General features: G+C 50.3%; 3 protein-coding genes and 1 long non-coding RNA gene across 14 annotated transcripts; 2 read left to right on the top strand and 2 right to left on the bottom strand.

Annotated features, from left to right (window-relative positions):
* The first annotated feature begins 370 nt into the window (after positions 1 to 370).
* HMCES (5-hydroxymethylcytosine binding, ES cell specific) lies at positions 371 to 24,045 on the top strand. 6 transcript variants are annotated; one of them, XR_011379639.1, is made up of 8 exons: positions 371 to 491; positions 1,183 to 1,389; positions 11,130 to 11,273; positions 12,233 to 12,358; positions 16,878 to 17,059; positions 21,367 to 21,559; positions 22,594 to 22,721; positions 23,080 to 24,045. XR_011379639.1 is itself a non-coding variant. In XM_008260330.3 (7 exons), the coding sequence occupies exons 2-7, from the start codon at positions 1,207 to 1,209 to the stop codon at positions 23,353 to 23,355; spliced, it is 1,104 nt and encodes a 367-aa protein (XP_008258552.2). In that variant the 5' UTR covers positions 371 to 491; positions 1,183 to 1,206; the 3' UTR covers positions 23,356 to 24,045. The 6 variants fall into 6 exon arrangements, 3 of the variants coding, with proteins under 3 accessions (XP_008258552.2, XP_008258555.2, XP_008258554.2); XR_011379640.1 differs by having other exon boundaries at positions 395 to 486; XR_007921673.2 differs by having other exon boundaries at positions 446 to 572.
* A 7,588-nt stretch (positions 24,046 to 31,633) lies between these two features.
* On the bottom strand, positions 31,634 to 33,037 carry H1-10 (H1.10 linker histone). Its single transcript, XM_070051013.1, has one exon. The coding sequence runs from the start codon at positions 32,698 to 32,700 to the stop codon at positions 32,062 to 32,064; it is 639 nt and encodes a 212-aa protein (XP_069907114.1). The 5' UTR covers positions 32,701 to 33,037; the 3' UTR covers positions 31,634 to 32,061.
* Positions 33,038 to 42,486: 9,449 nt separating this feature from the next.
* Positions 42,487 to 117,930, top strand: LOC103349171 (uncharacterized). Of its 5 annotated transcripts, none has more exons than XR_007921676.2 (5): positions 42,487 to 48,190; positions 48,503 to 48,652; positions 61,072 to 61,162; positions 70,779 to 70,891; positions 71,043 to 71,219. It is a non-coding gene; the product is annotated as an uncharacterized lncRNA (long non-coding RNA). The 5 variants fall into 5 exon arrangements; XR_007921682.2 differs by lacking the exons at positions 42,487 to 48,190; positions 71,043 to 71,219 and adding exons at positions 94,017 to 94,080; positions 96,044 to 117,930 and having other exon boundaries at positions 48,200 to 48,652; XR_007921680.2 differs by lacking the exons at positions 42,487 to 48,190; positions 71,043 to 71,219 and adding an exon at positions 88,114 to 92,207 and having other exon boundaries at positions 48,204 to 48,652.
* On the bottom strand, positions 66,422 to 139,334 carry RAB7A (RAB7A, member RAS oncogene family). 2 transcript variants are annotated; one of them, XM_008260198.4, is made up of 6 exons: positions 139,054 to 139,334; positions 84,874 to 84,934; positions 83,412 to 83,538; positions 71,682 to 71,900; positions 71,368 to 71,496; positions 66,422 to 67,860 (listed from the first exon to the last, which is right to left on the bottom strand). In XM_008260198.4, exons 2-6 carry the CDS (start codon positions 84,924 to 84,926, stop codon positions 67,765 to 67,767), a joined length of 624 nt encoding a protein of 207 aa, XP_008258420.1. In that variant the 5' UTR covers positions 84,927 to 84,934; positions 139,054 to 139,334; the 3' UTR covers positions 66,422 to 67,764.
* Between the last annotated feature and the right edge of the window lie 1,560 nt (positions 139,335 to 140,894).

The raw sequence follows: 140,894 nt of genomic DNA, 5'->3' as shown, positions 1-140,894 counted from the left end.
ACAAGAAGACTACCAGGGTTTCCTGATTTCACCCGTCATCGGCCTGCTGTCCCGGGGCGGGGACGTTAATGCCGCCGGGAACCGGCCAGGTTGCAGGAAAGCAGAGCTCTGGAAAAGCGGGGGTTCGGGCGGTTCCCGAGGCGGTCACCGTAGCTCCAGGAACTTCCGGGGAATTCGTCCCCCCCCCCCCCCGGGAGGAAGGGGGCCCCACCCGCGGCGAGCCGAAGAACGCTGCGGGAGGACGCTCTGCTGGGGGCGGGCGCTCCGCTGGGGGCGGGCGCTCCGCTGGGGGCGGGCGCTCCGCTGGGGGCGGGCGCTCCGCTGGGGGCGGGCGCTCCGCTGGGGGCGGGGCCAGGCTGCGCTCAGGAGGGCGGGCGCTCCGCTGGGGGCGGGGCCAGGCTGCGCTCAGGGGGCGTGGCCTGGGCCCGCGCGCCCGCTATAAGAAGCCGCGGCGACGCGGGGAGGGGGGCGCGCGGACGTTGGGAGGTGAGGTGAGGCGTCGCCGACGGCCCGCGGTGGTGGCCAGGACTGAGGGGAAGGGAGACCGCTTCGGTGGTCCGGGCCTGTGCAAGGCGAGGAAACGCGGGGCTGCCGGGCCTGGGCCTGGGCCGAGGGGAGAGGTTGGGAGTTGACGCGGGACGGCCGAATAGGCGGGCTGGGGCCGAGCGGACAGCGTTACCGGCGGCCGTGGGGCTGCCCGCTTCCGGAGCTCGGAGTGCGGAGCGCAGTCGGCGGCCCGCAGGTGTGCGGGGCGGGCCTGTCGGACCTTGGCGGGCGGTGAGGAGCCCTGACGTCGGGGCGGGAGGCCGTGCTCCGTTCGCCCGACCGCGTCCTCCGGTTGAAGGGTGCTCGCCGGCGTGAGGCCCTGGCCCCAGCAGGCGGAGAGGCCCGGGGAGTGCAGGGACCAAAAGTCACTCAGAGGAAGGAGCTGGCGGCTCCCGAAGTGCCCAGAGATACCTTCTCTCGCCGCTCGGGGACCCGTTTTCCTGCATTCAGAAACATTGCTGGAGCACCTGCGGAGGCTTTGTTTAATGTCTTGCACGCAGCGAGGAGAACGGGCGGGCTGGACAGGGGTGTGCGCCGCCGTCGGTGCTCTGGGCAGCGCAGAGCCCTGCGGGGTCGGGAGAGAACGCTGCCTGTAAAGGAATGAGCCCTAACGTTTCTCCGTGTTTGGCCGTTTAGAGGTTGTGAGAGGCCGTGCTGAACATGTGCGGGCGAACCTCCTGCCACTTGCCTCTGGACGTTCTCACCAGAGCTTGTGCCTATCGCGACCGGCGGGGCCGGCCCAGGCTCCCCGAGTGGAGAGAACCCGACAAGTATTGCCCCTCCTACAACAAGAGCCCGCAGTCCCACAGCCCCGTGCTCCTGTCTCGGCTGCACTTTGAGAAGGTAACCAACTGCTCCCCACTGGCTTCCGGCCCGGCATTGCGATGGCCGAGTAGCTGGGATGAGCCTCTGGGATGACATTAAAAGCCAATAAAAGTCATGTACTCTGACCTAGCCCACCACCACCTGACCTTGGAGGATGACCCAGTCTTCCTTAACTCAATTTAAGTGGGTTTGGTATAGAAAGCACTCCAGTCTTAATGCATGTGAAATGTATAAGAGCCTTGTATTTGAATATTTCTTTAAGAGAGCAGCCTTCAAACCTAGCTGATGATCTGTGTCATTCGATTTGAAAACTTTTTTTTCTTTTGAGTATATTAAAAACCTAGGGCAGACCAGCTGATCTAAAACCCTTCTGATACTTCATGAACATTGAAAAGCTTCTATTGTTTCTGCATGTGTTTTTATTATTTTATATCTGTGTTTGAAGCTAGAAACATGTAATTGTTTTGGTTATCTGAAGTTTTTTTTTTTAATAGTTTATTTATTTATTTATTTATTTATTTTTTTACAGGCAGAGTGGACAGTGAGAGAGAGAGACAGAGAGAAAGGTCTTCCTTTTGCCGTTGGTTCACCCTCCAATGGCCGCTGCGGCCGGTGCGCTGCGGCCAGCGCACCGCGCTGATCCGATGGCAGGAGCCAGGAGCCAGGTGCTTTTCCTGGTCTCCCATGGGGTGCAGGGCCCAAGCACCTGGGCCATCCTCCACTGCACTCCCTGGCCACAGCAGAGAGCTGGCCTGGAAGAGGGGCAACCGGGACAGAATCCGGCGCCCCAACCGGGACTAGAACCCGGTGTGCCGGCGCCGCTAGGCGGAGGATTAGCCTAGTGAGCCGCGGCGCCGGCCAATAGTTTATTTATTTTGAAAAGTTACAGAGGGAGAGAGGAGAGCTTTTCCATCCGTTGGTTCACTCTCAGATGGCCAAAGCAGCCAACACTGGACCAGTCTGTGGCCAGGAGGTTCATCCCTGTCCCCTAACCCACATGGGTGGCAGGGGGACAACCACTTGGGCCATAGTTTGCTGCTTTCCCAGGCCATTATTAGCAGGGAGTTGGATCAGAAGTGGAGCAGCCAGGACACAAACAGGTGGCTGCTTTACCCACCACACCACAATGCTGGCCCCTATTATCTAAAGTTTAATTGTACTCATTGTGTATTAATCCCTTTAGTGTGGTATGACACATCACTTACAATCATATTTTAATTGTTTTATCTCTTGAAAGTGTGTGTGTGAGAAAGAAATAAAAATGCTTTGTTCCGGGAGGTAAGTTTGAAATGCCTTTGATCATGTTTTTAAAAATCAGGATTGTTTACTTCCTGGAAACCTGTGGTACATACTTTTCCTTATTTTTTTAAAGCACTGAACTTTTTAAAAAATATTTTATTTATTATTAATTTATTCAGATATATAAATTTATATATTTGAAAGGCACAGTTTCAGAGAGGCAGAGACAGAGAGAGAAAGGTCTTCAATCTGCTGATTCACTCCTCAAATGGCTTCAGTGGCTGGAGCTAGGCCATTCTGAAGCCATGAGTTTCTTGCAGGTCTCCCACACAGGTGCAGGGGCCCAAGTGCTTGGGCCATCTTCCTCTGCTTTCCCAGGCCGTAGCAAAGAGGCGGACCTGAAACTGGAGCAGTCAAGACTTGAACTGGCACCCACATGGGATGCCAGCAGTGCAGGTGGTGGCTTTACCCACCATGCCACAGTGCCAGCCCCGATCGATACTTTTTTTTTTTGACAGGCAGAGTGGACAGTGAGAGAGACAGAGGGAAAGGTCTTCCTGTGCTGTTGGTTCACCCTCCAATAGCCACCGCCACCGGCGCGCTGCGGGTGGCACACCATGCTGATCCGAAACCAGGAGCCAGGTGCTTCTCCTGGTCTCCCATGGGGTGCAGGGCCCAAGCACCTGGGCCATCCTCCACTGCACTCCCGGGCCACAGCAGAGAGCTGGCCTGGAAGAGGGGCAAGCGGGACTAGAACCCGCTGTGCTGGCGCTGCAAGGCGGAAGATTAGCCTATTGAGCTGCGGCGCCGGCCCTGATACATACTTTTCAAAACTCTAATCGTAAATGATAGAAAGGACTCATTCCCTTATTCCAGGGGTCACATTATTTTGAAAAAATACCAGATACGTTGATTTTTTTGGGGTTGAATGAAGCAATTTACTTGAAACAGTAGATTTTAAAAATTTTTATTTATCTGAAAGAAAAACAGATATTCTCTCTGCAGATTAATTCTCCAAATGCCCACAATGACTTGGGCTGGGCAAGGCTGAAGCCAGGAGCCAGGAACTCAACCCACATCTCTTGCATGGGTGCCGGAGACTCAAGTACTTGAGCCATCACCTGCTGCCCTCCCAGGGTGCACATTAACAGAAAGCTGAAATCCCAGCAGACAATCCAGTGTGGGATATGGACAGCCCAAGTGACATCCCAACTACTGTACCAAACACCTGCCCCAACACGAAATAGTTTATTCTTGGGGACGGTGTGGGCCACAGTGGTTAAGATGCAGCTTGGGACACCAGCATCCAGTATTGGAGTGCCTGGGTTTAGAGTCCCAGCTCTTCCACCCACTCCAGCTTCCTGCTAGTGCACACCCTGGGAGCAGACCTTGGCTCAAGTAGTTGTAAGTAATAGCATAACTCACTGCACCACAAGAGTGATTGTGAAAGAAAGAAATTGGGGTGGGTAGAGTGGTGCAGTAGGTTAAGCCACTGCCTGGGATGCCCACATCCTGTATCAGTGAAGGAGTGAACCAACAGATGGAAGATATGACCCCCCACCTCCTGGCATTCTTCCTTTCAGATGAATAAATAAATAAATCTTTTTAAATAAAATGGGGAAGAAATCAAGATAAAATAAACATCATAAGCAATCTTGAAGGGGAAAAGATAAAACATGTTTCAAAGGAAGCCATAATTTCTAGTGAGGACAGAGGCTTAAGTGCATATGTGAACTTTACTCTGTTTTAACCTTAATTGTCTTTATACCAGTTCTTTAGATTTATAGAATGAATGTTAACTGGAAAAAAAAGTTTAACAGATATAAAGATTGTGACTAATTGGTGATGGTCAGAGCTGGAACCTAAATCCAGATCACTGTCCCCATTTTAGTGAATGCATCTTTGAACCAAGAATGGGTTAGGTGGAACCTCTAATATGGTCATCCTCTGAATCATTGATACACGTTTACTGATGGAGTGCCGGACTGCACATCTCTACTTAGTGTAGTTAAGATTGCTAGGATTTCTTAGTTTTATAAATCTTTGATATTTCATTTTCCTCAAACCTTTAAATTATAAAGCAAAATTAGAACCAGCGGTTAATTCATCCAAATCATCAACGGCCAGCCTGTTTGTATAGACTGCAGTATTTGCATTTGAAACCACTGATTTGCAGATGACTTCCTCTTTGATTCACTCACCCGTTGCCGCCAGCTGTCCTGTTCAGAGGTCCTAAAGTGGAAAGGAAAAGATGACTAATACTGAGCAGTATTTTGGCTTCTCAGCTACTTTCTATTCGTCCTCCATTTGAGTTTGGGTTGTAATTGTCCAGTGAACACATGATCTATAGACTTTGTGAGAGTGGGCTTTCTCAACCTTGGCACTATTGAAATGTTTGAGAGGGTAATTGATCGATCGTGTGGGTAGCTGTCTTATGCACTGTAGAATGTTTAGCAGTGTCCTTAGCTTCTACCCACTAGATGCCAGTAGTATACCCCACTGCCCTATCTGGGTCATAACTATTGAAGATACCTTCTGATACTGCCAGAAGTCTCTGGGCAATGGGAAGGGATGTGTTGGAGTCAGTTCTAGTCCTGGTGGGACACTGGTTCTGTCTCGGTTGCTCCTCTTCCAGTGCAGCTCTCTGCTGTGGCCCGGGAGTGCAGTGGAGGATGGCCCAAGTCCTTGGGCCCTGCACCCACATGGGAGACCAGGAGAAGCACCTGGTTCCTGGCTTCGGATCAGCACGGTGCACCAGCCACAGCGCGCCAGCCACAGCGGCCATTGGATGGTGAACCAATGGAAAAGGAAGAACTTTCTCTCTCTCTCTCTCTATCACTGTCACTCTGCCTGTCAAAAAAAAATTTTTTTTTACTTATTTTAAAGAGTTAGGCAGAGAGAGAGAGAGAGAGAGAGAAAGTGAGATTGTCTTTTATCCACTAGTTCACTCCCCATTGGCCACAATGGCCAGAACTGAGCTGATCTGGAGCTAGGAGCCAGGATCTTCTTCCGGGTCTTCGCACGCAGGTGCAAGAGTGCAAGGACTTGAGCCGTCTTCTACTGCTTTCCCAGGCCATAGCCGAGAGCTGGATCAGAAGTAGAGCAGCTAGGACTTGAACCATTGCCCATATGAGATGCCAGCACTGTAGGTGGAGACTTTACCCACTACACCACAGTGCCAACTCCAGAAGAGAGGATTTTTAAAATCTGTCTTTTCACTCATTCTTGCTCTTTCACACACAAGAAATCATTATTCTTAGATTTCCATATTTACAAAATCACTAACATGTTGAATATTTGCAACCTCCCAAATCAGTACTGCAGTTGCATGGCCCCTCTTGTGATGCAGCAGTTTGAGCTGTCACCTCCCACCCCAGTATCCCATGTTTGCTCGAGTCCCAGCTGCTCCCCTTTGCATCCACATCCCTGCTCATGCACCTGGGAAAGCAGCAGAACATGGTCCAAGTGCTTGGGCCCCTGTCACTCATGGGAGACCCAGATAGAGTTCCAGGCTCCTGGCTTCAGCCTAGGCCACCCCTGGCAGTTACAAATAAAGTCTTGTTAGACCAAAGCTGCATGTTTGTTCCCTGAAAAGTTCATATTGAAATCCTAACCCTAGCCGGCGCCGCGGCTCAATAGGCTAATCCCCCGCCTAGCGGTGCCAGCACACTGGGTTCTAGTCCTGGTCAGGGCACCGGATTCTGTCCCGGTTGCCCCTCTTCCAGTGCAGCTCTCTGCTATGGCCCAGGAGTGCAGTGGAGGATGGCCCAAGTGCTTGGGCCCTGCACCCCATGGGAGACCAGGAGAAGCACCTGGCTCCTGGCTTTGGATCAGCGCACCGGCCGCGGCAGCCATTGGAGGGTGAACCAACGGCAAAAGGAAGACCTTTCTCTCTGTCTCTCTCTCTCACTGTCCACTCTGCCTGTTAAAAAAAAAAAAAAAAAAAAAAAATCCTAACCCCAAGGTGATAGTATTATGGATGTGATTTGGTCATAAGGTTCAAGGCTTCGTGAATGGGATTAGTGCACTTAAAAAGGAGAACCCATGTGAGGACTCAGTGAGAAAGTGCCCTCTGTGAACCAGAGGGTGGGTCCTTACCAGACACTGAATCTGTTGGTGCCTCCAGATCTGTGAGAAATACATTTCTTTCTTCTATAAACTACCTAGTCTATTGTATTTTATAGCAGTGCTAATGGACTGCTGCTATAAATGAGCCACCATGCTCATCCGTGTAAATGTTCTTTGCCCCTCTTCATGCTACCAACAGTGACATCCTTTGATTCAGTCCCATATGGCCGCAATGGCTGAAGCTGAGCCGATCCAAAGCCAGGAGCCAGGAGCTTCTTCTGCGTCTCCCATATGGGTGTAGGGCCCCAAGCACTTGAACCATCCTCCATTCCTGCTTTCCCAGGCGCATTAGCAGGGAGTTGGATTGGAAGTGGAGCAGTCAGGACTGGAACCGGCGCCAATATAGGAAGCTACTGCTGCAGGCCAGGACTTTAATCCACTGAGCCGTAGCACTGGCCTCGACAGAAGTTTCTTGACCCTTTCTGTTTAATATGCTGCTGCTCTCCTAAGTTGGTTTTTTTTTTTTTTTTTTTTAAGATTTATTTGAAAAAGTGACAGGAAGACAGACAAAAAGATCTTCCATACACTGCTTCTTTCCCCCCAAATAGCTACAATGGCTAGGTCTGGGACTGACTGAAACCAGGAGCCTGTAACACCTAGGTCTCCCATATGAATGTCAGGGGCCCAAGTGCTTGGGCCATATCCTCTGCTTTCCCAGGAAAAATCAGCAGGGCGCTGGACTGGAAGCAGAGCATCTGGGACTGAACCAGCACTGCAACACGGGATGCCAGCAATGAAGGTGACAGCCTCACCTGCCGTAGCACATGTCAGCTCCTCCTCTAAGATTTAATTCTATGTCTCTGAGTGCTTATTGGACATAGTTTTTATTCTGTACCAGTGAGGAGTTAGGATAGAGAGCATGGTTGGTATGGTTTGTCTCAATGTATTGGGCTTCAACTAGGAAGACTTGGCATCTGCAGCTAGGATCATCTAGAGCAAGGGTCAGAAAACTTGGGCCTTCCACTTGTTTTTGTAAATGAAATTTTATGGAACCAGTAACATCCCTTCATTTGTTTGTTAGCCATGACTGCTTTGCTGTTGTAATGCTAGATTTGCAGTAGATACTGTAAGGTCTACAGAGCCTAAAATACTTTGTGTCTGGACTTTGACAAAAAGGTTTACCAACCCCAGTCTAGAGGCATCCTCACTTATCTGGCAGTTGATGTTGGCTTTTAACTGGAACTTGTTTTTTTTTTTTTTTTAATTTATTTTTATTTTTTTTTAAGATGTGTTTATTTTAAAGGTCGTAACAGCCAGGGCTGTGCCAGGAATGTCATGTGTGTCTCCCACATGGGTGCAGGGGCCCCAGTACTTGGGATATCTTTTACTGCCTTCCCAGGCGCATCAGCAAGGAACTGAGTTAGAAGTGGAGCAGCGGAGACTCAAACTGGTGCCCAAATGGGATGTCAGCAATTTAACCCGCCATACTGCAAAGCTGGCCTCTCAACTGGAACTGTTGACCAGAGTATTTCCATGTTGCCTGAGCTTCCTCACAGCATGGCTGTTTTAGGGTAGCTGATTATATAAGGCAACTCATGGCACTAGAAGCAGCGCCAACAAACAAGGAAGACCTAGCCTTAGGAACCATACAATGTCACTTGTGCCACATTCTGTTGCTTACAACAGAATGTGGCACAACTTACAAGTGAGTTATAAGGCCGTTCAAATTCAAGGGGAGAGAACATAGACCTTCCAACTCTCAAGAGAAGTGTCAAAGATTTTTCAGCCATTTTTCGAATTGCCGCAGACTTCTCACTAGTATCAAAAATTCCTTGTGTGCTTGGGATCTTGGCCCAAACTAAACCCCTCTCCCCATTTTTTTGTTGTTCAGTAGTCCTATCATTATTTTACTCTTCAGGGATTGAAAACTTAATCATTTCTGTTTGACCATGCACATCCATTTACATCATAGGGTTTTTGTTTTTCCCTACCTTTTGGATGTTACTTTTACTCTCAGCTGCTATTACCAGTTCCATCTTATCCTCACCCCAGGATCATTATAGTAGTAACCAAAGGGCGGACTCTGCTTATTGGTCCCTTCATAACCATAGTATACAGATAATTGTCAATACATTTTGATCTGTAGATTTCATCAAATTCTCAAGGGGCTCATTACCCAAAAAATGTTTGACAACTGTATATTGGGAATCCCCAGACCTTGCCCATATTTGGAGACTCAGAAAGACTCAGCATATTGCACATATTGCAGCTAAGGCTTATTATACTGAAGGGACATAGTATCAGCAAGGGTAGAAGACACAAATAGGAATTTGGGAAAATTCACGCACAGGCTTCCTCCTGTTCTCTTCTTCCTATGAGAGGACACACCACGCCCATTGCTTTGTCTAGCAATAATGAGACATGAGGTAGAAGTATGCAGTGCTTCTGCCCATGGAAACCCCTTAGAGATGCAGGGCCCAAGGTTTTCATTGGGCCAAGGTTGGTCACAGAGGCACTCTGCCTAGCAAGTACTAAAATTCCAGACTCACAGAAAGAAAGCATGTGTTCAACATGAATGTCATTGTTTACACAAGCAGATTAGCAAGGGTAAACCACTCTTATCAGTTAGGAAAGGTGGAAGCTCTGTCGAAAACCCAAGTTCTAAAATACTGAGGGTCAGCTTTGTTAAGTAGGTCTGCTAAAATTGTGTAGCATCCTAAGGCCTACTATGTTAACTCTTCTGCACAAAGTTACTTGTTTACACATTGCTGATACGTATAATGTTATGTGTAATGTTAGACATTCCTGATATGCCTTTTTGGTCATCTGATTTCATCTTCGCTCTCATCACTTCCCTGTCAGAACCCTCTTGTGAGATACAGTTCAAGGATTGCCCCTCAGCCTCCTTGCCCCTATCCCTGACCAGGAGCTGGTACTTCTTTATTCCATCTATTACAGATCATTCTTTTTTTTTTTTTTTTTTTTTTTTTTTTTTAAGATTCATTTACTTATTTGAAAGTCAGAGTTAGAGAGAGAAGGAGAAGCAGAGAGAGAGAAAAAGAGAGAGGTGTTCCATCCACTGGTTCACTCCCCAGTTGGCCACAATGGCCAGAGCTGCACCAAGCCAAAGCCAGGAGGCGGGAGCTTCCTCAGGGTCTCCCATGTGGGTGCAGGGGCCCAAGGATTTGGGCCATCTTTTACTGCTTTCCTAGGCTATAGCAGAGAGCTGCATTGGAAGTGGAGCAGCCAGGTCTCGATGCCAGCACTGCAGGAGGTGGCTTTACGTGCTATGCCACAGATCATTCTCCTTTGATACTCAAGAGCACCACGTATCTGGCCTTTGGCCTGTAGCTTTTTTTGATTGATTGATTGATTGATTGATGTATGTATGTATGTATGTGAGAGAATTACAAAGAGAGGCAAAGACAGAGATCTGCCTTCCACTGATTCACTCCCCAAATGGCCGTTACAGCCGAGGCTGAGCCAGGCCAAAGCCAGGAGCCAGGAATTTCATCCAGGTCTCCCACTTGGATACAGGGGCCCAAGCACTTGGGCCATCTTCCAGTGCTTTTGCAGGTGCATTAGCAGGGAGCTGGATTGGAAGTGGAGCAGCCAGGATTTGAACCTGCCCATATAGGGTGCTGGCACTGTAGACGGCAGCTTAACCTGCTACACCACAGTGCCGGCCCCTGGCCCATAGAATCTTAGATTACTGCTTAATATTTTCAGGTCTGTGTGGTTAAAGTGCATTACGTGGGGCCTGTGCTTTGGCATAGTGGGTAAAGCTACTGGCTGCAGTGCCGGCATCCCATATGGGCGCTAGTTCAAGTCCCGGCTGCTCCACTTCCGATCCAGCTCTCTGCTATGGCCTGGGAAAGCAGAATATGGCCCAAGTGCTTGAACCGCTGCACCCATGTGGGAGACCCTCAGGAGCCTCCTGGCTCCTGGCTTCAGATTGACACAGCTCCAGTCATTGTGGCCAATTGGAGAGTGAACTAGCAGATGGAAAACCTCCCTCTCTCTCTCTGTCTCTCTCTCTCTGCCTCTCCTCTCTCTCTGTAACTCTTTCAAATAAATAAATGAATCTTTCAAAAAAGTGCAATCCCTTTGAGATTAGGCATTCCTATATGGCCTCATAATCACCCCGTGTGTCCCTTGGTAATGGCATGGACCTCATTACATGTCTCTTGAGAACTGAGACCACATGAAATGCAGGATCTAGTACTGTCTTCCATAGTAGCAACAGTTGCAGGTTTATTGGAACTAAACCTCTTTGTTCCCCATCCTACTCAAACAGATTGCCATACATTCTAGCAAATGCTAATTGTTTTCAAGTAGACTTTTTCACTTTTAATAATTTGTATTTTTTGTATTTTAAAACTAAATACATAGGCTAATTTGGTTTTCTAAATTTCATTGTCTCACTAGATTCTAACCTTTTTCTGTGGCAGGATGCAGACTCATCTGAGCGTATCATTGCTCCCATGCGGTGGGGCTTAGTCCCATTTTGGTTCAAAGAAAATGATCCTTCCAAGTTACAGTTCAACATGATCAACTGTCGTAGTGATACCATGATGGAGAAGAAGTCGTTCAAGGTAGTTGGCTAGGGGAAGGGTAGGAGGGAGGAAGGGAATGCCATTATATTCTTAGAATTGAATCTATGAAGTACATTAAATCTATTCTCTTTGTATTATCATATTAACATTTAAAAGTGTCAGAAAAAAAGAAAGGTAGGTGACTGATCTAGGGGAAAGGCACATCCTCTATTCTTTTTTCCATCAGAGCTGTTAGTACCTTCCATACCTGAGAATTAAAATAAGGTTCCAGTGTTTCCAGTTGTTAATGTTGATGCTGTGCTGTTTATTAGTGCCTTAAAGCAAATCACCCCCAAACTTAGTGATTTAAAACAAAACCGTTATTATCACTCATGTTTTGTGGGTTGTCCAGGCTCAATTGGGCACTTTTCACTTAGAGGGTCTCTTGTAGTTGTAATCAGATGGCAGCTGGAGCTGAATGTCTAAGATGGCTTCTTCATCCACATCTGACCCTTTAGCTAGGATGGCTAGAACAACTGAAAGCCGTTCCACATGCTTTATTTAATGGGCATGTGAGAGTAGTTAGTGTGCCATGGCAACTCGCAACCCAGAGCTCATGATCCAAGAGAGCTGAACAGAGGCTGCAAGGCTTTGACTTAGCCTTGGCAAATCCTACAGCATCGCTTCTGCTCTGAGATGTGCTGTGCAGAACCAGACCAAAATCAGTATGGGAGGAGATGGACTAGGTAGGGGATGAATACTGGAAAGTGTAGTTCATTGAGCATCCAACTTTGGAAACTAGCTACCACTAGGACTTACTTGTTAGAAAAGAGCTGATTGCATTTATATACATTATTTAATCTTTTAATATACTTGTAATTGAGTGGTGACCTTAGGCATAAGAAAAGGAAATACAGAGAAATAACTACTCTGAGGTTAATCTTGAGATTTTTGCAAGGACATGTTAATAGCAGCAGTTTGTGTCACTCAAACTGTACCTTGCTCTTATTTCCCCTCAGGTCCCTCTGGGAAAGGGAAGGCGCTGTGTTGTTTTAGCAGATGGATTCTACGAGTGGCAGCGATATCGGTGCACACATCAGAGGCAACCATTCTTCATCTATTTCCCCCAAGTCAAGACAGAGAAGGTATCATCACTAACACTCACAGAATGTATTTGGAAAGGTACAGGGGAGGCCGGCGCCGCGGCTCACTAGGCTAATCTTCCGCCTTGCGGCGCCGGCACACCGAGTTCTAGTCCCGGTCGGGGCGCTGGATTCTGTCCCAGTTGCCCCTCTTCCAGTCCAGCTCTCTGCTGAGGCCAGGGAGTGCAGTGGAGGATGGCCCAAGTGCTTGGGCCCTGCACCCCATCGGAGACCAGGATAAGTACCTGGCTCCTGCCATCAGATCATTGGAGGGTGAACCAACGGCAAAAGGAAGACCTTTCTCTCTGACTCTCTCTCTCTCACTGTCCACTCTGCCTATCCCAAAAAAAAATAATAATAGTAAAATAAAATTTTAAAATTTAGAAAGGTACAGGGGAGCAAATTAATCCAAAGAAGGACATTTTTTCCTTAACTCACACAGTTGGGTTTTTTTCTTAATAACAGCATTACTGGGATAAAATTCATCAACTCATTGATAGATTACATTAAAGTTCTACTTCAGGTTGTGCAGCCATTGCCACTATCCAATTTTGGAACATCTTCATTACCCCAGAAAGAAACTCCATACCCATTCACCCTCCACTCTTTAATCCTCCCAGCTCTTGGCAACCACCAATCTGTTTCCTGTCTATAGATTTGCATGTTTTGGACATTTTCTAAAAATAGAAAGCAGAAGCTTAACCCCCTGCACCACAACACTGGCCTCTCTGCAAGAGCCTTTAACATATTAATTCTACGTACTTTAAGTTTCCAGTCTTTAATATTTGACTTTGATTTCAACATCTAGGACATGTAATCTCTCAGAATTAGTTCTGTCGATTTCTACATCTCTTGGCAATTGATTATTTTTTCCAGCTTTTGTGTCTTACAGTTTTATTGTGGCTAGGCATAGTAAATAGGACAAAAACTGAGAAAAATAATACTTACAGGGGCCAGCGCTGTGGCGCAGTGGGTTAACACCCTGGCCTGAAGTGCCAGCATCCCATATGGGCGCCAGTTCTAGTCCTGGCTTCTCTTCCAATACAGCTCTCTGCTATGGCCTGGGAAAGCAGTGGAAAGTGGTCCAAGTCCTTGGGCCCCTGCACCCACGTGGGAGACCGGGAGATAGCTCCTGGCTCCTGGCTTTGGATCAGTGCAGCTCCAGCCGTTGAGGCCATCTGGGGAGTGAACCATCTGATGGAAAACTTCCCTCTCTCTCTGCCTCTCCTCTATCTGTAACTCTTTCAAATAAATAAATAAATCGTTTAAAAAAATAATACTTACAGCTGGAAATTCTTCTAGTAGGCCAGTAATGTGTGAGAGTGAGCTAAGCATACCAGGAATTAAAGGAAATGTGGGGTTTCGTTGTTGATAAAATTACCTTTGCTTACTGCTGGCTTTCTGTTTTTCTGGGGATTACTAGTGTTTGGGGTGAGATTTTATTTATTTATTTGAGAGGCAAAGCTACAAAGGGAGAGACAGGAGACAGGTATTTCATCTGGTGGCTCACTCCCAAAATGGCCACAATGGCCGTACCTGTGCTGATCCAAAGCCAGAAGCCAAGAGCTTCTTCTGGGTCTCTCACACAGGCAGAAGGACCCAAGGACTTGGGCTATCTTCTGCTTTGCCAGACCATAGCAGGGAGCTGGATCAAAAGTGGAGCAGCCAGGACTCGAACTGGTGCCCATATGGGATGCCAGCACTGCTGGCAGGTTTACCACCATGCCACAGCACCAGCCCCAAGGATTGATTTTCTAGAGGGTTTTTCTTGGTAGCTGCAGGACTTTGCTGTGAGACTGAGCCGTGAAGAGGCTCTGCCTGTGGACTGCTGTTGTCACTGGGTGCTTGATAGTCTGAGGGTTCTTCTTTTTTGATTGTCTGTCATGGATAGACCCATGTTTCAAGCTTTCTACGTGATCCTGACCTTCCTCAGAGCTTGGGGACTTTATTCTCTTTTTCCCCTAATTTTTATTTATTTATTTAAAAGAGACAGAGATATCTTCCATCTGCTGATTGAGTCTCAAAATACCTCCAACAGCAGAAGTTGGGCCAGGTTGACACCAGGAATCGAACTGAATGTGGGTCCCCCACATGGGGGAAAAGAACCCAGATCCTTGGGCCATCACCTGCTGCTTCTCGGGGTGAGCATTAGCAGGAGGCTGGAATTGAGAGCAGAGCCAGGACCCCACACTGCAGTACAGTACACAGGTGCTCCAGGTGGTATGTTAACGGGTGCACCACGTGCCCGCCTCCGGGGAGTTTATCCTCCCATCTGTAGCGTTAGTAGGACTTGGCTTGTATCCTTGGGCTGACAGGGATCATTGCTCTTTGCCTGGCACTTTGAGTCTTGTCTCTGAGGGGTGATGTCCTCAGATGAGGCTTCTTGCCTTTTCTGAAGCAGAGAACTGCCCTCCTCTATCTGTGCAACACAGGAGGACTACCTCCCATCTCCTGCCCTGCTCGCATTCTTTCTTGTGACCATTTGTGTTAGCTGTACTCTGCTTCTAGCAATGTAATACTCATTTTATTTGAATTCTTACTGGTTTCTATGAAGGCCCGGTGTTCCTTCTGTTGTCACCAATTAGCCAGTGTTTGTGTCCCATCTCCTCTTGGAAGTTCCTGTCCTTCCTTAAATTTCAGGCTTATTGGTTGCCCAGAAACCTCAGTTCTATGATAAACTTTTAAAAAGTTATGTTTAGATGACGAGTATGTTGTGAATCAGGTAAGACGCCACTTCAGATGCCCACATCCCATGTCAGAGTCCATGGGTTCAAGTCCCAGCTCTGCACCTGATTCTGCTAATGCATACCCTGGGTCCCCCAAGGGAAACCTAGATAGAATACTGGCTCCCAGCTTCAGCCTGGTCCAGCCATGACTGTTGCAGGCATTTGGGGAGTGATCCACCTGTCTTTCTTTTCTTTCTTTCTTTCTTTCCTTTTTTTTTGACAGGCAGAGTTAGACAGTGAGAGAGAGAGACACAGAAAGAGAGGTCTTCCTTTTCCGTTGGTTCACCCCCAAAATGGCCGCCACAGCCGGTGCTGCACCAATCCGAAGCCAGGAGCCAGGTGCTTCCTCCTGGTCTCCCCTGCAGGTGCAGGGACCTGGGCCATCCTCCACTGCACTCCTGGGCCACAGCAGAGAGCTGGACTGGAAGAGGAGCAACCGGGACAGAACCGGCGCCCCAACCAGGACTAGAACCTGGAGTGCTGGCACCACAGGCGGAGGATTAGCCTAGAGAACCGCGGTGCCGGCCTCTTTCTCTTTATTTTTTCCTTCTTTCCTTCTTCCTTTCTTTCTTTCTCTGTTTATCTCTGTTTCTTTTTCCCTATATCTATCTATCTGCCAAGTTAGATAAAAAAGTTATGGTGTTGTAGATTATCAACATTCGTCCTAATTTTTAGGATAAAGTGACATACTTTGCAGCTTTCCATATTCTAGTTCTTGAATTGTATCTTGAATAGCAAGTAGGAGGTGGCATTGATGAGAAAGGGTGGGAAGGACATTTTGGGCAGAGGAAGGTTGCTTATTAAGACACAGGGACATAGAAGTACATGACAGCTTCATTGACTGACAGTTTGGGTTCAAATTAGCAATGTGAGCTACAGTTAGAATCATGGGATAGATCAAGGAAGGCCTTAATACCCTGTGAAGGTGTTAAATTCTGAAAATATTATGGAGCCATGAATCCACAGTTTCTCTGAACACTCACCACCAAACCTCTTCCTTTTGGTGACCATGGATTAAGAGGGGTTAATAGGTCATGGGCTGAATGACTTCTTTTCTTTCTTAAAGATTTATTTATGGGCCAGTGCTGTGGCATAGCAGGTAAAGCCACTGCTTGCAGTGCTGGCATCCCATATGGGCACCGATTTGAGTCCCAGCTGCTCTACTTCTGATCCAGCTCTCTGCCTTGGAAAGCAGTAGAAGATGGCCCAAGTGCTTGTGCCCCTGCACCCATGTGGGAGACCCAGAGGAGGCTGCTGGCTCCTGGCTTCAGATCAGCATAGCTCCAGCCATTGCAGTCATCTGGGGAGTGAACCAGCAGATGGAAGACCTCTCTCTCTCTGCCTCTCCTCTCTCTGTATAACTCTGACTTTCAAATAAATAAATAAATATTTTTTTAAAAAAAATATTTAAAAAAAAATATTTATTTGAAAGGCAGAGAGAGATCAATCAATCTTCCATCTGCTGATTCACTCCTCAAATAGTCAAAATGGCAATGGCTGAGATGAGGCCAAAGCCAGGAGCCAGGAGCTTCATTCAGGTGTACTATGTGAGTGCAGGGGCCCAAAGACTTGGGCCCTCTTCCACTACTTTCCCAGGCATGTTAGTAGGGCGCTGGATTGGAAGTGGAGCAGCCAGAACTGCAGGCAGAGGCTTAACATTCTATGCTACAGTGCTGGCCCCGGGCTGAAAGACTTCCAGAACGATTCCTGTGTTGTTGAGTCTACAGTGGTATCCAGGCTGCATGTGGAGAAGGACTGCTGCGTGCATCTTACCTGCCTGTGTTTTCTGCTTTCAGTCAGGCAGCATGGGTGCTGCGTACAGTTCTGAGGACTGGGAGCAAGTCTGGGACAACTGGAGGCTGCTGACAATGGCTGGGATCTTCGACTGCTGGGAGCCCCCAGAGGGAGGAGACCTCCTCTACTCCTATACCATCATCACAGTAGATTCCTGCCAAGGCTTGAATGACATCCACCCCAGGCAAGTCACAGTTCTCATCCCTGCAGCCTAAAGCATTCAAGTAAAGTTTGTGCTTTCAGACTTTTTGAGAATAAGAAATTAAGGGCAGTTGTTACACAAAGTACAGGTAGAGTGAGTTTGGCTGTAAATGATGTGTCATTCCTAAAAATCACTGCACTATGTGAAATCGTAAAAACTATGTAACTTGGGGCTGGCGCTATGGTGTAGCAGGTAAAGCTGCCACCTGCAGTGCTGGTGTCCCATATGGGCACCGGTTCGAGACCTGGCTGCTCCACTTCCATTCCAGCTCTCTGCTACAGCCTGGGAAAGCAGTAGAAGATGGCCCAAGGTCTTGGGTCCCTGCACCCACATGGGAGACCCAGAAGAGACTCCTGACTCCTGGCTTCGGATCAGCATAGCTCCAGCCATTGCGGCCATCTGGGGAGTGAACCAGCAGATGGAAGACCTCTCTCTCTCTCTGCGCCTCTCTCTCTGCCTCTCTGTAACTCTGCCTTCTAAATAAATAAAATTTAAATACATAAATAAAACTACATAACTTATGCAAGAATGAGGTTAAGGAGACAACACTTAAAAAGTTTTGTCAGTGTCAAATTAAAAAATAGGGGAGTAGTCTGTAGCACAGCAGATCAAACCAGCACCTGCAACTCTGGCATCCCATTTGGACGCTGGTTCAAATCTCAGCTGCCCCACTTCCAAGTGCCCCTGCTTGAGGAAAGGCAGCAGAAGGTTGGCCCAAGTATATGAACCCCTGCCACTCATGTGGGAGAACAAACGGAGTTTCTGGCTCCTGGCATCAGCCTGACCCTTCTGGACCATCACTGCCATTTGGAGAATGAACCAGTAGACAGAAGATCTCTTTCTGTCTCTACCTTCCAAGTAAATAAAAAAATAAAAAAATAGGAACCTAATTCCTATTAAGAACCAGTTCTGTTCCTGTTATTAGGAAATATGCAAATACCACACCTGACCTTGAATAAGACTTAAAGTTTGCTTGTGGAAGAGGTGTTAGAAGAACTATACTCAGAGCCGGCATTGTGGCTCAGTGGGTTAAGCTACCAACCTGTGATCCCACATGGGCACTAGTTCAAGTCCTACCTGGTCCATTTCCTTTCCAGCATCCCTGCTATTGTGCCTGGGAAAGCAGCAGTAGATGGTCCAAATACTTGGACCCCTGCCACCCACGTGGGCAACCTGGATGGAATTCTCAGCTCCTGGCTTGGCCTGGCCCAGCACCAGCCATTATGGCCATTTGGGGAGTGAACCAGCAGATTGAAGATTTTCTCTCCTTCTCGCCTCTCTCTCCTCTCACCTCTCACCTCTCCCTAACTCTGCCTTTCAAATAAATTAAATCATTAAAAAAAAAAAAAGGCAGAACAATAACTTATGAGTTACTATGTAGTGTCAGGAGGGAGGTTATACACAGTTTGTGATCTTGAATTCTAAAGTCCTGAGGCATGTTTTTCAGTCTTTGAAAAAGTTGTTCCTTTGAAGCAAGTGTTTATAGCAGTTGCCTGTTTGATCAAATTGAGCATTTGATCCAATGTTTTGCTGCTTCCTTCAGTTAACGTCTGTATCATTGCTCTAAGTTCTTTCAGCAGCATTTTCTTCTGTCAGGGCGGCTTCTGACAGGAGAAAGCTTTGCAAATTGTAGCAACATACAAGACCACTACCTGCTACTGGCACTAAAAAGGGCTGGTGCTGTGGCATAGCAGCTAAAGCTGCCGTCTGCAGTGCCAGCATCCCATGTGGGCACCGGTTCGAGACCTGGCCACTCCACTTCCAATCCAGCTCTCTGCTATGGCCTGGGAAAGCAGTGGAAGATGGCCCAAGTCCTTGGGTCCCTGCACCTGCATGGAAGACCTGGAGGAAGCTCCTGGCTTCGGATCAGCACAGCTCCGGCCATAGCGACCAATTGGGGAATGCACCAGCAGATGGAAGACCTCTCTTTCTGTCTCTCCTCCTTTCTGTGTAACTCTTTCAAATAAATTAAAAAAAAAAAAAAAAATGGAGCAACCAGGACTCAAATTGGTACCCATAAGAGATGCTGGCACCATGGCAGCAGCTTTACCTACTGCACCACAGCGCTGGCTCCTAACCATCTTCCTGTTGCTTCTGTTTTAGGTCTGGTTGGTATTGGCTTCATAGCACTTTTTGACTTTGTTTCAACCATGGATGTTTTATTTTTGCAGCACGTCACTGAAGTGAAATCCTTTATAAATGTTGCTGCTCAGGATAACCACATCCTCACTTTTTTTCAAGATGCTGTATCATTTCAGGCTCTTCAGTGTTTAAAACATTTCTGTTTTCATGTATTGCCTGCCATTTTTTGAACCAGGGAGCTTAAACATGTGTTATTTTATTATATATAGCAGAGTTCACAAGTGCAAACGAAGAGTAAAACCCAGCTTTGTAGGATAATGTGCCATGAGTCAAGGTAGCTGTCAGCATTTAAGGTGGGTGCAGATGTACATTTTGTGTATTTCTACATGGTTCAGATCAGCAGGGGGGCAGTTTTCTGTGTCCATCCTCCTGGCTCTTACAGATGAAATTGTGCAAAGCAAGCACAGAATTTTTGTTATGCTCCAGTTGCTCTCTGATGTATCAGTTGCATCGGAACAAATATTTTTAAAACAAGCATTAGCAGAACTGACTATACTTGTTTAACGCCTTCACAGTTTTTGCTGCATCAGCATACTCTGAAGTGACTTTTTTGGTGTTCTACTGAAAAGAATGTAGTACTATACCTATCAGAATTACCCACTTTATTTAGCTTTCTCCTAAGCTGTATCTGGGAAAATATGCTTTCATGTGATTACAGTACCAATTTTTGCTAGTTAATCTGAAAATAAATTCCTCTATCTTAGATAATTAAAACACTACTAATTTTAAAATGTACTGTTATTTTATCTGGTGTTAGGTAAAGCTCTGTGAATTATGGCCAACTAAACTATGAGGAGCTTCAAAAATTTCATGAAAAATGGAATTAAAAGATAAATTTGTTTTTGTGAAAAAAGATTTTTGAAATCCATGCACACTTTTCTCCTACTACACATTTTGTTTCCTTTTATTTTTTAAAAAAGATTGATTTATTTATGAGTTTCCCACGTGGATGACAGTACTTGGACCAGCTTCCACTGCTTTCCCAGGTGCATTAGCAGGTAGCTGGATCAGAAACAGACCAGCTGGGACACAGGCACTGACTTAACCTGCTATACCACTACACCAATCCCCAGAGTACACGTTTTCTGTGAACCTTTAAATATTTCTGTTTCTCGTCTACTTGTAAGGCAGAGTGACAGACACCAAGACCCTCTATGTGCTGGTTGACTCCCCATATACATTAAACAGCCAGAGCTAGACCAGGCTGAAAAGGCACTCAGAGCTCCATCTAGGTCTCTTTAGGTCTCTTACGTGGGTGGCAGGGTCCCAAGCACTTGAGCCATCATCTTCTGCCCAGAAACAGAAGCAGAGCAGCTAGGACTTTTTAAAAAAAATTATTTTATTTGAAAGGCAAAGTTACAGAGAGGCAGAGGTAGAGAAAGAGAGTCTTCCATCTGCTGGTTCACTCCCCAGATAAAGCGGAAATAGAATGGAGCAGCTGAGATTTGAACCAGGGATTCTGACATGGAATGCAGTGTCCTAAGAGGGCAGCTCAACCTACTGTGCCACAATACCTTCCCTTAAAATATTTTTTAAATACATGTTTTATTTGTTGAATAGAATTAAACCACTCATATAGAAGTTCATACTTTTGTTTCCTGAAATCAGTTGTACCATACACTGATGAAGTATGTATCATGTTGTGCATTGGCCTAGGACACAAAAGTGACACTAGACATATAGTCTTTTCCCAACATCTTTGGTAGCCTCTGCTTTTCTAAGGCTTAGTTTCCTGTGTTCACAATAAGGTGACTAGTGGTTTCTTCCATTAAGTCTTTAACCAGTGGTGGAGGCTGGACATTGTTGGCAGACAAGTTTTCCAAATCTGTTTTATCTTTAATTGTAGTTTGTGCCATTATGGAAAATTGAACGTTGGCTAGAGGATATACTTGAGCGTACTATACTAGATCCATACACAGCACTCACCCCTAATTATCTTTGCCACAAAACATTATAACATGGCTTTCCAAGTACTGAATCGAGCGTCCTTACCAAGTTGTGTTCAGGGAACACATACATGGCAGGTGCAGATAAAGAGTGAGCTGCTCCTGGTGCTGATCTGAGCCATCAGCTGGCTCAGATCTCTCCCTGCTTCTCTCCTTCCCCTCTCTCTACCTCTCCCAACCTCTATCTCCATTTTCCGCTAGGATGCCGGCTATATTGGACGGGGACGAAGCAGTCTCTAAATGGCTTGACTTTGGTGAGGTCTCAACTGAGGAAGCTCTGAAGTTAATCCATCCTACAGAGAACATCACCTTCCATCCAGTGTCTTCTGTGGTGAGCAACTCACGGAACAACACTCCCGAGTGTCTGGCTCCTCTCCACTTGGTGATGAAAAAGGTAGGGACCTGGGACTATTACAGTCCTTTCCAACTCTGTCAGGGTGGCCCCTGCTTGTAGGATCCGACCTTTTACAGTGGGAACTTTGTTGGTGAGCCTGATAAGCCATTTGGAGGACTCTTTATCTAGAGGGTGAGGATGAGACAAAGGAGCTCTTTTTTTTTTTTTTTTTTTTTTTTTGACAGGCAGAGTGGACAGTGAGAGAGAGTGAGAGACAGAGAGAAAGGTCTTCCTTTTCCGTTGGTTCACCCCCCAATGGCTGCTGCGGCCGGTGTGCTGTGGCCGGCGCATCGCGTTGATCCGAAGCCAGGAGCCAGGTGCTTCTCCTGGTCTCTCATGCTGGTGCAGGGCCCAAGCACCTGGGCCATCCTCCACTGCACTCACGGGCCACAGCAGAGAGCCGGACTGGAAGAGGAGTGACCGGGACAGAATCTGGCGCCCCAACTGGGACTAGACCCTGGGATACCGGCGCCGCAGGCAGAGGATTAGCCTAGTGAGCCTCAGTGCCAGCCAAGACAAAGGAGCTCTTGACAGTATTATATCTCCGCTCCTAACCAGCCATGATATTGGATGGTAACTTTCGGCACCTCCATTTTCCCAGCTGTATGTTGGAGGCACGCCAGTCTCTTTAGAAGAGTTTGACAATGTTCTTGTTACAAACTAGTTTCTTAGAATTGGCAAGGATCTAGAGGGTATGATTTGAAGGGACGGTGAACAGGCAAAAGGTCTGCAGTGGGGAGGCTGGCCCCACGGACATTCTGGGGTAAGGGTTTAGGAGTAGGGATTGTTGGCAGCTAGCACTGGTGGCATGGAAGGACGTGAAGTAGGACATGCTCAGTGTTCCAAGAATAGGCATCAAATGATGCCTGAGCAGTGTCAGTGAGGATGATTGCAAGAGCAGCCATCCCATGCCTCAGTTTGCTTTGCTTTCCATGTCCGTAGTCGGTGTCTTTTTGTCTCAGTTTTCCTTTTGTTCCTTTTGTCTCAGTTTTCCATAAACTCCTGCAACTCTTAATACTTTTTTTTTTCATTAGATGCCTAGACATGTGACTGTGTTCCTTTTACACGAGCTACTGCCCTATTTCCACCATGGTCCTTACGTGGGGAAGTAGTGTTCTGGAGAGGCAGCAGTACACTGAGGACCCTTCAGTTCAGCGTGGAGGTACAGGTGTAAGGAAAGCCGCGAGAGGGAGTAGCAGTGGGCAGACAGTTGTACAGACAAACCAAAGAGGAGACCATAAGCCGCGAATCCCTGTCATGGTCGGTGGCTGTTGGAAGCTCTCCCACTCCTGCAGCCTCACTTGCCAGCATTCCTCCTGAACTGCCTTCTTTGCTTGCTTCTCTGAACTGCTCCCTGCCCTTAAAGCACACTCCTTGCTGCCCACTCGTGATGCAGGGCCCAGCTGGCACTTGGCTACATCTTCCAGCCCAGGGCCAGCAGCTGGTGCCTCTTCCCCAGGTTCTTCCCCTCGAGTGGGCTTTTTCTAAAAGGTCAGCTGAGTCTTTTCCACTTTTCCTAGGAGATCAAGGCCAAAGGCAACAGCCAGAAGATGTTGCAGTGGCTGGCCTCAAAATCACCCAAAAAGGAAGAACCAAAAACACCTGAAAAGGAGGAATCAGAGGTGCCCCAGTGGTCCAGCCAGTTCCTACCAAAGGCCTCATTCCCCTCCAAGAGAGGCAGAGCAGCAAAGTCCTCATTCTCCCCGAAGAGAGGCGGCGCAGGGGCCCTGGAGCGTTGGCTGAAGCAGGAGGAGGAGGAGCAGCCCGTGGCTAAGCGGCCTCATAGCCAGCACTAAATACTAGTGCTGGTAACAGGTTCTTCCATTGTGTGCTTCTTTGTGTTAATTGACGGTGGGCTCATGAGGAAGTGGCTATCCTGGCTGTGACGAGGTACCCCAGGGAGGCTGTTGGGCAGCTGCCATCAATGATCCTCTGGGCCCCCTGGGCTGCCTTTTCCTGCTAGGGCTAGCAGAGCCTTCCTCCAAGCAGGTCCCTTTCGGGGTGCTCAGCCCTCGTCTGGGGCCTCTAGCAGCAGGCTCTTCTCTGCTCAGCCTCTGGTCTCTCTCTGTGTTCTACAGTTAAGTTCTTGAACTGTTTTATCAGAATAAATTCTATTTGGTAAACCTCTACCTACATTATGGAAAATGATGCTGGCGGGGGAGTGGGTAGAGTTCTAGATCTTACCCAGTCTTCTGGCATAAGTCTTAAGGAATAGATTCTTTCACACATGGGACACTGGGGCTTGGTGAGGAAAAAAACTAAAGAAGCTTTGGGTGCTATGGCCCGGGAGTGCAGTGGAGGATGGCCCAAGTGCTTGGGCCCTGCACCTGCATGGGAGACCAGGAGAAGCACCTGGCTCCTGGCTTCGGATCACCGCGGTGCACCGGCCGCAGCGGCCATTGGGGGGTGAACCAACGGAAAAGGAACACCTTTCTGTCTCTCTCACTGTCCACTCTGCCTGTCAAATAAATAAATAAATAAATAAAGAAGCTTTGGGGAGGGTTCCTGTTGGGTCTCTTCTCTCTTAATACTTGGAAGCTGTCTGAATCCTTTAGCTGAAAACCAGCCCAAGTTGAGTGCCTGTCACACAGAGGCCAAGACCTCTTTGGCATAGGGAATAGGGGCTGCATTCTGAGGACGAGGATCTGAGGCTGTGGGAGAAACTGCCCACCTGCTCCAGCCTGGGCCAGAGTCCCAGCGACTGCTCTGCGGGCTCCCCTGTCTTTCCTCTGGGCACGGAGTCACTTTACGGCTAATTCGGTACTTACTTTCTCTTCTGTTGTCCCTCGTCCCATCTGGACCATTAGTTCCATGAAATCAAGAACTGCCTTTTTTGCTGTTTTCCCCCAGTGTTAATAATTGGTGTGCAAATATTTGTTACATGGGTCCAGCGCTGTGGCACAGCGAGTGAAGCTGCCATCTGCAGCGCTGGCATCCCATATGGGGCTGGTTCCAGTCCTGGCTGCCCCATTTCCCATCCAGCTCCCTGCTGGTGGCCCAAGTCCCTGGGCCCTCGTACCAACATGGGAAACCCGGAAGGTGCCCCGGGCTCTGGCTTTGGCCTGGCCCAACCCCGGTCCTTGGGGCCACTTGGGGAGTGGAAGACCTCTTTGTCTCTCTCATTCTCTAACTTTCAAATAAATAAATCTTTTCAAAAAAAATTCTTTGTTCCATGGATTTGAACACTTCCTGTGTGCCCAGTCCTTTGCTACAGCAGGGTCTGACACGTTAATTGCCAGGCGCCACAAACGCAATTAAGTACTTTTGTGTCCTGCAAAGTGGCCCAGAACTGCAGCAGCTGGGACTGCCCCACAGTCCCGCTCCCGCGCCCCTTCCGGCCCGGGACTGCCGCCGCCAAAAGGCTGGGGGCGGGGTGGGGGGCGGAGCGGAAGAGTCAGCACCAGGCCGGTTCTGCTCCTGCCTCTTCGGGACATCCAGGAAGAAGGGGTCCGCAAGACGCTGCCCCAGGCGGCTGGAAGGGAGAGGGCTGGACGACTGGGAGGCGCAGGAACCGGGACCCCCACGCCGCGCCGGCCACAGGTTGCCAGGAGAATGTGCTTGAGCGGGTGCTGGCCCCAAGCCCTACGCAAATTAGGGATCGGAATTTCCGCCAATCAGAGTGAAGCTTCGACCCCGGGGCTGCTAATAGGCGTGAGCGGCGCTGGTCTTGGGAGAGGTGGGGGGCTGGCAGCTCGCGGGGCCCAACAGCCAGTCTGGTCTGCATTCCGCTTTCCCGCGCCCTGCGTTCCCGGTGCAAGGGTGGGGCAGGGTCGTGCTGGTGACGCACTGGAGCGCCGCCGTGAAGGCGGAGGCCTTCCGGTTTGGGGCCGGTTTGTGTAGGTTTGGTTGTTAAGTAATTTTTAAAATTCAGATAAGTTTCTAGGAATGTTCAGTGCTGTAACTTGCGGTAGTTTCCTGTCACAGTGCACCCGGGTGTTGTGTTTGCTTCAACTTTAGTAATGACAAAATTCTCTGCTTTTCATTGGCACCTCCGGCTGTTCCTTGGTTGCAGGTGAGCTTGGTGGGTTCTTTTCATGTCTGTAAAAGACACTGCGTGGACGTGCGTCCTTTCCATTTCAAGTTTTTGAACTTTCTTATAAACGTGATGTTAAGAGCATGTGTTGATATCGGAGAACTGTTTTGTGTTGCACGCTTTCATAAATGGTTTTTATTGGGCATTTCATTCTCCATCTTTTTTTCTGAGTCATCAGCCTAGTTGGCCATGGCCACTTCAGGGGTTTCTAAATCCCTGTTTTCCCCACCTCTCCACCAGTACTTAATCCACCTGATGGAGCACGAGAGCATCTTCTGTCCTTGGTTTGTAACTGAATCTCAGGGACCAGACTGCCCTCACCTGCCTGTCTGGGTGTGGCCAGGTACAGCCAGGCCCGCATTCTCTGGTGCCAGTGAGGGCAGCCCTAGGATGTGGCTGTCTAACCCCCTGGGCTCTCAGATGGCAGCCCTCCCTCTCCTTGGCAACCTCTATCAGTGGCCAGGCTGGGCTCCAGGGCTTGTGGGCTTCCCTGCCCTGCAGCTTAGAGGCAGCTGAGGGCTCGGGGACGCATGGTTCTGATCACTTCAGGTGACTGTCGCAGTCCTGGCTCCAGTGCGCCTGGATCCACCGCCACATGCTGCTGTTGTGTTTGAACCCCAGCCCTGCCTTGTGTTGGGACTGAACAGACCCAGGCAAGGGTCAAAGTTGGCTGAGAGCATACTCTTCAGAACAGGAAGTTGGGAAAACATGTGAGGGACTCCCAGCCTGGGAGGAGTGGCTCGGCTTGGAGATTTTGGACAAGATCCTGCTGTTGCCAGTAAGGGCATGGAGGACGGGTGTTTTGGTGGGAACTAGAGACTGTAGGAGAAGCCTCAGTCTCCAAGATTCCCACTGGAGCCTGCACATCCTCCCTCTGTCTCAGCCAGCGTGAGCAGGGAGGGATGCGAAGGGAAGAACCCCGTACCCCTGCAGAGTCAGAACATGCCAGATGATTGCATCCTCTCTGGGACTTGGTCTGGCCATCTCTCAATCAAGAGGGTGGGTGCTCACACTCAAACACCCAGGAGCCCCGGGCAGCACATGCTGGCTATTCAGGGGAACCTAAGACCCACCCCTGTCCTGGTGTTCCTTGTGTGGACGTGGATCCCTGCTTGGTGTGCTTCCATCCTAGGGTTCCAAAAAGGAAAAGCTTGCTTTAGGCTCCAGCAGGCAGCATTCCCAGTGGGCAACGGAAGCCACAGGACTGAAGGAACTGGGGCATCAGTGAAAGGGTCGGAAGTCAAACTGGATAACACAGGTGGTTTCATTTTTTTTAAAATATTTTCATCTGCTTGAAAGGCAAAGTGACAGAGAGGGGTCTTCCAACTGCTGGTGCACTTCCCAAATGCCTACAACAGCCAGGTTTCCCACATGGGTAGCAGATACCTAATACTCCAGCCAGTATCCACTGCTTCCCAGGATACATCAGCAGGGAGGTGGATTGGAAATGGAGCAGCTGAACTCCAATGTGTGCTCCAATATGGGATGTGGATGTTATAAGCCGTGGCTTAAACGGCTGTGCCACAGTGTCCACCTCAGGAGGTTTTAGAGGGCAGCCAGGTTGGGGCTGGGTCCAATCCCACATTTCTAGGCCCTAAGACACCAGAAGAATAGGGGCTAGAGGGAGGAGGAAAGAAGTTGGCAGAAAAGGGACCCCTTGGGAAGTGCACTGGGCAGAGCTCTCGAATCCTAGTGAGAAGTACAGACACTGTACCCCAGCAGGTGCGCCCTGGGTTCCACTGGCTTATGGCTTCCTTTGGCTCAGTCTCCTCCAGGACACCGCCACATGTGGCTTCTTGTGAAGTGGCTGGAAGGGTCCACATAGAAAACTGAGTTGAAGAATCACACAGGTGGGGAACTGTAGACCTCATTCAGCTAAAACGTTGATTTTTGCCTGTGTGATATTTATTATAATTGTGGAGAAATACATAATATTTGCCATCTTAGCCACTTTCAATTGTACAATTCAATAGTGTTTGTTCGCATGGCTGTGCAGTCTCTGGAATTTTTTCATCTTGCCAAACAAACACCTAAGAAGCAGGTCCCATTTCCCCTCCGCTCAGCCCTTGACAACGGCCATTCTACTTACTTCGAAGGGCCAGAGAGAGCACTCCTGTCCACTGGTCCATTCCCCAGATGCCTGCAACATCTGAGACTGGCCAGAGCTAGGAGCCAGGAACTCAATCCGGGTCTCCCATGTGGGTAGCAAGGACCAAATTACTAGCACCAACACCACTGCCTCCCAGGGTGCACTTCAGCAGGAAGCTACATCAGAAGAGCAGCTGGGACTTGGATCGGGTACTCCACGCAGCATTTTAACTGCTACACCAAGCACCTGTCCCTTTTCATCTGCAGTTTGGACTCCTCCAGGTACCTCATGTAAAAGAAACCATGCAGTGGTTGGGGGTCCCTACCGGTAACTTAACCACTGTGCCAAACACTCAGCCCAGCGCTTCTGACCTGGCCTAAGTTTGGCTGTGTTGCGATTCAGCAGATCAGGAGCAGAATCCGGGTAGTTGCGGCCCCTCTTCAGGAGGGATCTGTGCCTTCTGGTTGGCCTGGCAGCTGTGGATGTGTGTTGGAGACACCTGGCCTAGTTCTTCCTCATCTTCACACCCCCCGCCCCCACACACCTTTTCTACCTAGGGATCTGGGGTGGCCAGGCAAAACTACATTTCCCAGGTCTCACTTACCTGTGTGCTTCCACAAGGCCGGTTCCTGCCAGACCAGGATGAAGCTGACCGCCTGCCTCACCGCCTTGGGAAGCAGCACCGTGCTTTGGTTTCTCTGACACAGGGGTCAGGCGTGCACCTGTTGAGCTCCGTGGCTGGACAGCAAGAGCAGACACGGGTTTCGGTCTGTCCTCAGTGCCGGGAGGTGGTCAGCCTTTGCTTGGGAGCCTCCCTGCTGAACACCTGCCCGTGGACTTGAAGCTCTACCGGTCAGGGCGATACAGCCCCCAGGAACGGCTTCCTCGGCGCCATGGCGACATGGGCCCGTTCTCCATGGCAGAGCGAACCGCCGCATCCTGTACGTGCCTCCTGGGTCCCCTCTGGCTCTGCTTCTCTGCTCCAGCCCTGGCAGCACTGCCCTCTGTCAGTCACCTGCTGTTGTCTCCGTTCTCCAAACGTCTTCCGGGCGCCAGGGCCTGTGCTAGTGCTGAGTCGAAGCTGCTGCTTGTGTCTCCTTCCACACAGGACCTAGCACCTTCCCCTACCTCGGCGCGCCTGGCCTCAGCCTGGCCCAGCCAGTGGGTGCTATGGAAGACCATGGACAAGACCTTAACATGTTCCACTGCCCCCATTCTGCACATGCCAGTGGGCCCAACAGCAGTTGCCATACCAAGAACCAGGACCTCTGCTGTCTCCCACCTGGCAGGGCAGCTGCCCGGGGCAGGGGGTGTCAGGAGAGCGAGCCTGGTGACGTGGAGAGTGCTCCCCGCAGGGATGAGGAGGGGTGCTGGGCAGCCTGGCCAGCCGCTGAGTGAGTCAAAGGCATCCTCCTTGGCTCCATTTACAGATGAGGAAACTGAGGTGTGAGGCGAGAACAGTCTTGCCCCAGACCAAAAGACCACAATGGACCTGGGCCCAGAATCTCCACCCCATCCATGGGGTGGTGACGGGGGAGGGGCATGCAGAGTGCAGAGAGGCGCTGAGGCTGGGGCTGTGTCACAGGCAGGTCCTGTGCCCCCTCCATGTCCCTCCCCAGCCTGACAGGCTCAGGGGCCCTCATTGGTCAGCTGCAGCTGAGGCTCCCTGAGGTCAGATCCAGGGTCCTGGACCCTGCAGCCCAGAGTATGGCGTCCAGGCAGAAGAGCCTGACCTGGTTCTCCTGGCAGCCACTCAACATTGCCTTGTGACATCCCCTGCGAGGCTGAGATGAGGCCCACGCAGTCTCTCGCAGAGCACCTGGAACACAGTGAGTGCTCACGGGTGACTGGGTAGAGTCAACAAGGCTGCAACCTGGGACACCCCTCGGGGACATGGAACCTGCCCCGCCCCCACCCCACCCCCAGGAGGTTTACATAAAGTCAGAGAGCTGGAGGCATGGTTCTGGAGGAAGAGGCCGGGATGCAAGTGACAAACCCAATTCAAACCAGACAGCAGGTGTCAGATCACATGGCCGTCAGGCTCGGGCTTCAGGAACGGCTGCATCCAGAAGCTGTTTTGTTCTCGGGCACCTGTCCATTCCCCAGCTCCCGGGAAGCTCCTGGCCCCGGGCCCCTCCGTTTAGTGACCTGGAGGAAAGGGCACCTGTTTCTCAGCAGTTCTGGGGAAAAGTCCCAGCAGTGACTTGCCTTGAATTCACGGTCACGAGCCCACGTCTGACCCACTCTCCGTGGCCGAGTGGACACTCACTCCGGTCCCACAGCAAACCCTGGGGCTGGAGAAGCCAGATCCTCAGAGCCCTGTGCTGTGGCCTGAGAGTGGGTGCCCAGAGGAACAAACAGTACAGTGCTGTTAGCAGAAGGGCAGGCCGGTCAGCAGCGTTCTCAGGTGCTCAAGAAGCACGCCAGGCTCCTGGGGAGAAGTCGGCAAGCTGGGGGAGAGAAGGGGACAGGCGGCAGGGAGGCAGCGGCTTCAGATCCAGAGGCCAGCGGTGGAGGCAGATGACGCCAACAGCGAGGGGTAGATTCAGTGAGAAATGTGGAAAGGCAGTTAGGAATAAGGACAGCCCGCAGGGCACCCTGGGGCCCTGGAGTGCACAGGAATGTTCCCAAAGGACAGATGATCAACAGGGTGGGGGGCTTTGATCTGGGGAGGGAGTTCTGGGAGTACGCAGAGAAGCAGGCATGAGGCTAAGTGGCCCCTGAGTGTCCAGTGAACACCCGGGCAGGAAGCAGTGGCCACTGACAGCGTGTGGTCAGAAGCCTGGCTGCAGCAAGTGGCGCTCCCCAAGTCTGTCTCAATCTCAGAGCCACTTGTGGAGCTGCTCACAAAGCCAATTCCCAGGCCCCAGCCCCAGAGTGCGGACAACTGGGGTGAGCCTAGTTGGGATTGGAACAAAGTCTCCAAGTGCTTCTGGTTTAGGGCTGGAAGATGTAATCTGAGGCATCACATTGAGCTGGTCAGTAGCACCATTCCCACAGAATCCTGTGTAGGCCAAGGCCTCTCGTGCCCACTAGCTGCTGCTCTCCTACTGCCTAGCCCCAAAGAGCTTGGACTGGCTCAGCACCCGCAGGAAGATACCAGGCACACTGCTGCCCTGTCAGAACTGCAAGCAGATAGGGCTGGCAGGAAAATAGCCTGGCTCCAACCTAGGCCTCTCTCCTGGGTACCCAGAAGCCCTCAGACCCCAAATGGCCGCTGCCCAGTGTAGCTGTGCCCTCTTGCTGGTGTCTCCCACCCCTGTCAGGCTCCAAGGTCCCAGCTGGCTTCCAAGCAGCTCTCTGGAAGTCCATCTCCAGGGCAAGGTTGTCCCCACCCCCCCACTGGTGCATCCTGTCCACTGCTGTGGGCTTGGTGCCCAGCCGTGCATTGCGAGAGGAAGCAGCCCCCAGCCGGGTGTGACGTCTGGAGGGCAGTGACCCCTTGCCTAGGTGGCTGAGAGGTCTGTTTTGGGACCACACTTAGGCCAGGGGCAGGTGAGGGACACTAGCAGGCCGGCAGCTCCTGCCTTTCACCCAGGCTTGCCCGGCCTGGACAAGAGCGACCCCACCAGGAGAGAACCTTCCCCTGCTCCCACTGACCCCAGGGTTGGCTGGCTGCAGAAGAGACCCCCGCCTAATGTCCACTGGAAAGACAACCAGTTCCTGTAATGGACACCAGGGTGTCCACCAGCCAGGGCCATTCCTTCCCAGCAAAGCCTGGCGTCCCCTGCCCGTCTCAAACTAACAAGCGAAAGGCAGCCAGAGAGTGAACGCGGGCTGGAGTGCGCCGAGAGGCCGAAGCCAACTGCCCAGCGCGCCTCCCGAGGCCGCCCACACCCTGGCGTCCACCCCAAGCGTCCCGGGGCTGCCGGGACCTCCCGCATCGTCCCGCGAGCCCGCCCCCCGGGTGCGAACCCCCCCAACACACACACTGCAAGAAAACGAGCGCGGCTCAAAGGTTCAGACAATTTATTGTGCCCCGCAAAAAGGCCCCCGGGGACGACAAGCGCCGCGCAGCCCCGAGCCGCGGGCCACCGCCCGCCCGCCGCACCCGCAGGCGGGGGCGCAGGCAGCCGGGGCGCGCGCCGCCGCCGCCGCCCAGCGAGCCCGGACCGGGCCGCCCAGCGCTTGCGCCCGAGCGGGCGGGCGGCGGCCGCGGCCATTGGCGCCCAGGGGCCGGTAACCATAACGACGGCCGTTGCCAAGGGCGAGAGCCAATGGGGGCGTCGCCAGGGCTGTTTCAAAAACCTAAAGCAAACAACGAAAAAAAAAAAAAAACCGCTACGCCGGTGGGGGAGGGGAGGGAAGGCCCGGGGCCGAGATGGAGCGGCCCGGGCCGGGCCGGGCTGCAGCGGACGCGGGCGGGCTAGAGGGGCGCGCTCACTTGCGGCCCTTGGGCACTTTGGGGACGCTGGGCTTGGCCGCCTTCTTCACCTTCTTGCCCGCGGCGGCCGCCGCCTTCTTGGCCTTGCTGCCTTTGTCCTGCTTGGAGGCGGCGCCCTTCTTGTGCGAGCGCTTCTCCGGCTTGGCGCCCTTGGCGGGCTTCCTGTCCGCGCGCCGCGGGGCTGCGGCGCCCGCGGCCGCCTTCTTGGCCTTGGGCGCGGCGGCGGGCGGCGGGGCCCCGGCCGCGGCCCCGCGCCGCTCCCCGCTGCCCTCCAGCTTCTTGCGGTTCAGCTTGAACGAGCCGTTGGCGCCCGTGCCCTTCACCTGCAGCAGCGTGTCGTTCTGCACCAGCGCCTTGATCGAGTACTTGAGGTAGGTGCGCCCGTTCTGCTGGTCGAACCACGGCACCTTCTTGGCCTCGGCGTAGATCCTGGCCAGCGACGAGCCGTTGCGCTCGCCCAGCCTGCGGATCGTCTCCACCACCAGCTGGCTGTACTTGCCCGGCTGGTTCTTCTTCTTGCTGTTCTTCCTCTTCTTCGACGGGGACAACGCCGCCGAGCCGCCGGCCTTGGCCGCTTTCTTGGCCGCCCCCTCGGCGGTCGTGGGCGGCAGGGCCTCCTCTAGCTCCACGGACATGGTGGCGAGCGGGTTGGTGGCGGGCGGGGCGCGGAAGCCGGGGGGCCGCGCCGGGAAGAGGAAGGCGAGGGGCCGAGGGGGCGCCGGGGGGCTGGGGGCGCGCGGCGGCTCCAGGCGGGAGCGGCCGCGGCCGGGCCTGGGGCCGGGCGGCAGGGCTGGGGTGGGGGCCGGGCCGGGCCGGAGCGATGCGGAGCGGGGCGAGCCTGGGGGGTGGGGCGAGCCTGGGGTCGGGGTGAGGGTCCGAGCTGGGGCCGGAGAGGGTCGCGGAGCCGAAGATGGAAAGCGCCGAGCCGCCGCCGCCGCCGCCGCCGCTGCTGTTGCTGCTGGAGGAGATCGCCAGGCGCGCGCGCTGCGCTCTGGCGACGAGGGCGCTCTACTCCGCTTTTATAGCTCGCTGGCGGACCACGTTGAGAACAACAACAGCCTGGTCCGGAGCCAGCGCAAACTTGTGCTTCTTCGAGCCCCTTTCTCAGCCACTGGCTTCCCGGACTGCGCCTCCACGGCCCCGTGATGCGCTCGGCGGTGCACCCCGGACGGGGCCCGAGCCCACGGCGCCAAGCAGAGGCGTCCTGCGCCCAGGGAGGGCTCAGCAGAAGGGGACGGAGCGGCGCACCCCGGGCTGCGGGAGCGCGCGAGGAGGGGGGCACCCCTTTTGGGAGCGAATAGCGCAGGCCCCGGGCGAGGCCGCGCCGACACGGGCTTTGCAGGCGGCAGCCAAGAGTGTGCCACGGGCACCCAAGCCCTGGCCCGGCCCAGGGGCCCCTGGCCTGGCCGCAGGACCAGCTTTAATTCGTCCCAACTAACACAGGGCACGCCCTCACGCGGTCGGCCGGGGCAGCGAGGAGCGCCCAGGACGTCCCCGAGGGGTCTCCGCCCGACCCACAGGGGACGGAGGGTGGGAGGCTCCTCCCGCCTCTGCCTGCAACTCTTCTTGTGCTCTGGGGACCTGGGCACCACACGGGGCGCGACGGGTCGACGGCCGGGGCTCCGGCGGGGACGTGGTCTGGCCGCACCCCCTCCAGCCGACGCTCCCAGTGATACGTAGACGCTGCGGGGCTCCCCAGAGCCACGCGACGGCTGCGGGGGTGGCAGGCGGGCCAGGGCGTGGTGGAGACCCCCCCCCCCCGCCCAGAGGAGTTCCCGGGAGACCTGGGGTGGGGATGGCAGGGAGAGCTGATCTCCCGTCCGGAGGGAGCTCAGCGGAGGGGCGCAGGGGCGTGGGTCCTGTGCAGGGGCTTCCCTTGCGTTCGGGCGCTGCTGTCTTGGGGCAACCGGCGAGTTCCTCCAGGGGAAACTCGTGCAAGTCTGCGGCCCCAAGCTCTGCTTGGGGGGGGTGCAGAAGGTGCCCCAAAAGGTCAAAAACGCCTAGGCAAGGCAGAGAGTGGGGGAGACGCTGGGGAGGGCAGTGAGTGATTCCGGAGCGCGGGGCCGTGGGCGCCGCAGACCCCAGCACGCAAAAGGCCATGGGGAGCGCAGCACGCCAGCCGCCTGGGGTTCCCAGGGCCAAAGAGAGGGGCATTTTCATGTGAGGAAAGCTGGGAGCCCTGAGATCCGAAAGTTGGGGGTGGGTGCATGTGTTGGAGCCCTGTCAGGCCTGGTTCTCTGGCTGACCCCTTTCACAGACCCCTCCCATTCTGCACACTTGACAAACTGGTAAGGGAGGCCCTGGAGATGAGGGAACCGAGGCTGGTGGGGAAAGCTGAGGCTGGACAGGTTGAGCCTCTTGTGGGGCTGGAGGGTGGGTGTCAATGGACTTCAGGCCCCAGGGTGATAGGTACACAGAGAAGAGAAGGTGGGTGACAGCCCAGGTCCCTGCAAAGGAAGCCTTGAGGGCCTTGGACCACAGACCCAAGACCATCTCATCCCCATTTCCTGTACCCTGGGGAACAGGTTTCTGGAAGGCCGCCCCACTGCCACCCCTGCCCGCTGAGCCCAAGTGGTGGAACTGGCCCAGTCTGGGAGGGCTCCCCAGAACAGCGCCTCCCAGGGACGCAAGGGGGTGTGGCCACCCTGGGGTGGTCCTGGGCCAGCGCACATGGAGATGGGATGGGAAGAGGGAGACCCAGAAGAGAGCCCCCACCCCCGGGAACTAGGTGGGCTCTGTGCCAGGCAGAGGGCGTGGGAAGAGGGTGCCGCCCTGATGGAGTCCAGCAGCGGCAGCCAGGGTGCACGGGGGTCCTGGAGCAGGGAAGGGCAGGTGCTCAGTGGGGGATAGGAAGAAGAGTCAGAGAGCAAGGAGGGAGCCATGTGTACCGGTGGAAGCTGACAAGGAGAGAGTTTCAAGAAAGGAGGGCTGGTCACATGGCCCCCGGCTCTCACAGGGGTGGCAGAGCTGGACAGGCACCAGTTATCTATCGGGCCACCAAAGCCTAGCCAAGGCCCCCGCAAGTCCATGTGATTGAGGGAAAAAAATGCAGGGACATGTGAGGGTTTGTCGAGGAGGCAGGGGCCTGCACCCAACACCCCCAGCACCTGCTCAGTGAGGGGCAGGAGGGCTCTCCTGCCCTGGGGACGAGGCCTGGCCATGACTGGCGGAGGGGCCCGAAGCATGAAGGAGGACACAGGAGATGGGGCTCCGCACAGCTGCGAGTGCCCGTGTGCTTTGGCCCAGAGGTTAATGCTTGTGGAGCAGAGCTCGGCTTGGGAAGGTGGGTGGCACCCACTGCTCTCAGTACACAGGTGAGGCACTGAGGCCTGCGGGAGGAGGTTCGTGGCTTTGCCCAGCTGGACAAGAGTCTGCCCTTCAAGGATGCCTCCCAACCCACACTACTGCTGTCCCTCCCCCACCAAGAAGCCCCCGGGGCGCGAAGACTCCACGTAGCCAACAATGGCCAAAAAAAGGCGTGAGGGGCATCGGAAGTGGGCACCTGGCAGATGGGGCCCTGGGCCTGCTCTGCGCAGCGTCTGGCTGGCTGGCTGTCGCTGGGTCCTCTGCCCCAGGGCGAGCTTGTCCAGTCCTGGGGCTCCAGATGCTATGCACTGTCCTGCCCAGGGGGCTGCCTCTGCCGGTGCCCGCTCCTGTCCTGTCCCCGCCGTGGGCAGCGGCGCAAGGTGTCCAGTGCATAACAAATCTTCCCAGGCAGACGAATCAAGCAATTCACAAGCTTTTATTGGTATTCCACTCCCGGGCGAGGTTCCCCAGTCCCAACAGAGCGTCAGAGGCTGGGAGGGCTCCTTCTGAAGTAGGCAGGCATACAGGTTAAAATTGATCAGATTTGTGAACTGGAAGACCACGCCTTCACCACACCCCTGTGTGACCTCATGCCCCTACCTGGCCACACCAGGGTGCCCACCAGCCAATCAGGTTAATTAGCCACTCCCCTTTGGAGTGGGTTAAAAGCCTGGGGCACAGTGTGCCCAGACCTGCTCTTCTTCCCTGGCCTTTTGCCAGGACAGGGCTTGCTGTAGCCCTGCGCCTCCAGGGCGCGTGGCCTTCGGGCCATGTGCTCTAGGCTTCCTGGCCTAGATGCTCATCCATGTGGCTGGTTCCTGGCACTGGGTATGAACCCCTATTCACCTCTCTCCCCTAAATAAAGCTCTCACTCTCTTATGCACCTTTCTTACTAAATAAAAGCTTAAAACGTACCATGCTGCCTCGTTTATCTGTGCCGGTATTTAGAATTCTTCTCTAAATACTAGGCAAGAACCCTCTCGGGCTTATTAATATCAGGGATTTGGTAATAAGCCTGTGGTGAAATCGTAAGGCACCCCAAATTCCGGTAACGCATGTGGCACCCCGGATAGCATTTCTAGGGAACTTTAAGGGGCCACAATTGAGTGTAGATTTTAGGGGGTCTTTTCCGATTTCACTTCTATAGATACAGGGCTTGAGGGTTAAAGGTTGAGGCAGGTCTGATCCTCACTGGTTGACCTTTAGGCACCCGCAGGGACCTTGACAAGGATTTTTCTTCCCCGGAAGTGCGGGTGGGGACTCTCCATTCCCGGAAGTGTAGGCCTTCCCTCCTTGCGGATCCCAAAGCTACCAGTATCCTCACCTAACCCCTTTTGGTTTTCGTTTTTTGTTTAAAATATTTATTGAAAAGAGAATTTCGTCTGCTGGTTCACCCCTCAAATGCCCTCAACAGCTGGGAGTGGGCCAGGCTGAAGCCAGTGGCCAAGCCTCCCCCAGTACAGGGTAGCAGCCCCACTCCCACTCCACGCTCATACATGGGATGTGGGGTCTCCACCACTGTGCCTGACGCTCACCCCCAGGCTGACCCTCTGTCTGCTTGGTTGCTCCTTGGCTTGCTGGGCCTCTGCACCCTCTACAAGCCCCTGTGTGATCCAATCCCTTTCTCCACTGCCCACCCTCCATTTGTAAAATTCCCCCAGAAGGGGGCTTCAAGTGTGGAACTGGGACGCCCAGTCTCAGTTTCCCAACTTGTGCAAGGGCTGGAGGTATGGAGTGTGAGTGATACTTCAGCGCTGACTCTGAGCTCCTGAGCAGAAGAAGACGACCCACCCGCAGACAACAGACAACCCGGGGCCCACAGGAGCACGGAAGCACAGCCTGACTGGAGGAAAGCCTGGCAGGGTGGGAAGTCCAGGACTGGGATTCCCAAGCTTTGGGCTCCGAACCAGCCCCTGAGCCTCTGTGGGCCTCAGTGTTGCCGTTGGTAAAAGGGGCGTATGCACCGGAGCACCGGTGGGGAGGCTTGGAGGGTTTCCGAAGGCCTGGGCAGGGAGGGTAGTGGAGGGCTGAGGGGAGGAGGAAATGGGGCCCCAGGTCCTGCCGCCAGCCCCCCAGTTCTGGGGAGGGAAGCTGGCCCGAGGGTTAACATTTGGGAAGGGCTAAAGTGCTTTAAACCAAAGCCTTGGCTCCAGCCTAGGCCTGAGCCCAGGTTTGGGATGAACACGTCTGTAGGGGCCTATGCTCTGTTTTTCAGCCTTGAAGGGGAAACAAAGGGGAACACGGCTAGAGGGTGTGGGGCAGGTTGCCTTTAAGATGCAAATGTGGATCCTGAAGCCCTGAATGGGGACATTGTTGGGGGCTTGGCCCCTCCTGCCCCCCCTCCCATGGCTGGGCTGGGCTCGGCTGTGGGCCCAGGAAGCTAGGAGTACACCTGGCATCAAAGGTTGCCACAAGTTGCTTCAAAGGCCGAGAGGATGAAAAGGTGGGGGCTGAGGTCGAAGCAGAATTCCTGGGGAGCCCCCACAGTCTAGCTGCAGACAGGGGCTCTCCATCAAAGCTGCAGCCCCGAAGGGTCCTGCTGGCCATCAGCCTCCCTCCAGGGCTCCACCCTGGGGACCAGGAGAGACCCCACGCCCAAGGTTGCTGGGCCCAGGAACTGAACCAGCTGCAGTCTCTAAGTGGGATTTAATAGCTCCCTCTGTGATAACAGAACAATCAAAATGGCTACGGAATGGTTAAAAAGAGCAAGAATCCTATTCGCTGAGGACTAGAGATCTTACTGTGGGGAGCAGTTTCCAGGAATTTGACAAGAGCTTGCAAAAGCTGAGAAAGGGGCCACTTGGGGTCTGAGAAGTTTGCCACCACCCCCTCAACTCTGCCCATCACCCCGAGAATGCTCGGCCACACAGACCCACGTGGTAGGAAAACGCCAGACCCTGGCGGGGAGTTGGTGCCTTCTATCTCTAGCAAATCTATTCTGCATCCAAATAAAACTGCTTTTCACCTGCTCTCTGATTTCTTGGTTCAGCAGCTGCGCAGGGGCCTGGAAGGAAGGGGAGGGGGAGGTTCCCCACTCCAGGCTGGCAGCCGGGCAGCGGCTTTCCCCTCCTCTATGTAATTCATTCTTTCTTTCTCTCTCTCTCTCTCTCTCTCTCTCTCTCTCTCTCTCTCTCTCTCTCTCTTTCTTTTTTTCTTTTTGACAGGCAGAGTGGACAGTGAGAGAGAGAGACAGAGAGAAAGGTCTTCCTTTTCCATTGGTTCATCCCCCAATGGCCGCTGCGGACCACGCTGATCCGAAGCCAGGAGCCAGGTGCTTCTCCTGGTCTCCCTTGCGGGTGCAGGGCCCAAGCACTTGGGCCATCCTCCACTGCACTCCTGGGCCACAGCAGAGAGCTGGACTGTAAGAGGGGCGACCAGGACTAGAACCCGGGGTAACGGCGCCGCAAGCGGAGGATTAGCCTAGTGAGCTGCCGCACTGACCCCCTTTATCTATTTAAAATACCTTTAAAATCTGGATCCTTTTTATTTTTAAAAATTGCTTGGTGTACAGCTATGCTGATTATATTTTTTAATCTATTTTTGTCTCATACTACATGGTGATCACTTAAATCTAAATTCATGTCTCTGATCTCAGTTGTTTTTTTAAACTTATCTTGTTTTAATTAAATGATTTTAATTGGCACACTCGTACATGTTTGTGGGGCAGTGTGAGTGTGTACTCATCAGAGAAGGGTGATTGGCATAGCCATCACCTCAGGATATTGGAAATACTTCTAAAAGTTATTTTCAATTTTAGTTGAAACACAGAAATCTTCCATCCCCCGGTTCACCCCCAAAATGCCCAAAACATCGTGGCTGGGCCAGCCTGAAGCCAGGAACCCAGTGGGTGCCAGAAACCCAAACACCTGAGCTATGGTCACTGCCTCCCAGGGTCAGCGCTGGTAGAAGCTGAAAGTGAAGCGGAGCCAGGACTCGAACCTGGGCACTCAGATATGGGATGTGGATGTCCCAAGTGGAGTCTTAACCACTGCTCCAAATACCCAGCTCCACCTTGCTCTTTTGAGTGACTGCCCGGCAGCTGGGGCCCTGCCCCCTTGATGGATGTGTCATGCCCATGCCACGCCCATGTGAGCCTGGACTCTCTTCCCTATCCCAGCTGCCTGGGTCCGGGCAGGGCATTTCAAGTTACTGCCCTGAGCGGCATGGCTCCCTCTCCTGGGGTTCCTGCCCCCCAGGCTCGAGCAAACCCCAGCCCTCTGGGCTAGGATGCACACTGGGCTTCCCAGGGCTCTAGAGAGCCCTGGCTCAGTGCTCCTGCCGGCCTCTGGCCAGTCTGCTGAATCCCCCCGCTGAGCCCGGCTGCCCTGCCCTCTGCTTCCCGGGGCTCCAGCCTGGGTACCCAGAGGGAACGTAGTCCCTCCCAGGCAGGAGAGACTCTAGTCTTGACTTTCCACTTGGGTCTGCGCTGGAAAAGCTCCACGTCCCCCTGGGTGGGGACATCGAGAAGAGAGCAGGAGTGGGGCGCTCATTTAGGGGCTGGCCCAGAGCCTTCTTCTAAGTAACAGAGTCTCCCCGCAACGCCCTCCTCAGAGAGAGGCCCCGCTGCTGGCCCAGCCTCCGTCCCTGCCCTGGAAACCCCCTTGCTGAGGTTTGGCTTTGCAGCAGATTCCTCATGTGAACACGCCCCCCATCTGCAGAATGGGGCAGGGGATGGGGGGATGCATCAGGATGAGGTCAGGGTCCCCAGGCTCCAAGGCATAACCTGACAAACACAGCAAACATCCTCCAAGACCTGCCTTGTGCATTCGTGGCCAGCGGCCTCAATTTGGGGAGACAAAGTTTGTGGGATTGGGGTGGGAGCGGGCCAGGGAAGCCAGGGCCAAGGCTGTGCTGCCTCCCCGACCCCGGGAGTTGCCTCCCAGCGTTCCCAGCACTTGTGCTTATTCTCATGTCTTTGTGAAATGATGTCCCTGTACGACTGGTCACCCCCACTGGATGGTGGCTCACTTACTGCTGCAAAAAGGGCCTGGCACGTAGTAGGCCCTCAATAAATATTTGTTGAATGAATGAGAAGAGACCCGCCCAGGGGCTGCCTCTGTGAGACTCCAGATGCCTCATTTCTGCCCCATACCCAGTACCCACGCCTGTCCGGTCTACGGGATCCTGAATTCCAACCCGCACCACCGCCGTCCGGCTTCTAGTCAAGAGCGAGTTCGCAGCCACCCCAGTTTCCTGGGCAACCTGAAACCGGCTCTGCTGTCCCCGTGGGGGCGTGGGAGGGGAATGCCACTGGCCACCTCGCCATCTTTCCTCCCACGATCCCTGGCTGGCCCACCCTTTGTCCCCTTCTCCCCCGTTACAATGAAGAGGCAGCCAGGCCATGCTTGCAAAGGCTGCCCCTTGCAGGGTCCTCTGGCACCCGCTGACCTCTTCGACTTTATCTCCCAGGCTCGCCTCCATGCCCGCCTCCTTGCTGCTGCCACCCCGGCACCCCAGCCCCGTCCCACCCCACCACCTCCTCCCTCCTCCCTCCCCTTCCCGCCCCCCCCCTTTCCTTTTCTCACTAGCGACAGCATCCTTTGCTTATCTGCCTCCCTTCCCCCGAGGCCTTGTCTATCTTGTGCAGCAGTCATTGGCACACAGATGTCGGTTTGTGAAAGGAAAAAGAAAAAACAAAATGTCAACCCACAAAACCGGCACCTGGTGTGAGTAGCACTCATTAAAATGTCCGTGATGGCCCTTTGACCAGCTCATTCTCCAGAGACCGGCCCTTGAGAACCCCACGTGCGTTCCCCACTGGGTAAAGGCTGCCCTCCAGAGAAGAGGAAGGGCCTGTGCAGGACCCTGGGTCACACTTCACGTCTAAGCCCCAGCCCAGCACCCTTGCTCCCACCCGGTCCCCGGCAGCTGGCCAGTCCGTGGAAGCCAGGGACTAGGGGACGTTTGCAGTGGGAGGAGGCAGCGAGGCCCAGGGGAGGCCACAGGGTGGCAATGTGGAGCCCTCCCTGGGACAGCTGTTAGGAGCTTGTCCATCTGGCAAGGGCCTTGGAACCCAGTCGCGTCCGCTTCCCCACCGCTTCCCCCTGCCCGTCCCCGAGCAGGATCACAGCCCTGCCAGTGGGTCCTTCTGCCACCTGCTCTTCACTGAGGCCAAAGCTTTCTCAGAGCTTATGGGGCCTGTCCTGCTGCTGCGCAGGGCTGCAGGCCCTGCCTGCTCGATCACCCCACTTTCTAGCTTGCTGCTCTTGCCCCGCCCCGCTGCCCCGTTTCTGTCCCCAGACAGTCCCACTAGACAGGGGCCTGGTGCCTCTGGCCCCTCTTCAGAGACCTTTGCTGGCCCATTCTTTGTTGCCCCTTAGCCCAAAGGCAGACGCCCCTCCCCTGATAAGCCCATCTGAAGTAGGGGTCCCCTGCCCACCCCCACCCCACCCCAGTCAGCCTTCCTCCTTTCTTCTCCCCGCACTCCTTGTTATGTTTTGCATTCATATGTGAGTCTCTCTGGACCCCTCCAAGTCCCCTGCGTCTGGCCAACAAACACTTGTTTGAATAATGGAAATACGGAGTCTCCACTCAAACAGGGACATTGGGCCTGCGGCCCTGCCACCTAGCCACCTGCGGACAGCGGGTCCCCTCTCCGCCAGCTGCCCGGGCTTGCAGCAGCTCAGGCTTCGAGGCCGCTGGGGATCTAACTTGTGGAGCCGCGGGAGAAGGGCGCTCTCTCTGGGTGCGAGCAGCAGCGCTGCCCATCACCAGCCTCCCGTGCCCAGTAGCCTTGAGAGGGCTGCCCACGCGTGCCTTCCCTCGGCGCCCACGGACAGGGCTCTGCCGCCAGCGCGGCCGTTAGGCGTTGGGCGCGTGCGCCCCCCGGCCCCGCCCTCGTCTCCATAGAAACTCGGGAAGCCTGCGCGCGGGGCGGAGCGGAGAGAGCCGGAGAGGCCCAGTGCCGCACTGCCTGGCGACCCTGCCCAGCGCCAGGGCAGGGTGGGCTCCTCCTTTAGCAACGGGGGCACGACTGACCCACGGGCCAGAGAGTTTGTGCCCCGGGCCGTGGTTTGCTAGCAGCCCGGGAGCTCCAGACCTGCTTGTCCTGCCGCTCTGGGAGCAGTGGAGCTCCGTGTTTGCCGGGGGTGGGGCCCTTAGGGATGGCGGGGGGGGGGGGAGGCTCTGAGCGCAGGGGGACAGAAGCCCTAGGAGGACCTTTCTGCTCCGCGGACTGCCCCCCTCTCAGATCGGGGCCAGCTCCTCATAGAAGCTCCGCCCGGGCACTCTGCTGTCTTTGATATGCCGGCACCTGCTGGCTCCCTCCCTCCATCCGCTCCCCAGCCCAGGTCACATCTGTGCCTCCCTGTAAGGGGCGGGGTGGGGGTGGGGGAACAGCTGCTGGCCTCTTTCCCAAGATCCCCTGTGCAGATTTTTATTTATGTAATTTATTTGTTTTATTTGAAAGGGGAGAGAGAGAGAGATCCCATATGCTGGTACACACCCCAAACAGCTGCAACAGTAGAGGCTGGGCCAGGCCAAAGCTGGGAGCCTGGAACTCCAGCAAGGAGTGGCAGGGACTCGAGTATGTGGACCGTCACTGGCTTGCCTGCGCTCAGAGCCTCCCCCCTCAGTGTGTGCTTTAGCAATAAGCTAAACTTGGAGCCAAGACTTCACCCCAAGTGCTCAAGTGTGCAATGCAGTTAATGCAGTTGTGTCTTTATCAGGAGTCCGAGTAGATGTCAAAGGTTAAGAATTGTCTATATACAGGGGCCTGCCAAACAAAGCTGATGACACCTGAGGCCACCTAGCGGAGCTGGCTTCTAGAGTGGCCTTTCTTTTTTTCTTTCTTTCTTTCTTTTTTTTTTTTTAATTTTTTGACAGGCAGAGTGGACAGTGAGAGAGAGAGACAGAGAGAAAGGTCTTCCTTTGCCGTTGGGCACACTCCAATGGCCGCCGCGGCCGGCGCACTGCGGCCAGTGCACCACGCTGATCCGATGGCAGGAGCCAGGTGCTTCTCCTGGTCTCCCATGGGGTGCAGGGCCCAAGCACCTGGGCCATCCTCCACTGCACTCCCTGGCCACAGCAGAGAGCTGGCCTGGACAACCGGGACAGAACCCGGCGCCCTGACCGGGACTAGAACCCGGTGTGCCGGCGCCGCAAGGTGGAGGATTAGCCTAGTGAGCTGCAGCACTGGCCTAGAGTGGCCTTTCTGAAAAATTGGGGTCCAGCATTGTGGCACGGTGGGTAAAGCCACCGCTTGTGCCACTGGCATCCTACATGGGCACTAGTTTGAGTCCTGGCTGCTCCACTTCCAATGCAGCTCCCTGCTAGTGCACCTGGGGAAGCTACAGGAGATGGCCCAAGTGCTTGGGCCCGTGCACTCATGTAGGAGACCCATAAGATGCTCCTGGCTTCTGTCTGGCCCAGCCCCACCCATTGTTGCCAGTAGGGGAGTCAATCAGCCAGTAGAAGGTCTCTTGCTCTCTCTGTCACTCTGCACTTAAAATAAGCCTTCAAAAAATTTTGAGAGAGTTCCCATCCACCGGCTCATTCTCCAATTGCCCACAAAATGACCAGGATTGGGCCAACTGAAGCCAGGCGCCAGGAATCAAATCCTAGTCTCCCACATAGGTGGCAGGAAAACAACTACTTGAGCCATCATCCAGGGCGTCCATTAGCAGGAACCCGAAACCGAGAGCAGAGCTGAACTTGAAACCTGGCACTCTCACATGCCACTTGACCAGCCCAGTGTCTTAACTGCTACACCAAATGCCCACCTTCAGGGTGGCCAGGACTTACTTATTTACTTGAAAGGCGGAGTTACAGAGAGGCAGAGGCAGAGAGAGAGACAGAGATCTTTCATCTGCTGGTTCACTCCCCAAAAGGCTGCACTGGCCAGAGCTGGGCCATTCTGGAGCCAGGAGTCTCTTTCGGGTCTCCCATGCAGGTGTAAGGACCCAAAGACTTGGGCTATCTTCTACTACTTTCCCTGGCCATAACAGAGTTGGATTGGAAGAGGAGCAGCCAGGACTTGAACCGGCACCCACATAGGATGGCCAGCACTTCAGGCCAGGGCATTAACCCACTATGCCATAGCGCCGGCCCCCGCAAGATGTTCTTAAGAGGCAGGAAACTGCTATTTTTCCTGTATAATCTCTTGTGCACATATGTGTGTGCCCATGTTTAAACAATAGACTCTAAAAATTTCAGATTAAAGAATAAAACTGTGGCAAGTAAAACAACACTTTTGCAGCCCTGATTGGCTGGCAGGCTGGAGCCATGGTGGACTTCAGCGCACTTGAAACATCATGCCACTTGTGACCTTGGCAAGGCTTGCTTGCTTATTATTTTTTTTTTTTTTTTTGACAGGCAGAGTGGACAGTGAGAGAGACAGACAGAGAGAAAGGTCTTCCTTTGCCGTTGGTTCACCCTCCAATGGCCGCCACAGCCGGCGCGCTGCAGCCGGCGCACCGCGCTGATCTGATGGCAGGAGCCAGGAGCCAGGTGCTTTTCCTGGTCTCCCATGGGGTGCAGGGCCCAAGCACCTGGGCCATCCTCCACTGCACTCCCTGGCCACAGCAGAGAGCTGGCCTGGAAGAGGGGCAACCGGGACAGAATCCGGCGCCCCGACCGGGACTAGAACCTGGTGTGCCGGCGCCGCAAGGCGGAGGATTAGCCTAGTGAGCCGCGTCGCCCGCCTTGCTTGCTTATTTATTTATTTCATATGGGATGCTGGCACTGCAGGCGGCGGCTTTACCCGCTATGCCACAGCGCCAGCCCCAGGGCTCCATTTATTTAAACACTGCTGGGCGCCCCATCTCTGCATGTGGCAGAGCCGCGAGGGCCAGAGATTTCCGCCCTGTTAGCAGGGCTGTGTGTCCTGCAGGGCGGGTCCCTGCCTGGCTCAGTTTGCTAGGCTGCTCCCTAAGAAGTAGCGGCTGCCGCGGGAAGATATTTGCCAAACCAGTCAGCCCTGGTTCTCTGGGCCACTCCCCACTGCGCGCAACTGCTAGTCCTGCCACCAGGGTGCGCCCGTCTCCCTGGAACGCTCCCCGGAGGCTCCTGGGGCGCCCCGGAGGCCGGAGCGCTGGGAAAGGAAGCAGAACTCACTGGCTCCGGGCCCCTGCCACAAGCCTCCTCGAACCCAGCCCGAGATTCTTAGATTCGGGGCTCCAGCCACGCTGGCTTCCTCTTCGCCTGGTTTCCGGGCTCACCAGCCACCTGCCGTATCACCAGCTTGGCACGCACTGCGGGTACAGCCGTGCTAAGCCAAGGAGTGGCTGTCTCCTCCAGGCCTAGGTGCTGATTTCCTAAAGGGACAGGAGAGCCACAGCTTCCTCTAGGGTCCTTGTTCGTATGCAGCGTGCGAGGAGGGCGCGCACGGAGCAGCTCCGCCGGCTGCAGGTCTTGATCAGGAAAGGAGAAGGGGCGTCTCTCTGCCCACACAGAAGAGGAACGGACGCGCATCTTGGTTTTTCTTCCCGTGTATGGGTGCTGGACGCAGTAATTCCGGACTCCTTTCCTATTTCCTTTTTTTTTTTTTTTTTAAGATTTATTTATTTGAAAGGCAGAGTTAAAAACAGAGAGAGAGAGAGAGAGAGAGAGAGAGAGAGAGAGAGAGAGATTGATTCTATCCGCTGGCTCACTCCCCAAATGGCAGCAACAGCCAAGGCTGGGCCAGGCCAAAGCCAGGAGCCAGAAGCTTCATCCAGGCCATCATCTGCTGCTTTCCCAGGCCCATTAGGAAGGAGCTGGATTGGAAGTGGAGCAGCTGGGACTCAAACCAGCACCCACACGGGATTCCAGCACTGCAGGTGGCGGCTTAACCTTCTGTGTCACAGCGCCGGCCCCCTTTCCTACATCTCTAAGAAGCCCTGAACTTGGCCGGCGCCGTGGCTCACTAGGCTAATCCTCTGCCAAGCGGTGCCGGCACACCGAGTTCTAGTCCCGGTCGGGGCGCTGGATTCTGTCCCGGTTGCCCCTCTTCCAGGCCAGCTCTCTGCTGTGGCCAGGGAGTGCAGTGGAGGATGGCCCAGGTGCTTGGGTCCTGCACCCCATGGGAGACCAGGAGAAGCACCTGGCTCCTGCCATCGGATAGGCGCAGTGTGCCGGCCGCAGCGGCCATTGGGGGGTGAACCAACAGCAAAAGGAAGACCTTTCTCTCTGTCTCTCTCTCTCACTGTCCACTCTGCCTGTCAAAAAAAAAACCAAAAAACAACAACAACAAAAAAAACGCCCTGAACTCAAGGTCTGTGCTAGTATGCAGAGGCATGGTTCTCCCATCCCTAGGTGAGCTTTTAAATATATGAAGCTGGGGCCAGTGCTGGAGCCTAGCAGGTAAAGCTGTCACCTGCAGTGCTGGCATCCCATATGGGCACCGGTTCAAGTCCCGGCTGCTCCACTTCCTATCTAGCGCTTTGCTATGGCCTGGGAAAGCAGTTGAAGATGGCTCAAGTCCTTGGGCCCCTGCACCCACGTAGGAGACCCAGAAGAAGCTCCTGGCTTTAGATCAGTGCAGCGCAGACTGGGGAGCGGGCCACCAGATGGAAGTCCTCTCTCTCTGTCTCTGCCTTTCTGTAACTCTGCCTTTCAAATAAATAAATCTTTTTAAAAACTTAAAAATAAAAATACCAAGCTTGGGGCTCACGTTGTGGGTTTTAAGTTGCAGCTTGTGATGCTGGCGTCCCATTTCAGAGCCACAGTTGGAATCTCAGCTTCTCTGCTTCTGATCCGACTTCCTGCTTATATGCCTGGGAAGACAGCAGAAGATGCCCCTGCCACCCTTGGGGGACCAGGGTGGAGTTTTGGGCTCCTGGTTGCAGCCTGGCCCAGACATGGCTGTTGTGGTCATTCATGGAGTGAACCAGTGGATCTGTCTCTCCCTCTCTCTGAATTCTGCCTTTCAAAAAAGGAAATAAGGGGCCGGCGCTGTGACGTAGCGGGTAAAGCCACCTCTTGCAGTGCCGGCATCCCATATGACAGCACCAGTTCAAATCCCAGCTGCTCCTCTTCTGATCCAATTCCCTGCTAATGTCCTGGGAAAGCAGCAGAAGATGGCACAAGTGCTTGGGCCCCTGCTCCTGTATGGGAGACCTGGAAAAAACTCCTGGCTCCTGGCTTCGGACCTGCCCAGCTCTGGCCATTGTGGCCATTAAGGGAGTGAACCAGCGGATGGGAGACCTCTCTCTCTACCTTTCCCTCTCTGTAACTGTGCCTTTCAAACAAATAAATAAATCCTAAAAAAAAAAAAAAATTTTTTTTTTTTTTAAGACAAGGCTTGGGGCCAGCACTGTGGCACAGCGGGTTAAAGTCCTGGCCTGCAGTGCCAGCATCCCACATGGGCGCCGGTTCAAGTCCTGGCTCATCTTCCAATCCAGCTCTCTGCTAACGGTCTAGGAATGCAGTAGAAGATGGCCCAAGTGCTTGGGCCCCTGTACCCACATGGGAGACCAGGAAGAAGCTCCTGGCTCCTGGCTTTGGATCAGCACAGCTCCAGCCGTTGCAGCCATTTGAGGAGTGAACCAGCAGATGGAAGACCTCTCTGTCTCTACCTTTCTCTGTAACTGTCTTTTAAATAAATAAAACCGTAAACAAACAAACAAAAAAGAGGAGGGTTGTGGTGCGCCTTGCAGCACATCAGGTTAAGTGCCGCTTGGGACACTCAGAGTGCCTGGGGTCGAACCATCTGCTGCTTCACTCTCCAATGGCTGCGATGGCCGGGCTGGGCCAGGCTGAAGCCAGGAGCCAGGAACTTCATCCGGGTCTCCCATGTGGGTGCAGGAGCCTGAGGACTTGGGCCATCCTCCGCTGTTTTCCCAGGCCATAACAGAGAGCTGGATCAGAAGAGTAGCTGGGACTCGAACCGGTGTCCACATGGTAAGCCGGCATTGCAAATGGCGACTTAACCCACTGTGCCACAGCACCGACCCCTAAATCTCTACTTATCTGAGAGGCAGACAAGTATCTCTCCCCCGCCCCTCTCTCTCTCTCTCTCTCTCTCTGATTTTTCAAATGAATAAATTTTTTAAAAAGTTTAGCTGAGTTAAAACTCTCGTTTACCCACAAAGTGGTGCTGTTTCTTTAACTGTCGGGAGATACGCCCACCTTCCCAGAGCGACCTGTCCCATCCGGGACCCCCAAGCCCAGCTGCCTATCACATTGAGGTACCACCCCCTCCCTTATAAATAGAGGCGGAAGTCGGAGAGACGCGCTCTCTACGCGCAGTGGGCCGACGCTGCTCGCTTTGGTCTTTCCGCTGTGGGACACGAACTGGGGTGAGGCTCTCGTTTGCTCACCACCGACCCGGCTCGGACGGACCTCTTGCATTCTCGCTCAGAGGTACTATTTTCAGGTTTTTCGCTAAGATTTATGTATTTATTTAAAAGCATAGTTAGAGCGAGGTCTTCTATCCGTTGGTTCACTCCCCACATGGCCACTGGGGCTGGGCCAGGCCGGAGCCAGAACCAGAGCCAGGAGCTTCCCCGTAGGCCGTCCTACTCTGCTCTGCCCGGGCCGTTAGCAGGGAGCCGGGTCGGAAGCGGAGCAGCTGGGACTGCAATCCATGCCCGCGCGAAATGGCGGCGTCGCAGGCAGCGACAGCTTCACCTGCGCCGGCCGCCCTGTTGGCAGGTTTTTCTTCCTGGTGTTGACGACCACCCTTGGGCCCGCTCAAGTTGGTGGGGCAGCCCCCACCAGCACCTGTGGTTGTGTTTTATTCCCTCACTGTCAGCTAATTCCGTTCCTGTTGGCATTCAAGACTCGCCTCTGCTTGGTGTTCTGCGGAGACCAGAACCTGGCTTGGGAATTGCCCACGTCATATCCAGGTCTCCTGTGTGGGTGACAGGGACCCAGCGACTGGAGCCGTCCCCGGGGCCTCGCAGGGTGCACATGGGTGGGACGGAGCAGTCGGGAGCAGGAAGTGGTGCTGAGCCCACCTACTCCGGCGTGGAACGTGGGTGTCTTCCCTGCAGGGCACAACATAAGCACCAAGGTGTGAGTGTTTTTTGTTTATTTTTACCTGTTTGAAAGGCAGAGAGAGAAGCATCTGCCATCTCCTGTTTTACTTCCCAATGTGCATGACAGCCAGGGTTGGGCCGGGCCAAAGCCAAGAGCCAGGAACACAGCCCAGGCCTCCTGTGGGGGCGGCACATCTCCATGTGCTTGCGGGGTGCCCACCAGCAGGAGTGTGTATCGGAGGTAGGCCGGGCACGCTTGTCGCTGGCACTCTGATGTGGGGTGTGGATGGCCCAAGCAGCAGCTCACCCCACTTTGTCACAGCGTCCAACCCAGATTTTGTTTTTTAATTCTTACTCTGCTGGTGAGTGGAGGCGGCACTACAGCCTTGGGGCACACAGGGACAGTGCCTTGGCAGCTCAGTTCCCTGCAGCCAGCCAGAGAGGGAAGCTGGGATGCTGGCGGGGACCCCAGCACCCTAGTGTCTGGCCTGGCCGGGGAGCCACGGAATTCCCTGGGCCCTAGGGGTCGGTGTGTCTACCCGGTTTCTGAGTCTGCGTCAGGCAGCAGGGCTGGGCGGAGCTGCTGACAGGTGTTCTGAAAGCCACAGGATCGAGGAAATTGGTTCAGCCTGCTGCTGCTTCCCGCACCCGGTGAAATCCCCAGGCGCCCTCCTAACTCAGCCGTCTCAGACGTCCGAAGCACAAGGCTGAGTGCTCGGGACTCGGCAGCTGCTGCAAGGTGTCCGGCGCATAACAGATCTTCCCAGGCAGACGAATCAATTAATTCACAGGCTTTTATTGGGGTTCCGCTCCCGGGCGAGGTTCCACGGCCCCAACAGAGCAACAGAGCAGGGGCCGGGGAAGTCGCGTGTCAGAGGCTGGGAGGGCTCCTTTTATAGATTCAGGGCATGGGGGTTAAAGGTTAAGGCGGGTCTGATCCTCACTGGTTGACCTTTAGGCACCTGCAGGGACCCTGACAAGGACTTTTCTTCCCCAGAAATACAGGTAGGGACTCTCCATTCTGGGAAGTGTAGGCCTTCCCTCCATGCGGATCCCAAAGCTACCATCCTGACATTTTGATGATAGGAAAGGGGGCGACGATGAGTCTCTCTGGCTGCTTCCTGCTGACTGGGGACATCGTCTACAGGGGCCCGCTGTGGGTATCTTGGGGCTCCGCAGGGACAGGCATGTATGGATGGAGAAGCACCTGGTTGACTGCCTGGTTTCTGAAGGCCTTGGTTCATTCCATTATCACCTGCTGTAAACACTTAAACAGACACTGTAGTATACAAGTCAGGGTGAGAATAGCAACCAATGATCCTAAGAGTGGCATTAACCAGGTAATGAAAGGATTTCATAGAGAGGAAATGAGGGGGTCTCTGGACCCTTGTGAGGATTGTTTGATTGACGTGGTTTAAATCTGATCCCAGCCAAGACTGGGAGAAAGGCCACTCAACTTGTGCAGGTAGTGGGGTTTGTCTGTAGAGAAATTCTGAATAATCATACAAATTAAATGGAGGAGAGGACCGCCAGTACACACAGGTTGGGAGCAGAGCCTTGATGTTAGAGTAGAGGTTATGATTATAAAGGAACGAGACCCAAGCGGGCTAGACAGGGTCTAGAACAAAGGACAGAGTCATTATTAGAGGACCCAAGCAAGGTGCTGTCTAAGCCACCACTAAGTTTGCTGATTGAGAGGCAAATAGAACCTGACAGAAGGGGCTTGATAATAATCTGGTGGGCTTTAGGCCTTGTAAGTTAAGAGGTCCAGACCTGTCTCTTGATAGGGTACATCCTAAGGGAGGTGTGAACCTCCTTGGGGAAGGCACCCTGTTGACTTCCATTACCTGGCTGGCCTGGGAGGAGAGCTGGCCAGGTGAAGGCAGGTGGCAACTCCAGCAGGAAATTTACAGCTCTGCTTGCAGTGTTGCTGACCCTACTTGGCCTTCTTCTCTCAGCAGCGGTGGTCACCTCGGAAGCTGGGCTGAGTGAAGGGCTTTTCAGCTTGGAGCCAGCAAGGTCTGTGGCTCTGACCTGAAGTCTTTTGACTCCAGGGCAGTTCCATTTCCAGTGATCCAACTCTTGGCTGGCCGAGCTGCCAGGGCTCTTCACAAGCTGACTACTTCTGAAGCCCAGGCTTACCACACTGAAAGCCACTGCAGTAGACTGGCCTGTTGGGTCTCCTTGAGGGCAGATCACTGTGCAGAACAGCCATTAATAGGCTGCCACCTATCTTTCCATTTCTGATGCCCAGCTTTCTCTTTCTCCTGATTTTTGTTAAAGCAGACCAGAGGATGCAAGTCAAGGGGGTGCTCAAGTCCCATCTCTAATCTAAAAATCAAATTGTGCACCTTGGAGAGTCCTTCAGAATAGAATTAGTTTTCTACCTAGAAGAGAATAGAGACAAGAGAGAACACTTTGGACTTAGAATACAGAAATGGGGGTGCCAGTCCCATATCACTTACTGACAATAGTGATATCAAATGAAAACTTAGAAAGCAGTTTCAATCATTAGATAATATAGCAGTTTCAATTAAACTTTAACTGTTTTTTAATTTACCAATTGATTCAAATTACTTTCTGCTCTTAGTAACCTCAGCTAACCATACTTTCTCTCAGTTGGTACCTGTAATACATTATTGGCTTCATCTGTTTACAGTGCCATCCCAAAATACTGAATACAATAGATGTGGCTGGAAAAAGTCCATCGGAACCTGTAAGAGGACAGCTAAGCACAGAACCAACAACGCTTTAGTTTTATGAGCAGCAAATCTGATATATAAAACTGTGACGACAAAAGACTTTCAGTTGCCACGTTTAAAATTACGAACTCATTATAAACTCAGCAAGTGGCATTTGCTTACTTCACATAGCATTTTTGAAAGCACCTGTAAGATTTTACAGACCATTTAACTCTTTAGGCCTCTGTGGCTTTCTCATTAATATCCAAGATTTCTTTTGTAGCCTGTTGTGATTTCCACACACCTTCTTCAACTTACTTGAAACATTCCATCATTTCCATTCCAGTCTAGAGTAAACTAGCCATCAGGATGAAGTCAATCTTACAAACTTTGTCCTTCCTTAATTCAAAATAACTCTTTCCTTTTAACCTTCCTTACCAAATGCACATTTCTATAACATTTTTAACACAAATTTAACATGCTGAGTATACAAAGTTTACAATAAATTAGCAGTTACACCTAAATGACTTAAGATGCTGATATTAAATATCGCTCTCTGAATTCAATTAAAATTAAAATTGCATTCATTTAAAACAAATACTAATTACCCATTGTTGTTTCATTGAGTACTGATTACCAGGAAACCTGTTAAAATAAATTGCAAAATAAGTTCAGCAAGTTACAAAGCGATATTTTCAAAGGTAGTGATCTTCCTAGATTCAAAGAAATTCCTTCAAACTCAGTGTCTTTTTACAGTTACAGTTGCCTTTATCCTAAGAACACCTTAGGCCCATGATGTCATTTTCAGTTGGCCACGTGGGGCTTAGGCACTTGACCTAAAACCCAGCAGACCAGAGGGGTGGAATGAAGAAGGGAAAAAAAGGGAGGAGGAGAGTGTAAAAGATAAGAGAGGAGAGGAGCTAGTGAGGAGAGAAGAGAGATGAGAGGAGAGAGCCAGCAGGAGAGAAGAGAAAGGAGACCAGAGGAGGAGGCTAGAGAGCCATGTGTTTAGGAACAGGTCCTTTTAAAACTTTGTCGGAGGGCAGTCAGGGAAGCAGGAGCAGTGAATCCCATTAGGATGGGGGTGGGGAGGAGCTTGAGACCGGTGGTTGGGCCATGTGGCTACCTGGCTTCCTGCAATGGTGGCGGGGAGAGGCAGGACATGGCAGGACATGGCGTGGGGCGGAAGAATGCACATATGGGGGCGGGAGGATCCTGGCTAGCTGTGGGATCCCCAGGAACTCAGGAGGGTCCAAAAAGGTGGAGGGTGGAGAGTTTGGCAGTAACACAGAAGAGGCGTCCTTAAGAGGTGGGGGCCCGATCTTGGCCAGCAAGACCTGGGCTGTGGAGCAGACAGAGGAAAGTAGAGGAGAAGAGGGTAGGACGGGAGCAGAGGTCAACAGCCTGGACATAAGGGACCTCTGACCATTTTCTCTCCCTGCGACAGAAAATCTCAAGGTCATTAGGCCATGCCTGGGTGGAGTAGAAGATTAGGCGTTTACGCCGTAGGTCCTGGGCTAGTCCCAGTTTCTTCAAGTTCTTTAGGAGGCAGGCCGGGGGGCATTTTGAATCCCACCTTCGGAATTAGCCAGATCCCATGGTCTCCCTGGTAGCCCGGATCTACTGAAATTTGGTCAAGGCGTCCCCTGTCCTGGACTTCAGCAGACAGATTAGAGTCAGTCCTCTACGGGGCCAAGCCAGTGGTGGGACATCTCCACAGCCACTGGGAGGCTAAACAGCGGAGAACAGAGCCCATGTGTGCACTATTTGGAGGTCTCTGTCCAGATGGAGAGCTAGCCAGAGATCGCAGAGACTGGGCCAACCCAAAGGAGGGAGGGAGAGCAAGGGAGGAGTTACTAACAGTTGGTTGAGCGTGCTCCGTCCGTAGTCAGCCTGGGGCACCAGACAGGTTCAAGGAGCGAGGGGGCCTCGAACCCAGAAAGGGGAGGCATGAACCCTCAGATCCCGGGTTTCGGTACCATCTGCAAGGTGTCCGGCACGTAACAAATCTTCCCAGGCAGACGAATCAATTAATTCACAGGCTTTTATTGGGATTCCGCTCCCGGGCGAGGTTCCCCGTCCCAACAGAGCAACAGAGCGGGGGCCAGGGAAGTCACGCGTCAGAGATTGGGAGGGCTCCTTTTATAGATTCAGGGCATGGGGGTTAAAGTTTGGGGCGGGTCTGTTCCTCATTGGTTGACCTTTAGGCACCCGCGGGGACCTTGACAAGGACTTTTCTTCCCCGGAAGTGCGGGTAGGAACTCTGCGTTCCCGGAAGTGTAGGCCTTCCCTCCTTGCGGATCCCAAAGCTACCACTTGCAGCCTGGCTCGTGAGCCGGGGTTCTCTTCCTCTGCCTTGGATCTCTGGCTGGGAGCGGTGCCATCGTGGGCCACCAGGACTGCCGGGGGAGGCGCTGAGGTTTTGTGTGAAGAAGCCGCATTTTCAGGTTCCTTTCCTTCAGGCACTGATGTGTCTTTGAGTCAGTAGACTTTTTCATTTCAGAAAATCATGAAGTTGACCATTGGAACTGTGTCCAGTTCCATAGCACCGAGTGCATGCAGGGTTGTGCAGCCCCCACTGCTGTTTGTTTCAGGAGATCTGACAGTCTGAGGTGGGCATCCCAGGCGGTACGTGCCCCTCAAGTCAGTTTCTGGATATGCTGTGAGGTAGGGGTCCAGCTTCCTTCTCCTGCATATGAACATGCAGTTTTCCCAGCATGAGCTGATGGAAACACTGTTCTTCCTGGGCCAGTGCTGGGGCACAGCAGATAAAGCTGACACCTGCGATGCTGGCATCCCATATGGGCGCTGGTTTGAGTCCTGGCTGCTCTGCTTCCAGTCATGCTACCTGCCAATGTGCCTGGCAAAGCAATGGAGGATGGACCAAGTGTTTGGGCCCCCTCCACCCACGTGGGAGACCCAAATGAAGCCCCTGGCTCTTGTCTTTGGCTGGGCCCAGTGCTGGCTGTTGTGGCCATCTGGAGAGTGAACCAGAAGATGGAGGATCTCTGTCTCCCCCTCTCTGTTATCTGTTACTCTTTTTTTTTTTTTTTTTTTTTTAAGAATTGACCTTAGTTCTTTTTATTTTTTTAATTTATTTTTTAAAGATTTATTTATTTGAAAGTCAGAGTTACACAGAGAGAGGAGAGGCACAGAGAGGTCTTCGATCCTATGGTTCACTCTCTAATTGGCCTCAATGGCTAGAGCTGTGCTGATCCAAAGCCAGAAGCAGGTAATCTTCTGCTTTCCCAGGTTATAGCAGAGAGCTGGATTGGAAGTGGAGCAGCTGGGTCTCAAACCAGCACCCATATGGGATGCTGGCGCTTCAGACCAGGGTGTTAACCCGCTGTGCCACAGCGCTGGCCCCTCTCTGTGTTACTCTTTCAAAGTATATAAATAAATCTTGGAAAAAAAAACACTGTGCTTTTCCCATTGAATGGTCTTGGTGTTCTTGTTAAAAATCAGTTGACCAGAGATGTGAGGGTTTGTTTTGTGCTCCCCATTCAGTTTGATTGGTTTGTCTTTAGAAACAGTGACACAGCCCTTTGATTACTATCGCTTTGCAGTAAGTCTAGAATTAGGAAGTGCAAGTCCTCCAATGTTATTTGTTTATTTTTAAAACTTTTTAAAGATGTATTTGAGAGGCAGAGTTACAGAGAGAGGGAGGGAAACAGATCTTCTATTCTCTGGTTCACTCCCCAGATGGCTGCAATGGCCATAGCTGGCACAGGCTGAAGCCAAGAGCCAGGAATTCCACCAGGGTCTCCCATGTGGGTGACAGGGGCCCAGGCACTTGGGTCATTTTCTGCTGCTTTCCCAGGTGCTTTAGCAGGGGCCTGGTCCTGAGTGGAGCACCTGGGACTCAAACCAGAATCCATATGGGATGCCAGTATCACAGGCAGTGACTTAACCCTCTGTCCACAGCGCTGGTCCTGTCATCAAGATCGTATTGGCTGCTACTCAGGGTCCCCTGATTTTCCATATGACTTTTAGGATGAGTTTTCCTATTTCTGCAAGAAATGCTGCTGGGATTTTCATAGGGATTGCCTAGAATCTGAAAGTTGTTTTGGGTGGAACAGACATTTTAAAAATGCTAAGCCTTCCAATATGTAAATATAAGACTGTCTTTGCATTTGTTTAGGTTGTCTTTAATTTCTTTGAACCATACTCTTGTTAGCTTCCACTGTACAAGTGTTTGGGCCCCTTAGTTATATGTATCCTTGAGTATTTTTTGATGATGCTGTTGCCAATGGAATTTTTCATAATTCAGTTTTGGATTGCTCATTGTTTGTGTATAGAAATGCCACTCATGTTTCTGTATATGTATTTTGCTTCTTTCAACTTTGCTGAATAGTTGATTATTTTCAGCAGTTTGCTGTTTGGTTGGTTCTTCACGGTGTCCTATATGTTAACGTGTCATCTATAAAGATATTTTTATCTTTTTCTTGCCTGCCTGTACTTTTTTCTTTTTTCTTTTACAGATAGAGTTAGACAGTGAGAGAGACAGACGGAGAGAAAGGTCTTTGTTCTGTTGGTTCACCCCCGAAATGGCCAGTACGGCTGGCGCTGTGCCGATCTGAAGCCAGGAGCTGGGTGCTTCCTCCTGGTCTCCCGTGCGGGTGCAAGGCCCAAGCACTTGGCCATCCTCCACTGCCTTCCTGGGCCACAGAGAGCTGGACTGGAGGAGGAGCAATTGGGACTAGAACCCGGCACCCATATGGGATGCAGGTGCCGCAGGTGGAGGATTAACCAAATGAGCCACAGCGCCGGCCCCACCTACCTGTACTTTCAAGAACTTGCAGGACTGTATGGAAAGCAGGCCTCTTTGTCTTGTTCCTGATCTTGGATGCACAGCCTTTTACTTTCATCATTTGGAGTTTTTATGTATGGCCTGTATCAAGCTGAGGAAGTCCCCTTCTGTGACTGGCATACTGAGTGGTGTTTTGTTGTATTGTTGTTGTTGTTGGTTTTTTGCTGTGAAAGGGTGTTGAATTTTGTTAAATGCGTTTTCTGCCGTGAGGCTACCATGTGACCCCACTTTGATTCTCATAGCCCATTCCCTGGATTGGTTTGTGTTGAGCCATCCTTGCATTCCAGAAAGCCCAGCCACAGAATTGGTGACTCAGTAGAATTTTGGTGCTCTCCAAGACACTGTGAATTACTGTCAGAGTTGGAGTACCTATGCTGCAGCAAGGAATGACAGGTGACAAGCTTCCCTGGCCTCCACAACTCTTTTTTTTCTTTTTTAATATTTATTTATTTGAAAGGCAGAGTTATAGAGTCAGAGGCATAGAGTGAGAGATCTTCTATCCAATGGTTCACTCCCCAAATGGCTACAATGGGTGGAACTGGGCCCATTCGATGCCAGGAGCTTCTTCTGGGTTCCCATGGGGATACAGGGGACCAAATTCTTGGGCCATATTGTGCTGCTTCCCCAGGCCATAGCAGAGAGCTAGGTGGTAAGCAGAGCAGCCAGGACTCTAACCGGTGCCCATATGGGATGCCAGCACCATAGGCGGTAGCTTTACCCAATATGCCACAGTGCCGGCCTTAGGTAACTCTTTTTTTTTTTTTTTTAAAGATTTATTTTTTATTTGAAAGTCAGGTAACAGAGAGGCAGAAGCAGAGAGAGAGGGGTCTTCAATTCGCTGGTTCACTCCCCAGATGGCTGCAACAGCCAAAACTGCGCCAGTCCGAAGCCAGGAGCCAGGAGTTTCCTCTGGGCACTGTAGGCGGCGGCTTTACCTGTTATGCCACAGCGCCGGCCTTCGTTGACTCTTGAAGTAGCCACGACGGGGAGATCTGGGCCAGGCTGAAGCCAGGAACTCTTGTCTTGGTCTCCCAAATGGGTGGCAGCAGCCCGAACACTTGGGCATCTTTTTGCTGCCTTACCAGGTACATGAGCAGGATGCAAAATTGGAAGTAGAGCAGCTTGGATTCCATTGGGTGCTCTGACATGGGATGCTAGCATCAGAAGTGGTAGCTTAAACTCCTGTGCCGGGACACTGGCCCCTTTCCAATTTTTATGTTTTTTTTTTTTTTTTTTTTTTTTTTTTTTTTTTTGAGAGAGAGACAGGTGTTCACTCCCTAAATTGCCACATACCACAATGCCAGACCCTCTTTTTCCAGTTTTTAAAAGGAAATCTAGAAAGCTGGTTTTTGTGTGATAGTTTCCCGTGTAAAAAACAGTGGTTGAGGGGCCAGTGCTGTGGCGTACCGGGTAAAGTCGCCATCTGCAATCCCAGTGTCTTATATGGGCACCAGTTCAAGTCCCAGTTGGTCTACTTCTGATCCAGCTCTCTGCTTATGATGGCCTGGGAAAGCAGTAGAAGATGGCCCAACAGCTTGTGCCCCTGCACCCGTGTGGGAGACCCTGAAGAAGCTCCTGACTCATGGCTTTGGATTGGTCCAGGAAGGGCAGTGCAACTCCGGCTGTTGCAGCCAACAGGGGAGTGAGCCAGGGGGTGGAAGACCTCTCTCTCTGCTTCTGCCTCTGCCTCTCTGTAACTCTGCCTTTCAAATAAATAATAAATCTTAAAAAAATAAAAACAAACAACAACAACAACAAAAAAAACAGTGGTTGCATGTAGGCAAAGTGGGTTCAGCAGTGTGTGTGCAGGGCTGCAGCTTGGTGGCAGTGGTAGGACGCTCAGAGTAACCACTGGTGATGTGTGTTCATCATTTTAAAGGCCAAACCTCCAGTGTCTTAGGAAGCAGCAATGGGCTTTCCATATTCAAAAGTCCAGTCCCTAAAATAGTTTTTATCAGCTAAACTCTGGCTGCCATCAGAATCAACTGGAGGGTTATTTTTTAAGATTTATTTATTTATTTGAAAGGTAGAGTTACAGAGAGGCAGAGAGAAAGATAGAGAGGTCTTCCATCTGCTGGTTCACTCCCCAGATGGCCGCTACAGCTGGCGCTGCGCTGATCCAAAGCCAGGAGCCAGGAGCTTCTTCCAGGTCTCCCACGTGGTTGCAGGGGCCGAAGGACTTAGGCCATCTTTTGCTGCTTTCCCAGGCCATATCAGAGAGCTGGATTGGAAGTGGAGCAGCTAGGATTCGAATCAGGGCCCATATGGGATGCTGGCACTGCAGGTGGTGGCTTTACCCACTATGCCACTGCACTGGCCCCCTGGACGGGTTTCAAAAGGCTATCTAGGCCCCACCACAGGTCTCTAAAGTCCAGTAAAGCAGCAGAGGCTCCCAGGTGACTGACACCCAGCCTGGCTTGGTAGACAAGACGTCTCCTGGCCAGTTGCAGGCAGCTGATGAACTCTCGATCAGTTTTCTTCTCTATAGAGGCTGTACCTCAGCAGGCTGATAAGAATTAAAATGAGTCATGAGAGGGGAACCCAGGGCACAGGAAAGAAAAGTTAGAGTGAGAATGACAGGGAGCGAACAGGTAGACAGGCTACAAGCTGCCTTGTGAACCCCCTGAAGTTCAGTGTTGAAGGCCCAGCCTCTATACCCCAGCACAGAACTGTCGTTGGAGATAGGGCCACTGAGTTTGTGATAAAGGTGAAGTGAGGTCTGTGGGTGTCCCCTAAAGTGACCAGTGTCCCGATGGGAGCTTGGGACAGACACAAGGGGAAGACATGAGGAGAGGCCTACGAAACAGCTCTGTTGATACCCACCCTGGCTCCCAAATTGTGAGAAAACAAATTTCTGCTGTTGAAGCACCATGCGGTCTAGTGTTTTTTACAGTAGTCCTGGCACAGGATCCAATCACAGGATGAGTCAATGAAAAAGTGGGATCTGGACGTGGTTTGGGACTTGGTCATGGTCAGTGTTAGGTTCAGGTTAATGACCATCAGAGTTACGGGGAAGGTAAGAGCCAGGGTCAAGATGGTGACAAGATCATTTAAGTGTTAGATGGGTTGAAGTGTGGATGGCAGCTTGTGTCCAAAGGATGATTACCAGCAGGGTTGAGGTACAGGTCAAGGTCAGATAGCAGCATCAGGACTACAGCAGCTATTTCAAGGTCAGGGAAACTGACATAGTCAAGGCAAAAATGTATTGCAGGGTAGAGGTCAGATTTAAAGTCAAGTTCAGAATGAAACCAACCGTAATCAGAATGAGTAAGGTTAGGGTCCGGGTCCGTTCAGAGTCAGTGGCAAGGAAAATCCGAAGTTCAGTGTCACTTCACTCTTGGGCCTTTAAAGGTAAGGGTGGCTCAAGGTCAAGCTTGAATCTTAATGTGCAACGTGGCAGAATGCTGGTCAGCACCACAGAGAAGACTAAGTCCAAAGTCACAAGGACAAGGCTGGGGTCAGGGTGAAGGTTATTTTAAGGCCGAAGCAGCTCAAGGGGCTGGCATTGTGGCACAGTGGGTTAAAGCCCTGGCCTGCAGTGCTAGCATCCCATATGGGCATCGGTTTGAGTCCTGACTGCTCTACTTCCTATTTGGCTCTTTTCTATGGCCTGGGAAAGCAGTAGAAGATGGCTCAAGTGCTTGGGCCTCTGCACCCATGTGGGAGACCAGGAAGAAGCTCCTGACTCCTGGCTTCGGATCAGCTCAGCTCCAGCTGTTGTGGCCAATTGGGGAGTGAACCAGCGGATGGACAACCTCTCTCTGTCTCTCTGGCTCTACCTCTTTCTGTAACTCTCAAATAAAATATATCTTTGAAAAACAAAATAACAAAGCAGCTCAAAAATAGGACTGTCATCTTATGACAGGATGACTAACAAGGTCAGGTTCAAGATCAAGAATACCATTGTAATCCATAAGTCGTACTTTGGAAATTTATATTCATTAAATAAAAGTTAAAAAAAAAAAAAAGATCAAGAATAAACTTAGGGTCTGACACAGCCAGGATAATGCTCAGGCTGTTTCAAATTCGAGGCCACGAAAAACATCAGGGTGTTGGGTTCAGTACGGCAGTTCAGGTTAGTCCTGTCGTTTGGATGCAGTTTGGCCTCCAAGGGCTCCTGTGTTGCAGACTCGGTCCTTAATGTGGTGACGTTGGGAGGAAGAGGTGGACCTGGAGTAGCTGTAGCCTCGCAGGTCACTGAGGTTCTCGTGGGCCTCGGGTTCGTTCTTGCAGGAGGGTTAGGAAGAGAGTAAGCCTGGCCTGGCCTCTCCTTGCCCTGGCTTCTTACCTGGTCCTGTTCTCTCCCTCTAGCATGTGTACCTGCCAATGTGATGCCATCTGCCGGGATGTCCTCACCAGAGCCAAACCAGTGCTGACACCGTGCTCTTGAACCTCCAAAACGGTAAGCAGAGTGAAGCTCTGTTCTTGAGAAAGTCACCCAGTTTTCAGGTGTCTGGTTTTAGTAATGAAAAATGGACTAATACACTTTGTATGGCAAGTTAGAAAATGAGGGCAAAACATGGTCAGGGGAATGCTGAGGGTGAGGACAGGGGTGTCCTCATTAGGGCCAGGATCAATTTCCAAGGCAGAATAATGTCTGTTTCAGGATGTCAGGATTAAGGTCCAGGATCATGGTTAACTCTTGTTCAAGACACGGAGGTCAGATGCTCATGACTCAGGTCCACGTCAGGACATGTGTGGATGTCTCAGGTGAGGGCCAAGGAGTGAGAGAGAGTCAGTCAGTGTGAGAGGTTGCCAAGATGTTCAGAGTTAGGATAAGGGTCAACTTCAAGATGATCAAGTTCAAGGTGAAACTAAGCACTGGCTGTAGTCAGCATGCCGGCCTCAGGTCAGTCTCAAGGTAAAGATCGTTAGTTGGCATTTAGTTTTAAAGTGTGAACAGTAACGAGAGATGGAGATAGATCTTCCATCCATTGGTTCATTCCCCAAATGACTACAATGGCCAAGGCTGGCCAGGCCAAAGCCAGAATCAGGAGCTTCTTCCAGGTCTCCCATATGGGAGGGGCCCAAGCACTTGGGTCATCTTCTACTGCTTTCCCAGGCCATTAGTGGGGAGCTGGATCAGAAGTGGAGCAGCTGGGATATGAATTGGCACCCATATGAAGTGGCAGCATCCTAGGTGGCAGCTTTATTGGGTACACACAATGCTGACCTGTGATGCTTAGTTTCAAATTCATGTCAAAGTCAAAATTGGAGAAATTCATGATTAGAAAGACAATCACAGGGTTAGAACTTGAATCATTTAGAATTTAAAAAAAAATATTTATTTATTTGAAAGAGTTACAGAGGCAGAGAGAGAGAGAGAGAGAGAGAAGTCTTCCATCAGCTGGTTCACTCCTCAGTTGGCTGCAACAGCCATAGCTGCGCGGCTCCGAAGCCAGGAGCCCGGAGCTTCTTCTGGGTCTCCCCCGTGGGTGCAGGGGCCCAAGGACTTGGGCCATCTTCTGCTGCTTTCCCAGGCCATAGCAGAGAGCTGGATCAGAAGAGGAGCAACTGGTATTAGAATTGGCACCCATATAGGATGCTGGCGCTTCAGGCCAGGGTGTTAACCCACTGCACCACAGCACTGGCCCCGAATCATTTAGAATTAAAGTCAATTTTGTTAAAAAATTTTTTCCTTAAATTATTTATTTAAAAGGCAGAGTTAGAGGGAGAGACAGAGATCTTCTGTCATCTGTGTCACACCCCAAATGGCCAGGACCCAGGAGATTCTTCTGTGTCTCCCATGTGGGTGGCAGGGCCCAAGCACTTGGGCTGTCCTCTGCAGAGAGCTGGATAGGATGTGGAGCAGCCTAGACTTGAACCGGTGCCAGATGGAAGATGGCCCAAGTCCTTGGGCCCCTGTACCTGCATGGGAGACCTGGAAGAAGCTCCTGCCTCTTGGCTTCCAATTGTTCAGCTCTGGCCGTTGCAGTCATCTAGGGAGTGAACCAGCAGATGGAAGACCTCTCTCTCTCTGTCTCTGCCTTTCTGTAACTCTGCCTTAAAAATAAAATAAATCTTTTTTAAAAAAGTGTAAGTTAACTTAAAATTTAGGAGACATGGTCAGAGTCATGCTGAAATTCAATTTTTTTTTTTCTTGACAGGCAGAGTGGACAGTGAGAGAGAGAGACAGAGAAAGGTCTTCCTTTGCCATTAGTTCACCCTCCAATGGCCACCGCGCCTGGCGCGCTGTGGCCGGCGCACCGCGCTGATCCGAAGCCAGGAGCCAGGTACTTCTCCTGGTCTCCCATGGGGTGCAGGGCCCAAGCACTTGGGCCATCCTCCACTGCACTCCCGGGCCACAGCAGAGAGCTGGCCTGGAAGAGGGGCAACTGGGACAGAATCTGGTGCCCCGACCAGGACTAGAACCTGGTGTGCTGGCGCCGCTAGGCAGAGGATTAGCCTAGTGAGCCGCGGCGCCGGCTGAGATTTAATTTCAGGGTCAAAGTTGTTAGATGAGGTGGAAGATCATGGTGTAGATGAAGTTTTTTTTTTTTTTTTTTTAAACATGCTTAATGTTTATTTTCATCTGCTTGAAATGAAGAGCAATGGAGACATAGAGAGAGTGGGGGGTAGGGAAGAGAACGACACCTGCAGTTACCAGGGCTGGGTCAGGCTGAAGGCAGAAGGCACACCCCATCTGGGTTTCATGTGGGCGGCAAGGACCTAAGCACTTGAGTCATCGCTGCCTCCTAGGAGGCATTAGCAGGAAGCTGCACTGGGGGGCAGAGTTGCTGGGACCAGTATGGGATGCAGGTGTCCCAAGCAACTTAACCCACTGTACCACAGTGCACACCCCTCCCTCCAGAAAAATTGACAACACACACCGCCACCCTCCAAAAGGTTTTGTGTTTTTTTTTTTTTTTTTTTTTTTTTTTTTTTTTTTTTTTTTTTTTTCCCATTTTATTTGAAAGGCAGACAGAGAAAGATCTTCTATTTGCTGGTTCACTCGCCCAGTGCCCCCAGCAGCCAGGGCTGGGTCAGTGCAAAGCCAGGAGCCTGGAACTCAGTCGAGGTGTTCCCCATGAATGGCAGGGACCCGAGTACTGGAGCCATCCATCATTTGCTGCCTGCCAGGATGTCCATTAACAGAAAGCTGGATTGGAAGCAGAAGAGCCAGGACTTGAAGTGGATACTCTGAAATGCGTGTGAGCATCCCACGTGGTGGCTCTAACCCCTGTACCAAATGCCTGCCCCGTATGAAGTTCCAAGTCAGGATTAAACAAGGACAGGTTCAGGAGGGTGACCAAAAGGAGTTTCAAGGTTAATGTGATGTCCATGAAGATTTCCAGAGTTGTGATGGAGAGCTGGTTCAGTATCAAGGTCAGGTTCATGTTAAGGTAAGAGTCAGGGTGAAGCCATGGTCTTGGAGTGTGTGTGGTAGAGCATCAGGGTCTAGATCAGAATCAGTGACTCAGAGTGAACATAAATGCCCCCTGGCCAGTGCCGCGGCTCACTAGGCTAATCCTCCGCCTGCGGCACCGGCACCCCAGGTTCTAGTCCCGGTCTTGGCGCCGGATTCTGTCCCAGTTGCCCCTCTTCCAGTCCAGCTCTCTGCTGTGGCCCGGAAGTGCAGTGGAGGATGGCCCAGGTCCTTGGGCCCTGCACCCCATGGGAGACCAGGAGAAGCACCTGGCTTCTGGCTTCAGATCAGCGCGGTGCGCTGGCTGCAGTGGCCATTGGGGGATGAACCAATGGTAAAGGAAGACCTTTCTCTCTGTCTCTCTCTCTCACTGTCCACTGCCTGTAAACAAAAACAAAACAAAAACAAAACAAAACAAAACAAAACAAAAAAACATAAATGCCCCCACAGACATGGGCCTCAAAACAAGCTTACAGAGTTAGAGCCAGTTAGGATGAGACTAAGCGTTAGTACGGAAAAGAACTCGTACTAAATGCATGCGGGCTCCCCTGCTGCCATCTGACACTGGTAACCCCGCACGGCATGGTGGTACAAAGCGGGAGGCGCGTGGCACGTTCTTGCTGCGAGATGCATGGTGGGATACGAGGCACATCCTGCTGCACAGCCCTAGACTGTCATCAAAGGTCACCTCTGAGAACTGGGTGCTGTTAAGTGACAGCAGCTTAAGCAGTGTGGCCTTAACGCGAAGAGGAATTAGAAGGAATCTGAGGAAGAGTTTAGATGAGAATCCCTCTTAGTACGACGACTTGGGTATTCCCAAATCCAACTACTCCTAGCTTCCAGGGGCAAAGCAAAGTGAGAGTAAGCCCGGCGGCACAGTGCACGCTGGGCAGAGGGCCTTTGCGTCACCCAGGAGGACCACGGAAACACATCTGGACTCCTGCTGCTACTTCCAAAAAGTAGCTTTACTGCCTCTCAGCAAACTGAGCTGAGAAGGATGCAGCCGCAGCTACGCAGACTTACCTCGGTTCACATCCTCGCTCTGAGGAAAAACACTCTCCAAAGAAGCTAAACCAGTCTTAGAGCTGTCAAAAGCAGGGCTCATTATCACGGCCGACTTAACTTCCAAGTCATGATAAAAGTCCCATTCAAGGTCATTTCAACAGGAATCATGTTAGGATGATGGGGGTGAAGATCAGGGATGAGGCAAGTTTAAGGTTAAGGTTAAGACCAGAGTCAAACACGGTAATGATTGAGATCAGGGTCACTTAGAAGGTTTTGTTCAAGGTCACTTCTAAGTTAAGGCAGGTCCTTTTTAAAGTGATCATCAGTGTTAGGATGAGGGTAGACATCAGAAGTCCAGTCCATTTTAATGTCTCATTCTAAGTCAGGACCAGAGGAACGGTACCCTGATTCATGGCTGTGGGCATCACTGGGCCCTAAGCTGGAGGGGACTCTGCTCCCCTGGAGACCAGTAACAGCCGGTGCAGTCCAGCGTGAAACTTGGCCCTGGAGAGCACTGAGGCAGTGCATGGCAGCCAGCCTGCAGCTGTGCAGCTGTAGGTGTGCGTGGTCGCCTGTGGGGCAATGCTCACACGTGAGGTGTGCACCGTGAGGCATGAGCAAAGGCACTGAGGCACCTGAGGGAGGTGGAAATGGAGACAGACACAGCAGAGGAGAACCCAGGGTCTGAGGCAGTGAGGCACTTCTGCAAAGCCTCTGAGGTGGCTTACATGTGTCAGAACACAGGGCTTTGCCGCTGAAAAACACAGAAATATGTGGTATCTAAGTGTTGGTAACCAACTCAAGGAAAAGACACGCAGGGGCGAGTGGTGCAGCACTTGATGCCCGTGCCCTGTGTCAGCGCCCCTGTGGGTGTCTGGGTCTGCTCAGTGTGCATGCTGGGGGGCAGCAGGTGTTGGCCCAACCTCTGGGTCCCGGTACCCACGTGGAAGATCAGGACTGGGTTACTGGCTCTGAGCTCTGGGCCTGGGCCTGGGCCTGGGCCTGGCTGGCTGTTGTTGCCTTGAGAAGTCTGCTTTTTAAATAATGAAAACAGACACCACAGGGCTATGGTTGTAGCTACACCTGCAGGCTGTGCCTGCCTGTGGGTCAGCAGCAGTTCGCTGCTGCTCCATTCAGGGTTCCCACATCTCACTGCTAACACTGAACTAGGGACAGGTGTCAGGACTGGCCGCCTCAGGGCAGCCTGTGTGTCCCGCAGCACCCCAGTGCCTGGGAAAGCACTTGCTCTGTGAGCCAAGGCTCTGGCAGAAAGAAGGCAGAGGCAGATGGTCTTGTTCTGGTTAAATTTTATTGGCATCACGTTCATCTCTTTACAGAAGAACTCAGCCCACACCCTAGAATGTAGACCTTTGGAAAAGGGGGAAGTGCTCCGTTAAGCAAGCTACAACGCAGGGCAGGTCCTAGGAGGGGGACAGAACTGTCAGGTTCCAACCAAAGAAACAGGTGCATTAATGATGGGCAGTTGTACGGTGATGGGGAGGAGAGGAGAGGCATAAGAGGTCTGCTAACCTAAGGACACCACAACCCTGAAAGGAGCGCCTTCTAGAACAAAGGTAGAATCACCAGGACAGACGTTAGGGTTTCCCTTCCCTCCTGCAGCAGGATGCTTATATAACAGGGGCGTTGTAAAGGGTGGAGCAAGAAAGGAAACGAGAAAAAAGGGAAAATGAAAACTCCAATTTTTGCAGTAACAGCTGTTTATCCATTGCACACACCACTGTATTAGGCAAATCAACCTTTCAGAAAATTTAGACACAGAAGGGATCGAGACAGTTTCCCCCGGAGAGACGAAGAGCATTCTGGCTCTCCAGTCCTTGATAAAGGCGCCATCATTCGTGCATCTACTGTACAGAACACTGCCACGATTGGATGTCCAAGTCCCGAGGTGCTGACACTCTGTAATCCAGACAGGGTTCAACCCTCCATCTCACACACCTGCATTACAGGACTTAACACATAATCCAAGAATTTCTTACACTAATTTATACATTTTTAATTGGTTGCATATATTAACATGTACTATAAGATTTTTTTCTAAGAAGCATTACATAATAAATGGATACTGTAAAAAGATCTGATTAGTTAAAAGTAACAAGCATTAACAGATACATACAAAACTCAGCCTGATGAGACTGGGTGTGAGCCTGTAACGAAGCGCGGGGCACCAGCCTTCCCAAGGGGCAGCCTTCAAGGAGGGGGCGGGGTATAGGGTAAAAAGACCACAAGACCGTTAAAAAAATCAGATAACTAATTGGACAGATTAACTGTAAACAGTTCTCTCTCTCCAGTGGACACAAAGAATAAGCTTCCAATGCTGACTCCACGTGAGAACACGCTGTGCGGCCGGCCTGTCCTGCAGCCACACACGAGGGCTCATGTGGTGGGCGGGCAGGCCCCTAGGAGCTGCCCCAGGCATGGGCTGGAGTTTGCCTGCTCGCATCAGATCTGTGTGTGAGAGAGAGAGATGTGTTGGGCGTGGCTGTCTGGAGGGTTTCTTTTGGCAGCTGGAGGTGGGAGATGACCTGTTGGTTCAGGAGAGGAGAGGGGCTTGTGTCTGAAGGCCTAAGTGTGTTCTTGCTGTGAAGACTCTGTGCTCTGCTCTCGCTGCCTCTTCAGCAGCTGCAGCTTTCTGCGGAGGTCTTGGCCCGGTCGTTCTTGTCCAGTTTGATGGGTTCCGGAAATTCATTGTACAGTTCCACCTCCGTTTCCTGGGCAGAGAGAGAGGGGAAGGGGTTGATTACTTAAGACCCTTTCTATGCAGGAGTCTGCCCAGGGAGGGGAGGAGGGGGCACTCAGGGCGGCTGCCAAATGAGTGTGAAGAGGGAGACTGGGGCGGGAGCAGCACCACCGGCACAGGGCGCGCAGGCTGCCTGGGGTCACACGGTGCTTCCCGTATGGTCTGCAGAGTGTCTAACTCGCCAGGCAACCCTGGTGGATGTGCTGAGGCTGGGCGCTGGCTGCTCCTTTTGCTCCCGGAACCCCTCTGCACCTTGCCTTCCTGCACTCGGCTGTCAGACGGATGCCCGGTGGCTAGCATTGCCTTTTCTTACAAAGGCGTAACCGACGTGGGTGTCCTGAACGCCGCCGGCTGAGCGGCACGGCCGCGTGTTGGGTGGACCACGGCGCCGCGGCAGAGCTCTCGCTGAGTGAGCAGGTTTCCACGGAGGAGCAGCTTGCTACTCTGGGGTGCAGAGAATGCGCCCCGTCAACACCACGCACCAGTGTGAGTGGAGGTAGAGCTGGGCCGTGTCTATTCACGGCAGATTCTCTAGAAGCACAGTAGCCATGGCAGTAGCAAGCCTCTAGGAACAGTTTTAAACTCCCACGCCCAGAGCTGTGCAGTTCCCTGGCTGCGCGTGTATTTGCGAAGCTGGCAGCCATCACACATCAGTACTCCTCAGTGGTCACTCCCAGTGCACCACCTACCTCGAGTCTCATAGCTTTACCTACTCTAGACATTTCACTTAAAAATGTTTTTAGAAACAATTAAAAAGAGTTGGGGCTGGCATCCCATAGGGACACCAATTGGGAGTCCCGGCTGCTGCTCTTCCTCTGCTGTGGCCTGGGAAAGCAGTGCAAGATGTCCCACGTGCTTGGTCCCTGCACCCACGTGGAGACCCAGAAGGTCCTGGCTTCGTTGTGGCCATCTGGGGAGTGAACCAGCAGATCGAAGACCTTTGTCTCTCCCTCTCAATGTCTAAAACTCTGCTCTTTCACTTCTCAGGCAGCCGAAACGGCTGGGGCTGGGCCAGGTCACAGCTAGGAGTTTTATCTAGGTCTCCCATGTGGGTGGTGCAGGGGCCCAAGTGCTTGGTGGTCCATTTTCCACTGCTCTTACCAGTTAGGCCCCAATGCTGGACTGTGATTTAAATTTTTAGTTATTTGGCAGGAAAAAAAATTGAGGCAGAGACAGATCCTATCTTCTGGTTTACCCCCACATGTTAGGATCACAGCGGGAGTGCACTCCAGATCTCCCACATGGGGGCAGGAACCCAGTTACGTGAGCCCTCACCACTTCCCACTGGCGGCAAAAAACCGTAGTAGTCAGGTCCAGAGCTGGCTTTTGAGCCCAGTAACTCCCACACACCACCCAGGTGAAGGGCCTAACCTGGAAAACCTCTGAAGTGTTATTTCTCATGAAGCAGAATCCTGCGAGACAGGCTGCTCACTTCCCTGAGCACGCACGCTACAGCAGGTGCTGGGCTGAACCCCATGGCAGGGGTTGGGGAACCCAGTTTTTTGTTTACTCATCAGCTGATGGACTTACACACAGTGACAACCACATGTCCTAGTCACCCAGTACCGCAGAAGAGCCAAACACTGAAAATCTTACTGTAGGCTATGAAACAAGACCTATAAGCTGTGAAGAAGAAATGTTTGTGTCTCCAGTTCTTACGTCCAGGGAACGCGCACAGCGAGGCTCAGCGTCCTCGCCACGAAGAGGGCTCTCAGGAAAACCCGACTCTGCCAGCACTGTCAGCCTGGATTCCAAAACCGAGCCAACAGCATGTGTGCGTCCCAGCCCTGCGCAGGGACCCTGGCACAGAGCCTGAGCGCACCAGTACAAGAGCCGAGACACAATTCCAGTCCAGCTCGCAACAGGGTTTTATTTGGGGATGAATATAAAGGAGAATGAAACGACTACTTTAAATGGAAAACCAGAAACAAGAGTGAGTGAGGGACAGTCTGTCTTCGGCACTACAGAGGCGGCCCGGGCCGGCACAGGAGACCAGAAATAGATCCCAACATCCACAAACACTGAGGACAGCAAAGGTCACGTTGTGATCCGTTTATGTAACAAGGGACTATTAATATCTGAAACAACCAGTTCTCTACCTCCGAGAAGAAAGCCGAGTCCCTTACTTCCTGTCCTAGGCAACGTGTAACCTCCAGGAAACCTAAGACGTTTAACACGACGTACCTGCCTGGAGACTCCCTCGATTCTTCACAATCAGCTGGCTTGTAATTATTTATCCTTATTTCACTGTTAATATGCCAGGAACGCACAAGAATGGCCGGGTGTCCAGCCAGGTGCTATGTACTGGGCCTCGGCACCACCCAGGTGACTGCTGGCATTGGACAGGGATGCCTGCTGGTAGAGATAGGGACTCGCAGGCAGAAATCAAGGAATCATAAGGTGACAGGGACACAGTCACCAAAACCAAAAACTGACAGTAACGCCGGGGAACAGGTGGAGAAATTTCTTAGCACACATTAGGATTCTCATGCGATTACATGAACATTACAGAAAATGCAAGTTATTAAGCGAGGTGTGGGGTGTGGGGTGCCCTGATCTTCATTACTGCAGAGCCTGCTGCGCATCTGGGGGAGTGCAGCCCTCAGGGATGCCAAGATTCTCCCAGGAAGGACAATCTCCCTACCCACACAGCTGGTGGTGTGGCACAGTGGGTTAAGTCGCCACTTGGAATTCCGGCATCTGGGACAGCAGCCAAGGATGGACTGAGTGTGTGGGCCCCTGCACCAGTGTGGCAGACCCAGAGCCGTTCCAGGCTCTTGGCTCACCCCAGCCATGGCAACCATTTGGGGACTACCTTTCAAAAAAACTTTTTTTAAAAAAAGTTACCCAACAGCTATGAATAAAGTTTTTCCGCCTTTTCTTTCTTAGGTGCCTGTTTCCAGGCAGAAAAGTTACTTATTGACAGCTAGTCACTCTGAGCCCCGGGAGTCCACCTCATTTAACCTTCGCAGTCACCTGGTCAAGCAGCTGTCATTTTACAGGTAAGGTGACGGAGGCTCAGATGGGCGGCAGAGTGAACTAAAGTTTATCTCCTCAAAAACAAGCAGCAGGGGCTGGTGCCAGGGTGCAGCGGGTTAAAGCCCCAGCCTATGGGTGCCGGTTCGAGTCCCCATTCCTCCACTTCCGATGCAGCTCCCTGGTAACGTGTCTTGGAAAACATTGGAAGATGGCCCAGGAAGAAGCTCCAGGCTTCGGATCAGCTCAGCTCTGGCCTTTGTTTGCAGCCATTTGGGAGTGAACCAGCAGAGAGAAGACCTCTTTCTCTTGTCTCTACCTCTCTTCAAATAAATAAAATCTTTAGCAGCCCAATCAGGAGCCTCCTAGCAAGATGGCGTCAGACTAAGGCTTCACTGCCCTTTCATTTCTAGAAGCTTAAGTAGAACCTTCCCAGATAAACACAGAGGTTCTGCTGGCTACACAGGTGGAGGCCGGGCTGGGCTGGGCCCGGGGCACCCACCTGTTTAAGTGCATTCCGTGCAATCGTCTGGAAGGCCTGCTCCACGTTGATGGCCTCCTTGGCACTGGTTTCGAAGTAGGGAATGTTGTTTTTGCTGTAGCACCAGGCCTGTGCCCTCTTTGTGGCCACCTGGAATAGGAAGCATGGCATGTAACATTCTGCCTCCAACCTGCAGCCATTTTTCAAGGACTGAGTCAATGACTAAATCACTTAGGAAGGGGAGATCAATGGTCAGAACACACACTAGTTAGAACTAACAAACGTGCCTAACATCCAAGAGAGCCCTCCAAATTGGCCCCACCTTTAGCACTTACTTGTCTGTTTTCGAGGTCGATCTTATTTCCCAACACAACAAAGGGGAAGTTTTCCGGATCCCGGGGACTGGCCTGGATGAGAAACTCATCTCTCCAGCTATCAAGCGTTTTGAAGGTGTTGGGGGCGGTCACGTCGAATACCAGAACGCAGCAGTCTGCACCTCTGTAGAAGGCTACACCGAGAGACTGGAACCGTTCCTGTCCTGCTGTGTCCCAGATCTACAGAGACAAAACAGGCACTCCTTGGGAGATGCTGGGCAGAGCAGCAAACGCGCATGTCTGTGTTTTGCCAGATAATGGCCTGGACTATAGGGCTACCCGCAAAGACAAGTGACTTCTGAACCAGAGCACCCCCACAACTCCCACTGTGTGTCTGGGGGGGGGGGTCGTCACACTTGAGTGCAAACACTAGGGTGCTAGAAACATTTTGTCACGTGAACAGACAGGTAATTTTTTAAGAACTTACTTGAAAGAATTACAGATAGAGGAACGCATATATACACACACAGGCACACACACAGATCATCTATCCACTGGTTCACTCCCCTATTGGGCAGGGACAGGCTGCAGCCAGGAGCTTCACTGAGGTCTTCCCACAGGGGTGGCAGGGGCCCAAACACTTGAGCCATCTTCCACTGCTTTTCCCTGGCCATTCGGCAAGAGCTGGATTGAAGTGGAGTGACTGGGACATGTACTGGTACCCATATGGGATGCTGACATCACATTCACCTGCTATGCCACAATGTCAATTCCCATGGACAGAGATGTGAAATTCAAACTTAAGATTCACAGATTCCAGGAACCTTCAGGAGTTGATGGAAATAAAGGGAGGCGATTACTTGAAAGGTACATGTGTCATGTATGAAAAGCTCAGTATGTTTTATTTATATAGTGCAATTAAAAAAACAACTAGGGCTCAGCATTGTGGTCCAGATTAAGCCACTGCTTGTGATGATGGCACCCTGTATCAGAGCACCAGTTCAAGTCCCAGCTGCTCCACTTCTGATACAGTTCCCTGCTAATAATGCACGCGGGAAAACAACAGATGATGGCCTGGGTAACTACGGCCCTGCCACCTAAATGGGAGAACTGGATGTATTTGTTGGCTCGTGGCTTAGCCCTGCCTATTTTGGCCATCTGGGGAGTGAACCAGTAGATGAAAATTTCTGTCACTCTGCCTTTCAAATAAACCAGTAAGTGTTAAAACAACAACAGGGGCCGGTGCTGTGGCGCAGCAGGTAAAGCTACCACCTGCAGTGCCAGCATCACATACGGCTGCCAGTTCAAGTCCCGTCTGCTCCATTTCCAATCCAGCGCTCTGCTATGGCCTGGGAAAGCAGAAAATGGCCCAAGTGCTTGGACCCCTGCACCCACGTGGGAGACCCAGAAGAAGCTCCTAGTTTCAGACTGGCCCAGCTCTGGTTTTTGTGAACATTTGGGGAATGAACCAGCAGATAAAAGACCTCTGTCTGTCTGTCTCTATAACTCTGCCTTTCAAATAAACAAACAACAACAAAATACCCTGTTAGAGATCAAGAAAACAGTGACAAGAACATAAATAATGGAGTAAAACTGGCCAAAGACCAGCACCTCGCTTGGTACCATGCTAGGTTCCAGAAAAGCCTAGATCTCCTCACTGCTGCAGATCCTTCGTGGTGTAAGGATAAAGTGCTATCAAGACAAACTAGCCCTTTTTTTTCCTGACAGGCAGAGGGGACAGTGAAAGAGAAAGGTCTTCCTTTTCCGCTGGTTCACCCCCCAATGGCCGCTACGACCGGCACACTGCACTGATCTGAAGCCAGGAGCCAGGTGCTTCTCCTGGTCTCCCATGCAGGAGCAGGGCCCAAGCACTTGGGCCATCCTCCACTGCACTCCCGGGCCACAGCAGAGAGCTGGCCTGGAAGAGGCCACAGCGGCCTTTGGTGGGAGAACCAATGGAAAAAGGAAGACCTTTCTCTCTGTCTCTCACTGTTTCTCTATCTGTCAAATAAATGATGATAATAAAAGGTTTTTAAAAATTAAAAATCTTTAAAATTAATAATAAAAATAGGGGCTGGTGCTGTGGCGTAGTGGGTAAAGTTGCCACCTGCAGTGCCAGCATCTCATATGGGCACCGGTTTGAGTCCCAGCTGCTCCATTTCCGATCCAGCTCTCTGCTATGGCCTGGGAAAGCAGTAGAAGATAGCCCACATCCTTGGGCCCCTGCACCTGCGTGGGAGACCTGGAAGAAGCGCCAACCATTGTGTTCATTTGGGGAATGAACCAGTGGACGGAAGATTGCTCTCTGTCTCTCCCCCTCTGCCTTTCAAATAAATATTTAAAAAATACACACACAACCAGGACCTAAATCCAGGCTTTGACAAGTTAGAAAACGGGCCAACACTGGCATAGCAGGTTCCGCTGCCACTTAAAATGCCAGCATCCCATATAAGAATGCTGGGAATACCCACTGCTTCACTTCTGTATTTTTTTTGAAAGATTTATTTGAGAGGCAGAGTTACAGAGAGGGTTCTTCCACCTACTTCGCCACACTTCAGTCCCAGCTTCCTGCTAAGGCACCTAGAAAGGCAGCAGGTGATGGCCAAAGTCCTGGGGCCCTGCACCACGTGGGAGAACTGGAAGCAGCTCCTGGCTTCGACCTGGCTCAGCCCTGGCTGTTGTGGCCATCCGGGGAGTAAACCATTAGATGGAAGACTTCTCTCTCTCTCTCTCTCTTGATCTCTGCCTTTCAAGTAAATAAGTAAGTAAATCTTAAGATTTATTTGAAAAGCATAATGAGAGAGAGAGAGAGAGAGAGAGAGGTGTCAAGATCTGTCTGCTGGTTTACTCCCCAGATGGTCACTGCAGCCGGAGCTGGACCAGGCTGAAGTCAGGAGCCAGGAGCTCCTCCTGGGTCTCCCAGGCAGGTGCAAGACCATCTTTTGCAGCTTTCCAGGCCATCAGCACGGAGCTGGATCGGAAGTGGAGCAGCCAGGACACAAATGGCATCCCTGTGGGATAAATGCAGGCCTCGAATCTGTTGCCGTTAGTGAACTACATGGTTATTTGGAATTCTGTTACAAAAAGATGACAACCAAATCACATTAAAAAGCTGGAAAATTTAAAAATGTTTCAAAACTGTGTCTTACATAAAAGGCAGAGAAAGGAGGAACACAGCTCCCACTTACTGGTTCACTCCCCAAATGCCCTGAGGAGTGGGCACTGGGCCAAGGCCCAACCAGGAAATGGGTGCAGCTCAGGCCTCCCATGGGTGCAGAGTAACAATTCTTTGAGCCATCACTGCTGCCCCCTCGGGTCTGCACTGGCAAGAAGATACAGTCAGGACCTGGAGCCAGGAGTCAAACCCAGGCAGTGTGGATGTGCAACAGGGCACCTTAACCAACAGGCCAGACGTGACTCACTGAACACCGTCATTTTAATTTCAGTTTCTCTTCCTTCTTCCAGTAAATGACTCCTGAAGAAACGTCAACTACTTCTACCCTCTACTATCTTTAAGTTCATTTCCAAAAGCTATTTATATATCTATACAGGATAGTCCCTGTCTTAATAGTTTGACTTAAATTTCTGACTTCAGGATGGTATGGAACATATGCATACAATCACTCCCATTTTGGGGGCCGGTGCTGTGGCGCAGTGGGTAAAGCCACTGCCTGCAGTGCCGGCATCACATACGGGCACCAGTTCAAGACCCGACTGCTCCATTTCTGATCCAGCTCTCTGCTCTGGGCTGGGAAAGCAGTGGAGGATGGCCCAAATCCTTGGGTCCCTGTAGCCATGTGGGAGACCTGGAAGAAGCTCCTGGCTCTGGATCAGCTCAGCTCCAGCTGTTGTGGCCATCTGGGGAGTGAATCAGCTGATGGAAGACCTGTGTCTCTCTCTGCCTCTCATTCTCTGTGTAACCCTGACTTTCAAATGAACATTTTTTTTTAAAAAAATCACTCCCATTTTCAGTGCAGTATTCATGAATTACATGAGATATTAAACACTTAAAATAAGATTTGTGGGACCAGGGTTGTGGCATAGGGGTTAAATTGCTGCCTGTTGAGGCCGGCACTGTGGTGTAGTGGGTAAAGTGGCTACCTGCAATGCCAGCATCACACACAGGCGCTGGCTCATGTCCTGGCTGCTCCATTTCAGACTGAGGTCCCTGCTAACGGCTTGGGAAAACCAGTGAGAGATGGTCTGAGTGACTGGGTCCCTCCCACCCACATAGAAGACCTAGAAGCAGCAGCTCCTGGCTCCTGGTTTTTGGCTTGGCCCAGCCACAGCTGTTCTAACCATTTGGGAAGCAAACCAGTGGATGTAAAACGTCTTTCTCCCTCTAACTCATACAAATAAATAAATAAATAAAATTTTTAATAAAATAAACTGCCGTTTCCAATGCCAGCCTCCCATATGAGCGTCAGTTTGAGTCCCAGGTACTCCACTTCCCACCCAGCTCCCTGCTGCCTTGAGTTCATGCCCACCTATGTGAAAAGTTCAACTGAGTTCCAGGCTCCTGGCTTCAGCCTGGCCCAGCTCAGCTGTTTCTATACCACTGGGGAGTGATCTAGCAAATGGAACAGAGTCGTCTTTCTCGCAAACATTTTAGGGGCTGGTACTGTGGCTAAGTGGGTAAAGCTCCCGCCGGCAACACCAGCATCGCACACGGGCACTGGGTCAACTCCCGGCCGCTCTACTTCTATTCCAGCTCCCTGCTAACGTGCCTGGGCAAGCAACCGAAGATGGCCCAAGTACTTGGGTCTCTGTGCCCACAGGGGAGACCAGGAAGATGCTCCTGGTTTTGGCCTAGCTCAGCCCTAGCTGTGTGGCCATCTAGGGAGTGAACCAGTGGATACAAGATTGTTTTCTCTTTCTCTCCCTTTACCTTTCTGTAACTCCACTTTTCAAGTAAATAAATATTAAAATTTTCTTTTAAAAAAATAAAGTGTATGAGAGAAAGTACAGAGGATGCTGGTTTACAAGACCACATCCCACACTCGAGTGCTTGGGTTCCCCTCCTGCTTGTGGCTTCTGGTCCCAGCTTCCTGTATGCGGATCCTCGGAGGCAGCATGGATGCCTCACGTTGGGTCCCTGGCACTCACAGTGGGAGAGCTAGACTGAGTTTTTTTAAGATTTTTTTCTTCTTTTTTTATATTTCAGAGTGGCAGAGAGAGAGAGAGACAGAGACAGACGGACAATCTTCCATCTGCTGGTTCACTCCCAGATGGCTGCAATGGCCGGAGCTGTGCTGATCCAAGGCCAGGAACCAGGATCCTCCTCCAGGTCTCCCATGTGGGTGCAGAGGCCCAAGGACATGGCCATTCTCTGCTGCTTTCGCAGGAGCATTAGCAAGCAGCTGGATAGGAGTGGAGCAGCTGGGACTTGAACTGGCGCCCACACGGGATATTGGCCCTTCAGGCAGCTACGCCACAGCACCAGCACTGGCTCCTGGACTGAGTTTTTGTCTGCTGGCTTTGGCCTGGCCCAGCCCTGGCTACTGGAGAATAGACTAGCGGACAACCGCTCTTTCAGATTCTCAGAGAAACAAATAAAATATATGGGAGAAGCCTGGGCAGGGGAGACAGCACTTAAGACATTGTTTGGGACACCCACATTTCCTATGGGGTCCCTGGGTTCAAATCCTGAGCCCAGCTTGGGAGGCAGCAGCTGATGGCTCACGTGGATAGGGGAGTGAACCAAGAGAGGTAGATCTGGCTCTCAAATAGTTTTAAGAGATACAGTAGGATGTGCACAGACCATATGTAAATACTATTCCATTCTATGTAAGCAGCAGATTTTAGTATCTGAAGGGATCCTGGAACATCACCCATGACGCTGAGGAAGATTCAGCCAGGGAGTTCTGTCCTCTTAGTATCACAGTCACAATTATAAAACAGGTACGTACATACGCCAGAGCGCACTCCCCCCGCAGCCCTCGAGGTTCACCCTGTGGCACTCGGGCACCCCCAGGCCTGTGGAGGGTCAGTGCAGTAGGGACTGCTACGCTGCCTGCTGCTTTTGGAACCTGTGCTGCCTGGATCACTGAAAGGTGGCTGTAGTCAAGGCTGTTCTTTCAAATTCGGCTTTCTCCACTGGCTGCCTCTCCTCAGAACCTATTTAAATGTTTCATTATCATCATATAGACTTCTATTTATCCCTCTTTAGAATCTGGGCTTCCTGAAACTGTGGATTGGTGCCACAGCAGTTCTGGAAACGTCTTGACAAATCTCATCTTTAATCTCTCTCTTCCCTCTGAGAGGGATTAAAAGTAGGTCTCTCCTACTCAATGAATCTTGTTTTTACCTTAGCCAGCATCCCATGAGTGCCAGTTTGAGTCTTTCAAATAAAAACTATTTTGTAGAGATCTTAATTCCCCGGGTTGCAGGTTTCTGCCTATGCCTTTCCTCCCCAGATCGCTGTAGCTTGTTTCCTCGGCAGATTTAAGGCTGTCTTATTTTCTTGAGGCGAATTGACAGAACATTGTTCACACATGATCTATACACTTGTTAAGTTAGAATCACATCCCTCTGAAATCCCTACAATCCATGACACAAACCTGCGCATCAGGAAGTTCCTTCCTTCCCTTTTGCTTGTTATTTGTGTGATAAAAACACTCGACGTAAGATCTAAGCTCCCAGCAAACTGTGACGCTTACAGTATAATTACAGGCGCTAGTCTGCACACATGTGTCACTCAAACAGCCTCCTGACTTCCTTACACATAAACAAAATACTCAGAAAAAGTAGGAAAACTCCTTGTCACGATGCCTTGTTTTCTCATTTTGAGCACCTGCTGCTAAAAGCTTTTGAAAATTCCTCAAGAAGTACAGTGACAAAGCCTTTGTCCAGACAGTGGCTTTCACGTACATCCAGTCTTGGAAACCAGCGGGGGAAAGCCCAAGACCCAGTTCGTCCACTTTCCAGACGTCACTTACACCCCCTGGGGCTCCAGCCACGGTCTCTTCAGGAGTGAAGCAGTCAAGGGTCCCAGTGTCCTGGGCATGTGGGGACTGACCATAATGACCCTGACCCAGCAGGGGTTGGGCCCTGACCTCTGACCCCCTAGCCTGCATGGCTACTAAGCCAGGGTTCAGTCTGGCAGACTGTTAACTGGGGACAGCTTTGAGCTCTCTAGGTTACGTCCTTTCCCAACGTCGCCGTATGCCCTTCTGTTGCTACGGAAGACTGTGTCAGTCTAACTGCTGTTCCTTTTCAGGTCATCTGGCTTTTCTCTATAGTTGCTTTCAGGATTTTATCTTTTGCTCTTATGCAGTTTTATGTTTTGTTTAGTAAATCTGCTCAATTCTTAAAGTTGACCACTTTCTTGAGCTGTTTAATCTGCAGCTTAGCTGTTCATTTAGTTTATTTCTATGTGATTTTTTTCACTTCTTCAAGATCTACTTTTCCATATCCTCATTTTCTTTAGTGTCCCTTTCCATCGTGGTTTCTGTTCCTTTCTGAAATGTTTCTAATCATTGCAAACATTACTTGTGGTCCATCATTTCCTCATGTGCTTCTAAGTGTCCCCATGGTTGCCTGCATGTTATCTTTGTTTCTGCCAGGAGTGACAGGGGTTCGTGTCAGATTACTTATTTTTAAAGATCTATTTATCTGAAAGAGTTACAAAATGAGAGGTAGAGGACAGATCTTCTGTTGTTTCACTCCCCAGATGGCCAAAATGGCCAGGGCTGGGCCAGGTCAAAGCCAGGAGTTTCTTGTGGGTCTCCCATATGAGTGGCAGGGGCCCAAACACTTGAGTCATCTTCCGTTGCTTTTCACAGGCCATTAGCAGGGAGCCTGATCAGAAGCAGAACAGCTGGGACCCGAACCAGTGCCCATACAGGATGCCAGTGTCACAGGTGGCAGCTTGACCAGCCACACCACCACGCTAACCCCTCCTGTTAGATTGTTTAAGACAAAGATTCTGTGCCACATGGAGTAGAAACTTAGAATCCACACATGTGGATCGCAGGACTGAGATTTTCCAGCCATGAAGCAAAAAAATCCCAGTCCACACTTCAGTCACAGTTCCACCACTTCCTTAGCCTGCTTTCATTTCCTTCCCAAGTCCTAGACTGTGTGTGTGCACGCACGTACATGTGTGTGCAAGGAGCTTCCCAATGCCAGTGCCTCTACCCTGTGTACATACCCTGCCCCTACGTAACTGGTAAAATTCCCTTCTGTCTACAAACTCCAGTGCACCATGGCAGGAGCCTCCGAACTTCCCATTCCCTCCAGTCCCCTTTGTTCTTGTAAGCTGCAAACTCCTTTTCTCTCAAGCTGGACCAACCAACTGGCTGGCTTATTTAATTATTTATCCTTATTTATTCACTTACATTTATTTGTTTATATTTCAAAGAGAGAGGGAGAGACACAGATATGTCTTCCACCTGTTGGTTCACTCAGCAAATATCCACACAAATAGGGCTAGGCCAGGCGGAAGCCAGGTGTCAGGGTCTCCCACATGGGCGTCAGGAACTCAGGCTGGGCCATCCTCTGCTGCCTCCCAGGCACATTAGCAGGAGCTAGATTGGGAGTAGAGTAGCCAGGACTCAAACGAAACTCCGATATGGAATGTGGCCGTCCCAGCTTAAGCCCCTGTGCCACAATGCCTGCTTTCTGCAAGTTGCCTTAAGTTTTAGTTATATTTTTTTCCTTCCAAATATTTTATTTATTTGAAAGGCAGACTTACAGAGAGAGGAGAGGCAGAGAGAGGTCTTCCATCCACCGGTTCACTCCCCAGATGGCTACAACAGCAGGAGCTGCACTGATCAGGAGCCAGGAGCCTCCTCAGGATCTCCCAAGTGGGTGCAGGGGCCCAAGGACTTGGGCCATCCTCCACTGCCCTCCCAGGCTATAGCAGAAAGCTGGATCGGAAGAGAAGCAGCTGGGACTAGAACCGGCGCCCATATGGGATGCCGGCACTTCAGGCCAGGGCTTTAACCCGCTGTTCCTCAGCGCCGGCCCCAAGTTTTAGTTATATTTTTAAGCTCTTTCAGTGTACGTGTGATTGAAGTGGGGAAAAACTGTCATGGAAAAATTTCAAAATGCAAGCTCTGGGGGCTGGTGCTGTGGCGTAGGGATAAAGCTGCCGCCTGCTGTGCCAGCGTCACATATGGGCGCCGCTTTGAGTCCTGGCTGCTCCACTTCCAATCCAGTTCTCTGCTATGGCCTGGGAAAGCAGTAGAAGATGGATCAAGTCCTTGGGCCCCTGCACCCCTGTGGGAGACCAGGAAGAAGTTCCTGGCTCCTGGCCTCAAATCAGCGCAGCTCCAGCTGTTGCAGCCAACCGAGGAGTGAGCCAGCGGTTGGAGGACCCTCCCTCCTCTCTCTGTGCCTCTCCTTCTCTGTGTAACTCTTTCAAATAAATAAATAAATCTTAAAATCAAAATGCAACCTCTGAGCTAAAGTTGGGGGACATCTCAATGGAAGGAGACGTGACAGCAGGGCTTTGCTGGAAGCAAGGGCGCAGGCAGGAAACGGTGAGCAGTAGCTCTTCCTGCCGTTTTTCTGTGGCCATAATGGTACACGTGAATGTCCTGGATCAACTCTCAAGAGCATCAAAAGTGATGGAAAAAGAGGCAAACGCCAGGTTCTCATGAGGCCACACTCCAAAGTCACGGTCAGTTTCTAACTGTGATGATGACGCATCATTACACTGGCGGACTTGAAGTCACTATGATCACACAACTGGGAAAATCATTCTGAACCTCACAGGCAGGTTAAACAAACGTGGAGTAAGTGGCTGAAATTTTAAATTAATTAACTTAGTCTTATTTTAAAGATAGAGCGAGACAAACGCATGCATGTACACACAAAGAGATCCTCCATCTTTTGGTTTGTTCCTCAAATGCCTACTACAGCTGGAGCTAGGACAGGCCACAGTCAGGAGCCCAGAACAATCTGGGTCTCATGTAGACAGCAGGGATCCCAGGACCTGAGACATCACCTGCAGCCTCCCAGGAGCGGCATTACCAGGAAGCTGAAATCACAGAGAGCTGGGTCGTGAACTCGGGTGCTCCCAAGCAGTGTCCTGACTTCTGTGTCAAACGTCCCTGCTCGGCCCTCGCCAAGACTGGATGTGTAACTCAAAGACTGAACCAGCTGACAGCATGGCCACACAGGCATTCAGGATGAAAATACAGCACAGGGGCAATCTTGGGATTCTTTTCCAAAGGATATTAAGCGTATTTAAAAATAAAATACCTTAACAGAAGAGGGGAAAACCACTCAGAAGTGAATAGTTTATAACCGGAGTGAAGGCTTTCAGAAAGTCATACAGGGGTGGGTTAAGCCTCAGCTTGGGACACTGGCATCCCGTATCAGACTGCAGGTTTCAAGTCTGAGTCCTGACTACTGCACTTCTAATCTAGTTCCCTGCCAATGCGCCTGGGAAAGCAATGGATGATGCCCCAAGTGCTTGGGTCCCTGCCACCTTCGTGGGCAACGCCATGGCCCAGCCCAGACATTGTGGGCACCTGGGGTGTGAGTCAGCTGTTCTCTCCCCCATCACTCTGCTTTTCAAATCTATTCATCTGTCTGCCTGCCTACCTACCTACGTACTTAGTTGAAAAGCCATACAAAGGGATTTGTTCAGAAAGATTCAAGGGCAACCCTTGCGGCATTAGGCTGATACACGAAAAAACCAGCCAAGCTTCTGAGGAACACACCTTGTGGGGTCAGACAGGCTAGATTAAAATTAGAAAAATAAGGCAACAACTTTCATGAGTCCTATAAGAACACAGAAAGGATGCAAAGATTTTTTGACTTAAAACACTGGACAAGTACATTAAAAAAGGGACAAGTTATAAATTCTAGACACAAAACAAGGACCTGCAGGTGGCCAAACTTAGCAAAAACCAAAACCTTAAAGAGCAACAACAACAACCCAGGGAGTTCACTTAAATCTGAATTTTGGAGAGGTAAGAGCCCCTGCGATGCTGGCGTCCCATGTGCACGGCGTGGTTCATGTTCTAGGTGCTCCACTTGGGAACCAACTCCCTGGTGATGGCCTGGGAGGGCAGTGGAGATGCCCAGGTGCTTGGGCCCCTGCACCCACATGGAGACCTGGAAGAAGCTCCTGGCTCTGGTCTGGCCCAGCCCTGGAAGCTCTCTCTCTTTGAGTCTTCCTCTAACTATGCCTTTCAAATAAATAAATCCTTAAAAAATTCAATTTCACAAAAACCATGAAATACTTTTGGAATGTATTATCATGCAATATTTGCGACACACTTATACTAAAAAAGTATTCCCTGTTTATCTGAAACTGAAATTTAATTGGGTGTCTTGTATTTTTTTAAAGCTTTATTTTATTTGAAAGGCACAGTGAAGGGGAGGGGGGTGCAGATCTTCCATATGCTGGTTCACTCAAATGGCTGCAATGGCTAGCGCTTGGCCAGACTGAAGCCAAGAGTTTCTTCCAAGTTTCCCATGTGGGTGCAAGAAACCCAAACACTTGGGCCATCTTCGGCTGCTTTCCCAAGTGCATTAGCAGGGAAAGGGAACAGCTAGGACTTGAACTGGCGTCCACAAGGGATGCTAGTGTTAAGAGACAGTGGCTTTACCAGTTACGGCACAATGCTGGCCCCAGTATCTTGTCTTTTATCTCACAATCCTCCCTCTTACCAATTATCCATGAATACAATAGTGGGATTTGAAGACCAAGAAAGGAAAATTGCTAGGCATGAAAAAAGGATGTAAACTAAATAAACTGGCAAAGCCTGGTTGCCTCAGTTAGAAAGTGCTTACCTGCATCGTAACTAGCCTGTCATCCACCATCACCTCCTTGGTCAGAAAGTCTGCTCCTATTGTGGCTTTGTACTGGTTACTGAATTTCTTGTTCACGTACTGGTTCATGAGTGATGTCTTACCAACTCTGAAATTTGAGAAAAACCACGGTATAAATTCAAATGAAAGAGAATGAAGCCAACTTTGACATTTGCAGTTTTGGTAAAAGGAATCTGCCTGTGTTGAAGGAGAACAAACAGCCCTCAAAGCAAAGGCCGGCGGGAATCACCCATCGAGACCTTCTCCTGGGATAAAACATGGGTCCAGATGCGGTCTGATGCTAAACAACCTTTTGTCAGTTTTGGTAGAGGCAACTCAGATGGCAAAACCTAGTATTATTTCTCTCCTTCCAGGAGAATGCCAGCCCTCGCTTCTAAAAGGAGCTTCAGTAATAAGATCATTTCACTCTTCCAAAAATATCACTGCAGTCCTGGGTGTTTCTCCATTTAGCGGTTGTTATTCAGTTGGATGAAGTAATACAAGGCGGAAGCAACTGGCTCCGAGCAGACACACGCTGCGCAGCCAACTTGCTGCTTTACAGCTTCAGGTCTGAAGCAGAGGAAGAGCCAGCAAACCACCAAGCCAGAGTCCACCTGAAGTATGTTCTTCCAATGATGTTTTTCAGCAAGAACACACTGTTACAGGACGCCATCCTCGCACAGCCGGGAGCAATGCTAACCAGCCCACACCGCCTCAGCCAGGACTGCCAGAGGCGGGGAGGTGGAATCTGTAATGGAACAAGGTCTGGTGATTCGTTTTAGACAAGTATGGGTAAGGCAAGCCTAGGAACACCTCTCCATGGAGACAGCAGGCGGGGACAGGGGAGTGACCATGCACCTTGGCCCTACCTTACTGGCCTCTGACATGGCAAGCGGTAGCTTATAAAAGGTTCCTTGGTGATTTAACTAAGCCAGCCACACCAGGAACGTCACCAGCTTTTTAAAGGAGTGGCAGGAAGCTTTGAAATAGAGGCCCACACACCTGCATCTCCTGTTGTTGCTTTAATACGGGCGTCTTCAGTGAGACAAGGCATCAGAGGTCACTGCAGATGCCAATTCTGCAAAGCTCCCAGACACTGCCGTTAGTTACCTGGTGAGCAGCACACCTAGAACCAGGGGCTCAGGCTTTCACACACAGATCTGAGCCAAACACACCAAAAGGAGGCACAGTGGGCACAAAACCACAGATGCAAAGCAAGATGCCAAATCTATGGAAGCAGGACTCCCTGCCTGCCGACTTGGGAGTTCCATGAAAACGATGCTCTTTGTAGAGCTCAAGCAGTCATCCTCCCCCAAATCATGATGAAATCAGAGAACGGGGGTTACAGAAGATGCCCCGATTCACAGGGCCTGACACCCCGTGTGGTAGCACAGAGGGCTGAGCTCCAAGTCAGTCTTAGTTCCAATCCAGGAGAAACACTTACCCAGAATCTCCCAAGATGATCACCTTCAGCAACACTTTCTTCCGAGAGGTCATCTTTCAAACTAAGTGAGGAAAGGAGAAAGCACCGTGAGTATGACGACAGTAACAAGAAGCCCCTCCTATGGCCCAAGTGCTTGGGCCCTGCACCCGCATGGGAGACCAGGAGGAAGCACCTGGCTCCTGGCTTCGGATGGGTGTAGTTCCAGCCGTGGTAGCCATTTAGGGGGTGAACCAACGCAAGGAAGACCTTTCTCTCTAACTCTGTCAAAAAAAAAAAAAAAAAAAGGAAGCCCCTGCTTTGGCGCGGACAGCACAGGTGTAGGCCTTGCTCGCCTCTTTCCCAGCAGCTAGAGGGCCAGGAAAGCACAGCCCAGTTAGGAGAGGTCAAGGCTGAAGCTACTGGATCAGCATTTGGATTAATGCTCCAAACGGACTCAACAGCCTGTTCCTTGCTTCACTCAAGTCCCTGTGGGAATGCTGAGAACACTTCCACCCTCACCTCTGCTCTCCATCCCATTACCTTGCTTTATTTTTCTTCAGAGCAATCATTTTTATGTACTGTATTTGTCATCTGTCTACCTTCTCTTTTCCAATAATCTCCATGAAGACAGGTTTGTTTTGTTTGTTTTTTAAATGATGGGGATGGTGGGGAGGGGGTGGGAGAGGCAAGGAAGGGGAGAGAGATGTAGAGCAAGAGACCCTCCACCCCTGGTTCACTACACAGACAGGTGTTTGGGCCACCACCACCTTCCCAGGTGAATTAGCAGGAAGCAGAATTGGAAGCAGAGGGGCCAAGACTTCAGGCAGGCACTTGAACCCACAGTGACTTAACACCCACCCCAAAGACAGTTTGGTCCCGCATTGTACACTTGGTGTCAAGCAGAGAATTACTGTCAGCTTTTGTGATGGCGTGTGAGTACTGCTCCACTCTGCAGCTCCAGGGACCACCTTTTTTCCGGAAGACCTTTCGGGCAGGCTTCACTGCCTCTGATCAGGCAATATGGTGATACCTATCTGGGCTCAGTCCTCTTACAGCACTTGCCACACCATGCTCCAAGCACTTGTCAAGGCCCTCTTTTTTTTTTTTTTTTTTTTGGACAGGCAGAGTGGACAGTGAGAGAGAAAGACAGAGAGAAAGGTCTTCCTTTCCCGTTGGTTCACCCTCCAGTGGCCGCTGCGGCTGGCGCACTGCGCGCGGCGCATCGCGCTGCTCCGATGGCAGGAGCCAGGTACTTATCCTGGTCTCCCATGGGGTGCAGGGCCCAAGCACTTGGGCCATCCTCCACTGCACTCCCTGGGCACAGCAGAGAGCTGGCCTGGAAGAGGGGCAACCGGGACAGAATCCGGCACCCCGACCGGGACTAGAACCCGGTGTGCCGGCACCGCAAGGTGGAGGATTAGCCTAGTGAGCCGCGGCGCCGGCCGAGGGCCCTCTGTCTTAACTACCTCTCAGCTGACCCAGCGACCTTTAGGGAAGGAGCAGGTGTCAGAAGCACTGCTTGCTCCTCTCAGCACTGACCACCCAGCTTCTTCAACATTAGACTGATGGTGTCTACAGCACACTGATGCTGAACCCAGACTGCTGGGATTTGTATTCTGGCTTTGCCAACTACCTTAGGCGATTTTTTTGCTGGGGAGGAATAGAGACGTAAGACTGTTTCCGTCCTAATGATGTGGTGGAGACTGAATGAGCAACACGCTCAAGTCAATGACTAGAATACACTAAGTGGTTAGTCCACATTGACCGCTAGCTACTGTTTCAATGGGAGCCAAATACAGAAATGAATAAATAACTGAACAGAGTCCAAAAGGGAATGAGAGAAGCAGAGGATGGTCAAGGACGAGGTAATTAAGCCACACCCTCCTTCCAACTCTCCTTGTTCAACTGCACGCAAGACCACAACTAAAAGGAAACATTTGTCTTGACTACCATGCCACAGGGCGCGACAAGATGGAGAACCCCATGCTCCCGAAAGTGCCCATCTTCCACAGCTGCAAGGACAGTGGGTGTGGGCATGGGGCTCGGCCCCACCACCCACCCCTCGGGGGCAAGGCCCCCTGCCCATGCCGGGTCTATGAGGACTCCGCATCCCAGTACAACAGCAGTTGTCTAGAAAGCTCCTACTAGCTAGTGCTGGTTACAGGGCAGTGGGGGAGCACTGGAGTTCCAATAGCTGGCTTCCTTCAGTCTTCTGTTTTGTTAGTTTGTCTTATTCATCAATGGGGTTAATTCCCCAAACTATCCATTATATGCAGAGAGCACTGGGCCCTACCTTCCTTCTCAGGGACTACCATGACTGACCAAACGTTCAGTCTCAGCTAAGGTCTAGTATTACATTTCAAGCCAGAAATCACATTATGACAGCTGGGGCAAGTTTCAAACCCAAAGAAGGGACGCAGAAGTGTTGAGGAGGCTGGCATTGTGCTGTACGGGGTAAGCTGCTGCCTGTGATGCTGGCATCTCATATGGACACTGGTTCAAGTTCCTACTGCTCCACTTCCCATCCAGCTCCCTGCTAATGAGTCTGGGAAAGAAACAGAGGATGGGCCAAGTGCTTGGGCCACAGTACCCACATGGGAGACCTGGAAGAAGCTCCTGGCTCCCAGCTTTGGCCTGGTCCTGCCCCAGGCAATGTGGTCATTTGAGGAGTGAACCAACATATGGAAGATATCTCTGTAACTCTTTCAAATAAATAAATCTTCAAAAAAAAAAAAAAAAAAAGGAAGAAAAAGGTTTGCTAAGTTTTTTTTTTTTTTTTTTTAAGATTTATTTATGTATTTGAAAGGCAGAATTAGAGAAAGCAAAACACAAGATAAATCTTCCATCTACTGGTTCACTTCCCAAATGGCTGCCAATAGCCAGGGTTGGGCCAGGCTGAAGCCAGGAGCTTCTTCTGGGTCTTCCCTTGGGTGCAAGGACCCAAGCCTTGGGCCATCCTCCACAGCTTTCTCAGGCACATTAGCAGGAAGCTGGATGGGAGGTGGAGCAGCCAGGTCTCGAACTAGTACCTATGTCAGATGCCAGCGCACTGGCAGTGTCTTTACCCACTATGCCAAAGTGCCAGCCCTGCAAAGACATTTGTAACGAAAATATATTAAAGTCAGTAATTTTGAGATTGGGAAAAAGGATTTGGATAACATGATTTGTTAATAAGCTTTTCATGACTAAACCAATGTTAGTTAATACTATTTTAAAAAATGAACAGAAATACACTTTTGCATCCATGTTTCCACACAACAGGTTTCATGTTGCTTTTCTGTGCCGTGTGTTTCTGCCCCACGGAGGCCTCCAGGAAGTGCCCATGTGGCCACCTTACATGGGATGCAGAGTACGACAACCCAGAGTCGCTTCCTTCATTTTTAGTCCCTGTCACAGTAAGCCCAGAAACCACCGAAGGACGAAGCCCTGAAGCCACCTAAATCAGCACTACAACAGGCGCACATCCTAAGCATACAGTTTGGCATTTTGTTCTTCCTACATTATCATTCATCTTTGTTTCTAGCGCTTGTTTTCCATTATAATCTTAAAGTCTAATGTTCCTTTGAGTGAATTAAGCATTCAAACAGCCATTCTTGTTCTTCAGTGTATCAAAAATACAGAAAAACTGTCTATAATAAATAGAAAAAAATTTCTTCCAATTCATCTACCTGTTAATGCACCTGGGAAGCAGTGGAGGATGGCTCAACTGCTTGGGCCCTGCCACCAATGTGGGAGACTTAGATGGAGTTCAGGCGCCTGGCTTTGGCCTGGTCCAGCCTAAGATGTATTTGTGGAGTAAAACAGTGGATGCAAAACCATTCTGTCTCTCCCCCTCTGTCACTCTGTTCTTCAAATAAATATAAAGAAATCATCTTTTTTTTATTTTTTTTAAATAGGGAAACATTTGGCCTAGCAGTTAAGAGGCTGGTTAAGATAACTGTGTTCTACACCAGAGAGCCAGGTAGAAACCTCTCTGCTCCTGACTCCAGTTTGTTAACGCAGACCCTGGGAGGCTACAGTGATGGCTCAGGTGACTGGGTTCCTGAAACCCACACAGATCTGGATTGAGTTCCTGGCTCTCAGCTTCAGGTCCCAAATCAGGGCACGGCAGGCATTTGGTGAAGCAGTGATGGGAGCTCTCTCCGCCTCTCAAATAAATAAATAAATATTTTTGAAAACATACAGAAAACACTAACTATGGACTTATTTCCTTGGGATACAGCAGTATCTGGGGGATGAAGTGGGGAGATCTTCCCAGACTGCGACTCCTAAGACTGTCACTGCAGCACCCTGCTGATAAGCACTGGCAGAGGGTCACAGACGGCAGGCAGGGTAGCAGTGCCAGCTCTTGCACAAGACCACAGAGCCAAGGGCTCAGGCACAGGGAGACTGATGGCCTCACACGTGACGCGGAGCCCCGCTTCCACAGGTAGCCACTATCCCTTCTGCAGCTCCTCAGGCTCCCCACGAGGAATTTGTTTTTTAAAGATTTATTTATTTATTTGAAAGTCAGAGACCCAGAGGAAGTTCCTAGCTCCTGGCTTCGGATTGGCTCAGCTCCAGCCACTGCTGCTGTTTGGGGAGTTCACTGGCAGATGGAGGATTTCTCTGTCTGTAACTGCCTTTCAAGTGAAATGAATAATAATAATAATAATAATAATAATAATAAAATACCCGATGCCTGCTCAGTGGAGGTGAAGACTATGCTGCTGCTGCACTTGGTCTGAAAGCACAGTGTCTGTGAAGCCATCAAGCCAACAACGTAAATGCAGAGGACAATACTGAAACAGGAATTTATCACATCCAGGCTCACAGAGCACAAGTGGCAGAACTGGAATTATCACTTAGTCACCACACCGTTCTGCAACACCAGCTCCTACCACAAAGACTAATTCGCAGAGGAACACACCTCAGGTTTGGAAACCACTCCTGTCTATACCACCGTTTCCGTTTATACGTTGTATCTGATACAAAGCTACAATGATGGCAGATTATATGAACAAGTATTCAAAGCTCACAAGGCTGAAACCATTAAATCAGTTAATATTCCATAACTCAGTAACTTTTTGAAAACATTTATTTATTTGAAATGCAGAGTAATGGGGAAAGCAAGACGGAGAGAGAGATGGATCCATCTTCCATCCTCTGACTCTGCCCCAAACGGCTGCAACAGTCACGGCTGGGCCAGGCCAACCCAAGAGCCTGGAACTTCACCTGGGTCTCCCACAGTGGTGGCAGGGGCCCAAAGACCTGGGCCATCCTCTGTTGTTTTCCTAGGAGCATCGGGGAGCAGGATCTGAACTGGAGCAGCTGGGACTGGAACCGGCACCCATATGGGATGCTGGTGTCAGGGGTGGGTGGCTCAACACCAATCCCCTGCTTGATGTTTCCAAGCTGCCCATCTAGAACAGTTGGGCCCTACCCAGAAAGTTGACTCTTCCTTTTTCCCTGGACCCTTCCCAGGGTCCAGAAAATTCAAAAAGGTACAAAAAGAAGACAAAAAGCTGCTGATAATCCTATCTACTGGCAGCAGTCAGTATTAGTATCAGGGTATATGTCTTTCGATTTTCCCTCAAATGGTTCAGGTTAGACTGTATATTAACTTTCCACCCTATTTTTCTACATTAAATAAGCATATGGATATTCTCAGTCCTTCCCTTGTTTAGAGTACAGGTGTTGGAGCCGGCGCTGTGGTGCAGTGGGTTAACGCCCTGGCCTGAAGCGCCAGCATCCTATATAGGTGTCAGTTCAAGACCTGGCTGCTCCACTTTCTATCTAGCTCTCTGCTATGGCCTGGGATAGCAGTGGGGGATGGCTCAAGTCCTTGGGGCCCTGCACCCATGTAGGAGACCCAGAGTAGGCTACTGGCTTCAGATCAGCGCAGCTCCAGCCATTATGGCCAATTGGGGAGTAAACCAGTGGAAGGAAGACCTCTCTCTGTCTCTACTAAACTCTGTAACTGTCTTTCAAATAAATAAAATATATTTTTTAAGAGTACAGGTGTCTTCAATTATGAAATAAGCCTATGCATACATGGGTACTTCATAAAGTTTGGAAAATGAAATTAAAAGGTAACTTGGGTGGGGTGGCTGGTGTGGCAGCTGGGACACCACATGTGACACCTGCATCCTACGCCGCAGTGCCTGGGTTCAGTCCCAGCTCCTCAGCTTCTGATCCCGTTTCCTGGTGACGTGCACCCCAGGCGGCAGCAAATGCTGCTTCAAGAACTTGGTCACTGCACCCACGTGGGAGACCTGGATTGAGTTCAGGCTCCTGTCTTTGACCTGGTCCTGTCCTGGCTGTTGTGGGCATTTGAGGAGTGAACCGCAGAAGGGAGATTTCTCTCCATCTCAGTCTTCTGAACAGAACAAAAATCAAAATCATAGATGCTTATTTTTGTGAAAAAATTTTTTTGAAATCCATGAGCAGTTTAAAGAAAGCATCATGGGAACACCGATTTGGGCAGGATTTAAGTAAATTCAAAAGGACCACTGTAGACGTTAGCCAGTTATTGATAAATATCTCTCCATCCTGTTTTCTTCCAAGACTACAGGCTGTGTACCTGACCACAGAAGTCAGTCATTCTGCCCTCAAAACAGACAGAGGTCACAGCGCAGAGGGAGGGAGGCAGGCAACAGCTGCTCATGAGGTTCTGGCCAAGCTCATGGGGAAGCGACCAGAATGCGTTCCAGATCACAAAACGCTACTGCCCTGGTCTTCCAGCTGAACAGAAGGGTCTGCTGTGCACAGAGACTTGCCAATGAAGAATCAAATGAGGGCCTCTACTGTGGAACAGTACAGCCCTCAAAACAATGACCATTACTGAACTTACTGAACATGCTCTGGGCCAGACACTCAAGACTTTACTGAGGCAATAATTTAATTCTCACAACAAAGCCTGTAAGGTAGACGCTAAAAATCCCCATTCAACAGATGAAACAACAGACAAACATACAAACGTGAAGCTGGAGCCTAGAAGTCCTTACAAAAGCTTGCATCTCAGAGGGCCGCACTGTGGCGTAGCTGGCGGTGCCCACAACCCTTGTGGTGCCAGTCTGAGTCCCGGTTGCTCCACTTCTCATCCAGGTCTCTTGCTGTGGGATGGGAAAGCAGAAGATGACCCAAGTGCATGGGCCCTGCACCCATATGGGAGACCTGGAGGAAACTCCTAGCTCCTGGCTTTGGATGGGGGCAAACTCCATGTGTTGCAGCCATTTGGGGAGTGAACCAGTGGATGGAAGACCCCTCCCTCTCTCCCTCCCTCCCTCTCTCTCTCTCTCTCTCTCTGCCTCTGCCTGTAACTCTGGCTTTCAAATAAATAAATAAATCTTTAAAAAGAAAACTCAAAAAACAAACCTACATCTCAGCCAATACATTGGGTTTACTGCCACGACCAAAGAGGCACTCTGTGCTTCAAAATAATTCAAAGGCTGAGAGGCAGAAAAGACACAGAAGGACTGGCACCACTGACAGCTGAGGCTGAGCAATGGTGTCTGGGAGTGTAACTCTGTTCCCACTCCTTCCGTACGTATTACAGATTTCTATGGTAACAAATTTAAATGCCATCTATGTATTAATAAAATAACTGGTTAGAAAAATCTAGCAAATACCTTCTAAAAAGGTGTAAATAAAAGATCATGTTATGGTTCTGACAAGCACAGGTAGCTTGGAACTGAACTGGCTAGGTGCTGTCATTTGTTTAAAGATCTGCTCTTGCTCTGACCTTCCTATTTCCATCTTAGGCGGGAATCCAGATTGATCTTTTCTCTCCATTCTCTCTCAGACTGATCTTAGAAGCAGCTACTTTTTTTTTTTTTTTTTTAAAGATTTATTTATTTGACAGGCAGAGCTACAGAGAGGCAGAGAAGGGAGGGAGGGAGAGGGAGAGAGAGAGGAAGAGAGGTCTTCCACCCGCTGGTTCACTCCCCAGATGATAGCAATGGCCAGAGCTGTGCCGATCTGACGCCAGGAGCTTCTTCCAGGTCTCCCACATGGGTGCAGGGACCATAGCACTTGGGCCATCTTCCACTGCTTTCCCAGGCCATTAGCAGAGAGCGCAACTGAAGTGGAGCAGCTGGGACTCGAACTGGTGCCCATATGGGATGCCCGCACTGCAGGCAGTGGCTTTACCTGCTATGCCACAACGCTGGCCCCTGAAGGGAACTCTATTAGTGAATCGTGGTCCTCTAACAGAGTTCCATTTCTACCCAAGTGATTCTATGAGGTTATAAAAAATAATTCTTTGAGATGCTGAAATTTATAGGACTTGAAATACACAGTACATTAATAATGCTTAATGGGGCCAGCGCTGTGATGCAGCAGGTTAACACCCTGGCCTGAAGTGCCAGCATCCCATATGGGTGCCGGTTCGAGACCTGGCTGCTCCACTTCCGATCCAGCTCTCTGCTATGGCCTGGGAAAGCAGCAGCAGATGGCCCAAGTCCTTGGGCCCCTGCACCCGGGTGGGAGACCCAGAAGAAGCTCCTGACTCCTGGCTTCGGATCAGCACAGCTCCAGCCACTGCGACCAACTGGGGAGTGAACCATGGGATGGAAGACCTTTCTGACTCTCTCTGCCTCTCCTCTGTGTAACTCTGACTTTCAAATAAATAAATAAATCTTTTTAAAAAATGCATAACTTGTATGTGATTTTACTTATTTGAAAGTCAGATGCATGCGCGAGAGGGAGAAAGAGAGATAATGAATGCGAATCTCCCATCTGTTCTTGGCCATGGCCAGGGCTGACATCCAGCTGCTCTCTGGAGCTGACCCTTTGCAGACTTGCGCTTTCCCATGTTAGTCCCTTAGCATCTTTACCATGCCTTCTGGGAACTTCTCTGGAGTTTGTTAAGTGACCAATAACAAGTAAAACTTCCTGACCAGTTATTTTTGATATGCTAAATGTTTTCCTTAGGCATTACACCTATAGCTGTCTGGTCTTTCTTTTGAAAATGTTCACTACCAGGGCCCGCGTGTGGGACACACAGAAGAAGCTCCTGGCTTTGGATTGACCCAGCTCCAGCCATTGAGACCATTTGGGGAGTGAACCAGTGGATGGAGGATCTCTCTCTCTGCCTCTCTGTAACTCTGCCTTTCAAATAAACAAACAAATCTTAAAAAAGAAAATGTTCCCTATTTCTGTAGGTGTTATTCTCTCTCTTGCAGCACTGTATTTATCCTGCCCTGTGTCATGATGTCATCTGGCCTACAGACAGCAAACCTTTAGAAGGTAGGTCTGGCCATCTGTTATCTTTGGGATTGCCTTTTGTTTCTGGTGAATGCTGACATTCTCAATTTAGCACAGACATGTAGATTTAAGTCATAAAATCCTAGCACGAATGAGCTTTCCTTTAATTAATGTGGATGTTAAGATGTAACTGAACACAGCTGTATCTTCAGAAACAGATGTGGCTGCCAGATTACCCCATGACTCCTAGTGTTAGAGGACAGGGCACTATGATCAAATTTACCAGAGCTGGTATTTTTCTTAAGCCTTGGAAATCTCCATAAAATACTGCATCAAAGCAGTTGAATGTGAATTTCAGCTAAATGTTCCTTATCGGTCCTTGAGCCTGTTGGCGCAGTAGCTCTTGAACTGTCCAAGGAGCAAACTGCTTCAGCAGGACAAGAAATTCTGTAGGCCTTGTTCAGCCTCAGTACAGGCTCCCTCTTTTGCCAGATTCTACTCCAGATTTGAAACACAGCATCATCCCACCAGTAACATCTCTCTCTGCTTTCACGGAGCTTTTTGTAGACCATCTTTATGTTGAGCCACCTCACACTTAGCATGTCTAAAATCAAGGCAAGCAGCCCGTGCCACAAGGCAGAATTATTGGCGTATGCAGTGTTTGCCCAACCAGCTAGGGCTCAAATGTCAGTTTCTGCCTTTGAATTCCAAGCTTCTACAAAGAAAAGGGAGGTGGTAACTTTTCTGAAGCCGCTCAAACCAGTCATTTGCAGGGCCCAGTTCTGAACTCAGGCAATCAAGCTCCAGAGCTCCTGCTCTTAAAGTTAGATGTTTCTGTAACAGTCATTCTCCAACGCTCAGGTGCTGTTCACTGGGTGTCTGTCTGCCAAACGCTATTTGTAGTTCTGCTTTGTCCTAAAGAAGATGCTTAAGGAACTGGAATCAAAGCTCTCAACGTAGGAAAGCTCAGATCCTCAGAGATGTTACACTGAACACAGGGAAGAACAATGGCCAGAAACTGCCTAGACAAGGTCACTTAAAGCCCACCCTCTACACAGGAGGCACCCACAGCAGTGGGAACGTCACCACAGGTTAAATTCTATCTCCAACACGTCTGCCATGTGAACTTAAATATGCCTGTTTTCATATGAAAATTAGGAACCTTATACAAGTGAATCAGTGTATATATAAGTTCCTAGCCTTCTGTTTGGCACATGAAATATATTAAATGGATGGCGTTTTTATATGAGGGCTTTCCTAACTTAGATGAAAACATGTGCACAACCAAATACTTCTCCACCTTCTAAATGTCTCTCATACTAAATTTATGATTGTTGTTATATCCACCAATTCACTGAAATATGTCTGATGTCCTTGCTACATTTCTAATGTATATATTCCATTCACTCATGTACTACCTAAAATCATGTCATCATGTGATCAGCTGATCATGTGATCAGCAAAGGTATGTTCCATCCTGGGTTAGCAATCACAGTTGTGCAGTCATAGTATAAGAAGATACATGTAAGGAAGCTACATGGAAACCTTTGTGAACCCCTAACACTCTTTTTTTTAAAGATATGTGTGAGGGGTTGGCACTGTGGCATAGTGGGTAAAGCTACCATCTGCAGTGCCAGCATCCCATAGGGGCACTAGTTCAAGGGTTGGCTGCTCCACTTCTGACCCAGCTCTCTGCTGATGCACCTGGGAAAGCAGCAGAAGGTAGCCCAGGTGCTTGGGCCCTGCACCCAAGTGGGGGACCCAGAAGAAGCTCCTAGGTCCTGGCTTTGGATCAGCCTAGTGCTAGCCATTGTGGCCATTTGGGGAGTGAACCAGCGGATGCAAGATCTCTCTCTCTCTCTCTCTCTCTCTCTTTCCTCCTTTCTTTGTAACTCTGCCTTTCAAATAAATTAAAAATAAATCAAAAAACTTCAGCAGTTGCACAGTGGTTAAGACAGTCACCCACACTGGAGTGCCCGAGTTTAAGTCCCAGCTATGGTTCTAGTTCCAGATTCCTGCCAATGTGCAACCCAGGAGGCATCAGGAGACAGCTCAAGTACCCGAGTCCCTGTTACCCAGGTGGAAGACCCAAATGGACATCTAGCTCCTGGCGTCTGCCTCCTGCTTTTGCCTGCAGTTGCTGTGGGCATTTGGGGAATGAATCAACAACTGGAAGATCTCTATCTCTCCAAATGTAAAAATAAATTAAATTTTTTTAATTCCATCAGACCAGAGAATATCCTCTTTAGAATTCTATGCAACTTCATAAAGAATTCACATTTCATTCTCAAGTACACATTCTTTTTTTTTTTTTTTTTTTAAGATTTATTTTATTTATTTGAAAGAGTCACAGAGAGAGGTAGCGACAGAGAGAGAGAGGTCTTCCATCTGCTGGTTCACTCCCCAACAGCCGGAACTGCACCTATCTGGAGCAAGAAGCAAGGAGCCAGGAGCCTCTTCCAGGTCTCCCACTTGGGTGCAGGGCCCTCAAGTATGCATTCTTACAAGAACTGTGATGTTGGGGTCTGAGCTGTGGTGCAGCGGGTTAAAGCCTTGGCCTGAAGCGCCGGCATCCCTTGTGGGCGCCAGTTCTGGTCCCAGCTGTGGCCTGGGAAAGCAGTGGAAGGTGCCTGGGTGCCTGGGCCCCTGCACCCACTGTGGGAGATCTGAAAGAAGCTCCTGGCTCCTGGCTTCAGATCAGCTCAGCTCCAGCTGTTGCAGCCATTTGGGGAGTGAACCAGCAGATGGAGGACCTCACTCTGTCTCTGCTTCTCTAACTCTTTCAAATAAATAAAATAAAAACAAACAAAAAAAAACAAACTGTGATGTTCAGAAACAAAGAACAGTGTGAAAAGATAATCTACAAAATGAGAAAATATAATTAAAACATAGGAAATCCCACTCATAGCAAGATAACAATTTAAAAACAGGAAAAAACTTGAATAAACACTTCAAAAGAAGATAAAGAAATGGATTATTACTGAAAAATACTTAACATTAATTATCAGGGAAATGTAAAGTAAAACCTAGCACCTCACATGTGCTACAATGGCTATTACCAAAAAGTTTAACAAGTGTTGGAGCGAATTAAGAAAATGGAATGTTATGGGAAACAGTAGGAAGTTTTTTTTTTTTTTAATTAAAAATAGAAGATACATATAATTCCATGTTCATGGCAGCATTCTTCACTATAGGCATATAATTTTTTTTTTTTTGACAGACAGAGTGGACAGTAAGAGAGAGAGAGACAGAGAGAAAGGTCTTCCTTTGCCGTTGGTTCACCCTCCAATGGCCGCCGCAGCCGGTGCGCTGCAGCCGGCGCACCGCGCTGATCCAATGGCAGAAGCCAGGTGCTTATCCTGGGGTGCAGGGCCCAAGCACTTGGGCCATCCTCCACTGCACTCCCTGGCCACAGCAGAGAGCTGGCCTGGAAGAGGGGCAACCGGGACAGAATCCGGCACCCCGACCAGGACTAGAACTTGGTGTGCTGGCGCTGCAAGGCGGAGGATTAGCCTATTGAGCCGCGGCGCCAGCCTAGGCATATAATTAACCTACCTATCCATCAGTGGATGAATGAATAAATAAAATATGGAACATCGTCACAATGGAATACTATTCAGCCTTTAGGAAGAAGGAAATCCTACCATTTGCAACAACACGGATAAACCTGGAGGGCAGGCACCCAAGGACAATGATCTCACATAAATGTGGAAGCTAAAGAAGTGAAAGTCATTTACGCAGGCATCCCAAGAGACGGCTTAACCACTGCATAGGACACTGCCTCCCACAGCCCTTTAAAGACTACCACCGCTCAGATCTGTCCACTGGGTTGCCATACCTGACATTCCCTTCTACCTTATCCTGCCTTTCCACATGTTTTCAACCCTCAGCTCCTAGGAGAATCTCTGTTGAACTACAAGACTCAAACCCAGCAGCTTCTGATTAAACTAGCAGTAAGCCTCTGGGCTGAGCGGACATCAGTTCAGAACAGGGGCTGAGCTACTTAGATTTTAAATCAAATCTAAATGGCAACACTCAGTGTGGTGACATGGTGTTTGGTACCAGGCATGAAGCTATGCAGCAAGAGAGGGTTATCAGGGCAAGCCAGACCCAAATGTTCATCAAAAGAAAAAGAGAGCCATTTCAGACCCCCATGATAATGACACGCTGTGTAGACTGACAAATGTGGAAAAATCAGAACCCTTATATGCTGCTGGTAGGAATGTAAAATGTTACTGTCATTCAACATTCTGGCAGTGCCTCAAAAAGTTAAACATATGACACACCAATCCAATTAGTATGTTTACACATGAGAAGGGGACTGAAACGTTTGTTCACACAAAAAACTGGCACACCAAGACTCACAGCAGCATTATTCATAATAGCCACAAAGTGGAAAAAATCCAGTGTCCGCCAATGTATGACTGGAGAAGAAGCTATGAGGAAACAGCATAATCTGCGCAGGTACAGGACTAAAGAGGCTGAAAAGGGGAGAGCAGTAACAAATTCTAGATGTTCCACAGGACGGACAACCCCCTCGCCTCCCGTTAGCTGTACTGAAATCCATTTCCCAAGATTTCCTCATTCCTCTCCCCACCCAAGGCAACGTGAATGCTGAGCAGCACAGGGGACAGCCTGGACCACACCCACCTCTGCCCTGTAAGAGCTTCGCTAGCGCACCACTCTCTCAGTGCTGGCAGATCTGTCCCTCCCAGTGTCGCGGGTTCTCTACTTCTCACTCTGTCGGTGACACTATTTGAACTGGAATGACCTTCCTTCCCTTCCTCATGCATCATCTCTGCTCATATACTTAACAATCTTTCTCAGCCCTATTCAAGTAACACCTCTTAAAATGAACAAATACCCTGAGTCTTTAGTTGGTCCCTTAGTCCCTTTGGGTTGCCATAACAACATACCTTACTTACTGTAAACTATAAACAAAAGAGATTTATTGCTCACAGTTCTGGAGGGTAAAAGTCAGGCTCAAGGTGCCAGCAGAGTCTGGGTCTGGTGAGGGCCATGCCTCACAGACAGGGCAAGGCAGCTCCCTTCCACTTCCTCCCTAAGTATATGAATCCCACTCATCAAGGCAGAGTCCTCAAGACTTACACACTCCCCTAAGGCACTATCTACTACCACATGGTATTAGGGTCCACTAATATCCACTAGGGGATACAGCTCCTCTATACAAGCATAAATAAAAATCAAGGGCAGGCATTTGGCTTAGCAGCTAAAACACAGGTTAGGACACCCACATCCCATATCAGAGTAACCGGGTTCAAGTTCCGGTTCTGCTCCTGATTCTAGCCTTTTGCTAAGCCACATTTCTCTCTAAAACTCTTTCAAATAAATAAATCTTAATAAAAGACTTATTTGAAAGGCAGAGCAGGGAGAAGGACGGTAAGAGAGAGAGGAAGGCAGGGAGGGAGAGACGGAGAGAGCACACGAAATAGATCATCCATCTGTTGGTTCACTCCTCAAATGGCTTCAATAGTCAGGTCTGGGCCAGGCTGAAGCCAGGACCCAGGAATTCCATCCTGGTCTCCCATATGGGTACCAGGGACCAAAGCACTTGGGCCATCTTCCACTGCTTTCCAAGAAATTGGAAGGAAATTGGTCTGGGGCTGGCCTCTGCCTGTGGTGCCTGCCGAGTCCAAGCTACTCCATTTCTGATCCAGAAATGGTGGCCTCAGGAAGCAGTGGAAGATGGCCCAAGTGCTTGGGGCCCTGCAACCACATGGGAGACCCAGAAGAAGCTCCTGGATCCTGGCTTTGGATCATCCCAGCTCCAGCTGTTGCAGCCATTTGGGGAATGAACCAGTGGATGGAAGATCTCTCAGTTTCTGTCTCCTTCTCTATAATTCTGCCTTGCAAATAAAATAAATTTTTTAAAAACAGCGAGAGAGGCTGGTGCCGCAGCTCACTTGGCTAATCCTCCACCTGTGGCGCCAGCACCCCGGGGTTCTAGTCCTGGTTGGGGCGCTAGATTCTGTCCCGGTCTTCCTTCCATTGGTTCACCCCCCAGATGGCTGCTACAGCCAGCGTGCTGCGCTGACCTGAAGCCAGAAGCCAGAAGCCAGGTGCTTTTTCTTGCTCTCCCACGTGGGTGCAGGCGCCCGAGCACTTGGGCCATCCTCCACTGCCCTCCTGGGCCACAGCAGAGAGCTGGACTGGAAGAGGAGCAACCAGGACTAGAACCTGGTGCCCATATGCGATGCTGGTGCCGCAGGCGGAGGATTAACCAAGTGAGTCACAGCGCCAGCCCCTGGTCCCTTTTCTTAACCATTTTATAGTGTACAATTCACTGGCATTAAGTAGCACGAGATGTATTTTTATTCTACAACAAATTTAAATGTTTACTTTAAGGTAACTCACAAAACAAAGGTCTGAGTAGTGCCAAGTCCCGAAAGGACCCTGCGAAGGCAGAGGCTGCCCCTGTCCTGCATGGGAGGCACACCAACACCATCCGCTGACCGGGGTGACGCCACAGGGCAGCGGGCACAGACACAAAGGAAAACACTAAATGCCCCTGCCTCTCAGCAATGCCTAAAACAGACCATCAAGTTAGTAACCAAATTCTATACAAATAGTTCATGTTCTGATAATTTTACTGTAACGCCAACTATTTTTAATAGTTAACAGCTGTTGCTGTAGTGTATACATGCCTTACATTTTCAGAGAAAGAATCCATTTTATAGAACTCAGTATTAAAGACCTAAATAAAGGACTCCTAGCTTTGAGGTCATGCCAATTTGGGGAGAGAGTCCTTGATCTGTAAGACCTACTCAAGGATGATGATCTTAGAATTATAACAGATTAATTTTAAGCACCTACACTGGGCCAACCATTAGAGATGTGAAGAGAGCAACCACAGTGTTCTGCCTGCTTCAAGTTAGGCATAATGAGACACTGGATAAGCAGATGAGAAGATGAAGACAGACATGAAACTTTTGACATTTTGAGACATTCGAAACTTTAAAATAATCAGATTGTATTACTCTGCAATCAATGGAGACTTTTAACACAAAGAAAGGGGTTGAAGGTGACCAGGCATCTAACCCACCCTAGAAACTGCTTTCCAAAAAAAGAGGACGTCTACATGCTGCATCTTCAACCAGCACAGAGACGTCTCCTGAGGAATGAAAAGTCTGAATTCTAATGTTTAAGATTTAAGATTTAAGCACAAGGTAAGAAACCTCAGAAACATCTGTGTTTACGTGTTATACATTCACTTAGGTAACGCATTACTGGAGGCTGGCAAATTATGACCCTGGGATTCTCTACAGGCTCTTTACACAGGGCAGCCATTTTACACAGTGCTGAAGACACCGCCTGGGACACCCACAGCCTGTCCTGGGTAGCTGGCTTCAGGACCTTTCTCTTGATTATGTGCAGCAGAACATGGTGGCTAAGACAGTCAGGTCTCCATAAAGAAAGCCTTATAAACAATCCAACCCTGTACATAGAGCCACACCTTTTGTGCCATCACTGTGGTGCTGGCATTAGACAATGACATGATTTGCCGGGCTCCCTCTGAAGTAGGCAGGCATACAGGTTAAAATTGATCAGATTTGTGAACTGGAAGACCACGCCTTCGCCACGCCCCTGTGTGACCTCATGCCCCTACCTGGCCACACCAGGGTGCCCACCAGCCAATCAGGTTAATTAACCACTCCCCTTTGGAAGTGGGTTAAAAGCTGGGACATGGTGTGGCCTGGCCTGCTCTTTTTCCCTGGCCTCTTGCTAGGAGGGGGCTTTGCTGTAGCCCCTCACCTCCACGGCGCATTCGGGCCATGTGCTCCAGGCTTCCTGGGCCAGATACAGGCCTAGATGCTCTTCCATGTGGCTGGTTCCTGGCACTGGGTATGAACCCCTATTCACCTCTCTCTCTTAAATAAAGCTCTCACTCTCCTATGCATCTTTCTCACTAAATAAAAGCTTAAAACGTACCATGCTGCCTCGTTTATCTGTGCCGGTATTTAGAATTCTTCTCTAAATATTAGAGAAGAATTAATTAGAACCCTTTTGGGCTTATTAATATTGGGGATTTAGTAATACGCCCGTGGTGAAATTGTAAGGCACCCTAAATTCCGGTAACGCATGTGGCACCCCGGGTAGCATTTCTAGGGAACTTTAAGGGGCCACATTTTAGTGTAAATTTTAGGGGGTCTTCTCCGATTTCACCTCTACAAAGAGGACTAGGCCAGAGAAAACTTCATGATTATAACTAAGTCAGGCTAACCTATAGGCTGCAGTATTGATCTGAAGGTCTCCTTAGCCAAAAACCTTTCATGTCCACATTTCTCCTGTTATGGCAGCTAGACCCACTACTTCACTTCCACACAAAGTCTTCATTAACAAAAGATAAATGTTAGATAAATGAACTGACTTTTCTGCCTATTTGAGTACATCTGGGTACTCACAAACCAGATACTCTAACGGGTAGGAAGTAGAATTAGAGAGAGACAGAGAGAGAGATATATTCAAAGATCAATACAAGGATGCTGATGGACAAACCCTTGTTAGGTAGGAAGACAGATATGAGCTCCTGTGTGTGTGACAAAGGCCTAAAGAGAAGACGTCTATGTCCAGCATCAGCATCTGCATCTGCATCTCAAAGTCATCCCGACAATGTTTCAGGGGCAGCCCAGTATTCGTATCCTGCCCTGCCCCCTTCTACCTGATAACCTGCCAGGTGTGTGTGTGGGGGGGGGGGGGGGTCCCGCCCTTTCTGCCTGACAAATCTTCCACAATCTCCCAGATGCAGCCCAGTATCTGCATTTCAAACACCCTGCTCTGGGGGTCTTGCTCACCCTTCCTCTAAACTCAGGATGGAGCCAGCTAGCCTTCCTCCTGTCTGGTACCTTCAGGGGAAAACTCAGATAGGAGCTTCTTAAAATTTACATCCATAAAATCCTTTGTTTCGGGAGGAGATGTGTCAAGACAAAGACCCATCTCCTTAACACCCCCGCCCCCCAAACCAGACTGCAGACTGCGTGCTCAGCCCTGTGCCTCTCTGCTGAGCCGCCCACCTGGCCTGGTCAGGTGTAATCTCTCCACTCAACCATGTAGCCTTGCTCCCCACCCCCCAAGTCCAAGCGACTGGGCGCTCTCTCAGGCTCTGTCTGGAGAGGTGCCCATCCGTCCTTACGGATGTCCCTTCCCTAATAAACCTTGCTATTTTGCTTTCCACTGCTCTCTGTCTCACGCCTGAATTCTTTCTTGCGTGAAGACAAGAACCCTGCCATTCACCAGTAACACCCTTTCAGAAACTTTTTTAAAATAAAATCTGTTTATTTAAAAGGCAGAGTTACAGAGGGAAAGTAAGGGGAGGGGGGGAAAAAGAGAGAGAATTATCTTCCATCTGGTGGTTCACTCCCCAAATGGCTGCGATGGCCAGAGGTGGGCGAGGCTGATGCCAGGAGCTTCTTCTGGGTCTCCCATGTGCGCGCATGGGCCCAAGCACTTGGGCCATCATCTGCTGCTTTCCCTGGCACATTAGCAGGAAGCTAGATCGGAAGTAGAGCAGCTGGGACTTGAATCAGCACCCATATGGGATGCCGGGGTCACAGGTGGCAGCTTTACTGGCTACACCATAATGCCAGCCCCAAAACACTGACTCTTAACTAATGCTGAATGTATTAAGGCTCCCCAGAGAAACAGAACAGGTGATTTTATGTAAGTGGTTTTAAAAATACACTTATTTATGTGAAAGAGAGCTCCCACCTAGGGGTTCACTCCCCACATACTCACAACAGCTGGGGCTTAGAAGGCCTAAAGCCAGGAGCTTGGAACTCAATCTGTGTCTCCCATGGGGGCGACAGGATTCCATCAGGCTACTCCTCCTCCCAAGGTGCACACTGAGAGTAAGGTGGGGTCTGTGTCTCCCATGGGGGCGACAGGATTCCATCAGGCTACTGCCTCCTCCCAAGGTGCACACTGAAGAGTAAGGTGGGGTCTGGATCACAGCCAGGATCAAACCCAGGTGCTCCAGTGTGGGGTGCTGGTGTCCCAAGCAGAGTCAGCCACTAGTCCAAATACCCGTCTGTTAGCGACTTTATCACAAGGAATTTACCCAAGTGACTATCCAGGCAGAGCGGTCCCACGATCTGCTGTCCAAAGTCTGACAGCCAGAAGAAGCAGCAGTGCGAGTTCCAGTACAAGTTCAGAGTCCAAAGGCAAGAGAACACTGATGCTTCAGCTCAGACTATCAGGAAAAAAACATGAATTGTTTCTTGCTCAACCTTTTCGCTGTCCAGGTCTCCACTGCACAAGGCCTGCTCACTTGAGGAAGAGCAAGCGCCCATCTTGAAACCAAGACCCCACTCGTGTGAATGTAGATGCCAGATACCATTAAGATCCTGGTCCTAGTCCCTCAGCCTCCCGACCTTACCTTAAATTCCCTTGCCCTGCCCCTGTGATTGCAAACAAAGCTGTTACCCAGACTAGCTCACAGAACCGAGGAGCGGCAGGCTCTCTTCAAAAGGGCTCCTTATCAGCGGACTCCTGAGATCATTATGTCTCCTGCAGATTACTTTTTTTAAAGGCAGAGTTACATAGAGACAGAGATAGATACATAGATAGATTTCTTCCATCTGCTGGTTCACGTCCCAAATGGCCACAATGGCCAGGGGTGGGCCGGGGGGAGCCAGGAGCCTGGAGCTTCTTCCAGGTCTCCCACCTGTGTGGGTGTGTTAGGAGGAAGTTGGAAATCAGCCTGTGCCTGTGAGAGGGGCCTGAAAAGAATGAAGTTATCTGCAGAAGCCCAGAAGCATACCAGGGAAGCAGCCCAGTATTTTGCACTACAAAGCCCTGCCTCCGCTCCAGTAACTTCACAGGTGGTCTCAGCCTTCCCCTCCAAGGAAAGCTCCCCAGGAGAACCCTCTCTCCTCAGTACCAAGCTGATTGCCTCGGCTGATAACACTGGGCAGCAAAACCTTCCAAACCTTCCCCCAAGGGGAAGCTCCTCTGGTGGCACCAGAGGGCGACCCAGTCTGATGGCACTAAGTAGTGAAACTCTGGGAGGAATTTTACCTAATTCACACTCAGCAAACTTTTTGTCCTGGAGGAGGATGAGGACGGGAATGAAAAACGGCAGGAAGAACTGGACCCCTTTCCCTCATAAGCCCTGGTCTGAATATAGCTCAGCTCTCAGTTCTTTCCTGAAACACTCACAGCCTGTGAGGTGTACTCTCTCCATCAAAATGTTAGGGAAGAAGTTAGAAATTAGCCTATGTGTGTGTGAGGGAGGCCTGCGGACACAGACATCTACAAAAGCCCAACATCTGTACTTCAAAGTCCTGCCCAGACTCTGAAAACCTTCAAGGTGGTCCCAAACTTTCCCCCACGGGAAAGCGCTCTCCTGAGCACCAAATGGGCTACCTGGCCTGATAAACATCCTTCCTCCAAGGCAGGCACCCTAGGGGGAAGCCCCTCGGGCAACAGCCAGCAAGACTCCCCCTGTCTGATAACAAACTTGGGAAGAAATTCTTCATATTACCCTTTGTCCTGGAGGAGGAGGAGGGGAAGGACCCTTTTCCCTTCTAAGCCCGTGTCTAAACAGAGGCTGCACTCAAGCTCTCGGCGCTCTGCTGAGCCCCCGCCCTGCAAGGTGTACTCTCTCCATCCAACCATGTAACCTTGCTTTCCCGCAGTGACTGGGCACTCTCTCTCTGTCTCTTCCATTCTGACGGATGCCCTGTCCCCAATAAAACCGTGCTACTTTGCTCTGTCTCATGCCTGAATTCTTTCTTGCACGAACACAAGACCCCCAGGACTTCTCTGTGGTGACAGAACCATGCGATCTTCTCTCCCCAGACGGAGTCACTGGGTGCTCTCTCTCAGATCCTACCTGGAGAGGCGCCCACTGTTCTGACAGATGCCCTATCCCACTAAACCTTGCCACTCTGCTCACCACTCCTCTGTCGCACATCTGAATTCTTTCTTGCGTGAGGACAACAACTATCCCGCCTACCTCCAGCAACAGGTGAAGGAGATCATGCACTTGTGAGGTAAGCAGGCACGCAGGGTAAAATTGATTAGGTTTATGAGCTGTGACACCACGCCTTCACCACGCCCCTGTGTGACCTCATGCTCCTACCTGGCCACACCTGAGCACCCACTGGCCTTCAGGTTAATTAACCACTCCCCTTTGAAGTGGATTAAAAGCCTGGGACGCGGTGTGCCCACCCCTTTTTTTGTTTGGCTTTTTGCCAGTACAGGAGCGTGGCCCATGCTTCCTGGCCTAGATGCTCCTCCACATGGCTGGTTGCTGGTACTTGGTATGAATCCGGATATATCCCTCTCTTTTAGATAAAGCCCTCACTCCCCTATGCATTTCTCTCACTGAATAAAAGCTTAAAAATGTACCAAGCTGCCTTGTTCATTTATGACGATATTCAAAATTCTTCTCCGAATATTAATAAGAACCCACACAGGCTTATTAATACTGGGAATTTATTAATAAGCACATGGTGATATCATATGGCACCCCAAATTCCAGTTTCACTTGGGCCATCTTCTGCTTTCCCAGGCATATTAGCAGGGAGGTAGATCAGAAGTTGAGCAGCAGGGACTCGAACCAGTGCCCATATGGGATGCCCGCATCTCAGGTGGAGGTTTAACCTCCTACACCACAGCGCTGGCCCCTATAGCTAACATCTTGATGTCCAGTTTTGTCTTCAGGGATCTTTTCAGCAACCCAGGGTCATGAGCAACAAGTAACCAGCACCTGCATACAACCCCTAGACTGATGGGAACCCACTCTGCAATCAAAACCCCCCTAAAGGACATGATCCAGCCAATCAAAGGAGAGCTACAGCACGCACACCAACCAGGGACTTCAACATGAATCCAGTATGCTCCCCTCAACCCCAACTTCAATCTATAACAAGTTTTACTTCTTTTTTTTTTTTTTTTTTTTTTTTTTTTTGACAGGCAGAGTGGACAGTGAGAGAGAGAGAGACAGAGAGAAAGGTCTTCCTTTGCCATTGGTTCACCCTCCAATGGCCGCCGTGGCTGGCGTGCTACGGCCAGCGCACCACGCTGATCCCGATGGCAGGAGCCAGGTACTTCTCCTGGTCTCCCATGGGGTGCAGGGCCCAAGCACTTGGGCCATCCTCCACTGCACTCCTGGGCCACAGCAGAGAGCTGGCCTGGAAGAGGGGTAACCAGGAAAGAATCTGGCGCCCCGACCGGGACTAGAACCCGGTGTGCCGGCGCCGCTAGGCGGAGGATTAGCCCGTTGAGCCGCGGCGCCGGCCCAACAAGTTTTACTTCTAATCCTTTGAGGAACCCAAGAATTAACTGATAGCTGATGGAACAAAGACATAAGCCTCAGCCATTCTCCAGAAGAGAGATAATATTGGAATTTATTCCTTGCCCTTGCATCTCAATTCGGTCTTATACTTCATTGTCTTTGTACCTCACCCCCACATTCTTCCCTATGAGACCCAGTGGCCACATGAAAGACTTAGTGTGTAGGAATTCACCTCTACCTGTAGCCCTCCACCCCCACCCTCCTGCAGACTTATTTTCTCTGAATAAATTCGGTCTGGCTATAGATTCCTATTCTGCCTCCTCTCTGTTGTATGCCTCTTTTCCCAACATTTTGGTGTCCTGTTTGAGAAGGCACCAATCTGCACTCTTTTCCTAACAATAGCTACCTGGGTTTTTGCTCTGTGCTTTGCAGTAATTATCTACTTTCTTTCACCAGCCCGCTGTCAGGAATTGACTTGCTGCACCAGGTGAATGGACCTAGTTTTGGGGGTGTTCCATAACGAGCTCATCAAAAACACCGTCACCCACACAGCCAGAGAATAATGTTTAACCAAATTATCTGGACATCTGAGGCATAGTCAAAGTTGACACAAAAATCAGTCGACACATAGGGACAGATATGAAAACCTAACAGAAGTCAGCTGAGGCTTCAGGTAACACAGGGTACTGTGATGCACAAGCACAAACATGAAAACCAAGTGCTGAAGCCATGCCCCTACTTCTGATGCCTTTGATGTAGACTTTATCCCACCCCAGTACCTCTCGGTCAACTTGCAGTTCCTCTGTAAAAGAGAAACACTCGCAAATTAAGGGAGTGACGCAAGGGTAAAGACAAGCCAAGACCCTGAATCAAGACTCAAATTGCTCCTATAGTTAACATCTAAAAGCAGCCTCTATTCTGAGAGCTTTGCAGAACGCACAGGCCCTGGTCAAAGGTAATACCAATCTAATCATAGACCTAGACAGAATGGAGCCCACTTTTACTATTATCAGAGACCAAGCAAAGAAAAGCCACACTCCAGGTAATCAACCAGAGGCCCACAGGAGCTCAACATGCACTGGCGAACCCCCACTTTAACCTGTAAGATTTACTGCCTGTAACCCCTCCGGAGTTTGCAGAGTGAGACAGAACTGCCTGACTTCTTGCTCTGTGCATTGCAAATAGACTCCTAATCCTTTCCACCATCCCAGCGTCAATGACCTGCTGGTGTGGGCCAAGCACATGCTGTCTGAGGTTCTACAGCAGTTCCTCCAACTGATGTGGGGGGACCAGACAAGAACATTAGGTATAATAGCCGAGCTGGAATTTCTGCCAGTCCTACATTGTAGCTCTATCACCTTATGTGTCAATTTAATATGCCCACCTTCCTAGAATATCCCTGTGTCTCCTCTGGGACCAGGAAGGAGATGCCACGATGGCCATGTGGATGGATGGAAGCTACACTCCATGTGGAGGTGCCGTGAAAATCCCAGACAGCTTCATGCACACTAACCTCCGCCTCCACCCTACTCTGTATGTTCAGTTTTTAAGTCCCCACCCTAAATCTCACCAAAGAGGCTGATAATATGGAAGGGTCCCTTCTGCTCCTGACCATGCTTAAGGATCCCTCTACTGCCTCCTTCCCCCTCCTCTCCACACAGGCAGCCCTCTGGTCACTCGTGAGGAGTACTGCTCCATGTGGGGTGGCTCATACTCACAAATCAATGTATATTCATTCTGTTTTAAATAAATCCTGTCCTCACTGTGCACTGTATTGATGCCTCTGTTTTTTTTTTTTTGTTTTTTTTTTTTTTTTTAATTTTTTTTGACAGGCAGAGTGGACAGTGAGAGAGACAGAGAGAAAGGTCTTCCTTTGCCGTTGGTTCACCCTCCAATGGCCGCCGCGGCCGGTGCGCTGCAGCCGGCGCACCGCGCTGATCCAATGGCAGGAGCCAGGTGCTTCTCCTGGTCTCCCATGGGGTGCAGGGCCCAAGCACTTGGGCCATCCTCCACTGCACTCCCTGGCCACAGCAGAGAGCTGGCCTGGAAGAGGGGCAACCGGGACAGAATCCGGCGCCCCGACCTTTAGGATTCTTCAAAGGATTTACCTGAACTCACTCTGTCTCTCCCCCTCTCTAGAACTCATCTTATTTGCAAGAATGACATAGATACATCTTCCATTCACTGTTTCACTCACTTAATGCCCACAACAGCTAGGACTGGCCAGGAGGGGCCAGAAGCTCAGAACTCAATCTGGTTGGACCACAGTCTGCAAAGATCTACACACACAGGAGGGGTAGGTTCTGAGATCTATGGCACAGCAGGGAGCTCCTAGTCTTTATTATATTAATGTATCTTTCAAAAGAGCTCAGAGTCCATTGTCAGTGTAGAACAAGGAGACCCAGAAGTCCACGGGCCCTGGCATCATGGTGTGCACGATCAGCCCGATGTGAACCTAAACAGCTGTAGAAGGGAGCAGGGAGTCCAGACTCCTGTGTATTGGGCATGCCCAGTCAGAGGCCTTGGTTCTGCAGAGGACAGAAGTGGGCCAAGTACCTGGGGGTGCCCCTCTGGGAGGCATTCAGGTCAACAGGACACCTGGAAGCACCCTAGCCTTCCAAAGACTCCTGTGCAAGAGCATGGGGTGAGCTGAAAGGAAGGCTGGAGGCCACCTGGAGTGCACGGTCCTCTGGCCCCCACCTGGGGAAGCTGCAGGGATGGGGCCCTCTGCCCACCCTGCTCTTTCCTTTCTTCCCTGTTCACGGGGGAGGAGAGATGGTTCTTAGTGACTGATTCCGTCTTCCAACTCTGCTGGTAAAGTGGATGCTCCCCCAAGACAATCCAACTCTTGCTGTCCATCCTCCTGTCATATGTGCTCCAGTTTGAACAAGTAGTCAGGTAGTGCCTGCAAAGCATCAGAAAAGGTAAAAGGAATGGGCCGGCATGTAAAAACGCTGCTTGCAACCCAGCATCCCATATGGCTGCTCCATTTTTGATCCAGCTCCCTGCTAATGTGCCTAGGAAAATAGAAGATGGCCCAAGTCCTTGCTTGGGACTTTGCCATTTAGATGGGAGACATGAATGGAGTTCCAGGCTCCTGGCTTCCACCTGGCCCAGTCATGGCCATTGGGGGAGTGAAGCAGCAGATGGAAGATCTTCCTCCCCCTGTCTGTATAACTGTCTTTTTCAAATAAATATATAAACTTTAAAAAAAAAAAAAAAAGTTTGGGGCCAGCACCGTAGCGCAGCGGGTAAAGCTAACGCCTACAGTGCCAGCAGCCCATATCGGTATTGGCTCGAGTCCCAGCTGCTCCACTTCTGATCCAACTCTCTGCTATGGCCTGGGAAAGCAGTAAAAGATGGACCAAGTCCTTAGGCTCCTGGCTTTGGATTGGCCCAATTCTGGCTGTTACAGCCATTTGGGGAGTGTACCAGAGGATGGAAGATATGTCTGTGTGTGTGTGTGTGTGTGCACATGTGGGTTTCCGTCTGCCTATTAACTCTGCCTTTCAAATAAATAAATAAATCCTTTAAAAAAAAAAAAAAAAGCTGGGGCTGGCACTGTGGAGTAGTGGGTAAAGCCTCTGCCTGCAGTGTTGTCATCCCATATGGGTGTCAGTTCGGTCTGAGTCCCAGCTGCTCCAGCTCTCTGCTATGGCCTGGGAAAGCAGAAGATGGCCCAAGTACTTGGGCACCTGCACCCATGTTGGAGACCTGGAAGAAGTTCCTGTTCCTGGCTTCAGAACAGATCAGCTCAGTTCCAGCTGTTGCAGCCATTTGGGGATTGAACCAGCAAATGGAATACCTCCCTCTCTGTCTCTCTCTCTCTCCCTCTGTAACTCTGCCTTTCAAATAAATAAATAATTTTAAAAAAAAGTTACATGGAAAAGTGACTTCAGAAAATTACCAAAGTTAACCCCAACCAGTCACAGCAGTCCTGAAGGGCTAAGGCTCCAAACAGTACACGAGGCAAAAATGCATACTCTGGGTCTGAGCTCCAGACAGACACATCACCTAGACACATGAGGTCCTGCTGGCATATAGCCACTCTGCCCTGAGGCCTGCACACAAGGACAAAGTCCCAGGACCAGACAAGGCTGAGCATCAGAGACGGCCTAGGTACGGCCCCCAGTAGTATCAGGGTTCTTCTGTCTGTGCTGCTGAGTTTCCATATTGTATTATGCAGGTCTTGGGCCTGTCCATGCTGATGTTTTCTCTTTTTGGTTGCCGAGACACAGAGCTGTGTCTCTCGTCCGCCCAAGGGCCAAGGGGTACTCAGCAGTGGGCCAGAAGTCCTGGGTGGGGCGTGTCAGAGGGAGGATTTATGGCCAGAAACAACAGTCTGGAGGGGCTTGGAGAGCTGATGGGAAGGGGGTCTTTCCCAAGGCAAGTTCTAGAGTGCCAGTTACCAGGTATTTCTAAGCAAAGCAGTGACTGTGTAGTCTGAGAGCCCAGCGGGCTTCCTCAGGAGCCACAGTATCCAGCACGGCCTGTGGCACTTGCGCGTGGACTGGCTTCACTGTGTGCACTGACTCGGCCCGCTAGTGATCATGGGCAGGAACAAGGTGGCAGGCTTGTCATTCCCCCTCCGCCCCCCAGTATGCATTTCCTTTATACACAGCAACGCAATGCGCAAGCAACTAGTGTTGCTGTCTCTTACATTTTTAACTGGCTCCAAACCTTTCAGGGCAGGCCCCAGTTTCTCCTACTCTCAAGCCCCTCCCCTTCCTGTCCCCATGCAGCTCTTTTCAACTCCCACCTGCTGGAGCATTTCCACTTTGAGCTAACTGGTTTGCAGTACATACTGTATCACTCCAGGCCTCTGCATGTGCTCTTTCCTCTCCGTAAAGCCGACACATGCAGGGCACCCCGCTGAGCTCCCCTGGGCTCCCAGAGATGCATCACAGGTAGATCGTGCCGTGAAGACCTTTAAGTCCAGCTGGGGCTGTGATACAGAGACCTAACGCCTACGGAGCAGGCTCACCTGTTCACAGGTACAAAGGAAGGACAAGCGTATAGCACTGCCTGACCCACCAGCTACTGAAGCTGAAAGGACAGCTTCTACAGGAGGTGGGTCTGGCAGACCTCTGCGGGGTGTGGCTGACACATGGAGAGGAGGCCTTTCAGGCAGTGAGTGGCCAGCCAGTGGTCAGAGCACACACCTCAGATGCAGAACCAGGTCAGGGAATGGTGGAGAGACCGCCCCCTTATTTCCAGGGCAAACTGCCCCACCCACTCCCACTGGTGCATTTTACTCTAGGTCTCCTAACTGAAACATATGGCCCTATAACTGATAATGGAACATTCTCCTAATCAGACATTACGTAGCTCTGACAGCAGCTCCTTCTCATCTCCTTCATTAGTCCAGGCTACAGTAGGAGAGTTTAACTCACTTATACTCTTCTTTCCTTTTCTGCATATGTCTTATTAGTATTCCTTGGTGGTTATCCAGGGACTACAATTAATAGCTTAAATTTACAAACTAGTTTGGGTGATTACAATTTCATCTTAACAGTATACAAATATTCTGTTCCTATACAAGTAAGGATGCTCCTAAATTTTCATAGAAAAATGGGATTTACAGGTAAGTTTATTTTGGTGCAAAAGGCTTTGAAATCTATGCATAGATTTTTCATAATACACATTTTCATAAGCTTTCTGAAGACCCCTCATATTCGTGCTTCATCTGTCTTTCCCCTTTTACACTGTTATTGCCACAGATGACATATTTATATGTCAAGTGCTCACTAAGACAAATCCCTTTATGCTTTTGTCTTTTCCAGACAAACAAAATAACAGCAAAACCGGCTTTTGTAATTACGTCTGTGGCTCCTTTTACCAGTATTCCCAACTTCTTTTTCTGGCTTCAAGGATCTAGTGTCTTCATTTCAGCCTGAGAAACTTCTGTCTATCCAGAAATATCGCAATTTCTCCTTCCCTCATGAAGGAGAGTTTGCTAGCTACAGAATTATTAGCTGGTAGTGTTTCTTCCTTCCGACTCTGGACATGTCGTCCTACGTCTTCTAGCCTCCGTGAGCTCTAGAGGAATCAGCCATCAGAACCTTACTAGGGACACTTCACACAGACAGTCCGCAGCTTAGGACGGCTCAACTTAGGGTTCTTGACTTTACAACAGGACAAAAGTGATACAAAGGCAGCAGGTTTTGATTTTTAATCAAATTTGAATTTTTATCTTTTCTCCATACAGCAACATGCATTATGACACTCTTGGAATGCTAGGCAGCGGTGGTGAGCCACAGCTGTCAGGTGGCCGAGAGATCACAAGGGGGAAACAAGAGGCACACTACAGTGGACCGGGTTGCTAAGGTGGAATGGTTAGTAGGTGAAGTGTGTTACATGTATTTTTGACACTATTTTCAACTTAGAGCAGGTTTTTTGGGCTATGAGGTGAGGAGCATCTGTGTGTCGCAAGTCAATTATCTTTCTGACTTCACAACTTGACTACATTGTGTCTCACAGCTGATTTCTGAACTCCCTGGAGTTCTTCCAGCTTACTGGATTGTATAAATTTATGTTTTTCATCAGATATGGGATATTTCAGTCATTAATTCTTCCCCAAAAAAACTTTTGTTCCTTTCTCTACTCTTCCGGAATTCCTCTAAGATATATGTTGGCTCACAGGCATTCAGGCTGTGTTAATTTTTCTTCACTCTTTTTTCTATCCCCAGACTAAATAATTTCAATGGTTATAAGACAGAAGAGAGAGAGGACACACAAAAATCAAGCCTCTCCCAAATTCACATAGAATCATTCCCAGCTCCCAGGCACTGAGAAGCAAAGTGTACCAAAACCCTGAGCACAAAAGACCCTGTACTGCCTATTAAGACTCCCCAACCAACATGCACACGCTCAGAACAGAACAGCTCAACCCACACGTCACCTTCCCGGGGAGATGGCAGTGTCAACCCACATGTCACCTTCCCGGGGAGATGGCAGTGTCAACCCACACGTCACCTTCCCGGGGAGATGGCAGTGTCAACCCACACGTCACCTTCCCGGGGAGATGGCAGTGTCAACCCACACGTCACCTTCCCGGGGAGATGGCAGTGTCAACCCACACGTCACCTTCCCGGGGAGATGGCAGTGTCAACCCACACGTCACCTTCCCGGGGAGATGGCAGTGTCAACCCACACGTCACCTTCCCGGGGAGATGGCAGTGTCAACCCACACGTCACCTTCCCGGGGAGATGGCAGTGTCAACCCACACGTCACCTTCCCGGGGAGATGGCAGTGAGCAACACTGCCATTTGGAGTGTGTTCTTTGCAAAAGAAGCAATCACACCTGCAAAGAACACTTAGCCAGGTCAAACCGAAGAACCACGTGCTGAGGGGGATGGACCACAGAAGCAGGCAGTGCGGCTAACCCTCCCTCTCCAACCCAATAAAAACTCCGGTTAAGCCTCTACTGGGGAGCGAGTCGAGGCCCTGCTGTATCCTTGTACTGGAGCATAAGCCACAAAAAACCTGGTCTGAGTTGAATGCAGACTTACTGACAAGTTCTATTTGCAAGTGAACCAAAGAACATCCCTTTTACCCTCAAGTCCATAGTTATGCTTTCTGAAGTTTATTACTTGCAGTCAGCCACAATATGAGATAGAAAATTCCAGAAATAAGCAAACTATAAGTTTTAAACTGTACTGAGTAGCATTTTGAAATCTTTCACCATTTCACATACCAGAACATCAACCATCTTTTTGTCTAGTGTGTGTACACTTACACACTAACTGTCCACACTAATCATTCAGTAGCTGCTTTGGTTATCACATCTACTGCTTCATGTGTTACTGATCACATGTGTTCAAGTAAGCCTTATTTTAGATACTAACGGCCCCAAAGCATAAGAGGAGTGATGCAGCCGGCGCCGCGGCTCACTAGGCTAATCCTCCACCTTGCGGCGCCAGCACACCGGGTTCTAGTCCCGGTCGGGGCGCCGGATACTGTCCCGGTTGCCCCTCTTCCAGGCCAGCTCTCTGCTGTGGCCAGGGAGTGCAGTGGAGGATGGCCCAAGTGCTTGGGCCCTGCACCCCATGGGAGACCAGGATAAGTACCTGGCTCCTGCCATCAGATCGGCGCGGTGCGCTGGTTGCAGCGCGCCGGCCGCGGCGGCCATTGGAGGGTGAACCAACGGCAAAGGAAGACCTTTCTCTCTGTCTCTCTCTCTCACTGTCCACTCCTGCCTGTCAAAAAAAAAAAAAAAAAAAAAAAAAAAAAGAGAGAGTGATGCTGGCAATGCAGACATGCCAAAAAGAAACCGTAAAAGTGCTCACGTTAAGACGATGAAAAGAAGGGCCAGGCTGTGGCATAGCTAGTAAAGCCATGGCATGAGGTGCTGGCACCCCAAGTGGGCACCAGTTTGAATCCCAGCAGCTCCACTTCCAATCCAGTTCCTCACTAATGTGCTTGGGAAGGCAGTAGAGGCTGGTCCAGGTGCTTGGGCCCCTGTACCCATGTGGGAGACCTGGAAGCAATCCTGGTTTCAAACTGGCCTGGCTCCAGCCACTGCAGCCACTTGGGGAATGAACCAGCAAATGGAAAGTCAGTCAGTCTCTCTCTCTCTCTCTCTCTCCACTCCCACCACCCATCTCTAACTCTGCCTTTCAAGTAAACTAATCTTAAAAAAAAAAAAAAAAAAAGAAATCATATGGTGAAGTTGCTAAGAATCAATCTTCTATGAAATCACGGAGGAGAAAGAGATTCATGCTGGTTATGTTGTTGCACTTCAAGTTGTAGCCACAGTACAAGATCAAGTGCTTAGTTAAGACAGAAAGGGTTAGGGCCAACGCTGTGGCGCAGCGGGTACAGCCACGCCTGCAGAGCCAGCTCCCACATGGGTGCCGAATCAAGAACTGGCTGCTCCACTTCTGATCCAGCTCTCTGCTATAGCTGGGAAAGGAATAGAAGATGAAGATGGCCCAAGTCCTTGGGTCCCTGCATCCATGTGGGAAACCTGGAGGAGGCTCCGGGCTTCCCGGCTACAGATAGGTGCAGCTTCAGCCGTTGCAGCCAACTAGGGAGTAAACCAGCGGATGGAAGACCTCTCTCTCTCTCTCTCTCTGCCTTTCAAATAAATCAATAAATCTTTAAGATAAAAAAGGGGATTAAATTTGTGGGGAACAGACAGGAACAGAAAATGTGTTGACTGATGGCAGCATGCCTTGCCAGAGAGCACTGTATACAGCCATGCGTTGCTTAACAATGACTATGTTATAAGAAGTGCACAATTAGGCAATTCTGTCATTGTGCAAACATCATAGATCATAGTGACACAAATATGGACGCCTGTGCAGTCACTAGGCGATACAATTTTATGGGACTATTCTTGTACATGCAGTCCACTGGTCAAAATATTGTTTTGTGGCACAAGGCTATATATATGGTTCAGTGCTACCCACCATCTCAGGCATCCCCTGGGGAACTCGGAATACATCCCCTAGTGAAAAGGGAGGGCTACAGCATTCTATCTCTGCCCTACATTTTTCTTTTTGGTTCTTTTTTGTAACTTACTTTTTATTCTCATTTTGTTCAGAGACTATATTCCTGATCTTGATCCCATTAGCTCACTGAACATTCTGAAGCTGGTTATTCAGTATCTTTGATCAGTAATTCCAGTATCTGAGCTTCCTAGGGGATGCGTTCTGTTAACTTGTGTGGCTTGTGATGTTTGTTGTGAAATGGGCATTTTGCGTATAATGTGACACTGTGGAAATCGGAGCATCCTTTCTTCACAGACAGCTGATTCTCGGTCATTAAGAGCCACAATAGTTAGTATCTCAGTACAGCGCTCACACAAGACAGCAGCCTTGCCTTCTCGGACTTCCCAAGAGTCCATTAGGTTCCAGAGGTTCAAAATAGTAGATTCCAATTCTCTTTCCAGCTGAACGTGGTACAGGAATCCACCTTCAGGTATCCCTTCTCCATCAGTTTGACTAACAACCATGCCCAATCTGTAGTCTTTTAATTTAATGAAGATCAGTGACCCAGTCCAATTTTTAGAACTTAACAGAACGCTCATTCAGAGCCTGAATCACTGCTATTTCTCTCAGTAGAAAGGCCAGGGTATTGGGCAGGCAGGTTTGATCTGGTCACTGTTATGCAAAAGGATCCTGTTGAGTCATCCACATAAACACCTTCTGCAAACCTCCCGTAACCAGAGAACACTACCACAGCAAAGGATCCGGTGAGTGGCTGAAGTAAAAATAGTTTAATAGAAAAGCAGATGTTAAGACATAAAACTAGTGGATGCTGGGTTGCAGCACTGTTCAAAACAAAAGAGAAATGTAGTAAGAGGTTGCAGAGGGGCTGCTGCTGTGGCGTGGTGGGCTAAGCCTCCACCTGCGGCGCAGGCATCCCATATGGGTCCTGGTTTGTGTCTGGGTTGCTCCTCTTAAAATCCAGCTCTCTGCTCAGGAAAGCAGTGGAAGAGGGCCCAAGTGCGTGGGCCCCTGCACCTGCACGGGATACCCAGAATAAGCTCCAGGCTTCTGACTGCCCTGGCTGCTGCTGTTGGAGCATTTGGGAAGTGAACTAGCAAATCAAAGACCTTTCTCTCCATCTGCTTCTCTCTAACTCTCTCTTAAAAAAATAAAATCTTAAAAAAAAAAAAAAAAAAAATGGTGGCCGGCGCCGCGGCTCACTAGGCTGATCCTCCGCCTTGCGGCGCTGGCACACCAGGTTCTGGTCCCAGTCAGGGCGCCGGATTCTTTCCCGGTTGCCCCTCTTCCAGGCCAGCTCTCTGCTGTGACCAGGGAGTGCAGTGGAGGATGGCCCAAGTCCTTGGGCCCTGCACCCCATGGGAGACCAGGAGAAGCACCTGGCTCCTGCCATCGGATCAGTGCGGTGCGCCGGCCACAGCGCGCCAGCTGCGGCGGCCATTGGAGGGTGAACCAACGGCAAAAGGAGGAACTTTCTCTCTGTCTCTCTCTCACTGTCCACTCTGTCAAAAAAAAAAAGGTAGAGAAAGAACATGAAATATAACTTACACTGAGGGCCTTTATTACGGAAGCCACTATCCAGCGCTCTGAAGCACTAACTCACTGTATGAAGCACACATCAGAACTTGAATAATTGGCTGAAATATTTATCTTGCTTTGTTTTATTGAAAGCATCTTTCTGGAAACATAAACAAGAAAGGATAAAAAGAACGATCCACACAGATAAAGTATTTAGCTTTCACTGCAGCAATCTTCTCTAAGTCGCCATTTAAAAAAATATTTTATTTATCCATTTTTATTTGTTTGAAAGGCAGAGAAACAGAGAGAGATCGATCTTCCATCAGCTGGTTCACTCCCCAGATGGCAGGACTGGCTAGCTAGCACTGGGCCAGGCCAAAGCCAAGAGCCTGGAACTCCATCCAGGTCTGCCACACCAGTGGCAGAGGTTCAAGCACTTGGACCATCTTTAGCTGCTTCCCCAGGCACATTAGCAGGAAGTTAGATCGGAAGTGAAGCAGCTGGGACTCAAACTGGCACGCATATGGGATGCCAGTGCTCACAGGCAGTGGCTTAACCCACTGTGCCACAAAGCTGTGCCACTAAATCTTTAAAAATCTTTTTTAGAAGATTTAGTTTGTTTATTTTAAAGAGTTACACAGGGAGAGAAGGGGTGGGGGCCTCTTCCATACACTGGTTCACTCCCCAATTGGCAGCAATGGCTAGAGCTACACCAATCCAAAACCAGGAGCCAAGAGCCTCCATTGCTTTCCCAGGCCATAGTGGAGCTGGATCAGAAGTGGAGCAGCCAGGACTTGAACCAGCGCCCATATGGGATTCCAGCACCGCAGGCAGCAGCCTGCTACACCACAGTGCTGGTCCCTCCTCAGTGACTATTTTGTATCAGTAGTATAAGCCAGGACTTACAGTGCCTGGAAGCTAATGCTCTAATAAAAGGAGGTCTTCAGAAACAGCAGGAACTACCAGCAACTGACCAGTGAGTGGCTATGCACCTGGATGTGCTCACTGGTGAACAACAAAGGAAGCCGAGAGCTTGTGTCCTGCGGCACCAGGGGCACGTTGGTCCTGTTGTTCAGCAACTCTGTGTGCTTGTGTGTGCTTCCTCGTCCGTGCAAAGCCTGTACAGAAGGCTCTCCTGGCTTTACAGCCACAGCCACCATCTAGGTAAATATGACCCCATCATGTCTTGGCTGTTTTAATTAACAGTTTAATCCTTTCGACCACAATTTCCCTCAGATATCACTGTTTGTCACTCTTCCATATATGAAATGATGACAAAAATGTGAAAAATGAACACAAAACCTTTTGCTTTTAACTAGCCACATCCCAGTCCTTCCTAGCTGGGCCCTTGCACAGCAACGTACTCAAGTATCACAAAGCCCAACTGCAATCATCGGTGTGGTGCTTGCTTTCCTACTGCTTTCAGTCCAATTCTTTCCCCTCATTTTCAGGCCATCCCCGTCTCAAATCACCTCCCAAGAATGCCTGCCTTCCCAGACAGCCTGTTTCCCAGTTCTGCCACACTGACACATCACAAAGTCGCAAGTGCGCTTTCCCTCCCCTCTCCATGTGTCCCTCTTAGTCAAGAAAACCCAAATGGAGAAAAGAACTCTGCCCCAAGTTCAATCTACAATACAGATTCTAGGGTGTGGGTGTGGGTGTTTGGCACTGCTGTAAATATGTCACTTAGGATTTCTGCATCCCGTATTAAAGTAACTGGGTTTTGATGCCAGCCCTGCTCTCGATCCCAGCTCCATGCTAATGCACACCATTGGAGAGGCTTAGGTACTTGGGTCCCTGGTATCCACATGGGAGACAGAGATAGTGATGAGGGCGGGAGGGAGGGAGGGAGGGAGGGAGGGAGGGAGGGAGGGAAGGAGGGTTATTCCATCTGCTGATTGACACCCCAAATGGTTGCAATGGCCAGGGTTGGGCCAAGTCAAAGTGAGGAGCCAAGAGCTTCATCCAGGTCTCCAATGTGAACAGCAGGGGTCCAAGTACTTAGGCTCTCTTCCACTGCTTTTCCCAGGCATATTAACAGGTAGCTGGACTGGAAGTGGGATGCTGGCACTGGAGGCGGTGGCTTAACCTGCTACACCAACACCAGCCAGAAGTTGTTTTTCTTTACTGGACTGTTTCTTTAAACCCTAATTTTTAATTTAAAAGGCAGAGACAGAGGGAGGGAGGGAACGAGAAGCAGAGAGATATGGAGAAACAGATCTTCTATCCACTCATGGGCTCCCCAGATGCCTACTACAGAGGCAGGGCTAGGCCAGACAAAAGCCAGGAGTCCAGAACTCAATCCGCATTTCCCACGTGGGTGACAGGGACCCGAGCATCATCCTCTGCTGTCTCTCTATAATCCTATGGCTTCTCACGCACTGCTTCCGAACCATGTGAGGACTTCACAAGTCCTTCACAGCCAAGGATAACAACATGTGTATACATGTATATATACACCTACCAAAAGCCACTTGGGGAACATTGTTTAGTTCTTTCAGATGGTTAACCACTGGAGAAAGATAAATTCATCGGTGACCCATCTTTCAAGCCCTCTCTACTAGGGTACGTAAGCACATATATAAAATCCAGTTACAAAATAAGCTGTGACTAATCCCAGAGATCCCATAAAATGTAAGAACAGTAGGGGATGAAGTAGTTAGGTACAGCTTCAAAAGTGCAGCTAGTACCCGAGTCTGGCATGAGGCCGACAGGTAGAGCACTAGAGAGGGGACACAGAGACAAAGTCAAGTGTCAGGAATCAAGATGAAGGAAGAGAGGGCACAGTATGAGGATGCAGAGGTGAGTGAAGCAACTCCGGGCAACACGAAGCCTGTGGGAGAAGAGGCAAAGCCAGTAAGGCAGGATGGCGTCAGTTTGTGGGGAGTGCCAATGAGGGGCAACAGGAAAACACAGCGTTCTAAAGACAGGTGAGGGGCTGGCTTTGTGTCTCAGCCGGCTAAGCTGTCACTTGGGACGCCAGCATCCCTTTTTAGAGCCACTGGTTGGTTCACCTGTGTCCCATATCAGAATGCCTGGTTTGAGTCCTGGCTACTGCACTTCCAACACAGCTCCCTGCAGTAATGTCCTGGGAGGCAGAGGGTGATGGCTCCTCTACTTGAGTCGCTGACATCCATGTGGGAGACCTAGATGACGTTTCAGGCTCCTGACCTCATCCTGGCTCAGCCCCCACTGCTGTGGGCAACTGAGGAGTGAACCAGCAGATGGAAGATCTCTACATCTCCCTCGGCCTTTATTAAAAATAAACAAGGAAGGCCGGCGCCCCGGCTCAATAGGCTAATCCTCCGCCTTGTGGCGCCAGCACACCGGGTTCTAGTCCCGGTCGGGGTGCCGGATTCTGTCCTGGTTGCCCCTCTTCCAGGCCAGCTCTCTGCTGTGGCCCGGGAAGGCAGTGGAGGATGGCCCAAGTCCTTGGGCCCTGCACCCCATGGGAGACTAGGAAAAGCACCTGGCTCCTGCCATCGGATCAGCACAGTGCGCCGGCCACGGCGGCCACTGGAGGGTGAACCAACGGCAAAGGAAGACCTTTCTCTCTGTCTCTCTCATTGTCCACTCTGCCTGTCAAAAAAAAAAAAATAAATAAACAAGGGGCTGGTGCTGTGGTACAGCGGGTTAAAGCCCCAGCCTGCAGCGCTAGCATCCCATACTGGAACCACTTCGAGTCCTGACTGCTCCAATTCCAATCCAGCTCTCTGCTATGGCCTGGGAAAGCAATGGAAGATGGCCCAAGTCTTTGGGCCCCCTGCACACATGTGGGAGACCCAGAAGAAGCTCCTGGCTCCTGGCTTTGGATCAGCCCGGTTCTGGCCGTTGCAGCCATATGGGGAGTGAACCAACAGATTGAGGGCCTCTTTCTCTCTGTCTCTCTCTCTGTCTCTGTAACTCTTTCAAATAAATAAAATACATCTTTTAAAAAAAAATTTCTACCTGCTGGTTAACTCCCAAAATGGCCTCAACAGCTACAGCTGGGCCAGGCTGAAACCAGGAGCCAGGAATGCATCTGGATCTCCCATGTGGGTAACTGGAGCCCATGTATCTGCTTCCTTCCCAGGCACATCAGCAGGAAGCTGGAGAGAAAGTGGAGCAACGGGAATCAGCACTCCAGCAGGGTGCACTGTCTCAAGCAGTGGCTTAACTTGCTGTACCACAATACTGGACTCACCACTTGGAAATTTTTACTTCAAAAGAAACAGAGGGGGTCGGCGCTGTAGTGCAGCGGGTTAACACCCTGGTCTGAAGTGCCGGCATACCATATGGGCGCTGGTTCAAGACCCAGCTGCTCTACTTCCGATCCAGCTTTCTGCTATGGCCTGGGAAAGCAGTGGAAGATGGCCCAAGTCCTTGGGCCCCTGCATCCCCATGGGAGACCTGGAAGAAGTTCCTGACTCTTGGCTTCGGATCAACACAGCTCTAGCCATTGCAGCCATCTGTGGAGTGAACCATCAGAGGGAAGACCTTTCTCTCTCTCTGTGTAACTCTGACTTTCAAATAAATAAATACATTTTTTAAAAGAAACAGAATAGTCAAAGTATCCCTCTTTCAAAATCATTTAACTAAAACTGGACAACAAAATTTACAAAGGAAGGGACTGGTATTGTGGCACAGTAAATTAGGCAATCTTTCAAATACATAAGTAAATCCTTCAAAAATCTTATTTATTATTTTTTTAACAAACACTATTGTTGGGTCGTTGTCGTGGCGCAGCAGTTAGAGCTGCCGCCTGCGACACCGGCATCATATATAGGCGCCAGTTCAAGTCCCAGGTGCTCCATATCCAATCCAGCTCCCTGCTAATGCTCTGGGAAAAGCAGCAGCAGATGGCCCAAGTGTTTGGGCCCTTGCAACCCATATGGGAAAACTTTAAGAAGCTCCTAGCTTTGGTCTGGACCAACACTAGCTGTTGCAGCCATCTGGGGAGTAAACCAGAGTATGGAAGATCTCTCTCTTTCTCTCTTTCAAAGAATATAGGTCTTTAAAAAGAAGGGAGGGAGCCGGCGCCGCGGCTCAATAGGCTAATCCTCCGCCTGCAGCACCAGCACACCAGGTTCTTGTCCCGGTCGGGGCACAGGATTCTGTCCGGTTGCTCCTCTTCCAGTCCAGCTCTCTGCTATGGCCCAGGAGTACAGTGGAGGATGGCCCAAGTCCTTGGGCCCTGCTCCCACATGGGAGACCAGGAGCAGCACCTGGCTCCTGCCTTCAGATCAGCGCGATGTGCCGGCCACAGCGGCCATTGGGGGTGAACAAACGGAAAAAGGAAGACCTTTCTGTCTACCCTGCCTGTCAAAAAAAAAAAAAAAAAAAAGAAGAAGAAGAAGAAGGGAGGGTGAGAGGGAGAGAGAAAACAAGGAAGGAGGGAAGAAAGGAAGAAAGGAAGGAAGCAAGCCAACAGTTAATTCTGTGTCTCAAAATACTAGTAGGGAGGCTGGCATTGTGGTGCAGTGGGTAAACCCTCTAGCTGTAACACGAGCACTCCATATGGGTGCCCATTCAAGGTTCAGCTGCTCCATTTCCAATGCAGCATGCTGCTAATGGCTTGGAAATAGTAGCTGAAGATGGCCCAAGTACTTGGGGCCCTGCCACCCACCACACCACACACAGGAGACCTAGATGAAACCCGTGGCTCCTGGCTTCTGCTGGCTCAGTCCTGGCCACTGGAGTCACTTGGGGAGTAAACCAGGGGGTGGAAGATCAGTCTCTGTCTCACCCCTTCTCTGTTAACTCTACCTTTCAAATCAATCAATCAATCAATTTTTAAAAAAATAGCTAGTAGAGAGGATTCTGAATGTTCCCAACACACATGATCATGTTTGCAGTTAATCTGATCATCACGTGTTTTACATATATACACATGCACACTTATTTATCAATTACGAATAAATATATACACAATTCTTTCTAAGCACTGAAAAAAAAAAAGATACTACTGGTCTTGCCATCATCAGGATTAAAGAGTCTTGTGTTCAGGCGTCTATTAGGGTCTTGTTGAGCACTTAGGGTCCCACACATCAGAGTGCTAGGATTCGATTCATGGCTCTGACTCCTGACTCCGGCTTCTAGCTAATGCACACACTGGGAGACAGCAGGGATGGCTCAGGTATTGGGTTCCTGCCACTCCTGAGGGGGACCTGGACTGAGTTCCTGGCTTCCGGCTTCAGCCTGGCCTAGCCATGACTGCTGCAGGCATTTTGGGGCAGATCAGCAGATGCGCGCCCTGCAAGCATGTGTGTGTGATTCGGAAATAGTTTTTTTTTTTTTTTTTTTCCTTAAATGACCCATCTATCAATTTGGATTACCAGGTGCTAATTCCAGTCTCACTACTCTGGATACTAAGCATGTCCTATTATCTGTTTCCTCATTCAATGAAGGCAAATCAAATGCCACTTAGCTTGAATTTGTGAAGGTTAAGCAAAGTAACAGCTAAGCTCTATAAAGAGTCTGTTTCAATACAAACCTGGTTCCAGGTATTCAATTTCCAAGGGGAGGGAAAACCCAAAAGCAGTTTTCACAAAGAAGCTAAGTTCTTTGGAAAGCAATTCTGGTTAAGGGGACTTTGGTTCCCAGAATCAGCAGTTTCTTGAGTATGATGCTCCCACTGTTCAAGCTTTCTAAACTCAGGTACCAAACCAAAAGTTAAAGAGTTTTTAACAGGAGTCCAGAATAATGTCTTTTTCTTTTCTTCTCAGAGAAACTGGAAAGCAGACAGCTAGTAAAACAGTTACATAACAACTATTTTCAACAGCTCAAAGCTGTTGATATCAACCTAGATTATCTCAGGCATTTAATCAGTAAAACAGAACGCCCATAAACTGCTAGAGAAACCCACAAGGAGCTGCCTGGCTAACTACTTTCCTCCTTCCCTCCATACTCCACCTCCCTTTAACCCTTTGTTAAAGACACTGCTGAGGAAGCGCAGCAATTATATTCCAGTCTGATCTCTCAACATGTGTTTCTTCAGGCAAATTACAACACCAAAGTCATTCCTCATCCATGACTGGGTATCATCTGCCTTTCTCAACTTCACAGTTGTGAGGTTCAAGGGGGAGCATGCTCTGCCCAATCCAGCATTATGAAAGGACGCCCTGCTCTGTTAAACAGATTCTCCGACATGGCATTGCATGCCTGCCTTCCTCACTAGGAACTGGTCCCCATATATGTGAAGATACTTCCAAAGTTTGTGGGAAACTATAATTAAAAGTATATTACTGTGCAAAAAATTATTTCTAACAATAGAAAATGTGAAAAAAGTATGCACAGATTTGAAAAACTGCACGAAAATAAACATCTTTCATTTCCATTTTTCAATAGTCACACACTGGAGATACTACAATCCCTGCCTCCATTCATTTGCTGAGGTCATTTTCCCTCCCAGTATAATGGTTTTTCCCTCAGTATTAATTTTCCAAAAATCCACTAAGCACCTCCCTAACCAACCTAGTCTTCTAGCAACTCTAGTATTTTTAAAAAATACTTATTTATTTGTTTGAAAGTCAGAGTTAACACAGAGAGAAGGAGAGGCAGAGAGAGAGAGGTCTTCCATCTGCTGGTTCAATCCCCAATTGGCCCTGACAGTCAAAGCTGTGCCGATCCGAAACCAGGAACCAGAAGCTTCTTCTGGGTCTCCCATCAGGGTACAGGGGCTCAAGGACTTGGACCATCTTCCAATGCTTTCCCAGGCCACAGCAGAGAGCTGGATTGTAAGTGGAGCAGCCAGGACTCAAAGTGGTGCCCAAATGGGATGCCAGCACTGCCAGCGGTGGCTTTCCCTGCTACGCCACAGCGCCAGCCCCAGCTCTAGCATTTTCTTCAAGCTACTTTTTAAAAAATTTTATTTGAGGCCAGCGCCGCGGCTCAATAGGCTAATCCTCCGCCCGCAGCACTGGCACACTGGGTTCTAGTCCCGGTCGGGGGGGCCGGATTCTGTCCCAGTTGCCCCTCTTCCAGGCCAGCTCTCTGCTGTGGCCAGGGAAGGCAGTGGAGGATGGCCCAAGTCCTTGGGCCCTGCACCCCATGGGAGACCAGGATAAGTACCTGGCTCCTGCCATCAGATCAGTGCGGTGCGCTAGCCACAGCGCACTGGCCGCGGCGGTCATTGGAGGGTGAACCAACGGCAAAGGAAGACCTTTCTCTCTCTGTCTCTCTCTCACTGTCCACTCTGCCTGTCAAAAAAAAATTTTTTTTTATTTGAAAGCCAGAGAGACAGAGACAAACAGAAAGGGGTCTTCAATTTGTTGATTCACTTCCCAAATGCCCCCGACAGCTAGGGCTGGGCTGGAGACCCGACCATGCCCAAGCCAGAAGCCCACAACTCTATCCAGGTCTCCCACATGGACAGGCATCCACATACTTTAACCATCAACTACTGCCCCCACAGTGCACCTGAGCAGGAAACTAGACTTGGAAGTATAGCCAGGACTCATACCCAGGAGTTCCCATAAAGAATACAGGTGTCTCAAGCAGTGTCTTAGCCACTGTACCAAATGCCAACCCCAAAACTATTTTTATGATTCTCATCTGCCCTATTCTCATTTCTAAACCCCCAAGGCCCTTATTTTACATTCCTCAGCTGCCAGCACGTTTCCTTATAGCACACAATAAAAATCTGTCAACTGAACACAGATCATATAGTTTATCATTCAACAGAACTGGAAAATTTTTAAACAAAATTTAATTAATATTTCAAGATCTGCTCTAGACTAATGATTCATTATGCCTTTAAAGGGCTTTGTGCTGTGAGAAGCAACATCATATAATATTATTTCAACCAAACTGAGCCCTAAATTGAAAAAATTCAAGGTCACTCAGCCAATATCTTAGCACAAAACTGAGATGACCTAACATTCTAAGGACTCACGTTATCAAAGCAAAAATTGAATAAATAAATTTGATATGCCTAGATTTATCCCTCAGGTTTGTTTGTTTGTTTGTTTGTTTTTTAAGGAATTCTACCATCAGGAACAGATCCAGATTATAAGAGCAAACTAATCGACAAGGGCAACGATGTATGGATAACTGCTCACTCAATACACTGAAGCCACTCAGCTTTTCTAATCCCAATGGATGTAAACAGCATTTAAAAGAGGCAATTGCGGCTGGCTGGCGCCACAGCTCACTTAGCTAGTCCTCCACTTTAGGCGCCGGTACCCCGGGTTCTAGTCCCGGTTGGGGCACCGGATTCTGTCCCGGTTGCTCCTCTTCCAGTCCAGCTCTCTGCTGTGGCCCAGGAAGGCAGTGGAGGATGGCCTAAGTCCTTGGGCACTGCACCCGCATGGGAGACCAGGAGGAAGCACCAGGCTCTTGGCTTCGGATCAGCTCAGTGCGCCGGCCATAGCAGCCTTTTGGGGGGTGAACCAACAGAAAGAAAACCTTTCTCTCTCTCACTAACTCTGCCTTAAAAAAAAAAAAGGCAACTGCAAACTATCACATATTTTGCTCCAAGTATAATTTCTGCCATTCCCTCAAGACTTCCCTCCACTATTAAGGAAACAAACTGTACTACAGGGCCACAAAGAAATAAGCAGGGCCGGCTCTGTGATGTAGCAGGTAAAGCCACTACCACCTACATGGCAGACAAGGACAGAGCTCATGGTTTAGGGCTGGCCCAGACCTAGCTGCTACGGCCATCTGAAATCTGTCTCTCTCTCTGAGCTTTAATAAATAAATCTGGGGGGCGGGGACAGACTTCTACTAGAGAGGTTAAAATAAAGACAGAAAATAACAAGAGTCAGTAACAAAGTAGATTATTTGTAACTCACTTACTTTTGGAAGGAGCCTAAACAGAAACAACTTTGGCCAGCAAGACTTTTAGCCTAGAGGTTAAGATGTCCCTTGGGTGTGGGGTGGGGCTGGTCTGTGAGCAATTAAGTTGCAGCTGGGAAATCCACATCCCATACAGGAGCACCTGGTACAAGTCCTGGATACTCTGCTTCCTATCTAGCTTCCTGCGATCCTGTTAATGTGTACCCTGGCAGCAGGAAAATGGATGAAGTAATTGAGTCACTCACCAGGGAGACCTGGAATAAGAATTTTGGGCTCCTAGCTTTGGCCCCACCTAGCCCTGGCTGTAACTAGCATTTAGGGAGTAAAGTAACAGATGGAGGATCTCCCTCCATCTCTGAAATAAAATGAAAATTTTAAATATATATTTTTTAAAAATGCCAGTTAAGATCCTGGCATCATGCCCCACACTGCTCCGCCTGAGTTCGATGCCTAACTTTGGCTCCTAACTTCAGTCTCCTGCTTTCCAGACCCTGGGAGGCAGTGGTGATTACCGCAAGGGAAACCGGGTTCCTGCCGCTCACACAGGAGATTGAATTCCAGCTCCAAGCTTGGGCCTGCCCAACCATTTTTGGCATCTGGTGAGTGACCAGCAGATGGAAACTCTGCCTCTGCGCCTCTCAAATAAATAAATTAAAATAAAAAGTTTATAGTAGGGGCTGGTGCTGTGGTACAGCAGGTTAAAGCCACAGCCTGCAGCACCAGCATCCCATATAGGTGCTGCTTCGAGTCCCGGCTGCTCCATTTCCGATCCAGATCTCTGCTATGGCCTGGGAAAGCAGTAGAAGAGGGCCCAAGTCCTCAGGCCCCTGCACCCATGTGGGAGACCCAGAAGAAGCTCCTGGCTTCTGATCAACTCAGCTCTGGCCATTGCGGTCATTTGGGGAGTGAACCAGCACATGGAAGACCAATATCTCTCTTTCTCTGTCTCTCTCTTTCTCTCTGGCTCTACCTCTTTCAAACAGATAAATCTAAGAAAAAAAAAAAAAAAGAAAGAAAGAAAGAAAAATTAAATGTTCTTTTAAAAAAATTGTGTATGCGAGGGAAGTGCATGGAAAACATAGTAGGAAACTTTGTGAAGATTCAAAAATATTTTGCACCAAAATAAACTTATTTTCATTTTATGTTTCCACAAATCTTTCAAAGTTCAAGGAGGTCATAGGAGTGGGCCCTAACTCAATATAACTGATGTCTATGAGGAAAGGAAAACAGGACACTGACACCGGGAAGAAAAGGCAGCCTAACAAGCCAAGCGGAGGCTTCTGAAGAAGGCACACCTCCCAATACATGAGTCTCAGACTTTCAGCCTCCAGACTATGAAAAAACAGGTTTCAGATGGGTAGCCCATTCAGGGGATGCCATTTGTTGAAGCAGTCCTAGCAAATGAACACAGACACATACCCTACAACTCAGCCTTTCTACCTAACACACACCTGATCTATCGCATAATGGAACCAGGCTACTGATAAACAGACTTTAAAAAAATCTATTTGAGAGGCCAGCACTAAGGCACAGCGGGTAAAGCTGCTTCCTACAGACAGTACCAGCATCCCATATGGCCGTTCTACTTCCAATCCAACTCCCTGCTAACACGCCTGGGAAAGCAGAAGATGGCCAAAGAATTTGGGCCCCTACACCAAAGTGGGAGACCTGGAAGAAGCTCCTGGCTCCTGACTTTGATTCCGTCTAGCTCTGGCAGCCATTTGGGGAGTGAACCAACGGATCAAGTATACTCTCTCACCCCCTCTCTTCTAACTGTTGCTTTCAAATAAATAAATAATTTTTTAAAAACCTACTTAAGAGAGAACAAGCTTCCTTCTGCTAGTTCATTCCCCCAAATGCCCATGATGGCTGGAGCTGGGCCAGGCCAAAGCCAGGACCTCAATTTAGGTCTCCCGCAACAGTGGCAGGGAACCAACTACTTGAGTCATTACTTGCTGCCCCCCAGGGTCTACATTAGGAAGAAGCCGAAGCTAAGACTGGGATCCAGGTACTCCAATATGGGACATGGGCATCTTAACTAGGCTAAGCTCCCACCCCTGAGCAAGGAAAATGGAATTACAACTGCAGACAGCAACACAAAGTCTCACAACCAACAGTGAGTCAAAGAAACCAGTAAATCTTTTCACACAAAGTCGAATCAGGGAAAAATTAGCCTATAGCACTGTAAGTCATCACATTGATTACCCAGGGGTAGGGGGACAATAATGACTTGGAGACACATTGGGCTTCTGAGTTTAGAAAAGTTCTACAAACTTCACTTTTTTGTGCACCTGTCTGCATGCATGTTTACAAAAATACAGAAACGACAAATTACTTAAAAATAAGACAACACTTGTACAGTGTTACCATGTCAAATAAATCTTATTCTGGAGCTGGATGCACCCCATTTTTCACAAAACATTTAAAACAGAAACCTAGTTCAGGGGCCGGCACTGCAGCCTAGTGGGTAAAGCCCCAGCCTGCTGCACCAGCATCCCATATGGACACCAATTCGAGTCCCGGCTGCTCTACTTCCAAACCAGTTCTCTCCTATGGCCTCGGCGAGCAAGAGAAAATGGCCCAATTCCTTGGGCCCCTGCACCCATGTGGGAGACCCAGAAGCTCCAGGCTCCTGGCTTCTGATCAACTCAGCTCTGGCCACTGCAGTCATTTGGGGAGTGAACCAGCACATGGAAGACCTCCCTCTCTTTCTCTCTCCTTGCCTGCAACTCTTTCAAATAAGTACATCTTAAAAATGTAAATAAATAAAAGCTAGTGCCATGACCCAATGTTTCCTATCATGAACTATCCACTGGGGAAGGCATCTCAAGGCAAAGAATCAAGAGTGTCCTATCAACTACAAGGTTCAATTTTCACACCACTTCTAGAGAGGATCACATTTCATTAAAGAAAGGTATTTAACTATAATCCAGGGCCACACTGTGTCACAGTGGGCTAAGCTGCCACTTGCAATGCCCAAGAGCATTCCATCTGGTGCCGGTTCAAGTCTCGGCTGCTCCACTTCCTATCGTGCTCCCTACTAACGTGCCTGAGAAAGTAGCAGATGGCCCAAGCCAAGAGCTTGGGCCCCTGCCATCCACTTGGGAGACCCATATGAAATTTCAGGCTCCTGGCTTTGCCCTGGCCCAACCTTGGCTGTTGCAGTCATCTGGGGAGTAAACCATTGGATTAAGATATTCTCTCATATTCATTCTCTCTCTCAACTGTGTCTTTCCAATAAATAAGTCATTTAAAAAAATGCAGGGCTAGGGCCAGTGCTATAGCATAGCAGATAAAGCCACCACCTACAGAGCCAGTATCCCATATGGGCTCCAGTTTGAGTCCCAGCGGCTCTACTTCCAATCCAGCTCTCTGCTATGGCCTGGGAAAGCAGAGGAAGATGGCCTACCCTGAACCCAAGTGGGAGACCTGGAAGAAGCTCCTGGCTCCTAGCTTCAGATCAGCGCTGCTCTGGCCATTGCAGCCATATGGGGAGCAAACCAGCAGATGGAAGACCTCTCTCTGTCTCTCTGCCTTTCTGTAACTCTGCCTTTCAAATAAATAAATAAATAAATCTTAAAAATATGTAATAATAATAAAGTATACATTCAAAGAAAGAAAATGATCAGTTAAATATCTGAGTGGTAAATCACAAATTTTTCCTCCTTATACTTTATTTTCCTAGCTTTTATTTTTTAATTGCTATTAAAGAACCAGTTTAATAATCAGTGGGAGATTTGTTATCAATTTTTACAAGGGGGCTAATGCTGAAGCCTTCAGGGCAGTCTTTTATTTTTTAGGGTATTCTTACATAAGGGAAAGAGCAGGATGGTGCATCAGTAAAACCACTGAGCTGGATTTCTGCAGAGTAAATTCGCATCCTGGTCAGGCCACTGGGCACCCAGTCTCAGCTAATCTTAGGCAGTCAGTCGCTGTGAGCACCAAATGAAACCATGTGTCTGTTAAGTGGAAGCACTACACAAATACTTAAAAGCAACTGGAGGAAAATGTTGTAGAGGAAGGTTTCTACCCAATGTTTTAACAACCATCAAAATGAATGGTACAGGTTAGACGATTCAAGCGTGGCTCTAAACCTGTGGGTTGCTTAGGTGGCCCAGAATTCTATAGAGGTCCCCAGATATTTGGAAGCACAAACTAAATACCATATGGAAGAGGCACTGTTTTTCATAAAGTATATGCTGGGTTTTTACAGGCTAATTAATGGTTTTGTCATTAAGTACTGTCAAATAACTCAAACTAAAAAGTTTATCAAATAAAAGAGCAGCTGTTCAATCATTTGGGGTGCCAGTGCTGTGGCTCAGCAGGTTAAAGCCAGGGCCTGCAGTGCCGGCATCTCATATGCACACCAGTTCGAGTCCTGGCTGCTCCACTTCCAATCTAGCTCCCTGCTAAGATGCCTGGGAAAGCCGTGGAAGACAGCCCAAGTGCTTGGGCCCTTGCACCCATGTGGGAGACCCAGTAGAAGCTCCTGGCTCCTAGTTTTGGCCTGGGCCATTCCTGGCTGCTGTGGTCTTTTGGGGAGTGAACCAGCAGATGGAAGAAATAAATCTTAAAAAAAAAAAAAAAAAAAAAAATCACTTGGGACATTTGTATCCCTTTTAGAGTTCCTGGTTTTCAGTTCCGGCTCTGCTCCCAATTCCAGCTTTCTGCTAACGTGCACGTTGGATGGCAGCAAGTGATCGCTTAAGTACAAGAGGAGATCCAGACAGAACTCCTGGCTTCAGCCTGGCCTGGCCCCGGCTGTTGTACACATCTGACAAAATTTGAGATGTGATGGGGCCAGCGCTGTGGTGCAGTGGGCTAACGCCCTGGCCTGAAGCGCTAGCATCCCATATGGGTGCCGGGTTCTAGTCCCGGTTGCTCCTCTTCCAGTCGCTCCCCTTCCAGTCCGGCTCTCTGCTGTGGCCCGGGAAGGCAGTGGAGGATGGCCCAAGTGCTTGGGCCCTGCACTCGCGTGGGAGACCAGGAGGAAGCACCTGGCTCCTGGCTTCGAATCAGCGCAGCGCACTGACCACAGCGGCCATTTGGGGAGGGAACCAGCGGGTGGAAGACCTCTCAATCTGTCTCTCTGGCTCTGCTTCGCTCTGTAACTCTGTCTTTCAAATAAATAAAATAAATCTTAAAAAAATTTTTTTTTAATTTGAGGTGTGAACCAGCAGATGGAAAAATCCATCTCTCTGCCTTTCAACAGCAAAAAGTAAATGGAAATCAACTTTTTTATTATATTTACAAAGACTGGAAAATAGTAGCACAGCTATTTACTTCACTCAGTAATTTTTTTTTTTTTTTTGACAGGCAGAGTGGACAGTTAGAGAGAGAGACAGAGAGAAAGGTCTTCCTTTTGCCATTGGTTCACCCTCCAATGGCCACCACGGCTGGCACGCTGCGGCCAGCGCACCGTGCTGATCCGAAGGCAGGAGCCAGGTGCTTCTCCTGGTCTCCCATGCGGGTGCAGGGCCCAAGCACTTGGGCCATCCTCCACTGCCTTCCCGGGCCACAACAGAGAGCTGGCCTGGAAGAGGGGCAACTGGGAAAGAATCCGGCGCCCTGACCGGGACTAGAACCCGGTGTGCCGGCGCTGCTAGGTGGAGGATTAGCCTATTGAGCCGCGGCGCCGGCCCATACTCAGTAATTTTTAAAAGACTCCTGAACTGAGATGGCTAAGCTTCCTGAACACCAACAGGAAGCAGCACACCTTCTTCACTTAAAAGGCTGATGGCAAACAGAACAGAGGCCCTCCTTCACTCTCTGGGACCAGCCACACAAACAAGACCATTTGAGAGCCAAGCAAGGCTACAGGACTCCTCATACACGCCCAGGGCCCCAGGCTGCCCATCAGATGCTTCTTTAGATTTGCTCTGTCCCAACAGCAGGAAGTTCAAGGAAATGGACAACACAATCAGGCATCCTGATTGCCACAGCAAATGTGACATCACCAACACAGAGAGCCCCAGGCAGGGCTCCTGGCCTCAAGCTCTTTCGCATATCATCTTCAGGCAAACAAACTGCCTGTCACCACTGGAACCAACTCACAAGCTTTCTTCTTCCCTCAGCGAGACATTTTGTAAGCAGCTTTTCTCAAAACTGGTTCTGAAATTACAACGTGGGATACTAAAACTGAAACCAGTCAGGTATTGCTAAAAAGCCTGCTTTGATTTCACCACTTCATGTCTACCTTTCATTCACAAATCACACTACCATATCACCCTTAAGAGTTAAAAAAAAAAAAGTTTTAAAAACAAAAATGGAAACCATTTTTCTGTATTTAATGCTGCATGTGTGAAGGCAAAAACAGAACACAGGGAAAATGTGACAGCAAACTACTGAACAGACCAACACGCTGCAAAATATTTTGCAGCAAATTACAACAAAACAGAGATCTATTAGATGGCATTAACAGATGAGTATTTAATAACACATAGGAATGGATGCCTGAGAATACAACGGCAACTTTATATGGGAGACGGGAATTAGCAGAAAGCCAACAGCCAAAACAGGGTGGGGGAGGAGCACCTCATTTCTAGAGCTTCAGTCCGCATCAGATGACATCAGTGCCAACGAGAACCACAGTTGCAGCCTTAATCAGGAAGACTCCTCCTCCTCCTCAAGTCCCCAAGAACACCTTGACTACAGCTCCCAGTCCAATGTCTGGTCAACTCTATCTCAGCCACAGGAGTATTTATTGAATTATATGGAGAGTCAGACAATTTATCATTGGGAAAATGGTTAAATATCTATATGCCAAACCTCAGAGAGAAACTCTGCACAAGATGATTGTCATACATGTGTGAACTGGATTTGTTAAATCTGTGCATGGAAAGGTAACTGCTAAACGTAAGAGCAAAAAAGCTCCAATTTCTTTGAACGCTCATTAAAAGCTAATCAACCAAAACATCCGCTTCGCTAGGTGGCAGGGCAGAGAGGGGATTGCCAGCCACCCCTCACAATAAAGTATTGCTCTTTGATTATGGATTTCGAAGCCTTAGGCAGAGTAGGCACAGAAAGAACAAGGAAAAATAATGCCCCAAGTGTTTGCTAACAATAACCCAGAGGGACATGCTAATAAAACTTCTTAGGGTGCCTTCCCGTCCACTCCACCCTATTTGTTAACTTTGGTAGTTCCAGCACAAACAGAAAAGCCACTTCCCACTCTCCGCTTTAAAGGCACGAGGAACAGGGTGGCATGGGGCTCTGATTTAGAGTGGGTACATCACTACGACTGCTAGGAGCTGTATTAAGTAAGCCTCCTTGTTAACTAAGGAAAAACTCCACTGTGTCCAAAGTGCCTGTGCTTAAAGTCACTGCAGTGCAATGTAATGACACTATCACGGACGTGAACAAAAAAAGGTCACAAGAGCAAAATGAGAGACAAGTTTAATGTTGAAGGTCTCTTCAAAAGACATGATAAATTCAAAAACATAATACTACCTTCTACAGCCTTTCAAAATCAAACCATACAAACGCTACTGTTAAAATGAACCGTCTCCGTGCCGGTGCTGTGTGCAGCACATAAAGCTGCTGCCTGCAGTGCCAGCAACCCACATGGACGCCGGTTCAAGTCCCCCCAGCTCCACTTCTGATCTAGCTCCCTGCTGATGGCCTGGGAAACCAGCGGAGGCTGTCCCAAGTGTTTGGGCCCCTGCACCCACATGGGAGATCTGAAAGAAGCTCCTGGTTCCTGGCTTTTGATCAGCCTAGCTCCAGTCAATAGGGGAGTGAGCCAAGTGGACAGAAGATCTCTCCCTCTAACTCTGCCTTTCGAATAAATAAATCTTTAAAAATAAAGTTTCAGGGACAAGTGGTATCGTGGTGTACCGGGTTAAGCCTCTGCTTAGCATATCCACATCCCATAATGGAGTGCCTGGTTCATCTGTCTCCAACTGCTTCTGATTCGGCTTCCTGTTAACGTACCTGACAGGCAGCAGAGAACAGCTGATGTATTGAGTCCCTGCCACAGGAGGTGCAGGTGGATTCCCCGGCTCCTAGCTTTAGCTTGGCCCAGACCTGGCTTCGGCAGGTAGTGACTCAACGAACGGAAGATCAACCTCTGTCTTTGTCACTGTGCCATTTTTTTAAATATGCTTTTTAAAATTTCATTTATTTGAAAGGCAGAGTTACAGAGAGAGAGAGAGAGAGAGAGAGAGAGAGAGATCTTAGATCTGCTGGTTCATTCCCTAAATAGCAGCAATGGCTGGAGGCTGCCAAGCTGAAGCCAGGAGCCAGGAGCTTCTTGGTCTCCCACATGGGTGGCAGGGGCCCAAACATCTGGGCCATCTTCCACTGCTTTTCCAGGTGCATTACCAGGAAGCTAGGTCAGAAGTGGAGCAGCTGGACTTGAATCAGCACTCACATGGTATGCTGGAGTCAAAGGTGGCAGCTTAACCCACTGTGTCACACAATGAGAAGTCCATCATTCCACCTTTAAATAAATCAACAAACTTCTTTTTAAAAAAACAAACGCCTTAAATTTAGCTAGAACACTAGACTGCTTGGATCACAAGTTCATACGCAGAAATGAGAACTCTCTTCCCAAAAGCCTCAAGTTCTACTGCCAAGGTACTCCACAGCAGAATTCCATTTAAAATTCCTTGAGAACCAGAACCTTGCCCATCCACCTGTGTCAATGTCCAGCAATATGCTGATACAGGGTAGATACTCAAAACATTTGATGAATGAATGAAAAAGTGCTTATCCTTACTCTCCATTTTATTTTATTTTATTTTTTAAATTTATTTGACAGGTAGAGTTATGGACAGTGAGAGAGAGACAGAGAGAAAGGTCCTCCTTCTGTTGGTTCACTCCCCAAATGGCCACCATGGCCGGCGCTGGGCTGATTCCAAGCCAGGAGCCTCCTCCTGGTCTCCCATGCGGGTGCAGGGGCCCAAGCACTTGGGCCAGCCTCCACTGCCCTCCCAGGTCACAGCAGGGAACTGGACTGGAAGAGGAGCAACTGGGACTAGAAGCCGGAGCCCATATGGGATGCCGGCGCCACAGGCAGAGGATTAACAAAGTGAGCCACGGTGCCAGCCCCCCTTACTCTCTTCTAAACTCAAAACATTGTACAAGGCTACAGCACTTACTACTCACCTAAATATATCAGCCTGGGGAGCAAAGTTTTTTTGTTTTTTGTTTGTAAAAAAAAAAAAAAAAAAAAAAAAAAAAAAAAAAACAAAAAAACAAAGGACAAATTCGAATCCTTGGAGGTTGTGAGCACTACCCTTTAGCTTGGACTGTATCTTCAGAGAGGTAATCCTAACTCGCTTCCCAGTTCTTGGACTCCAATCTGAACAAACCCTCCCAAGTCTGAAGAGAGAAATACACTAAGAGGAGACTTTATTAATCCATGGAGAGAAGTCATGCGTCTCATCAGCTGCTTGTCACAAGGAAGAGACAAGAGCCTGTTCTTTTGGGATCCAAAGATGCAATATTTTCAACAGAAAAGAACCAACGAGATGGACACCCACCAACTAAGGTCCTAAGAGAGGTCCACACGGCAGGTTTGACACCTCAATCAACCTAAGATGTAAGTCACAAAATTTTCCAAACCTCAGGTAAGTACACTGCCAGAATTCAAGAGCTCCTAATTTAATGACACAATCTTAACTAGTCTCAACTGCAACAGAATGTGACCTAAGGTAGTAAGGCTACCAGACACGCGTTCAAACGGCATCGCCAGAAAGGAGGTGGAGGGAGACAGAGCAGACACCAGGTGGCAAAAAGTAAAAATCGCAAGCTTTCGGGGCACTGGACCGCGCCGCAACTCTAAAACGGAGGAGAGCCTTAAGGGGCCTGAAGGCTGGGGCTTGCATCTCTGCTCGGCAACTTGCTAGCCCCATGATCGACAACAAACTACCTAGCGTCTGTGTTCTTCGAGCTTCCTGACCCTCACCACGGCGGTCGCGATTCAGAGGCCCGCTCAGGGGCCAGGGCTGCGGCTCAGCGGGTCAAGAGCTGCCTCCACCCGAGCGCCAGTTCCGTGCCAACGCGCCTGGGAACGCAGATGACCACCCAAGCACTTGCGCCCCTGCCACCCAGGGAGGAGACCAGGACGGAGTTTCTGGCTCCTGGCTTCACCCCGGCTGCTGCAGGCATCTGGGGAGCGAACCAGACGATGGGAGCTGGCGCGCGCTCTCCCCTCCGCCTCCGTCACTCTTTCAAATAAATACATTTTTTAAAAAGAAGACTGCTGAGAGAATTAAACATAATCCGTGCCAAGGCCGTGCCACCCAGCCCAACGCACGGTCAACGCTCAGATGTCCGCCGTGTACTCAACAACCCCACTCCACCGCCCGCCGGGAGACGGGCTAAACAGAGCACCTGGCCGGCCGGACACCGCCGCAATTCAACACTTCTACTGCCAACCACCGCCTTTTCGCCGGCAGGTTTTCAAACTTTCGGCATTTACGTGACAGCTTCGGACGCGTCCTGGAGCCAGAGGCGTCTCACATGCACACGAGTGTCAGCGAGCCCCGCGCACGGGCCCTGACTCACGGCCTGACTCAGTGGCCGTCAGGGCACCTGCCCCACTACCAGGGGCGCACGGAACAGGGCTCGGCCCTGGCGCCCGCCCCCGAGGCCCGCGCGGTCCGCGGCGCCGGCCCTGCGTCCCGGGACACGGCCGCGGGCGGGGTCCGCTCCGACACCGGCCAGTGCGCCGCTCCAGGAACTCCACCGGCCGCGGGGCCGCCGCGCCGCAGGACGCCTTCCCGGTCTCCGGTCTCGGCGCGAACCAGTAAACAAGGAGTCCGCGAACGGCGGTCCGGGGTCGGCAGCCCAGCCAGAGGTCACACCCGGCGACCTCTGACCTCTCCCCGGCCGGGCGCGGCCCGGGCCAGCTCCTGGGGGACTAAGCAACTTCGACATCGCCCGCGAGGTCCGGCCCGGGACCGGGCCCGCCCCGGGCAGGGAGGACGAGAGGCCCTGGTGACTGCCGGGGCTGAGGAGGGGGATGGGGCCAGGCAGCCGGCCGGGCTGGGCCCGCTGCTTACCGCGGCCGCTGCGCTGGGAGCTCCGGGCCGGGCGCGTCTCGAAAGCTCCAGACGACGAGGAGACGCAACGGAGTACAAAGGCACGCAAGTCCAGGTTCCGGTACACCGCACGCTCGGGCGCTCTCCAAGCCTCCAACCCCGCCGCTGCTGCCGCCGCCGCCTCGGGCTTTATGGCCAAGACTCCGGCCCCGCTCCCACTTCCGCCACTGCCGCCGCCCCGAGCGGAAGTACCTGTCACGAGACACTCGACGCCCTGGCTGCGGGGGCGGAGCCCCGCCTCACCCCTGCGTCACGTTCCGGCCGCCCCGGGCCGAGCCTGGAGTGCGTGGTGCAAACATGTCTGCTCTCCTATGGTTGTCGCCATCTTTGAGGCCCGTGCAGGGAGCAGGACGACGCCAGGCTCGACCCACAAACGAATTTCTCAGCCGTCCCTCGTTACCCCAAAATAAAGAATGCCGGGGAAAGAGGGCGAGGGCAAACTAGCCCTTACAGTAGTGTCTTTGTCCAGAAGACACTGAACCAGCCAAGTAGTCCTGTGCGCTGAGTGCCCTAAGGTTTATAAAGCCAAGGCTGGAGAACATGGAGTAGTGAGACAAGCTGGTGTGCCTTGACGGGCTCAGCAAAGACAGGCAGTCACATTTACTAAGCACCGACTGAGCACGTGTACTACACTTTTATTTTTATTTGAGTGACACGAACAAAGGGGTCCCATCTCCTGGTTCACTCCCCAAATGCCCACGAGGGCCAGGGCTGAAAGCCAGGACGCAGTCCTCAAGGACACAATCCATGCCTCCTATGTGGGTGGCAAGAACCCAGCCATTGAAGCCATCACCTCTGCCTCCCAGGGTCTTCATTGGCAGCAAGCTGCAGCCAGGAATGGAACTCTGGTACTCTGATAGAGGAGGTGGTATCTTTTTTAAAAATCTATTTATATGAAGGACAAAGTGACAGAGAGAGAGAGATGTCTTTCATCCACTGGTTCACTCCCCAAATGGTTGCAATAGCCAGGTCTGAGGCAGAGTGAGGCTGGCAGCCAGGAGCCCCATCCTAGTCTCCCACATTGGTGGCAAGAGCCCCAGTACTTGTACCCCATCTTCCACTGTCTGCACAGGAAGCTGGATGGGAAACAGGGCAGTTGGGATTCAAATCAGCATTCTGATATGAGATGCTGGCAATACAAGCAAGAGGTGGCTTAACCAGATACACAACACCCACCAACTCTGGGATACGGACATCGCAACTACAGGCTAAACTGTTCCCTGTACTACACCTTTGAGTTCTCTGCATTTGTCTCTACTTTAACCATTTAATGAAAATTATCACCATGTCAATGGGAAAAGGCTGTGTAAAAAGGTTAATGTAAGGTGTAGTCATGGCAGAATATGGCTGACCTAAAACAGGGAGACAACCCCAGTGACCTTACTGAGTCTTGGGAAGTGTTTCAAAGTGGTCAAATGCCAGTATGAATTTATGTACTCATAACAATAATTTTTTATTTATCACTACACAGTGAAATGTCACTGGACACAGTGACATGACCTGAAAAGGTAAGCAGGGGAGAGATGGGCAAATTTCTTACAGATTAGAGATTACTTTCTTTAGAACATGATTGATTACAAACATCATTTCGAAAAAAAAGAGGCTATTGATTAATTGTTTAATGTTTATTTTTATTTACTGGAAAGGCAGAGCATTAGAAAGAAAGATTAAAAGGGAGAGATCTTCCATCTGCTGGTTCATTCTCAAATGCCACAGCAGCTGGGCTGAAGCCAGGAGCAGAGAACTTCATTCAGGTCTCCCACATGGGTGGAAGAGCCTCAAGCACTTAAAGCCATCTTCTG

The sequence above is a fragment of the Oryctolagus cuniculus genome, chromosome 10, assembly GCF_964237555.1.
Source record: "Oryctolagus cuniculus chromosome 10, mOryCun1.1, whole genome shotgun sequence".
Taxonomy (NCBI): domain Eukaryota; kingdom Metazoa; phylum Chordata; class Mammalia; order Lagomorpha; family Leporidae; genus Oryctolagus; species Oryctolagus cuniculus.
Note: the sequence above shows the minus strand (reverse complement) of the source record. Positions and strands in the feature narration are given on the sequence as shown.

Coding starts and splice junctions, on each gene's coding strand:
- HMCES (XM_008260330.3), top strand. CDS start 1,207: ATGTGCGGGCGAACCTCCTGCCACTTGCCTCTGGACGTTCTCACCAGA. Junction 1,390..11,129: donor CTCGGCTGCACTTTGAGAAG/GTAACCAACTGC, acceptor TTTCTGTGGCAG/GATGCAGACTCATCTGAGCG. Junction 11,274..12,232: donor TGGAGAAGAAGTCGTTCAAG/GTAGTTGGCTAG, acceptor ATTTCCCCTCAG/GTCCCTCTGGGAAAGGGAAG.
- H1-10 (XM_070051013.1), bottom strand. CDS start 32,700: ATGTCCGTGGAGCTAGAGGAGGCCCTGCCGCCCACGACCGCCGAGGGG.
- RAB7A (XM_008260198.4), bottom strand. CDS start 84,926: ATGACCTCTCGGAAGAAAGTGTTGCTGAAGGTGATCATCTTGGGAGAT. Junction 71,497..71,681: donor TCGACCTCGAAAACAGACAA/GTAAGTGCTAAA, acceptor TTCCTATTCCAG/GTGGCCACAAAGAGGGCACA. Junction 67,861..71,367: donor CACGGAATGCACTTAAACAG/GTGGGTGCCCCG, acceptor CTCTCTGCCCAG/GAAACGGAGGTGGAACTGTA.